We start from the raw sequence: 141,703 nt of genomic DNA on the forward strand, positions 1-141,703 counted from the left end.
CCCAGCCAGCAGGGGAGGGGCCAAGGTCCCTTAGAACAGCTCCTTTCTTTATTTCTGAGTGGGTCAGAGGGATATGGGGGGGGTGAGGGCCTCCCCTCTGCAGCTGGGCCCTGGCTACTCCAGGGTGGGAAGGACTGGGGAGAGCAGGGTCAGACGAAGCCGGCTGGCCCTGCTGTTTGTGCCAACTCTGGATTAGGCCAGAGCTCTGGCCCACCTGTTGTTTCACTCATCCAGCATGAGCATAGCCACTGAGCACTTACTGCAAGCCCCGGATGCTGTTGAAGGTTCAGCGACGTGAAAGGGTTTTATTCTTGTTACTGTAGGTTTTTTTTTTTTTTTCCTTTACCACAAACACAAAGTCCTGGCTGGCTCCAAATGCAAATTCTCCCTGCCTCCACCTTCTGAGTGGTGGGACTGTGGGCACCCACCTTTATGCTGGGTGAGAGATGGCTTTTGAACTCTAACATCTAACATTATTACTAGAGGGGACCATACGCCAAGTCACTATGTTACAGAAAACTACGGACCAGGCATTACGTGACTGCCCACTGGTGAAGCTGCTACACAGACAGTGATGTTGCAGATCTAGCCCTCAGGCTTCTGGCCTCATGGGAGAAAAATGGTTACATCAAATAAACACAACCCGTTGTGCTGGATGGGGGCTTCCTCTTGCTCAGTGCTCTGTCTGGTTAATCTAATAGCAACCAGGATGTAAGAAATACTCGGTGCTAGCCTCTGTCTCAGAGTGGGCAGGTGGGGTATTCAGAAACCATATTCCTTGCTGGAGGAAGTAGGTGGAGCGCAATGAGAAGAAGGTCCCACCTCACCCTTGCCTGTGTTTGCAAACCCGTGATGCACAGATGCCAAGGCAAGAGGAAGGTGTGTGTGTGTGGGGGGGGGTGAGTGAGGAGGACAGGGGAGTCCTGAAGGAGCCCTGCATATAGGCTTGAAGCAAGAGCACAGTGAAGGGCTGGGCTTCCTGAATGGAGGAGCCCGCTGGGGAGCAAAGGCATAGGCTAGGAAAGAAGGCAATGAGGACAGCACAAGCGTAGACATGCTCAGCTGTAGAGAGGGAAGCTACAGAAAGTGTCAAGATGACCAAAATAGTGTTTGCAAATTCTTAGGTCCCCTCCCCTCCCTCTCTCCTTTCCTTCTTCCTTTTCTTTTTTGTTTGTTTCTTTCTTTTCCTTCCCTTCCTTCCTTCTTTCTTTTCTTTCTTTCCTTCTTCTTCCTTTTTTTTGGAGACAGGGTCTCTCTGTGTAGTCCTGGTTGTCATGGGATTCAATCTGTAGACCAGGCTGGCCTCAAACTCACAGAGGTCCACCTGTAGGGATTAAAGATGTGAACCACCAATCGGTCTCTCTCCCTCCCTCCTCCCTCTCTCTCTCTCTCTCTCTCTCTCTCTCTCAAGACAAGTTCTCAATAGCCCTAGATGACATGGAATTCTCTCTATTAAGCTGGTCTTTGAGCTCACAGAGATCTGGGATGAAAGGTGAGCACCACCATGTCTGGTCTTCCTCCTTTTAAACATTGGGTCTAGTGTGTTGCGCTGGTCAGCCTCAAATTCCTGAACCTAAGTGATTCGCCTGCTTCAGTCTCTGGGACAAAGGTGCTCTGCTTAAATGTTGGGCCTTTACTTTTTCAAACTGTTTTTCTTACCTAGCCCAGGCTTGCCTTGAACTGGCCCCAAACTCATAGTCACCTCCTTGCATTTTGATTGCAAATGTGCCAGGACACATGGATGGCTTTAGAGGAGCCTGGTTCCCACTGGCTCAGGATGGAAGTAGGCTCCAGCAGCCTAGCCTGGAAGAAGGGAGGCAGGTTGGTGAATTGTTGTAGAGAAGAAGTCAAAATTCCAGAATGGCTCCTGGTTAGAGGAAGGAGGTAGAACACACCAGAGAGCTTCCACCCTGCATAACAGTGGCTTTGAGTTCCTGCACTTGAGGCTGAATGCAGGCAGAAGCAGAGGCTGGCATGTGGGTAAGGTCCCTGCTTCCTTACCCAGGGATTTCCTAAATGCCTGCTGGTGGACAGGACTCATCCGAGGAAGTGAAAAGACATTCACACCTTTTCTAAGAAGATCGTCACAAATCACAGTTATGCACCATTAAAACGCTATTCTTAGGACCTACAATTCAATCAATAGAGCACTTAGAGGCATGGATAGCCAAAAAGAAACTCCTTATAGACTCAAAAGTAGTTTGATCCTGGATGAGTAGGAATGGTAAAGGAGAAACAAGAGACAGGCTTTCCTTTTCAATAAACTTTTCAAAACTTACAGTTTTGGAGACTCTCGGAGAGATGGCTGCGTCATCAGGAACGCTTGCTCATTCAGAAGACCTTGCTTGGGATTCCATGTACCCACATGTCAGCTCACAGCGAAGTCCCTAAGTCCAGTTCCAGGGTATACAGCGCCCTACTCTGTTCTTTGCTGGTACCAGGCACGTAAGCAGAGCACACACGTACACGTAGGCAAAACACTCGTACACATAAAATACGCTTGAAATAAAATTAAATTACAGTTTTTCAAACAGTGACCGTATTTAAAATACAACATTCGCCTTTGCTCTGTTTAGGGTCTCCCTGTTTTTGTTTGGCTTTCTTGTATGAGATGGTGGTGATAGATACAATTCATTATGAAATTACTAACTTGGAAAATTCATCTAAAGCACGCTGGCAGAGTGGGAAAATGGAGTGGCCAGGTCCGCGCGGGTGCGGCTCCGTGTATGGCCGGCAGGGGTCAGGCGAGCTCCACGCAGCGCCAGAGCAGGTCCCGCGAGTCATCGTTGCGCTAGGAGCCTCGAAGAGCTTTGAGGCAGAAGGCTGAAAGAGAGCACTTTGGATAGGCGGCAGTTGGACGAGGATCCCAGCTCCCATCCGGAACGCGATGTGCTAGGAGCTCCCCATAACCCCGCAATGGCCTGCTTTACAGGGCCTCTGGCTCCACCCAGCCTCTCCGACGTCGGGGCGTGGCTGGCTCACCCTTGATCCCTACCTAGGTTTGAGTAACTCACCTTCCAGGGATTTGCATGGGGGTCTTAAGCAATCTTGCCTCCAGCACCTAGTTGTTTGCAAAGGTCAGGGAAGGAGGTGATGTGCGAAATGAAGCAATATTACAGACGTAAGGGACTACCATTTCGTTATAGGGTTAAGTTTCATGTCTCTGGGGAGAAACTCCCTCCAGGCCGAAGTTGGGTTGTTGTAAAACTCTGTGGCTGCCTTAGCCCAGTGTCACTCCCCGGGGGACCCAGGTGCCTACATTTACATGTCACTAGATTTGATAAGGAGCATGACCAGATCATACTTAACACACCTGATTACTCCCCCCACCCCACCCCACCCCCGCTCCCCAATCCACTTTTCAGGCTACATAGTTTGTTTTGTCTTTTATTTTTAAAACATTTCTTGTGTACATCATATAAAAAAAACAACAGGAAAACAATCACATTCTTTCTGTTGCTATAGCTGGACATGTGCAGATTGGGTAATTATCTTTAGCTCCAGGTTCCAGAAGCGTCCACACTCCCATCTCCAGTATTTTCTGTTGCATCATAGCATGGCAGGGGACCTCACATGACAGAGCAGAAACACTTTTTGAGACAGGGTTTCTCTGTGTAGCTTTGGAGCCTGAGCTGGAACTAGCTCTGTAGATCAGGCTGACCTCGAACTCACAGAGATCTGCCTCCTGAGTGCTGGGACTAAAGGCGTGTGCCACCAATGCCCAGCTACACTTAAGACTCTTATAAAGCCACTAAAGTCACAAGGGACTTTCTACCCAAGCCATTAACAGATGGCTGGGATTAAAGCTTTTTTTTTTTTTTTTTTTTTTTTTTTTTTTTTTTTTTGAGACAGGGTTTTTTGTGTAGTCTTGGCTGTCTTGGACCTCACCCTGTAGACCAGGTTGGGCTAGAACTCGCTGAGATTCTCCTGCCTCTGCCTCCCCAGTGCTGGGAAGGGAATAAGGCTTTTTAACAAGTGTACTTCTGGGGATGCTCTCAAGTTGGTAGAGTCCTAGTGGGCACAGCTGGGTGACATATTTCATTCTGCTAACTTGTGGAGGTTAGAGGACAATTTGGGAGTCAGTTCCAGGACTCCAACTCAGATTGTCAGGCTTGGCAGCAAACCATCTTGCAGGCTTGCAGGTCCCCTGCCACATTTTGAACATCTCGTGTGGTCACTCCAGACCTGCCTCAGCTGATCACCATGCTTACTGCATTCATGAACATAGTATGACTCAGAACAGCTAAGTTAGGGGCAGCCATGAGCTCTGCATCTTCTCCCTTCGATGGGATTGGATTGGGGTTGGAAAGGTTCTAGCTCCACCTGTTTCAAGCCTCATCCCTTAGCTGTAGGTCTGGACCAAGCACAGCTGGGCTGGGATCCAGGAAAACTAGTTTTACTTTTGGGGACCGAGGAGTGGACAACTCAGATGCTCTACCTAGTGGCCCCAGGATGGGATGTTCAGGACATTCTGCTTTTGCTACTGGTCCATCTGCATCCTAGATCCAATTCTGACCTTGAAAAAGTCAAGTTGTCGGCATATTAAAAAACAAAACCACACTCAGAGATTGGTCTGGGCATGGTTGTGGCACATTCCTTTAATCCCAGATGGGAGACAGAGGCAGAAGAATCTCTTGAGTTCAAGGCCAGCCAGGGTTATATATATTGAAACAAAACAAAACTTAGAAATGTGCCAGGTGTGTTCATGCCTGTGATTTTGGCACGAAGGAGGCAGAGGAAGGCTAGACTCTGTCTCAAAAACAATCAACTTTCTATCCTTGAGAGACTCCAGAAACTCAGTAAGGTCCTTCTCCTGCTGTCCCATGCTCCAGCCCTCCACTCTCTTTAAGAGAAAACCCAGGGAGGTGCATGGGACTCATGCCTGTAATCCCAGCACCTAAGATAGGAGCAGGTCAAGATCTTAGTTCAAGGACAATCTGGTCTACAAGGAGCCCCCGTTAAAACCACGGATAAGTTGGTAGGGGAGGGAGAAGACAGCAGACTCAGTTCTCCAGCACACTCCAGGTTCAACCTCAGCACCATGAAAGAGAAGAAATCGCTGGGAGATTTGGGCCTGAGACTTCCCATTTGAGCCTGTCAGGGCAGGACTCTGCAAGGACACTCAGGGTGCAGACACAAAGCCACAGCAAGGGGCTTGCCTCTCCCCCAGAACACTGCTTTGGGTGCTGAAGGTACCATTTGCAGCATGTTTAATACAAAATGGCAGCAGCTGTGCAGTTGTAACAAAATTAGCCACAGGGTGTCTAGAGAAATGTACACAGGCAGAGACTGGAGTTGAGCCAGGCAACCCAGGCTGGCCACAGGGCCTGTGCCTGCTGCCAGGTCAGCTGCAGAAGGTCACATGAGCATACCCAGTGCTAGCCTGTGACAGAGTGATGCAGTCAGATTCAGGTACGCCAGGGAGGTCAGCAAGAGCCAATCTTCCTTGCTGCCTGGCTAGGCCAGGACTCTTGTCCTCCCATGGGTCTGCCACACAGACGTTCTGGAGCTGTTTAGACCTTAGGAAAACACCTAGCAAGGGCAGGTTTTTGCTTTTTCCTCAAGAAAAGAGACCATTAAGAAAATTGAAAGCAGCTTCCAGTACACTTGAGTGGAAAGGGGCTCCCTGCCAGAGGCTTGCCCAAGAAAAAAGGCGTTGGGTACCTGCGTCTTCCCAGGTACCATCTCAGAGGGTGAGATCATCAAATTCAGAAGCAGAGAGTAAGGGCAGTCACAGAAGCCCCCCACAAGCCCCAGAAAAAAACAAAGTCCTTTTTGCAGTTCATTTTAAGCTTTCCTGACTGACATGGCCGGAGGATCCGACCTCTGCTCCAACCTCCTGCAGGCAGAGAGCTGGTGTGAGAAGGGCAGCTGAGCATCTTGGGACAGGTGAGCGGGCTGCCATGCCTCTGCTTCCAAAGAAAGGCCCTGGGGCTAGGACCAAGGGGCAGTAGGTCATGGGGCTAGCGGAAGTCTGCATTGAACGCTCTGCCGATTATCAGCCGCCTCACTTCACTGGTCCCGGCTCCAATCTCATACAGTTTGGCATCTCGAAGGAAGCGGCCCATGGGGAAGTCATTGATGTAGCCATTTCCACCTACGAAGCAGATGTGAGAAGAGAAAGGACAGGATTGAAGGCTGCAAGGACAACCAACAGAGAGCCAAGGAGTCATTCCCTAGCATCTTCAGGGATTGGTTCCGGTCCATATAACTTACGTGCATTCTCCCAATACCGGGTCTATTCTTTCTCCCTCTCTCCCTCTGTGCTAAGGATTGAGTATGGACTTCGCACACACTAGGCAAATGCTCTACTACTGAGTTATAACCCCAGTTCATATTTTAAATATCTCTAGGATATATGTACACACACACACACACATACACACACACAGAGACACACACATTGGCATAAGTGCCATTTAAGTAGTTGTTATATTGGAATGTTTATGGAATCATGACAAGAGAAAAAGTCTATGTTCAGCTCAGGTGCAATTTCCCTTTTTTACATTTATTTATTTATTTTGTGTGTATGCATATGCTTGTCTATCTTGACATGGATGTAGAGGTCAGAGGACAATGTGTATCAGTTTTCTCCATTAACCATGTGGGTCCTGGGGACCAAACTCAGCTTGCCAGGCAGCAAGAGCCATTACCCACAGAGTCATCTTGCTGGTTCTTTTTTTCAGTGCTTGCAAAATCCCAAGCCACTGATACAATTTTCTTTTCTGAACATTTCCTTCCTTCCTTCCCTTCTCCTTTTTGAGACAAGGTCTGTCATATCCTAGGCTGACCCCCAACTCACAAAATAGCCAAAGATGACCTTGAACTTCTGGTCCTCTTACCTCTAACTTCCTGAGTTCTGGGATTATAGGTGTGTGCCATCTGTGATCTGGTTAATACGGTGCTGGGGTGTTGTTTTGTGTATGCTTGGCAAGGATATTACACTGAGCTATGGCCCAGGTTGACCAAGAAGTTACTGTGTAGCCCAGGTTGGTCTTAGTCTCTTTGTAATCCTTCTGCTTCAGTTTCTCAAGTGCTGGGATTAGAGGTGTGCACCCCATGCCCAGGCACTTCTGAATATCGCTGATTATTGGCTGGACCAGAAGAACCCCAGGATATATAGGCTCTGGGCAAGGACTGATCAAAGAGAAGCAGAGGCAATGACAGAACCTTGTTGGGGTCGGGAAGGCACGGGAGAGCTGGTCTAGAAGATCTCCCAGAGTGCTGAGGACCCAGACAAGGAAAGGATGAAACCTGGCTGGAGTGTAGAGAGCCCACCTAGCATGCCCCAAGTTCTGGACTCAGTCCCCAGCACCACACAAACCAGGCGTGGTGGCGCATGTCTATAATCCCAGTGCTCTGGAGGTAGAGGCAGGAGGATTGTAAATCCCAGGTCATCCTCAGCTGCATGACATGCCCACGTACCCAGCACCCAACTTTAAAAAACAAAACACAGAATGAGTGGCAGATGTAGGCAAGTGAGATGGGATTCAGACCTAAGCCAACTAGGAATGATGCTGCCCCACCTGAGGAGTCTCTGTCCCCATTTCCTGGTGGCCTTAGACCAGTCAGTGAAGATAAGGAATGCTTGTAGCCTCCAACCTTTTATTTTTCCCTTTATTTTTCTTTTTCTTATTTGTTTATTTTTTTGGGGACAGGGTCTCTCTGCGCAGCCGTGGCTGTTCTGGAACTTGCCCTGTAGACCTTGAACTCACAGAGATTTGTCTGCTTCTGTTGCCTGAGTGCTGGGAGTAAAGCTGTGCGACGCCACCCCCCCCCCCCAGTGTTTTTTTCTTTTTTTTTTTTTTTTCCTCTTAAAAAATTGGTTTTATGCATAGGGTGTTTTGCCAGCATGTCTGTCTGTATACCACATGTGTACCTGGTCCTTTGGAAGAGAAGCCAGAGCTATGTCTCTGGGCCACACCCCCTTTAAAACAAAAAAAGATCCATTTATTTACTGACTGCCATTACAAAAAATTCCCTGGGGGAAGACAGAGCCTAGGGGTATCTGTGTGGCTGTGGCCAGCTGAAGCAGAGAGAGCAGAAAGGGATCCAGGAGTGCAGAGTGAGGGCCACTCACCAAAACACTGAATGCCGTCCAGGGCTACCTGTGTGGCACACTCGGCTGCATACAGAATCACACCGGCACAGTCCTGTGGGATGAGGCGTTGCTCAGCAGGGACCAGACAAACATACAGGCACCCATCCCGATAGTTACCCACTAACCCACCTCTTCTTCCCCCACAGTTGGCCCTCACCTTGGCAATGATGTGGCCTTCATCACAGGCCTTGGCAACATTGTAGACATACTGCCGACAAGCCATGAGGCGGGTGTACATGTCAGCCATCTTTCCCTGCATCAGCTGGGCACAAAGGGAGGCCATGGGTCAACATGCTGGTATACTCTAATTACTAAAAGCAGGTCAATGGCAAGGACAAGCTGAGGAACCAAGGGCACAGAGAGGAGATGAGACTTGCCTAGGACAATGGAGATAGATGGAAACAGCTCTAGGAGATGAGGCTAGAGAGTTGCCTCCTGTGTGGCTAGCTTCCAGCAGCCTCTCCAGCAGAAGGGTGGGATTAGAAATGCAGCTCCCTTTCCCCTAAACTCAAATGTCCTGTGTGTTTTACCCTCCAGCCTTGCAGTGTCTAGTTCAGTCATCTCAAATAGGAACAGGCAGGACAATGTGACTGACGAACCTCCCAAGCCGGGTGGAATGTGAAAGTCGCTGCATCCTAACAATTCAAGCCCCTTTCGCCAGAGGACAGTAACCCACAACGAATGCATGACTACCTCATCTCCTTTAGTCCAGGGAGAGGACATTTTAGCACGTGTTCCCCTTACCTGGAATTGGCCGATTTTCTGGCCAAAGGCTTCCCTTACATGCAAATAGGGAATGGCGTGGTCCAGGACAGCCTGCATGATCCTGCCAGAGAGAAGAAAGACACTATGGGGGTGTGATGTCAAGTGGGGTGAAAGAGTGTCGGAGGATTAGGCCTGAGAGTTGAGGTGGAGGATAAGGAACTGAAGTCCCCGAGAAAAGATAAAGGGACCTGAGGAACTCCCTGCACAGTGACAGCACCACCTGTCCAGCCCCCAGGCACCTTCCTCAGAGATCAAGTGGGTGTGGTGGGGCAGCAGGCAAGAGTTGGGGCTTCTTGTTTCACAGCTCCACTGACTAAGCAGTTGCTTTCAGGCCTCACCTGCCATCTGTCACATAATGACATTTTCCTCTGCGTGAAGAGATTAAATATAGGAGGAGATTCTCAAGACAGAGGACAGCCCACAAAGTAGCTTCCTTTGTGCCTCCCCTCCCTGTCGGGGGAGGCTGCTAACCTAACAAGGCTGGCGAGCTCACGTTGCCCGGAACCTCACACTCGTGCAGAGGTCTATGGGCTTCCTCTTAAGCCTCACACTGGTGACGCTTTGTGCTTGCCCAGGAGGCCAACAGCCCCCTCACACTTACCCAAGGGGTCCACCCGCCAGCACCAGGCGCTCTAGGTCCAGCCCGCTCATCAATACGTAGACACCCTTACTCTCTTGGCTCAGGATATTAGCAGCTGCCAGGATAAATGCCAGTTAGAGAGGACTGATCATAGTCTCTTCACTTTTATAAAAGGTACTGTGTCACACAAGGCACAAACGTACATTACTTGACCTTCATCACGGGTTTCAAGTGAGAGAAAAGATGAAATTTGTCGCTTGCAGTCGGAAGTGGAGCTTTCAGGACCCCACACCATCCACAACACCATAGAGCCCCAAGTTGTTAGATCTGTCCTTTCTCACCCTGGACTCCCTGGGATGGGAAAGAAGGTTTACAAGGCCCCCCGCCCCCCTTCACTTCTTTCTACACCTGATGTCTACTTATACAGAAATCAGAGAACTCATCACCCCGAGGTGCCCACGGTTCGGGGTCACCTCTCAGCAACGTCCATGAAAGTGGCTTTGTCTATGAGTTAGGGTGATAGTGACAGCAGCCGATGAGCAACTACCCCCCTAATAAGGACTTGGGAGATATGGGCAGACATTTACTGTAGAAACTTGACAACCTAACCCGCCTTTAAGGCTGGTGAAAGAATTTTTTTTTTTTCCTTTCTAAAAGGTTGAGTCCTTCCCGGAGACTCTTTCTGACCACAGCAAACTATTTCTGGACAGTTTATGGCTGATGCACAGAGCAGTCCTAATTCAGGTCCAGATCCCGGCCCTCAGCCCTCTCGCAGTGATACATAGTGTCACGTTCACGGTTACAGTGCAGGGGAGAAAATATTCTTGCAAAATCAAATTACCTCTCCTTCATCGAGTCTGGCTTCTGTCAATTTATTCAGAAGGGCTTTTAGCATCATTACCGAGTGTAATTCATAGTGTTGTGGTTTGGACACGAAACGGCCCCCTGTGGGCTGCTGTGCTAAGGGCTTGGTTCAACGCAGCAGTGCTCTGAGGTGGAGTTTGGGACGTGACTGGATTGTGAAGACCGACCTAATCAATGGATTAACCCGATGATGGATTCATAATTTGATGGCATTAATGAGAGACAATGGAAACAGAGACAGAGCCTCCAGGAAAAACTGGCCACTGGGGTGTGTGTCTTTGATCTCTGCTTCTTATTCTACTTAAGTAGGTCTCCCCAGGCCATTCTTCCTCATGCTCTGGCTCACCATAGACATAGAAGCAATGGAGCCAGCGAACCATAGGCTTGACACCTGAAACCCTGAGCCAAAATAATTTTTCCTCCTTCAACACTGGCTTCTGTTGTGTTATTTATAATGGTATCAGAAAGTCAGACATATGTCAGCTGTACAGGCAATGCAAAGGAAGCCTGAGGGGCAACAGTGGACCATGGTAGGCCTTACCTTTCACCATCCTTCATTTAGGCAGGCAAGCAAACAGCAGCAGGGCCTATAGCCAGGACAGACAGCTGTCCAGTAGCTCGAGGCCCACAGTCTAGGTGCATAACACGGGACACACAATGGTAGTGGAGCTCTGTACAGTGAGATGGGCATTCCCAGCTTGCAGAGGAACCAGGACAGGGACTGCCTTAATCTCTGGACACTTACCGGGAACTTTGCAGTCTTCAAAGATTAGCTCGCAGGTATTGGAGCCTCTCATTCCCAGCTTGTCAAGCTTCTTGGAAGTACTAAAACCAGGCATACCCTTCGCAGGAAACCAAAGGAGGCCCTGGTTAGACTTGCCCCCAGGGCGGCTAATAAAGAGAAAACCACTTAACCTTTTCTGATACCTACTCAGCACACTCGCACCGACTCCCAAGTTCTCCCAAGTTCTCGCTCTGGATGCAATACGCCAGCGTTCAGGCCCCACCACTTTGTACCCAACCCCTCTGCTGCCAGCCTGCTTCTCCGCAGCTCTCAGGGGAGCAGTTCTTCCTCAATGAAATGCTCAGTCCCCATCTCTCCTCACTCTCCCAGGGACATAACTCTCAGAGCATTGGCTAGTTCCTCTGCCCCTTTTCTGTAGCCACCTGTCCCTGGAGGAACCCGACTCCAATCACCTACATGCTTTGACCAGGATACTCAGATGCACGGGTGTCACCAAGTGCCCAGGGGACGGAGCAACGGCTCATGCTGCCCCCTGCTACCTCCAGGCCTTTTCAGTTCCCATCTTAGCCATTTCCCCCACCCCTTCATGGAGTATGCTGCCAAGCTTTGAACCTTTGTAGCATTCCTCTGCGGCTGGGTCCGCAAGCCTCAGTGGCACCTGCTTTTTCTTCACCGTCATTAGGTCATTACGCAGACGGCGTGAAGCCAACATCTGCTCCCTTAACTGATAGATCTCCAACTTTTTCTAGGCTGGGGCACATGTCTATAATCCAAGCACTTGGGAGATCTCTGAGTTCAAGGGAAGCCTGGTCTATACGATAAGTTCTAGGCCAGTCAGGGCTACACAATGAGACCCCATCTTAAAAACAACAACAACAAAACAACACTCCCAACCCCCGGTTTTCTTTTCTTTATACTGCTTTCTCTATACAGTTTCCTGTTTTATTTTATTTATTTATTTATTGTTGAGACAGTCTTGCTATATAGCCCTGAGCCTCACAAGGACCAGGCTAGCCTCACACTTGCCTCTGCCTGTCAAGTGCTGCTCAGATTACAAATACGTGTCACCTTGTCTGGCTTCTGGTTTGTTTAAAACAAAAACAAAACCAAAACCAAAATGGGACTAACTCTTCATGTATCTTGTCCTTGTCATACTATTGGAGGTACAGTATCCAAATCATCATTTCAATTCCCACTCATGCCTCAGTCTCCCCCATGGCTCCTGTTCAGCTCAGTAAGAATATCTCATGGCTCCTTTTTCGATTTCTCCTTCCTTGACTCTGTGGACAGCTCTACTGTCTTCAGACTTGACTCAGTCTCTCTGGGCCTCTCTCTCTCTCTCTCTCTGGCTTTTTATTATCTAGACCAATTAAGAACTCCTTTTACACTCTTTTTTTTTTCTTTAAGTGCTGAAAATTGAACCCAGGGTCTGTACATGCTAGACAGCTAGCTGCTCTACTACTGAGCAGCTCTAACAGCACCAGAGTTGGTTTTTTTTTTGGGGTTGTCTTCTTGAGTCTTGGCTTGTCCGCCACCTCCTAGGAGCAGAGCACACAACAGTGATCTTAACCTTGACCAGCCAGAAGGAGTTACATCTGTAACTGTTGTCAGAGTTGGAAGTCTCCCTGATACAAAGGTCTACCACCCTCACCTTCTCCACAATGAAGGCTGTGATGCCCCGAGAAGCTGGCACAGCAGTCAAATCTGTCTTGGCATAGACAACAAGGACATCAGCATCTGGGCCATTGGTGATCCAGAACTTGTTGCCATTCAGAATGTAGTGATCTCCTAAGGGAGAGTCAGGGTGTAGGCTGCTTGCTGAAGTCTCCTGTCTGGGATCAGTCCACAACTGCCCCCTGCTGACAACCGGTACTGGGAACCCAGCAGGGACCACCCGCAACTGCTACCCTCTGCCTTCTCCAGCTGCCTGGGGGCAAGCGGCCTTACCTTTCTTTTCTGCTTTTAGTCTCATGGAGACTACATCAGAGCCAGCATTGGGTTCGCTCATGGCCAGTGCTCCGATGAATTCACCACTGATCAGCTACAGGGAAAACAAGAGCCGCCCAGTTAGGACCTTGGAAACACCCTGCAGGCAACTCCCCTGGCTGCCTCTTCCTGCCCACATTCTGCCCCCAGAGCAAAGTGCAGTGTCTGTCAGGCCTCTCTTTCTCCCAGTCTTTGTATGTTAAAAAAAAAACAAAAAAAAAACTATATTTTTGCTTATTTGTTCTCTGTGTTTATGTGTGCACTGCTTGTATCAAACTCAGGTTATCAAGCTTGATGACAGGTTCCTATTTGCTTTTTGAGACAGGGTCTTGCCAAATCACCCAAGCTGGGATTTGTGATCCTCTTGCTTCTGCTTCCCAAGCAGCTAAAATTCAACACAAATCACCCCATCCCTGGGTGAAAGCCCCCTCCATTTATTTATTTATTTTTGAGATAGGGTTTCTCTGTGTTGCTCCTGATGTCCTGGTGCTCACTCTGTAGACCAGGCTGGCCTCGGACTCACAGATATCCACCTGTCTCTGCCTCCTGAGTGCTGGGAGTATAGATGTGTGCCACCACCACCTGGCCAAATTTTTTTGACTTAAGTATTTCAAAACAATCTCAGTCACTTTCCTAATTATATTGAGTTCATGGCAGCAAGCCAAGAATGAAAATCTGCTTGATCCCCAACAAGGGGAGTGCATGTCAGAGAGTGGTTGTGTTGAGTCCATGTGGGTTTCTTCATCCCCATTTCCTCACCTTGGGAAGATATTTCTCTTTCTGTGCCTCATTCCCATTACGAACAATCTGGTTGACGCAGAGGTTGGAGTGGGCACCGTAGCTGAGTCCCACTGCTCCAGAAGCCCGGGATATCTCTTCCATTACCAACACATGTTCTAGGTAGCCCAAGCCAGAGCCGCCATACTGAACTGGGAGTGGGAGTGTGGGAAGCAGAAAGGCATCCAGGTTACATTGGGACACTGACAGGAATCTTTCATTAACTGGCAGAAAAATAAACCACCCTGGTAGCCATTCCAAGTTCCCTAGCAAGGCTGCCAGGCTGTTTGCCGGGGACTCTGCTTGGAAGGACATACAACTGGCTCTGCTTGCTGCTGGTGGGGAACTGAAGTTCAGAAACCATCTTCGCTGACTCTGGCTTTATCCCAGATGTCTTCAGTGAGGACAAGCAAAAACCTGAGTACCCACTCTTCCAGAAGTTACAAAAAGCAGAAGCAGATGGATGAAAGGGGTGGGTGGAAATGGGACTATGTTCAGAGCACCAAAACCAGTTACAGACTATCTATGTGCAGAAGCCTCCAGAAGGGGAGATTGGAAAAAAGACTTCTTAGTGTTTCTAACCTACCTAGTTGTGTGTTCATGCCACATGTGTACAGGTGCCCCGAGAGACCAGAGGAGGGTTTTAGAGCCCTAGAGTAATGGTTCTCAACCTGTGGGCTGCGACTTCCTTGAGAACCCTATCTCTGAAAATATTCACATTACCATTCATAACAGCAGCAAAATTATAGTTATGAAGTAGCAATGCAAATAATCTTGTGGTGTGTGGGGGTCACCACAACATGAGGAACTTTATTAAAGGGCCACAGCATGAGGAAGGTTAAGAACCACTGCCCTAGAGCTAGAGTTAAGTTGGTGGTGCTCTATATAATGTGGGTCCCAAGGACTGAACTGATGTCCTCTGGAGGACTAGGAAATGTTCTTAACCATTGAGTCATCTCTCTGGCCCCAAATGTGAGATTTTATAGCATAGCTTTGGGAACAAAGCGGGACTAGTACATATACATGTAGCACACACACACAGATGCATAAACCTGTTTGTATGTTTAGGTTGTACGGGTGCCCCCAGAGACAAGAAGAGGGTTTTGGAGCACTAGAGTAATGGTTCTCAACCTGTGAGAAGCTTATCTCCAAAAATTAAGAAAGAGAGAGAGATTTTTCTTGAAAGCTCTTCCAAAAAGTCCAAGTGTCTGGGCCCCCTGGTCCCTTATCAAAGCTGCTGTGTAAAGTCCTGTAAAAACAAGCTTGTTTGAGCTGCCCTCAGGCCAGTGAAGGAGGCATAGCCAACCGTTTCTCCAGGAAGGAAAGTAGGGAACAGAATTCCTGTCTGGCTGTCAAGACTCATCCTTCAGCTGGTGTAGGCCTATGTCCCAGCCACCTGGGAGCCAGAAGAAACACATTCAAGTCTTATCTGGCTACGGAGGGTGTTCAGGGCCAGCTAGGGCAACTTGGCCAGACCCAGCCTCAAGATAAAACAATAGGAAATGGGGTGGGGTGTTAGAAAGCTTGTCCAGCATGTGCAAGGTCTTAGGTTCAATCCCCAGTACAAACAATAGTCCTGGCTTTCTTTTCAAAGTTCCCATTTGAAAGGATTTTATCTGGCTTCTGATATTTTAAAGGCGGTCTGGAGGACAAACCTAGGGCTCCGTGCAGTGTTGACTCTTGCCAGTAAGCTATACTCCTGCCCCAGATTTTTTTTTTTTGTTCCTTTTTTCCACTTTTCTTCTCAAACGTCTGCTCTTCCTGCCTTACTTCCAAGTGCTGGGATTACAGGCACCACCCTAGCACGTTGGGGACAGGCATTTTAGCAACTGAGCCCCATCCTTAGCTTCCCCTCAGGGTCTCATACACCTCAGGGTGGCCTTGAACCTCCAACCTTTCTACCTCTATCTCTCAAGTACTGGGTTACAAGTGTTTATCACATAGCCTGAATTCAGCCCATTGATTTTAAATTGCTTCTTTGTCCCATCAAATTTATTTTGATTCAGAAACATATTATGCTGTGCTGGTTCATAAACCATCAAAGCACAAAGAGAATCTTGTTTGGAGGTTCCCAATAGGACCTCCCCCAAAACTCCCTTACATTGACATGGTTTAAATGAATCATTACCCAGTTTCCTTATATCACCATTCATGTAACTCTCCAGGGTCAACTCAAACCTCAGGATCTACATTACTCCAGGAGGATATAAGGTGAAATATACAGACACTCATCAAACCAACACCTATATGCTTGGTTTCCAGACCCATCCCTGATATCAAATCCATACATCCTTTCCTAAATAATATGGCTATATAATTTATGCACACCTGCCCAACCCTCGAAATCCCCTCTTATTACTCATTATGTAAATAGTGCATGCTTTATACAAATAGTTATTAACTTCCCCCTTTATTTGACTTTATGCACACACATAGGTGCTTGCCTGCATGTATGTATGTGTATCATGTACATGCTTGGTGCCCTTGTTTGACAGAAGACCCCCTGTAACTGGAGTCAATGGAGAGCCATGAGCCACCATGTGGGTGATGGAAGGTGGGTCCTTTGCAAGAGCAACAAGTGCCCTTCACCACAGCCATCTCTCTAGCCACATCCCTTTTTTGAGCCAGGATCTTAGCTCTGTAGTCCAGGTTGTCTTTGGACTTCAGTCTTTCTGCCTTAGCCTTCCAAGTATGGGAACAGAAATAGTTGCTCTACTGGGCAGTGGTGGTGCACACTTTTAATCCCAGCACCCAGGAGGCAAATTCTGGTGGATCTCGGAGTTTGAAGCCAGCCAGGTTCACAGAGGGAGTTCCAGGACAGCCATAGCTATATAGAGAAACCCCATCTTGAAAGGAAAGAAGATGGGAAGGAAAGAAAGAAGGGAAGGAAGGAAGGAAAGAAGGAAAAGAAGGAAGGAAGGAAGAGGCTAGAGAGCTGGTTCAGAGGTTAAGAGCACCGGCTGCTCTTCCAGAGGACCTGTGAGTTCTGTTCCCAGCAAACACATGGTGGCTCACAGTCATCTATGGTGGGATCTGATGCCCTCTTCTGGCATAAAGGTGTATATGCAGCTAGAGCAGTCATATATATGAAATAAATAAATCTAAAAAAGAAAAATATATCTATATAAAAAAAGAATCGTTCTTTAATGTTTAGAAAAGATGAAAGTCCAGAAGGCAGTCGTGCTGATGCCTCAGGAATGGCTGGATGAGGAGGCCAATAGCTCATGCATTCATTGTCATGGCAACCCAGAACCAGAATGTATTGGCTCCCTGCCTGTCCCCCCCCCCCCCACAACAAGCTGTAGCACACACAGGGAATATTAGGAAGGCCAAGAGCCCACTAAAACCCAAAATCACCTTATCTGAGGACCCAGACATCTCATAGTCCCATTTCATTTGAGGACAAGCTGTTATCAGAGGACTCAGGGATATACTTTTCCTAAAAATTCCCACTTATAAGCCAGGTGGTGGGAGCACACACCTTTAGTCCCAGCACTTGGGAGGCAGAGGCAGGTGGGTCTCTATGAGTTCTAGGCGAGCCTGGTCTATCAATCGAGATCCAGGACAGGCTCCAAAGCTACAGAGAAACCCTGTCTTGAAAACCAAAAAGATTCCTACTTACAGACCACTAGTGAGACAGAGCTCAGGAATCACTGAGGGAACACTGATCTACTAGGGTATGCAGATCCCATAGGATGCCAGGCTCTCACTAAATCTTCGAGTCAAGAGTCTGAGAGATTCTGCCTTCTTGCCATCACTAATGATTATGTCTTCTCTGGGCTCAGCCAATGGGTGCTGCCTCAGGTTCAAGGATGAGACGTTCTTTGGGAATGATTGTTTCTTCTCTTCTTATCTGGTTGTTAATTTGTGTGTGCATATGAGTGTACGTATGTGTTTGTATGTGTGATGTATGTGCACATGTGTGTGAGTTCACACTCCTGTATACATGCATGGAGGCCAGAGGAAGATATCGGCACCCTCTTGTGACTCTCCACCTTGTCCTGTTTTATTTTATTTACTTGTTTATTTTTTTGTTTTTCAAGACAGGGCTTCTCTGTGTAGCCCTGCTTCTGCTTCCCAAGCAGCTGATACTCTCTCTACATATGTCACAAGTTACCACATCCTTGAAGTGAAGAGCCACCTCCTTTTTTTTTCCAAGACAGAATTTCTCTGTGTAGTCCTGGCTGTTCTGGAACTCAGAATTGTGCCTGGTTCAGCTTCCTGAATGCTGGGATTAAAGATGTGTTCCACCATGCCTGGCTTACCTTGTTCCTTTTGAGATAGGGTCTCTCACTGAACCTGGAAGTGTTTTTTGGCTAGACTAGTAGCCAGTGAGCCCAACAAGTCCAAGCAAGCCTCCAGTCTCAGCCCCCCCCCCCCAAGTCAGTTCTGGGATTATAGGCATTGGGTGGGACAGGCCTTGATTTTAAACAGTGCTGAGTTCTGAGCTATGATCCTCATGGTCACATAGCTCTTCTTAGCTTGAACCTTCTCTATAGCCCCTGTTTTTGTTTTTCTGAAACAGAAAAACTGTAGGCCAGGCTGGCCTACAACTAACTGTATGGCTCAGGCCGGCCTTGAACTCAGAGAAGTCCTCTGGTTTCAGGCCCCTTGTAGGGCCCTGCATGGACCCCGAGGCATCTTGAGCAAGCCTGAAGCTGTTGGCTGGAACTCCTTGATCCAAAGCTGTTGTTGGTACTCTTCCCGTTTTGATAACACACACCTCGTGATATCACACCCCTCGTGGGGAGGAGCTAAGCCTAAAAATCCTGTTATTTTCCACTGTGCTGTCAGTCAGTATTTAAGCCTGTTCCATCCCCTCAATAAACAGCATTCGGCATTCTGACATAGCAGTTGAACGAATGACCTGCTGTCTTGTCTCTTTATTTCAATCTCTAGGCCTTCACCCAATTCGTGGGAACAGATCATAACTCGGGCACTACAAGCGGAGGTCCCACCGAGATCAGGGAAAGAAAAGATCACCTAAGAGATCGCCCTCAGAGGCCAGCCAGCAAAGTAAGTGAATGAGGGTATATTGAAGGGTGGGTGCCAGTAACTCTTAAGGAAATTCTCAGTGGGCAATCAGTGGCCCTATTGAAAAGGCAGGGCACTGGAATTAAAACAAGACAGCTAAAGAATTCATTGCCATAAAGTAAAAGAAAAAATGGCAGAGATGATTAGAACTTTTGAGGAAGTACAAGATTTAGAATCTGAAAGCAGAATTTGAACAATTAAAACAGAATTTTTGAAGCTTATGAACACAAATGCCATCTTGTATGTATGTATGTTCTGTATTATGGTGTGACCACACAAACATGTGTATGAAGTGTGATTATGAATGTGTGAATCCTAACAAAAAGTACTATTTGAATTGCTTGGAATCTTAATTGAAAGGGTTGACAATTTGTGCCTACCACACCTGGTCTCCAGAGCGGGTCAGCAGGAAATGGCCAAAGCCAGCATGGCTTAAGAGCCAAAGGAATCTGTATGGGTGATTCAATAGCCTTTAGCACAGAAATGTGAACTGCCGTGACTCCAGAATGTAGTACTCAGTTTCTTAAATGGTCAGATGATGAAGAACATACAGTTCTTTTTCAACCTTTTGTGTTAAGTCATATCCCTGTTAATCTTTGGGGAAGAGATGTGCTTCAGGCCATGGGAGTGGTCCTTACTACTGAGCCTGTTAAAAATATGCTAGCTGACCAAGGTTATGTACAAGGAAGAGGACTGGGTAAATTCCTCCAAGGTGACCCTCAGTCTGTTGAATCCAAAAACTTAATTATCAAAAGAGCCTGAGATCGCTCTGGGTTGGGAAATTTTCCTTAGGGGCTATTGATGTGCAGCCTGTTCCCATTCCTATTATCTGGAAAATTGATAACCCAGTATGGGTGGAGCAATAGCCCTTATCTATTGAGAAATTACAGGCTGCACATAAACTTGTACAGGAATAATTAGAGGCAGGACATACTGTTCCTTTCACTTACTTCTCCATGGAATATGCCAATTTTTGTTGTAAAGAAAAAAATCTGGAAAATGGAGACTCCTACAAGATCTCCAAGCTGTTAATGATTGTATGCAAATTATGGGAGCCACACAACCTGGCTTACCTTCCCCTGTAGGCATTCCTCAAGGCTATCATATATTAGTTATAGACCTAAAGATTGCTTTTTTACCATTCCATTGCATCCTCAGGATAGTGAGCGATTTGCATTTAGCATTCCTTCTGTTAATTTTAAAGAGTCCTATAAGAGATATCAATGGGTGATGTTGCCTCAAGGAATGGCCAATAGTCCCACTATTTGTCAAATTTATGTATCTTTGGCCATTGCTCCCATTAGGAAGAAATTTCAATCCCTGTATATTACACATTATAGGGATGATATTCTTTTAGCAGGCCCAGATCCTTCAACTAGCTGGCTTAAGAATAGTCCCAGAAAAGGTACAACAAGAATTTCCCTATCAATACCTGGGTCATCAATTGTCATATTCTGGTATCTGTCCTCAGGAGATTACTTTAGGGCTGGATAGACTGACCACACTTAATGATTATCAAAAATTATTGGGAGATATAAATTGGGTTTGATCTAGTTCGGCCCTAACCACTGGGCAGCTTAGACCCTTACTTGATATTTTACAAGGAGATTCTGATCCCACTTCTCCGTGCACCTTAACACCTGCTGCATGAGAATGCATACAACTTGTGCAAAAATGCCTCCAATCTGTACATTTAAATTATATTGACTAGTCTCAAAACTTGATGTTATTAGTTTTTGCTTCAGCATATTTCTATATGGTCCTATATTATAGGTACATGAACATACATCCCCAGGAAAGACAGTTAGATCTTATCCCCAGGCAATGTTTTCCATTATTCAAAAGGCATACAAAATGAGTCTTCAAGTTTTTGGCAAGATCCCTAATGTAATTGTCACTCCCTATATTCAAAAACAGATACAATGGCTTCAACAGTTCAATGATGATTGAGCAAATTTCTTGTGTTCCACACCCTGCCACTTTGATAGTCATTTTCCTTCTGATAAATTAGCTCATTTTTTAAAAAATCACCCTGTGTGTTTTCCCAAGATTATTCCCAAAAATCCTTTGAAGGGGCAATGTATTTACAGGCGGCACCTCCAATGGTTGTGCAGTTGTTTACACTTAAAGTGAAGTCTGCACAATTTGCAGAACTAGGTGCAGTACAATTAGCCCTTCAACATTGTTCTGATGAGCCGTTTAACTTATACACAGACAGTAAATATGTGTATCCTATATTGGCCCCCTTAGAAATTGCTGCCTACATAGCTCTGGTCTCTCGTGTATAGGAACATTTACTAGCCATACAGTGCCTACAATGGAGGCACTCTCATCCAATTTTTGTAGGACATCTCCAAGCACATTCTGGTTTACCTGGCCCTTTGAGTGAAGGAAATGCCATTGCCCATTTTAATACTAAAACAGATAGTGACGTGATGATGATGATGATAGAGTCTGGTTATGAAGCAGCCTGCAAAGCTCATACAATCTTTCACCTTAATGCAGGCTCATTTAAATTCCATCTTAAAATTACTAGAGACCAAGCTATTAATATAGTTAAGAATTGTCCCTATGTGCAGAGTTCTTACCTGTTCCACACCTTGGAGTTAACCCCCGGGGTGTCAGGCAGAAGGATGTTTCCCATGTTCTTCCTTTGGTCGACTACAGTTTGTTCATGTATCTGTGGATGCCCATTCTCATCTCATATTTGCCTCTGCTCATACTGGAGAAAGGCTTAAGGATGTTAAGAGCCATTGTTTACAAGCCTTTCCTTATATGAGAATGCCCAGAAAATTAAAAACTAATAGTGGCCCTGCTTATACTAGTCAGGGTTTCAATTCTTTTTGCAAAAAAAATTTTTTTAATCTCACATAAGACAGACTTTCCTTACAATTCTCAGGGTCAGGCCATGGTGGAACGTGCACATCGCACAATTAAAGCCTATCTTCATAAAACAAAAAAAGGGGGAATTTACAGGGTCTCCTCATAATCACCTTTCACTTGTCCTTTATATTTTAAAATTTTTAACTATTGATGGTGCTGCTTGATCTGCAGCTGACAGGCATTGGCGCCCTTGGTCATCTGACTATGGCTCAGTTATGTGGAAGAATGTCAATACTGGACAATGGTGTGGCCCTGACCCAGTTCTAGTATGGGCTCGAGGGTAGGTTTGTGTCTTTCCACATGACACAGATACCTGTTTGGGTGCCTGAGCATCTGATTCACCATATGGGGAGGGACTGTGATTGTAGCAGCCAGAAAGAAGGTCTCATGGGCCTTCATCAAGAATCTACCCATTCTGATGCCTGTGGGTCTGAGTAGCTCTATGTGGCCCTTTTTCCTGACTAATTATAGTTTGGATCAAGCAGCTATAAATTTACACTTTGATCCAAAGGATTAGAATTTCACCTGCATCTCAGGCACTTGTATTCTGGGTCCCTTCTTTTTTTGTTGTAACTTTTTTTGTTGTAACTTTTTTTGTTGTAATTTTGGAGGAAGTTTCAATTGTTCTCAGTAGGTCTGGTTAGCTGCTGGACATATGAAGTAACAGCTGTCGTGGGCCATGTACCCCAGCCAGGTAGTACCTATGCCAGAGACCTCTACAGATGACCAACTTGTGCAGCAGAAAGGAAAGGAGATTTTGGGATCGTGGCTGCCAGTGCCACCTCTGCCACTGAAGCAACAGTTTCTAGGATAGCCCTCTCCCAGTCTGTAAATACTGCAAGCACGGTGGATCAACTATCAGGTGATTTCGCTGAAGCCTTAGCCACCCAAAACACACTTGATTATCTAGTACAAATTGGCATTTTAAAACTAAATTTACAAACTGTGAAAGGCTATGGCTTCTCTCTCTTTCACACATATCTGTGTTAATGCATCATTTTTCTCCAGGGATCCTGGAGTGACCAATTTTTAAATTATACACATGCTTTAGCCATGAAGATCATTAACATCAATGAAAACTGAGTACCACCTGCCAGTGTAGAAGACCTTTTACAAGGACTTCAACTTGCGGGCAGATTGCTGGGGTTCGTAGCCCTTGCACTTGGCACTACTTCGACATAGCATTAGACAGGCCCAGGCCAACTTTCACACAAGACAGATTCTACTGTCTTTGGCTCAAGAGAAAAGCCCCTGCCCACATGTGGCTGACAGACAAACTATTCACCAGAGACAGGTAAGGCAGAAGGGGGCAAATATCCAACTTAAACCAGGAGGGTTATGGGCCTGGGTGACTTTTCCAATGATGGGTAAGGAATTATGCTGACATCCTCTGCCACCTAAGACAGGTGTTAGTTTATATTAAAAGAAAGGGGGACCTGTAGGGCCCTGCATGAACTCCCAAGGCATCTTGAGCAAGCCTGAAGCTGTTGGCTGGAACTCCTTGCCCCAAAGCTGTTATTGGTACTCTTCCCGTTTTGATAACCCACATCTTGTGATAACACACACCTCGTGGGGAGGAACTAAGCCTAAAAATCCTGTTCCATTCCCTCAATAAACAGCATTCGGCATTTGGCATTCCGACATTGCCATTGAACAAATGACCCGCTGTCTTGTCTCTTTATTTCAATGTCTAGGCCTTCGCCCTATTCGTGGAACAGATTGTAGTGCGGGTGATGCAGCCCCTAAATGTTGGGATTACAAGAATGTGCCATCATGCCCACTTCCCTTTCTTCCTGTTTTGGCAACAGAGAAAGCTCTCTTTAGGGAAAGAAGCCATACTCACCAGGGGCTGTGATGCCCAGTACTCCCAGGCTCCCCAGCTGCTTCCAGAACTCCTGTGAACAGAATAGAGTGGGGAGAATCTCAAGAGGACCAAGCCATTCAGAGAAAGCAGCTACACTCTCAGGGAGGCCCCTCTTCCCTTACCCTAGTAAGCTCAACTCACTGCTGCTTCAGAAGCTTCCACCCCCACCCTCAACCTTGCAACTCACTCTCAGGTCCTTGAACTCGTTGCTCTGGTCAATCTCCTGGGCCTTGGGAGTCAGGTTCTCATGGAGGAACTTAGATATAGTCTGACGAAGCTAGAAGAAGCGAGGGAGACAGGCTTCTGAAACTAAGACACGATTGTCACTGAGAGCAATGTCCCTCCTTCTGGTTGAAAGCATATTCAGGTGGCTCGGCCACAGGTACTCTTACCAGGTAGCATCAGGTTGAGGCTTAGGGGTGCCACCGAAATATGCTTCCTTAGGGCGACAGAGAGGAGGGAGCCTCAACTGAGAAAAATGGCTCTGTGAAGAACTTGGGAGGCAGAGTCAGGCGGATCTCTGTGAGTTTGAGGCCAGCCTGGTCTCTAGAGTGAGTTCCAGGACAGGCTCCAAACCAGTACAAAGAAACCCTGTCTCAAAACAAACAAACAAATCCAGCCTCTTAAAATCCAAAGTCTCTGACACCACTGCCCTGTCTGAAACTGGATATTTCTAAAGAGACAAATATGAAGTGTTTGAATTTGTTAAGGCTATGGGACTATTTACATTACCATTTACATTTTACATTGTAAAGTGTTTTATATTGTGATCTTTATTTAATGTGTAATGTTGGGGATAAACAAGAGAAGTTGTGGCTTAACATTGATGTGTTTGTATCAAATTGGCAGGGGTCAGTTGTGCTGGCTAGTTTTGTGTCAATTTGACACAAGCTAGGGTCAGAGGGGAGGAAGCCTCAATTGGAAAAATGCCTCCATAAGATTGGCTGTAGACAAGCCTATAGGGCAGTTCTTTTTCTAAAGTAAGTTATTTATTCTTATTTTCTGTGCATTGGTGTTTTGCCTGCATGTATGTCTGTGTGAGGTGTCAGATCCCTGGACCAGGTATTACAGACATTTGTGAGCTGCCATATGGGTACTGGGAACTGAATCTGGGTCTTCTTTCTGGAAGAGCAATCGGTGCTCTTGACCACTGAGCCATTTCTCCAGCCCTGACATTTTCTAAATTAGTAATTGATGGGGGAGGGCACAGCCCATTATGGGTGGGGCCATGGCTGGTCTTGGATTCCATAAAAAAGCAGCCTGAGCAAGCCATGAGGAGCAAGTCAGTAAGTGGTACCCTCCATGGCCTCTGCATCAGCTCCTGCCTCTCAGTCCCTGCCCTGTTTGAGTTCCCGTCCTGATGTTCTTCAGTGATACACTGAGGTGTAGAAGTTTAAGCCAAATAAAAACCTTTCCACTCCAAGTTGCTTTTGGTCATGGTGTTTTATCACAACAATGATAATCCTACCCCAGACTTGCTGCCTTTGCAGATGACCTAGGTTCGATTCCCAGCACGCACATGGAGGACACCCTCTTCTAATCTCTGCTAGCACCAGTTAGGCACATGGTGCACACGCATACTTTCTGGCAAAACACATGTACACATAAAATAAGTAAATCTAAAAATAAGTTAAAAAGGCAAACGAGCTAACCAGCAAGCATCCAACTCCTTTATTAACATAGGATGGTAGGTACAGAGACGAAAATGACACTCCATATGAACATTAACATGCCAGATGCTTAAAAACATGACTGGGGAAGTTACACCCTAAAAGTATGTTTTCCCTAAAGATATGAATGGAATCATTATTTTCTAGGTCATAGGTAACAAGACAACACTAAGACGGGCTGGCTGTGGAATAACAAACAAGCTGGGACCGTAGAATCCCAGATTATGACAGTGTTCTGTCCTGGGGTTTCCAGACTCTTCCTCCACCTAGGGTGACATTTATAGTAACATGTGCCCTTGTACACATCCGACTCAGATACACGATGTGGGAGGCAATCACTCCTTAGTACTTTTATTAGGCAACCTATAGCAATTGCTTAATATATACACTGCCAGGAGTGGAGTCATCCCAGGAAACGATCCATTGGCTTTATTTAGAGAAAACAATCTTAAAACCAGCAATAAGAGTGGATAGGTAATCTGTGTGAACACATCTTTCAAGGTCTTGTTCAGCTTTGTGCTTTAGGCCTCGATGAAGGGAAGAAAGGAAACTAAGGGTGCATCATTTCAGAATTCTTTAAGTTGTCCACTCAAGAAACAATCCTTTGTTGTCCACGGGCTAACCAAAATCTCAACCATAAACTGAGAAACGCAAAACCTGGTGTGGTGGCCCACACCTTTAATCCCATCACTCTGGAGGCAGAAGCAGGAGGATTAATAGAGGCCAAGCTTGATCTACAAGGCAAGGCAAAGCTATGCTGATGGAGACCCCAGCAAAGGGGATAGATAACATTTAGAGAACCGGTTGGAGTCTGAGCTGACACATGATTGCCACTAGAAGCAGGGCCAACCAATTCCCCCTAACCCCCAACCCCTTCAGCCTCCCGGGAACTTTGGGTCTTACTTTCCTATCTCCTTCTAACAGCCCTGCCTTGCTGTCTGTCTCAAATCTCCTCTTTAGAGATAAGGATGAGTCAGAGGCTTGGGCATTTGCTAAGAGCAGGGAGCAAGCAGTCCTTCACTCTGGCTTCCGAGTGACGGTCCCAAGGCCCGGCAGGCACAAGTCACTTGTGGGGTGGGACATGAGGCCTTGGGGCGGCCCTCCCTACCTGCTTCTGCTCCTCGTTTAGCCCGTTGATAGCATCGTCCACAGGCAACAACGAGTGAGCTCGCTGCGGGACAGCGAGGAGCGATGGTCGCAGCCTCCAACTGGACACCCGTCGCCCCAGCAGCCGGATCACAGTCGCCATCTCTGCCTTGCACAAGGAGCTTGGGCTGCATTAGCTCCACCAATCCTAGTCTCATAACTCTGCTCAACTGGAAGGGGGTGGGGCTCCAGCAGCCAATCATACTCGGAGGACAGCCGAGGGCTTTGCTGCTCTTGCAGCCACGGGAGCCAATCAGCCGTGAGGCGGTAGCCTTCCTTGGCTCCAGGGATTGCCGCCTCCGGTACTTTCTTTCCTAAGCGTCTTTTCTGGATCCATAATATAGTATCTCGTGCTGAGAGTGTAACTTTTAACTGCAGAAGATTATCTTAGTGGGAAAGTAAATACTCCAATACAGGGCGGTCCGAGCGCCTAGTTTGGAGGAATAAACTGTCCCCAACAGATCCAGGTTAGCGAAGATGTGTAAAAAATCTCTTGTTCTTATTGTGTAACAGGTTTTGGTTCTTGCTGTCCTCCAGATTATGTAAGGACGTTTTCTCGACAGCGCAGGAAGGGAAGAGCGGTGTTTGAGGTCCCCTGAAAAAGCCACATGTGTGAAGATTCTACAGACTGATTAAGAACGTTCTGATTGTGGAGATTGGGTTAGTGCAGATTCTCAGCCAAAATTAAGGAGGTGGCTGCAGAGATGATTCTGTGGTTTACAGCATGTGCCGCTCTGCCAGAGGACCTGAGTTCAATATCTAGGACCCACCTCTACACAAGCACCTGTATACACTTACACACATATACATAAACTATTACAAATATGTCTTTAAAAATTATCTTGGAAAGCCGGGCGTCGGTGGCACATGCCTTTAGTCCCAGCACTCTGGAGGCAGAGGCAGACAGATCTCTGTGAATTTGAGGCCAGCCTAGTCTACAGAGCTAGTTCCAGGACAGGCTCCAAAGCAATACAGAGAAACCCTGCCTCTGTAGCTAGACATGGTGAGGCACATCTGTCATCCCAGTACTTGGGAAGCAGAAAGATAAAATGTTTGAATGTATGAGGCCAGCCTAGGCTATATAGTGGGATCTCTGAAACAACACAGACTTGGAAAAAAGAAAGCTACAACTGTGTTGTATTGTGGAAGCTAAGGCAGGGAATAGGTGATTTCAAGAAGGGATTGAAGGCTGATGGGATGGCTGGGGACACAGCTTGCTGTAGATACTTGCTTAGTATGCATGATCCCCAGCACCATGTAAATCGGTTGTGGTGGCAGGTGCCTATATATAATCCAAGTAGCTGGGAGGCAGAGGCAGGAGGGCCAGAAGTTCAAGATCATTGCTGTAGGGCCCTGCACGGACCCCCTGAGGCATCTTGAGCAAGCCTGAAGCTGTTGGCTGGAACTCCCTGACCCAAAGCTGTTGTTGGTACTCTTCCCGTTTTGATAACACACATCTCAGGATAACACATACCTGGTGGGGAGGGGCTAAGCCTAAAAATCCTGTTATTTTCCACTGTGCTGTCAGTCAGTATTTAAGCCTGTTCCATCCCCTCAATAAACAGCATTCGGCATATGGCGTTAGGACATTGCCACTGAAAGAATGACCCGCTGTCTTGTTTCTTTATTTCAACGTCTAGGCCTTCGCCCGATTCGTGGAACAGATCGTAGCGCGGGCACTACACATTGCCACATAGTGAGTTTGGAGTCAGCCTGAGCTACATGAAATCTCTGCTGAGGAGGGTTCCAAGACTGCCAAGCTTTATTGACAGCTTAACTGACCACCAAGGGTCATGACCCGATTTAGCCACAAGCTAGAAACCATGAAGGACAAAGTGTACCAGCTCTCTCACACTTGGAAGATCACCTATCTGCCTGTAGCAGCCTGTGTTTCTTCAGCTGCCAAATGAGGCCTGCCCTGTCTGCAGGCCCTTGGACCAACCTGAACAAACCTGTGATGGTTTGGAGCACTGCCCTCCCCCCCTTCCCCAAATAACAGTGTTCTCACAATTGGCTTAATGAGAAGGAAAGAAAGAAAAATCAGTTCAGGAGTAGGGGGAGGGAGATAGGGATGGAGAGAGGGCTCGGGAGGGAGCGGAGCAACTTATTTTATGAAGTCAGTATAAAAATGATACCAAACTGGGCAGTGGTGGTGCACTCCTTTAATGCCAGCACTTGAGAGGCAAAGGCAGGTGAGTTCGACGCCAGCCTGTTCTACAGAGCTAATTCCAGGACAAGCTCCAAAGCTACACAGAGAAACCCCGTCATGAAAAAAAAAATCACAAGAAAAAAATAATACAGGTCAGTATTTCTCATGAACAGACATAAATTAGAAAAACCACATATAAGAATATTGCATCTAATGTTATGCAAAACAGGTAATAGTCAATCCTGATGAGGGGAAAATTCTGAATCGTTCAAAATTTAATTTCAGGGATCAAAGGGCAGAGGGAGGAGATAAAACAAGTTAATTAGTTAGCAGCTGCAGGTAAAACTAACCAAGTCATGCTGAAACCTTAAAAGTTATCACAGCTGATTGGTGGAGCCTCTGCAGCTGGCTAACTGCAAATCTTATGAACGCAGAAGATCCGCCTCTGCCTTCGAGGCCAGAGAGAAGGGTGGGGAGAAGGCTCAGTGGCCGAGACTGTTTGCTGCTCTTCCTAGAGGACCTGAGTTCTATTCCTTGCACTCAAAGGGCAGCTCACAATGGCCCGTGACTCCAGTTCCAGCGAATCCTAGGCCTCCAGCATTCTAGAATGCTGCTCTCATGTGTGTAGGTTATTTTGCTTTTTTAAAGACAAGGCTTAGAAGAACATACTTTTAGCTTGGATGCCATAGACATTTTTCAACTGTTACCCACCTTTGCTGTTGCTGGTGGCCCAGGCTGGAGAGGCCTCAGAGACAGAGGTGACACAGAGACCTCAACCTACTGTTTCTAGGCTCGTGTTTGAACTCCTAGTAGAAATGAAGATATTCAAAAGAGACACAAAGGTTCTGAAGAACTTGGATCTACCTAGGAATCTCCTGCTTGGAGAGAGAAGGAAAAAGCTGATGCCTGGTGCCAGGGTGTAAGGAACTTGTCTTCCAGAAAGGTTCCACATAGTTCTGAAAACTTGTCTGACTACCTTGAAGAGAAAACTGGAGCTGATACTGACGGTGGGCAGGACCACACCTTGGCCAGAACTAATGGTAGGAATAGCTCTTGTGCTCTATTTAAACCTAAGCCTCTTTCTGGGTGTGTGTTACTTCACTCAGGTAGGTTTATTCTAGTTCCAGCCACTTGCCTGCAAATTACAAGATGCCATTGTTTTTTACTGCCTGACGAGTAATAGTGGAATGCAAACTTGTACAGCCACTTTGGAAATGAGTATGGCGGTTTCTCAGAAAATTGGAAATCAACTTACCTCAAGACACAGCAACTCCAGTACATATATACACAATGGATGCACAATCATACCACAAAGATATTTGCTCAAATAAATCCATAGAAGCATTGCTATAATAGCCAGAACCTGTAAACAACCTAGATGCCCATCAACCGAAGAATAACTAGTAGTATTTTCTAGGCACAAGATATCCAAATGAAGAAGCTCCCAAGCATATTTCTATATATCTATGCCTAGCATTTGGCTTTACTAAACTTGTCATTAATCTTTAAACATATTTTGAGTGTTGATTACATTGAGTAAATGTGCAAGTTTGAGACCAGAATTCAATCAACCTGATCGTTTTAGAAGCTCCTATAGACCTCAGAGCTTCATCTATAAATGACAGTTTTTAAGTGTTACCTTTAAACTTAAATTTGTTCTCTGACAATTTCTTACATTTATTATCATTCCATTCTCATCTTCCACCTTCTCTTAACTACCTCAGTCAGTGGATATTAGATGTAAAGCAAAGGATAATCAGGCCACAATCCACAGCCCCAAAGAAGCTAGGTAAAAAGGGGGACCCCAAGAAGGACACACGTGAAGGGCCCCAGGAAGGGAGAATAGTTAAGCACTCCTGGGTAAACTGGGAGGAGCAGGTCAAAGTCATGAGAACTTGAGGGATGAAGAGGAATAGGTTGAGGGAGGGGTGGAGGAGAACAATGAAAGAGATATCTTGATAGAGGAAGACATTATGGGGTTAGGGAGAAAACTGGTGCTAGAAAGATTCTCAAGAAACTACAAGGATGATCCCAGCTAAGACTCCTAGCAATAATGAAGGTGTCTGAATGGACTTTTCCCTTTAATCAGATTAGTGACAACTCTAATTGTCATCATAGAACATACATTCAGTAACTGATGGAAGCAGATACAGTGGCCCACAGCCAAGCACTGGGTTGAGCTCCTGGAGTTCACTTGAAGAGAAGGAGGGATTATATAAACAAGGGGGGGGGTCAAGATCATAATGGGAAAAACCACAGAGACATGTAAGCAGAGATAGTGGGAGTTCATGGACTATGGGCTGACAGCTGGGAAAACTTCATGGGCCTGACCTAGGCCCTCTGAATGTGGTTGACAGTTATGTGACCTGATTTGTTGGGGAGGCTCCAGGCAGTGGCACCAGGACCAATCCCAGGGCTGTGAACGGGCTTTCTGGAGTCCATTCTCTATGTGGGATACCTTGCTCAGCCTTGTTACAGTAAGGAGGAGCATGGTCCTTCCTCTACTTGGTATGCCATACACTGTTGACTCCCCAAGTAAGACCTCGCACCTTATGAGGACTGGATGGGAGGTAGGGGACCAGGGGAAGGGAAGGGAGGGGTAACTGGGGTTGGTATGTAAAATAAAAAATATATAAAAAAAATAAACCTAACCCTCATACCAGGACCCCCCAAAAGTACCTTAGCAAGGGGTGTTCTGGTTTCACTTTTGTTTCTGTAATAAAATACCTTAGCAAAAAGAAACTTGGTGGTGTGTTTGTGGGTGTGGTGGGGGCAGCAGCGATGACTCAATGGTTAAGAGTGCTTGCTGCTCTTGTAGAGTTTGGTTTCCAGCACTTAACGTCTGGTAATCACATCAGCTTGTAACTTCAGCTCCAGGGTATCTGATGCCATATTCTGGCCCCTGTTGGTACACACACACACACACACACACACACACACACACACACAGAGGTATCTTTTTTTTTTTTTTTTTTTACACATTTTAGGAGAGAGGGTTTAATTTAGCTCACAGTGGTTACATTCAATCAGAGCACGGAAAGCAAGGCAGGAGCTCAGCTAGTCAGACTACATAAAGAGCAGTGAGAAATGCATACACGTATCTATTCCTGCTCATTCCAGAGTCTAAAACTCTTTAGCCCTATAGAGTCCAGGGCCCCAAAGCAAGGGATGGGCCTGCCCACAGTTAACTGAGTCCTGCCACATTGATTAACACATAATCACATCAGTTCCCCACAGACATATGCACAGCCCAACCTGACGGAGACAATCTCTCATGGAGACTGCCTGCCAGGGTAATTGCAGGCCTTACAGTTAATACTTACCATCATAGGGGTGGGATGGGGAGAGGGTGTGTCACCGGGGCTCTGTGCTCCCTTTCCATCGTGACCACACTGAATCAATCTCCTTTTTGTGCTCTTTGCTATTACTTTCTTCTTTAGTTGACCTGTTGAGGACAGGTAGGATAGTAGTCTGACAGTTGTTACCCTAACGACTCTGGTACTGTTGGCACCGTCAGAGAAAGAACTAGACAAGTAAGGATTGAGAGGGAGTTTTATTATTTGATTTGATTTGATTTTTTGGCTTTACCTTTCTTTCTTTCTTTCTTTCTTTCTTTCTTTCTTCTTTCTTTGTTTTTGGTTATTTGAGACAGATTTTCTTTGTGTAGCCCTGGTTATCCTGGAACTTGCTCTGTAGACCAGGCTGGCCTTGAATTCAGAGATCTGCCTGCCTCTGCCTCTCAAGTGCTAGGGGCTGAGGTGAAGTTTTCTTACCCAGAAGAAGCATGCCTTTAACAGGGAACATGAGCTTCTGGAGAGACAGCGCACTTTATAGAAACTTCTTGTCTGGCTTATATAAAAGCCAGAGGATACCTAGGGTTATTATTACTATTTTTAGGTTGTTTAATTGATGTGTAGTGTGTTTTACCTTCGTGTATGTATGTACATCACATGTCTGATGCCCTTTGAGGGCTTTGGATCCTTGGAACTGGAATTATAGACAGCTGTGGGCCACCATATGGATGCTAGGAAACTGAACCTAGGCTTAGGTAAATTAACTACTGAGTCATCTCTTTAAACCTATGTGTTAGTTCTTTTAGTGAAATGATTTGACAGGGATTATTTCATATCAGTGTGCAGGTTAGATCAGACATATATGAGGAACCTGTTTTTCTTTCTTCATTCTTTTTTAAGAAGTCTCAAGTACCCCAGGCTGGTCTTCAACTCACTATATACATCTTACTATGTTGTGCTGGCTGGTCTGGAATCCACTATAAAGACCCACTATATAGAACCCACAGAGGTTTGTCTGTCTCTGTCTCCTGAGTGCTAAGGCTAAAGGTGTACAATACCACACATGGCTTTATTGAAATTCTTTGCCTGGCAATGTGTTGGCGTGGGAGGATCACACGTGTTTAAGTTCAACTTCAACTTGGATTACAAGTCACTGAGCAGTCACTCCAAGCACCGATTAGCTGGCTAATCCCTAGCTGCATTTCCCAAGGGGTGACTATAGTTACAACAAACCAGGTAATGTATAGCTTGACAACGTGCATATAAATCTAAATACCATTAGCCCGAAACAAAGAAAGGCCTGGCATGGAGGAGATTAGAGGAGATGGCCACTAATGCCCCACAACCAAAGGGAAGACTTAGGCTTTCCCCACCCTCTTCTCATGCAGAAAGAGGCTTTACAAGTGTAGGTTTGTTTTATAGGGGCAATTTTATTTTTTAAAGAATTTTAAAAGCTACAAAATCATAAATAAATAAGCATTTAAAAAATTTTAAAACTGAGCAATCAGTGGTAGACCTCTTGTCTAGTACAGACAAGTTTGAGCTTGATCCTTTGCACAGAAAGGAAAAAATCCTGAGCAGGTGTGTGCACAGAAGATAGAAGCTAGGGATGATGGGAGTCCAGGAATCCAGGCTCCTCAACAACATGACATCTCAAAACACCACCACCACTGGAAATTACAACCAAATCAAATGCCAGAAAGGGCAGTTATGGCGGAGACTCCAACTTAATAGCAAGTTTTTTCAATTTAGTTTGTTTGTGGAGGTGGGGTGGGCTGTTTTGTTTTAAGATAGTACCTTACACTGTAGCACAATAGCTCTGACCTGTAGCAATTCTCCTGTCTTAGTCTCCTTGCTGGGATTATAGGCATTTATCACCACACACATCCAACTTTTATTTTATTTTCTTTTACTTGTTTTTGTTGTTGTTCTTAGCGATGATGGTGAAGGTGGTGATTTTTTTTTTTTTTTTTTTTTTAACCTTCTGGGAGTGGGTGGAATCAAGTTGACTTTTTACCTTTGTTTTTACCCTTGTTTTGCCAGACATCTGAAGACAGGATGTCTGCAAGCCAGAAGTCCCTTATCAGCTAGATTAGCTGACACTGACTCAATCTAAGATGGCTGCCAGAGTGACCTGGATACTCTTAACCTCCAACCTCATGACAATGTCATTTGTAGGCCACATGGCACATACTCTATTATCTAACATTCAGATTTACAGCCTGCTCTCTCAGTTTACTGTGTTCCAAAAGAAATGAGGAAACAAAATTGGCAGAGGAAAACTGGTTTACAGTTTAGCCAAACCAAAGCGAGGAAGAACCTTGTTTGTCTCCACGGTGCCTCTAGCAGCCTCTAGCAACCCGAGAGAGAGGTCAGAGGCATGCACTGTTGGGTGTGACGGTGTGGAGGGTTTTTGGAGGTTTTCTCCGCTTTTGGTGAACTTACATAGATAGTTACAGCGCGGAATGACCCACGGTCACTAAAGTCATTCCAGCCAGGGCCTTCCGTGCTTGCTGGCTCGTAGGAGAAGACGGAGAGACAGCAGACACAGCTTCATTAATGGAGAGGTGCAGAAGAACCCCGAGTGGGAAGGGCTCCAAGGGAAGATGTGTTGCCCGGCACAGTGGCCTGCCCGTTCGTTCATAGGTCTCACGGAGGGAATGCAGACTAAGGCCTTCTTTGAGAGTGCTCACCTTTTTGGTTGTCATGGGATGAGTCTGGAATGGGCCCAAATACTTTATGGATGGTCCCTCATCCCAGCCAGAGAAGGGGTCATGTGTGCCACTGGCGACACGTGTAAATGACTAGCTCATGATCTGTCACCCCCCACTACCCCCCCCCCCCACACACTAGTGTCTGAGGGGAGCTGCCTCAGTGAGACAGTCTAAGGAGTCTTTTTCCTGGGTTGAAGGTGTTGACAGAGCCTCAGGTTGCCTCCATTTCAGCCGGAAGAGTTTTATGCTGTTAGAAGCCATGCCGTTACAGAGGCTTCGGAATATACATTTAAAAAATTGAATTAGGGGCTAGGTAGATGGCACTTGCTGCTCTTCCAGAGGGCCCCGGTTCGGTTCCTAGGACCCACATGGCAGCTCACACCTGTCTGTAACCCAGGTTCCAGGGGTTCTGACATCTTCACACCAATACACAAAAAATAAATTTAAGTAAATTAAAACAAATTAAATTAAAGCTGGTGTGTGGTGGAACATGCCTTTAATTCCAGCATGTGGTAGGCAGAAACAGGCAGACCTCTGTGAGTTCGAGGCCAGCCTGGCCTACAGAGCCAGTTCCAGAACAACCAGGGCTACACAGACAAACCCTGTCTTGAAAAATCAATAAATAATTAAATAAATTAATTTACTTGATGTGTATGAATGTTTTCCTGCCTGTATGTCTCTGTGTCACATGCCTGAGCTTAAGGGGCTTAGAAGAAGGCCTCCGATCCCCTGGGACTGTAGTTACAGATGGTGGTAAGCTGCCACATGGATGGTGAAATCAAAACCAAGTCTTCCGGAAGAGCAGCCAGTGCCCCTAACTGCTGAGCCATCTCTCCAGACCCTTCTTTTTATACATTTAAAGGCAGATTTATTTTTATTTATCTCTCTGTGTGTGTGCCTGCATAATGTGTGCATGCGTGCTGTGTGCATGTAGGGCAGGTTAGAAGTGGCTGTCAAGTCTTCTTCACCAGAGCCATCTCTCCAGCATCTACAGACTTTTGATTTCTAATTAAGTCCAGGCCGAGGAAAATAAGACAGCCATTCTGTCTTATTACATTACAAAATATTGGTGTACAGGAAAGGATTTGTCATTAGACAAGGCCTACAGAATGAGTTCCAGGACAGACAAGGCTACACAGAGAAACCCTGTCTCAAAACATCAAAAGTAGGGCTGGAGAGATGGCTCAGAGGTTCTGAGTTCAATTCCCAGCACCCACATGGTGGCTCACAAACATCTATCATGAGATCTGGTGCCCTCTTCTGGTGTTCAGGCAGATATGCAGGCAGAACACTGTATATGTAGTAAAAGTAAATAAATTTTAAAAAAATATTAAACAACAAACAAACAAAAACCCCGTCCAAACCAAACAAACAAAATCTTTTTTGAAAAAGCATGCTGCAGTAAGAATGTGACAGGATTTAGGGTATGCTGCAAGATACAACAAGCAGCCTGGATTGGAAAGGTAAAATAATGCCTGGTAGTCATACCACTTAACAGCACTGCGCGCCCGACTAAACAGTTGCTGTGAATGGTAGGATCCTACTGTGCTGTTTAGAAGACTGCTAGCATTTTTTTTCACTATTCCGTGAGCCATAGACTCCCAGGCTCTGTTCTGTCCATGTGCCCATGTGTGGTCCTTTGTGCACCTCTTTTTCAGAGTTCTTGACGTTACATACCATTTATTGCCCTGTTTCCATGTAAGTGATGGAAGAAGTTATACATTATTTCTGTGTACACTTGTTTGTATGTGAGCATTCACTGTCCAATCTGCACCTGCCACCAAACTTACTCTTACAAACCATTCTGTTCTGTGATAAATAATTCAAGAAATAATTATTTCTTCCTATGGGGCCATCTTCTAGATCACTCACTATCCTGCTAGCACATAAGAAAGTGCTATCCCACCTTGGTCAGCCTAACTTGGGCTAATTGTAAACTTTCAGATATCCAAGATTGTGGGGAGACTTAAAAGCAATGGCTGGGCATTAGGCCCTGCAGCGTTCCCAGGGCCCACACGTCACGTCATCCTGACGGCACTAAAGTTTTCAGTTGGTAAAAATGAACTTGCACCTGAGAGAACCAGATCTTCGGAAGCTGAGGGTGCAGAATCTAGGTGTCTTCATCCTGGAATCTCTTTTCCAATGACCAATGTAAGACAAGGCAGGGGCGGCTAGAAAGATGGCTGAGCAGTTAAGAACATGTATGGCTCTTGCGGAGGATCCAAATTTGGTTCCCAACCCTGTATTAAGTGTCTTACAACCTCCTATAATTCCAGCTCCAGGGGATCCAATGCCTCTGACCACTGGGAACACCTACACTCATTCACACACACACACACACACACACACACACACACACACACACACACATTAAAGTAAAATCTTTAAAAATAAAGGCAATGCAAAGAAATGTTGAATTAATTTGCTCTGCAGCCAGCATGTTTTTCACAGGGTCTTGGAAACATAACCATGGCCCGTGAGATCACCTAGAAGAAACTATGAATAATTCTGTCTCTGTTGCACAGCTGATGAAATACTGTATTTGGGCTGCAGGCATATCATTAACCCTGACTGTCCACTAGCCAGGGCCAATGCAGTTGCATGGTCAGATCCTAACTGAGGTTACCAAGAGGAGGTGTAGGAGGACTAGATGTTACTGAGGTCAAGTGGATGGGAAGAATCAAAAGATACCAACAGCTCTGTTAGACTTGATGAATGAAACAGGTGACTTAAGGCACAAATAAAATCACATCTTTTTCATGGGAGATTGACAAAGACCACTATAAAGTTATGCAAATTTACCCAGAGGGACTTATATACTAGGTCTCACTACACTATATTGGAATGTCAGCCCCACACATCAAGGAAAAGCTTCAGAAAGTGGCATTGGGTCCCCTAAACCCTTAAATACAACTTCTAGATGTAGCCGTAAATTCTTAAACTGAGATCAAGCAGAGGGAGAAAGACACACGAAAAGTGAGATCAAAGGCTAAATAAGAGGCCGACCAAGGCTCCAGCTGCCTTCTCAGAACCATGATTCCCCTAAGTCAGACAGGAAATTCCTCTCTGAAGACAACAGGGAGGGAGGCTCACTGTAACTGCCAGCAGTAAGGCAGTCTGAGGACAGCAGCCACCAAAGACACCCTGAACCACATACAGAAAAAAGGGGACACTGTAAATAGGACTGCCCCCAGACAACAGCTAAGATCATAGGCAAGAGTGTCCTGACTGTCGTTATGTCCATCTACTAGAGGGAACTAATAGTTCCATTAACATTACCACAGAACTGGCTACTACTGCATTACACTGCTGTGGTTGTCATGGCTACCAGGGCAAAGTCCAAGATAGTGTCTTGTTATGACCTGTGAGCAGTAAATGAAGCCATTTCCCCCTGTGGTTCTCAATCACGCTATATTCTCACTCAAATGCTCTTAGATGCCATGCAATTTATCTTGGATCTAAAAGATGCTTTCTTTTTGTATCCACTCAGCCCAAACTCACTCTGTTTGCTTTTGAGTGGGCTGACCCTCAAACTAAAGTTATGCAATAATACATTTGAACAGTCTTCATCTTTTTGGCAATAACTTAGCACAGGAACTTGGAGCTGGGTCTTAAGGAGGGAGCCTGTCATGAGTTTGCTATGCCAGGAATATAAATAAGCAATGCCAGAGTTTATTGAAAAGCAACATATTCAGAAGGTAAGCTCTGCTTCCTGTTTGTGGGTGAGATGTGATGAGCCAGCTTCTTGCTGTTACTCTGCCTTTCCTAGCTATTTCCATGTCTTCTCACTATGATGAACTCTACCCCTCTGGTGTTGTAGGAATTTGGCAGAGTCACTGTATCTGGGGTAGACATTAGAATGAATGAGTAGTTGTTTCCTGAAAGTACTTTGGCCAGCCGGGCTGTGGTGGCACAAGCCTTTAATCCCAGCACTTAGGAGGCAGAGGCAGGCGGATCTCTGCCGTTTGAGGCCAGCCTGGTCTACAGAGCAAGTTCCAGGACAGACTCCAAAGCTACACAGAGAAACCCTGTCTTGAAAGCTCCCTCCCTCCCAAAAGTACTTAGACCTTGAAGAATCATTGTGGTGACAGTGATTGCTTCCTGTGATTTGTAGAATTCTTTTTCTGAAGGGGCAGCCTTTGCACGACCCTGGCACACCCGAGGCTCTTGGATTGTTGTATATTGCAAATGATACACCATAGAGGACTAAAGACATGAGGACACGTGATGCTCTCCTTTAGAGAGACATATAGATTAGATTAGGGACCTTTACACGAGGAAATACTTTACCCCCAAACCAACTTTGTGTATTCAGAGTTGGTCTCCAGTTGGTGGTGCCCTTTGGGAAGATTATGGAACCTTTAGGAGATGCAGCCTTGATGGAGAAAGTACATCCCTGGGGGTGGGCTTTGAGGTTTATAGCCTAACCCACTTCCTGTTCTCTCTCCCTCCCTCTCTCTCTCTCTGCTTCCTGTGTGTGTGTAGATGAAATATGGTCATCCAGCTTCCTGCTTCTGCTAGTATGCTTTCCCTGTCTGTTGCCATGATGGACCCTTTCTCTCCGAAACTGTAAGCCAAAACAAACATTTCTCCTCCCCACAACCCTGCCATAAGTTAAAAAAAAAAAAAAATAGAACACATTGCAATGGTTTTAATGTCAGGAATTTTCCAGACAATTCCACTTACATTAGTAATCCGGCTAAGGCTGATGCAGGTTCTTTTATTCTATTCTTAATTGTTAATATTAACTATAATTTTACACAATATGTCTCTATATAGATTTATATCTATAAATAGAGCTAACTATAGATTTGCCTATCTATATATCTATCCACCTGTCTACTTACCTAGCCGGGTTGAGCAGAATTGAGTGCAGCTGTAAGGTGAAAGGGTACACTTGGGTTGGAACATGAATGGTGTGTTCAGTTGCAGACAGGCAAGCAGTTGGGCAGGCAAGTAGGCTGTGTCACCAGTGGGACCCTAGCCAGGCTGAAGTCCTAATGACAGTGGGGAGTTCTCTGCCTGCCGGTCCTTGACCACACACTAGGCATCAGAGGCACAGTTGGTGGTGGGGCTGTGACATCTTGGAGCTAGGTGTCTACAACTTTATGGGGCTCAGGTGAGGCATTTACACCCTTTTCTCAATCTGAGATGTTGGATAAATCCTGGCCTTAATTTCCCTGATATGATTTCAAAAGGTCCATGTGTCCTTACAGTCTTAATTCACCCTGATAAGTTTGCAGGGTGGCATCCGTTCTACTAGGAGGAATAAGCCATTTGCCAGCCTGTGCTGCGTCGGGGGTGGTACTGGACAGGTGGTTGTGTTTACATGTCCACCCAGGCATGCAGTCATCCTCTGCCTTCAAAATGAAGTCAAAGGCTGCTTATAAAATGGAGTTGCTCAGGACAAGGCACAGCCTGAAAAGCCACTGTTTCATACAATATGGAGTGGTTTAGAGTGACCCAGTCTCCACAGAGCCTTACTCGGTGTGGGTTATTTTTTGATCCCCTGGAGCTGGGGTTACAGACAGTTGTGAGCTGCCACATGGGTTCTGGGAATTGAACCCGGGTCCTAGCAGCCAGTGCTCTTAATCACTGAGCCATCTCTCCAGCCCCCAACCTTCATTTTCTGTATAGGCTTGCAGCTCTTGAGAGCACTTTCAGCACAGTTAGCATTTGCTGTGAAGGTGGTCTACATGCAGAGTATTCTTTTCATATATAGATATTTTATGTAAAGGCAGCAGAGAGCTGGTCTAAGGCCTGGATATATATGACCTTGAGTAGTGCCCCATCCCTTTCCAGAGACTTCAAGGAGTCTCCAACAAGAACACTGACTTTGTTCACAGTGAGGATCCGAACCTCCTGTAACCCTGTATCCTGTAGTTCTTTCTAATGCTGCCACACTTTAATACAACCCCTCATGCTTCTAAATGCACCAAGAGGCTGTATGTGCCTGATGCAGAGACAGCCGGTGTGGCTCTCTCTGAGAGATCCCCTTACTGCCATTCCTTTTCCTGTAGTGCACCTCTCTTTCTCTTAACCCCATTTCTTAAAATACCTGTATTAAAATATCTTCAAAACCTCAACTCTGCTTCATGCTGACTCAACCTGAATTCCTTTCTGTGTCAAAGCCAAGGGTCTGGTTTATCTGATCAAATCAATGATTCTCAACTTTCCTGATGCTGGGACCCTCTGATACAGTTCCTCATGTTGTGGTGACCCCTGCCATAGAATTAGTTTCATTGCTACTTCATAACTCTCATCTTGCCACTGTTATGAATCGTAATGTAAATATTTGTGTTTTCCAATGGTCTTAGGCGGTCGGTCCCGGTCGGTCCCCCTGAAAGGGTCATTTGGTCCACAGGGGTGGCCACAAACAGGTTGTTAGTCACTGGATTAGAGTTACCTGAGCTACCTGGAGTGACAGTCATAGAGTTGTGTCATCCCTTCCACATTTAACTCCTCATTTTATGTGTCCTGAACCATTCTCATACTTGGTTCAAAATGAGCCACCTCTCATTCCTTTGGAGGTGAGAGCATCTTGTAGAGACGGTATCTTGCCACAGAAGACACTAACTCCTCCAGCCTAGCAGAAACGTGCTATATGGGGTGGCACACTTTGACATTCTAAACGTTATATTAGGACTGGAAAGAAGGCTTAGCAGCTGAGACTGTGGGCTGCCCTTGCAGAATATCTGAGTTTCATTTCCACCTCCGGGAACTGCCTGTAACTTCAACTCCACAGGCTCTGTTGCCCTCTTCTGGCCTCTCAGGGCAACTGCACTTACCTGGCAGATACACAGATACATACACAGAAACAAAGATAAATCCTTAACTAAAACCCAAAATAAAAATAATACTAATTCTGTAACCATTTTTGAAATTTTAGGCAACTACATAAAACATTGAAGTTTCTGGGAATTCATTCACAATTAGCAGGCATTTAAAACATTAATGATAACGCTCAGGATGCAGAGGTAGGCAGATTTCTGTGAGTTCAAGGATAAGAGAGAGGAGAGAGGTGGTGTGTGTGTGTGTGTATCTGGTGTGTGGTGTGTGTGTCTGTGTGTGTGTGTGTATGTATCTGGTGTGTGGTGTGTGTGTGGTGTCTGTGTGTGTGTATGTATCTGGTGGGTGGTGTGTGTGGTGTGTGTGTGGTGTGTGTATGTATCTGGTGTGTAGTGTGTGTGTGGTGTGTGTGTCTGTGTGTGTGTATGTATCTGGTGTGTGGTGTGTGTGGTGTGTGTGTGGTGTGTGTGTATGTATCTGGTGTGTGGTGTGTGTGTGGTGTGTGTGTATGTATCTGGTGTGTGGTGTGTGTGTGGTGTGTGTGTGTATATGTATCTGGTGTGTGGTGTGTGTGTCTGTGTGTGTGTGTGTGTGGTGTGTGTGTGTATATGTATCTGGTGTGTGGTGTGTGTGTGTATCTGGTGTGTGGTGTGTGTGTGGTGTGTGTGGGGTGTGTGTGTGGTGTGTGTGTGTATATGTATCTGGTGTGTGGTGTGTGTGTCTGTGTGTGTGTGTGTGTGGTGTGTGTGTGTATATGTATCTGGTGTGTGGTGTGTGTGTGTATCTGGTGTGTGGTGTGTGTGTGGTGTGTGTGTGTCTGGTGTGTGGTGTGTGTGTGGTGGGTGTGTGTATGTATCTGGTGTGTGGTGTGTGTGGTGTGTGTATATCTGGTGTGTGGTGTGTGTGTGTGTATCTGGTGTGTGGTGTGTGTGTGGTGTGTGTGTGTGGTGTGTGTGTATCTGGTGTGTGGTGTGTGTGTCTGCGTGTGTGTGTCTGGTGTGTGTGTGGTGTGTGTGTCTGTGTGTGTGTGTCTGGTGTGTGTGTGGTGTGTGTGTGGTGTGTGTGTGTATTTGGCGTGTGGTGTGTGTGTGGTGTGTGTGTATCTGGTGTGTGGTGTGTGTGTGGTGTGTGTGTGTCTGGTGTGTGGTGTGTGTGTGTCTGGTGTGTGTGTGGTGTGTGTGTGGTGTCTGTGTGTGTGGTGTGTGTGGTGTGTGTGTGTGGTGTGTGTGGTGTGTGTGTGTGTATGTATCTGGTGTGTGGTGTGTGTGTCTGGTGTGTGTGTGGTGTGTGTGTGTGTCTGGTGTGTGTCTGGTGTGTGTGTGGTGTGTGTGTGGTGTGTGTTTGGTGTGTGTGTGTGTGTATATGTGTCTGGTGTGTGTGTGGTGTGTGTGTCTGGTGTGTGTGTGTGGTGTGTGTGTGTAGTGTGTGTGGTGTGTGTGTGTGTGTGTGCGCGCGCGCGTGCACAAGAAAGAACATGAGAGTGTTAATGTAGCTGGGCCTGTCAACTACCTGGCCAGATCACCCCACAGGAAATCCGACTCCTAAAAGCACGTGGGAGGAGTAACTACACCTTAGTGAGATAGCGTGGCCATTTACAGAGCCTCTGCTTTCAGGCCTTTTTCTTTCAGAAACTGACCAAAAGCTGACACACTCTTTCCCTGCCCGTCTTCTGCCATGAAACTGCTTGTTGAAGCCACCTTTCTTGGATCTGAACTCGAAATCCCTGGCTTTCTCCATTTCCTCCCTTCTTGCTGCAACTGCTGAGATTTATAGTTTGCCTATCCTATTGTTGTTCTTTCAAACTGTGACAAATTGTCCTTGAAGTTCCTTCTGGCTCATCTTAACTCACTTTACTAACAAGAACCCAAGAGGGACTGGAATTTCCCAGGTAACATGTGGTGGACCACAAAGGGACCACAAAGAAGTTCTTGTGAGAGCTCAGACGGTAACCATGTTCCAGGACCTCAGGCAGGCGCCCTCGGGTAGGCTCCATGTTGGCTCAGCAGAAATAGCATTGGCAAAAAGAGTTAACGTTGAGTCAAAGCCACAGTGGCCTTATGTGCCTCCTCCAGGCCAGCTACTTCCCATGCCCCTTAGGGTCCTAACTGTGCCCTCCATGTTGATTAAGGCTATGATAGGCCAGACCTTCTTGACCATTTTGTTCCCTTCCTTTCTCCAGATTTGAGCACAGGCATGTCAGTGTGAACTATTTAAACAACTGTGTTTCTGCTGAGCCAACAAGGAGCCTCATTTTGTTCATGATGCTTTCACAAATGGCCATGATGCAAGGGTGTACCTGGAAAGCTTTCTCTGTCCCAGTCCCTCTGTGTGCTCCCAAAGCAGAGAGTACATGTGGGTGTGTGTGAGTGCATGTATGTGAGAGAGTGCATGTGTGTGTTGTGAATGTGCATGTGGGTGTGTGTGAGTGCATGTATGTGAGAGAGTGCATGTGTGTGTTATGAATGTGCATGTGTATTCTCTCCAGACTCTCCATCTTGGCTCCTCCTTACTACTTCCTCTTTCCTCCTTGTCTCCTAGTCCCTCCTATCTTCCTTTCCTATTGGCCAACAGTGCTTTATTCATTAACCAGCATGAGAAACATTTACAGAATGACATCTCCCATCATCTCCTCTTTTCTGTCTAAATAAAAAGAAGGGTTTTAATCTTAGCATAGCAAAATAGATCACATAACAGTTATCAAATAGAAATCACAGTTAACAATATTTAGTCCATTAACATTTAGCAAAAATTTAAGAAAATATTCCATCATCTACTTTATCTTGTGAGTCTAAAGTACTATATGTACCTTATCATTGACTCCTAACTAAGGAAAACTATAACCATAACTATCTGTCTTTAACACCTTCAAAGACCACAGAAGGATAGTATATAAACTCTAGAAATGACAGAGACATCTTGTCTTTTCAGTCACCCGAAGTTCTTCTGTAATCTTCCATCTTCAGCCCATAGGCCATAGTGTGTCTGGCAGACTCTTCAGCAAAGTAGGAAACTTTAAACTGTCTTCTTTTATTGGCAGCTTATCAGTCATTTTTCTCTGTGTCCTGCAGACTGTTTGGCAGGCTCTTCCATGAAGCAGGAACTCTGTAGCAATGTCCATCTTGAATCACCAGTCACTTTTCTGTGGGTCCTGCATGCCCAGTTTATACAGCATAAAGTCAAACAGTCCAGACAAGAGCAGTATCTTGTCCAAATGGCTAGTCTTGCCATATTGGAAGCAAACTCTATAACGAGTTTCTTCAATGTTCATCTTCCTTTCTGACACAGGTGGTATTGCCAGGAACAATTATGTCTCACTGTCAAGAAAAAACCCTAAATCATATTAAATGCCACATTCTGTAGGTCTTTGAAAGTTTTGAAGAATGCCTATCCATCTCAAATACATGTCTGTATATCTAGAAATCTTAACTAACTTAGCTATAAGATTTGACTATCATAGGTACTATCTATAATCTGTATTGAATGTTACATTACATTTCTAACTGAGCTATATAAACACAATACCTAAACAAGAGAAATATAGATATCACAAAATTGACCTTAAATTGTATCAATAAATGAAAATCCATTCCAAAACAAAGTAATCATATCTATACCATAATCCCCTTTTTACCTTTAAAAAGAATTGGCTGTGACCATTAACCATTTATAACCAAGTACATTTAAATGAAAACAAACATTTATAAACAATATTTGGGAAAGCCACAGTGGCCTTGTGTGCCTCCTCCAGGCCAGCTACTTCCCATGCCCCTTAGGGTCCTAACTGTGCCCTCCATGTTGATTAAGGCTATGATAGGCCAGACCTTCTTGACCATTTTGTTCCCTTCCTTTCTCCAGATTTGAGCACAGGCATGTCAGTGTGAACTATTTAAACAACTGTGTTTCTGCTGAGCCAACAAGGAGCCTCATTTTGTTCATGATGCTTTCACAAATGGCCATGATGCAAGGGTGTACCTGGAAAGCTTTCTCTGTCCCAGTCCCTCTGTGTGCTCCCAAAGCAGAGAGTACATGTGGGTGTGTGTGAGTGCATGTATGTGAGAGAGTGCATGTGTGTGTTGTGAATGTGCATGTGAGTGTGTGTGAGTGCATGTGTGTGAGAGAGTGCATGTGCATGTTGTGAATGTGCATGTGAGTGTGTGTGAGTGCATGTGTGTGAGAGAGTGCATGTGAGTGTGTGTGAGTGCATGTGTGTGAGAGAGTGCATGTGAGTGTGTGTGAGTGCATGTGTGTGTGAGTACATGTGTGTGAAAGAGTGCATGTGAGTGTGTGAGTGCATGTGTGTGATCCTTGCCAATCATGACAACTTTGTGTACTGAGCCTTGCTGGTCAGGAAGCTTAATCTTTGATAACCAAGGTATCTTTAGAAGTTGGGAGAACAAATGACCCCAATTCCCAGTAAGCTTTTGGGTCTTGTTTTTACCAACCAAAGTAACTCTGGAATTAAAAAATACATGCCACTACTGATCCTGGGCCTGTTGGTTTGATTTTCATATGCATTACACACTTTTTTCAAACCATTAATTTATTTAAATTTAACCAAGCAAAACATATCAAAGTAAACCACAAGGTAATTTAAACCATGTTGGCAAGGGCAACCAGCCCAATAAACCCCCTTTTATGGAGGCTCATGAGGGAAGGCAAGACACAGAGAACTGTGATCTCAAATGTCAGCGGGCTTATCCAACAGATCCCTCTTCCTTGTGGTTGCTGAGGAGAGGAAACATAAGGGAAATCTCCAGATGATGCTCTGGGGAGGAGGATAAACGAGACACAGAAGGCATTCCAATCCCTCTTTTACTTTTACTATAGAGAGGCAACAAGGTCCCTGGGGTGGTTTGAATGAGAATGGCTCTTACAGGCTCATGAGTTTGAATGCTTGGCTGGTAGAAGTGTTTGGAAAGGACTAGAAGGTGTGGCCTTATTGGAGTGCATATGTCACTGAAAATGGGCTTCGAGGTTTCAAAAGTTCATGTCTTTACTCTTCTCTGCCCAAAACTTGTGGATGAAGTGAGCTTAGCTACTACTCCAGCCCCGTGCCTGTCCGAGGTCATGTTGCCCACCACGATAATCATGGACTCACCCTCTGAAACTGTAAACTCCCAGTTAAGGCTTTTTTTTTTTTTTTTTTTTTTTTTTTTTTTTAATAAGCTACCTTGGTCATGATTGTCGGGCGCGCTCTTTGTGTGGCTGCAATTGGAGACAGCTGAACAGCCCCAGTCTGTACCTGAGTGGGGGAGTGTGGATGAGGGAAAGGCTAGCTATAGACAAGAAAAGACAGAGAGAACAAAGGTCAGGAGGGCAGATAGGTCAATACTTTAATTTTTCACCACTCATATACCTTAACCAAAAAGTGAACATGGCATCATGTATATGGAACAAACAGACTTTTCTTCCTCACTTATTCTAAGGGTTCAGTAACCACACCTTAGCTCCAGCTTCTTGTTCCCTAGCCTTGAGGTCAGGAGTAGCCACACCTCAGATTCATGTCTGTTGTTATTTAGACTAAGACAGCCCCAAACATCCTTCTGTAGCCACACCTTTGACCTTTAGGTCTTGTGACTTGCTGACAGCTTTGAGCTCTGTCCTTGTGCCAAGATGGAGTGCAGCCATCTTTATGATGTCTCTTCACAGCAATGGAACAGTGACTTAGACAGTCTCCTAGACTGTCAGTTTGATCCAGAGCTTCAAATAGACAAACATCTGATGTTTTTCTGCACTCAAACCTGGCCTGAATTTAAACTGGAGGATGAAAAGAGTAGCCTCAGAGGGAAATATCAGCCACAGCGCTATCTTTTTGTGTGGGAGGGCACTCATGTGTTAAGGTTTCCAGCTTGACTGCTTCTGTACATAGGCTTTCCAACAGTTGCTCTGGTTGCCACGCACTCAGGACATTATACAGCTTAAATTTATTGAAGGGCTGAAGTGACCAAGTTAACGCCATTTTGTACTGATCATGCCCCGACTCCACTTTGTGTCTGCACAGACATCTTTCACCCCCTATCCCCTGAACATCCCATCTTGGCAGCACATTCAGAACTTTCCATGACCTTGACCATGGCCCAGATACATCACAAAATATCAGCTGAATGTATAGCCTGAGCAAATGCCACCAGTTCCCCTGACCTGTACCTGAAGTGACGCCATCGTGGCTTTCACCTTTAATAACACTGTACTCCTGAGCTTTGGGGCCCAGAGTTCTTTGATGATAGATCCTGCTCTTATTAACCAGCTAATAAAGAGCTCTGGTTTGGCCTTTTATGTGTAGTGGTCTGTAACTTTGTCACCTGAACTGTAAGAAGGTAACCCTTCAAAAGCAAGTGTTCTCTCTATGACAGCCTTTCCTGGGTGCTGGAGAAAAAGGAAAATCATCACTCTGAGGCTGAAGGCTTTCTGATTTTTGCCAACCCCCATTCCCAACGCACAACCCAACAGACAACAAAACTAACTGGAACTGATCTGCCCATGTTACAAACAGATGGATGCTTTGGGTCCGGCCTGCCATCACGTTTGTCAGGCTGCACCTCTTTCAGCAGGGTAACCATTAACAATCTTCTTCAGATCTAAAGGGAAGCAAATGCCTTTCATGTTTGAAACTACGACAAGGTGTGGTACGCATTTTTTGGCAAGTTGTCCTGTGCTGTTTAAGCTCACTGAAAAGTTGACTCTCATGGCAGGATTTGACACCCCTACTTCAGATCTGAGCATGCTTGTCAAGTGTCCTCCAAAGCCACTGACTCTGTAGCAGGGAGAACAATAGAACAGCCCAAGAGTAAAAGCGTAGCACCAGAGACCAGCTAACGGGTAAGCCATTTCAACTGGTTGCTGTTGTTTATCCCCCATAGGAAAGTGCCTGCCGTGGGAATGGCTATGATGGGAATGCATCCATGAAAGGATGGGGAAGGCCTTCTGCCCAGAGGCTCCCAAATGGTAATTCCATCGTGACGGTCTTAACAGGGTTTCTTTGGCTGATTTCTGCTGATCTCAATGTTTTGCTGTCTCCCTGCTACTTGTTACTCATTGCTTGATTTGTGTTTTCTCTTTAGTTAATAAATTTGCTGGTTCAAAATGAAAATCATGCTTCTGGTAAGGAGCTCACTCTCCAGACAGACAGAATACAAGAGTTTGCTCCTTTTTACTGTCTGTGGGGTTTGCCTGAGAATTTACACTAGACAAAAGCCTTACAGCATAACAATGTATATACAGGTGATTTTTTTTTTTTTAAAGATTTATTTATTTATTATGTATACAGTGTCTGTCTGCGTGTATGTCTGCGTGTATGTCTGCAGGCCAGAAGAGGGCACCAGATCTCATTGCAGATGGTGGTGAGCCACCATGTGGTTGCTGGGAATCGAACTCAAGCCCTTTGAAAGAGCAGCCTGTGCTCTTAACCTCTGAGCCATCTCTTCAGCCCCTATACTGGTAATCTTAACTTGTATTACAGTGTGTAGTTTGTATTTAATTCTCTTTTAATAAGATGGTAAATTTGTTACTATGTGCTAAAAGGGTAGAACCAGTAGGTGGAAGAAAAACATGTTAGAATAAAGATATTTGTTGTAAATCAGGCTTTCTGAATGATAAGACTATCCTAAAGTTAGATAGCTAGATTCTTCCAGAACAAGAAAAATAAGACAAGGCTAGAAAGCCTACACAAATCACAGCTGTCTGAGTATATAAGGAATATAAAAGCTGAGACCTGGCACTGATATGAGTGACATTAAAATTTCTAAGGTCAAAGTTCAGTACACTAATAACAAACTTTTGTTTAAGTCAGTGAAGTTCTTTTATTATTTTCTTAACATTTACAAAAAAATAACTAGTAAAAACTATATCTAATTAACGTAACTCCGAGGGTAACTGAGTCTTAACAAAACCAAGATTTGAATGTGTTTGGTTTTTACAAAAGCTTTATCTAAATGTTACACAAAGGTTAAAGGTACCAGACTGCTGCATCGACCTTCTGTGTGCTCAGCAACCATACTTGGAGGCCTTAGCCAGTGCGGGCAAGGTGAGTAAAACAGCCTGCAAAGTTATTTAGGCCCCGGGGAATTGTGGGCATCTCCACAGAAGTCCTGACACTCTGGTGACTCACCTGCTCTCTTGACCAGAGGCTATAGAGATCCAAAGGTCAAATCCTAACCAGTGTACAAAGTGGAGAGCAATACCGCAGGGCATGCTTCCTGTGCTTCTGAGGGAAGCCTGAGTCAGCAAGACACATTCTAACCTGTAAGAGAAAGGTTAGAGAAGCCAGGGGCTCCATCCCAGTCCCAAGAAACCCTGAGATCTGGCATTGACAGTTCAAAGAAAGTGATGTGAGTGGACAGTGGGTGATTTTTAATTTTGGCTGTTAGTCTGAAACAACCAACAGGAAAGCATAGCTGGAGATTAAAGTGACTGGTTTGTTTGTTTTGCTTTGCTTTGAGACAAGGTCTCACTTTGTAACTCTGGCTGGCCTGGATGTAGATCAGGCTGGCCTTGAACTCACATAGATCCCCCTGCTTTTGCCTCCTGCATGCTTGGATTAAAGCCATTCCATCAGGCTTCCCCCCCTCCCGCCCCCCAAGCACGGTTTCTTGCTGTGTAACAGTCCTGGCTTGCTTTGTAGAGAAGGCTGGCCTCAAACTCAGAGATCTCCTGCCTCTTCCTCCCAGTTAAAGGCAAATGCCAACCAGCCATGCTTTTAATCCCAGCACTTGGGAAGCAGAGGCAGAAGGATCTCTGAGTTGGAGGCTACAGAGCAAGTTTCAGGACAGCCAGGACTACACAGAGAGACCCTGTCTGGAAAACCCAACCAAACAAAAAACAAACAAACAAAACCCCACAAAGCAACAACAATAACAAAAAGGCATCTGCCACCTTGCCTGTCTTTTTTGTTTCAACAATCCAAGTAGGCACACTCTCCAAAGCACCAGATTTAAAGCAATTATAGAAAACCACTTCTCACTAATGATTTCCTTTTTGAAAACAAGAAAAATGCCACCCAGATACAGGACACTGCCACCTTGGATCACTTTGAACACTTCAGCACCCAATGAGACTGTAAGCATGGTGGCAGCTGGGATCGGATGGGAATTCTGGCACTTGGGAGCCAACGAATGCTGTGTGTTGTACAGCTAGGGATGGAAAGGTATTTTGGGTACTCAGGAGCCAAGGAATACCATAGGTCACGGTAAGTGTAGCAGCTTACAGCCCTGCTCCAGGGAAAGGCTTCCCCGTGTAACAAACAGATCTGCTCCCACAGGGGAGGGCTTCCACTCCATTCCCCAGAATGTGCCAGCTCCTCAGCGTAGCTAGGGGAAAGTTATTACAGCCCTGCTCTGCTTGCTCCACTCTGCACTGGCTCCATTCTGGAGTAGGAAGGTCTCACCCAAACCTCATTCAAGAGATTTATTGGGAGGGAAGGATCCAGGAGAGTGGCTGTCCTCACAGAGGACAGCCCAATAGCCCAAGCTGAACAAGCTTGGTTTATATAGGGCTTCTTAGGGGGCAGTTTTTCCATGGTGGGATTGGTCAGATTTCAATCCCTGAGCTCAGATTCGCTAGATTTCCTGCTCAGGGTTTTCTGCTCAGGTTCAGGGTCAGATTTGGCTCTGGTTTCAGGGCCAAATGTGTTTCCTTCACTGGCTCTTTTTAGCCTTTTGGTTCTAATTTTAGGTCCAGGGTAATTTCTTTCACTGGCTCTGATTCTAGGGACAAAGTGTGTTTCTTTGGCATCAGTTTCAGAATCAGGGTGCATTTCTTTGGTCCTGATTGCAGGGACAAAGTGTGTTTCTTTGGCTGTCCCTTTTTCCTTACAGAGACAGGCAGCTGAGTCAGTATCATTGTTGTTTGTTCAAACCTGAAAACAGGCTGAATCAAATGGCTCTCCTTCTTTCTCTCTTCTTCAAACACTCCTGCAACACCACACTGTTATTCCAACCCTTCCAACATTTGTCATAGAGCCTGAAAGAGAATCCTTGCTTCCTCATTTCGAATCCAGCCTTGAAGGTCAGGGAAGAAAAACACTCAAGAGGAGCCTAATAAGCCAAATATAGATGTGTGAGCCTATATAGAGAGGGATTATAATAGGCTATAATTCAGACATTAGAAGAATTTAGACTTTTATGTGGATGAGTGCATTTATGTATGTGCACCAAGTGGTTGCCTGAGGAGGGGAGAAGAGGGCAGCTGATTCCCTGGAACTGGAGTTATGAATAGTTGTGAATCACTGTGAGGATGCTGGGAACCAAACCTGAGCCCTCAGCAAGAGCAGCAATAGCTGATACCCAGTGGGCCATCTCTCCAGCCCTGGTGCAGACATTTCTACATGTCATTTGTTCTGCCCTCGGGGTTCTCTGCCTACAGATGTTGATGTCAAGCTTTTGTATAAACTCACACCTGCTCAGAGGTGCTAGGGCAGTCAAAGTTCAGATTCCTCAACAGCTGTTATAGGTTACCTCTCCTCAGGGAAAACATGACAATTTCCATGCTTCCATGACAACGGAAACTGGTCGGGAAGGTTTAAGGCAGGGACCCCGGAAGCAACAGCTCCTGAAATGTCCTTGGCCCTGTCGGCAGTTTTGTCCTTGCTACAAGCCAGAAATGCCAGGAAGGCGTTCCGGTTCCTGGTTAGCTCTCCTAAGAGAGCAGCACTGCCTGGCAGCTCACGTGAGGATGTGATCATAACTGAGAGGGGGCACCTGCACTCTTCATGGGTGGTCCAGCTGGGCCGTCCACCTGCCCAAGCCCAACCCCAGTCTCTGCCATAGGTCTAGCGGCTGGATGGTGCCGCGTCTTGGGACCCACTCCAGCTTCTACTTAAGTGCCCCCCCCCCACTCCAATAAAACTCGCCCTACGAGGGCCGCGAATTTCATTCTTTGAATCCACAAGAAGCTGGAGCCAGTGGTTCGGTAAAAGTTTTGTGTGTCTGTGAACGTTTGGCTCCCTAACTTCCGAGTCAAAGCCCCACCGCCCGTGAGAAAGAAAGCCTCCATGAAGCTCTAGGATCTCACTTTCCCTTGTCACCTGGGCAAGGAGCCCATTTTCTCTTCCCAAGTCTCAAAACGTCCCTTGTCTTTCTACCCTCTTTTCTGAGAGCAAGTCTTGTATGAGACAGACTGGGTCTGAACTCTTGTTATCTCCACCTCCCAAGTACTGGGATTATAGGCTCTGTTAGGCAAACCATGAACTACCCCATAAACCAAAAACACATCCGGGTGGTGTGCTCAATGCAAGGACGGAAGAATCCACTCCAGCGGAGAGACCTTAAAAGGGATCAGCAGTAGCTTTCCTACATTCTTCCAGGGGGTCTCGGGAGTTTTCAGTTTCTTTGTGTCTTTTCTTCCGCTGTCAGATCCGTTCAAGAGCAGAATTAAAACAGATTGTGGTTTCTAATTGCTTTACTTTTGAGAATTGAGCACTACATTCCATAGAGTAAGCTAAGTGCATACTGACAAGGTTTTATAAAAAGGGAAGGGCTTGAAAAGGCAGAAACCAAAGGCGAAAGTGGTCAGTTTTCTTGGAGGGTAGAGACAGAGATAGAGAGCAGTAGGAAAGCAACTCTTACCAGGTAGGTGAGCTTCCTGACCAAGCTAAAATAGAGTGCAAAATAACTTCCTTTGTGTGAGGATTAAGGTAGAAGGAGCATCTTTATCATGCCAATTGGTAGTGGCAAGTTTTCCAAATTTCACTGTTATCAGTTTAATCTTGATCTGTAAGAGCAGATAAACGTTTTAGTTTCGTTTTTGGTGACTTTAGTTTCTCTTTTGAATTTTAACCTGGCTTGTTTAGATCAGTTCAAAACAATGGCCTTCTGTAACCCTCTCTCTGTTCTAAAAAACAAAACCCTGGCATTGTACTCCTGTTGTGTATGTAACTGAGGATGATTTAAAAGAAAAGGTTCTTTAATCTCTGTGTGTGTGTGTGTGTGTGTTGAGTCACAAGAGGACATCGGATCACAGAACTGGTGACACAGTGCTGGAAAGTGAACTCTGATCTCTGGAGAAGGCTTTTAACTGCTGAGCCTTTTCTCCAGCCCAGCTGAGGGTGATCCTCCTGCACCAGTGCCTGGGCTTAGAGGCATGCACTACCACACCACCAAGCTCAGTTTAATACAGTGCTAGGAACTGTATACAGGCCTTCATCTTTGTTAGGTGAGAATTTTACCAACTAGTGGTGGTGGTGGTGCATGCCTTGAATCCCAGCACTCAGGAGGCAGAGGTAGACAGATCTCTTCTATGAGTTCAAGGCCTGGGCTAGTTCCAGGACAGCTAGGGCTACACATAGAAATCCTGTCTCAAAAAAAAAAAAAAAAAAAAAAAAAAAAAAATCACTAACTAAACTACAACCCTAGCCTTTCATCATTTAACATTAGAAATAGCTCTTGGGAAAAATGGTTCTGAATAATCAAACTGGAAAACCTCAAGGTGGCTGCAATGGTACATATGCCTGTAGTCCTAGCTCTCAGCAGGTTGAATAAGAGGATCATAAGTTCATAGGCAGCCTGGACTACATATTGAGTTCCAGGCTAAACTGGGCTACACAGACAGATCCTGTTTCTAATAAATGAATAAAGTCATTTTGGCCTAGTGATGTTGCTCAGTAGTAGGATACTTGCCTAGCATTCTGGATCCCTGAATTCAATTTCCAGCATGGGGGAGGGGGACTTTTAATTTATATAAACATGTAGCAATTGAGAATACTTTTACTTTTGATCTGTTAAAGGATCTCACTTTGTAGATCAGACTAGCCTTGACCTTACAGAGATCCACCAGCCTGTCTCCTGTGGGCTGGGATTAGAGGAATGCTAAAAAAAACAAATCTTGAGAAATAAATGACTAAACAAAACCATTGAGCATCATAAACTTGATGGTACTCGCTGAATCCTTCCATGCTCTGCTCTACTCTGAATGAATTTGATTATTTTAGTGACTTTTTCGTCACTGGTTCTATTTGTGTTCTTAAGGAAAAAATGGTGTATGTGTTGCCTGGGATTGAATCCAGTGCCTTGTGCATAGTGGACACATACTTTACCAGTGAGCACCCTCCCTCATCCCTCAAGCCCTGGATGGCTGTGAGAAGCTTTCCAAAGTTTGGTTTTAGAGACAGTTAAATCTGAGTGTAAGAGTCACAGTGATAAAGACAGGAGAAGGGGGCAGTGTTTAGGGGAGGCACGATCAGGGCCCTAGGCTAAGGCAGTGTCACAGGGTACTGGGCTACCGGTGCTGGAGTTGGCAGGGAATGGATCTCTGAGTAAGGGGCTATCACCCCCATCACTTCCGCCTGCAATCTGTGGTTCTGCACAGTCACAGATCTGATTGGAAGGAGGGACAGTAGGAAGGGGCTTAGGAGGTTGCTTAACCAGCCTGCTCTTCCCTCATGCTCTTGTAGCAGAGAGAAGACACCAATGGATACATGGAATCTCTAAAAACAGTTCAGTGGAAAAGCATAGACTATGTGTTTTATACAAAACAGAATTGATGAAACATGTTTTACAAAATTTAAAAACTGACATGCATGAAAATATCAAAATGAGACCCATTATTTTGTATGTTAACTAAAGAGTAAGAATGAGACTGGGTGGTGGTGGCATATACCTTTAATCCCAGGCAGAGGCAGGAGGATCTCTGTGAGTTCAAGACCAGCCTGGTCTACAGAGCAAGTCCCAGAACATCCAGAGCTAGACTTTGTCTCAAAAAAAAAAAAAAAAAAAAAAAAAAAAAAAAAAAGGTTAAAGGTGAGAGTTCCTAGCTTGCAGTAAAATCAGGGTGCTATGTTTTGGTATGAAGAAAGATGCTGGAGTAGAAATTGCATTGGAGATTAGAAAGAGAATCTTTTGTCAAGATTGTTTTGCATTTAATTTTATGAGACAGAGCCTTATGTAGCCCAGGCTGGCCTTAATTTTACTGTGCTTTTGAATAGTTAACTATGTAAAAGATGTGTTACATTTGTTTATGTTGTGGGATATCACTTTAACTACATAAAAGTAGTACATTTGTTAATGATTCATTTGTTTAGTTAAGTAAAGATGAGTTGCTGTTTTTACCTTGCCTGCCTAAGGCACCTGGTTGGTCTAATAAAAAGCTGAATGGCCAATAGCTAGACAGTAGAGGATAGGCAGGGCTGGCAGGCAGAAGGAATAAAGAGGAGGAGGAATCTAGGCTTGAGAGAGAACTAGAGAGGAAAGAATGATAAAACTAGAGAGGAAAGAAAGGGATACCCTCAGGCCAGCCAGCCAACAGCCAGATCAAGTAAGACATACAGAATGAAGGAAAGGTAAAAGGCCCCAAGGTAAGACGTAGATGGAGAGAAACAGGTTGATTTAAGTTAGAAGAGCTAATGGGATAAGCATAAGATAGGGGTGAACATTCTCTGTCATGATTTGGGAACTGGTTGGTGGCCCCTCAAAAATCATGATACATTACTGTTTAGCCATGGATGCCTGAACTCCCAAGACTTACCTGTTAATATTCTCTCAACTTCCCAGCTGGCTTTTAAATGTTGCTCTTCAAGCTCTAGTTTATTTTCCCTTTCAGGCCTTTCCTGGCTAAAGTAAGTTATGACTAGTAAAGGGATAATCTATACCACAGCAGCAGACAAAGTACTGTAGCCTTTGTTATGTAGCTTGTGTATTGCATTTTGTTTCCTCAAATATACTGTAAGCATCTTAGCAGACAGGAATGTCAGAGTGTTTTAGGTTTCTGTAATATCCACTCAAGTAGGAGGGACAGATCTGAGACCAGATTAGACCTGAAGACCTCCATGCATCTTCCATAGTACAGAAGAGGGGGTACAGATGCTGGCTGGCAGTGAATGGAGCCCAGGGGCTAGAGAGGAAGCAAAGCTCCACTAAGTGAGCAGCCACCCTCCCCTCCTAAGAAGGGAATGTTACTTTCTGCCAGGTGTCAATTACAGATTTGAGCAAAAAGTTATTTAAACTGAACGTCCTGGAAATGGGCAAAGAAAAATATTACATTATCACTGGCTAAGAATATTTATTTAGGCTAGGCACATGCCTTTAATCCCAGCACTTGGGAGGCAGAGGCAGTAGGATCCCATGAGTTCAAGGCCAGACTGGTCTACAGAGCAAGTTCCAGGACATCCAGGAATGTACACAGACAAACACTGTCTTGAAACAACAACAACCACCAAATAAAACCCCAAGACAGAGTATTTATTTATTTATTCATTCATTCATTCTTCCCCTATTGAACTATTTATGACATTTTCAACTATATGAGGTTGTTTTTAACAATTTTAGCTCTTTAAGATTGGTGTGTGGTGGGTTGCAGACATGGCTCAGTGGTGAAGAGCGCTGACTGGTCTTCTGGAGGGTCTGGGTTCAATTCCCAACAACATGGCAGCTCACTACTGTTTCTAACTCCAGGATCCACCACACTCACACAGGCTTACATGCAGGTAAAACACCAATGTACACAACATAAAAATGAATAATTATATATATATAATATATATACATATACATATACATACATACATATATATATATGTACACACACACACACACACACACACACAAGATCGGTGTGTGTGTGTTCTGCTGGTGAAAAAAGGCATGGAAGACAGGTAAAAACCAAAAATGCTCTTTTGCAACCCAGAACTCATTGTTCAGTATTCGTTTTTATAGACATGAGAATGGAATATGATAGGTAACACAGCTCAAAGTGATGGTGTGGTTTTATGCTCCCATAGTAGATCCTGCTACTAGTGAGTGTCCTTTGGTCTCCTGCATACATAGCACAGCATATTCCTGTGAGACTGCATAGTCATGTCCACTCCTCATCTGAATTCTGCATACCATTCAGGACTTCACCAGAGTCTTGGAAGGATCACTCATCAAAGGAGTAGATATGTATCACAAAGGAACCCAGAATGCATTGTTCTATAGACATGCCTCCTGGAGCCCCATCTTGTATATGGTGAAGGTGTGTTGCTTTACCTACATGTGATGGACCTTATTTGTGCCTTTATGTTAGAAACCATTTTATACATTTGAAAAAGAAAGAAAGAAAAAAATAAGTATGGGGCATTACTTGGCTTCACTGGGGATAGGGGACTCTGGGAGCCTTAGTGATTTAGAAGTATATATTAGGGAGGTTTGGAGATAGCCAAAGCAAAAGCTGGAATATTTCAGTTAAGAAAGAAACATGGCAGCACTTTTGGTGATCTCAAGTGGGAGGCTACCAGGGGTCCCAGGCCATAAGCCATAGAGACCATAGGACCTGTGGGATGAGGCTCTGGGTTGGCTGTGATAAACTGCACACAGACAACAGAGCCACAAACATGGTGAATAGAACATGACACACAGTGCAGAAGAACCAGTTACCCTGGAAGGCAAGGGGCTTGTTACACGCATGTAACCGTTAGAGGTAAAAATACACCTGGTAAGTCAGAATGCCTTGAACTTACTCCAGTATCCTCAACTCATCTGCCTGACTGAAGTGCTATTTAATCCTTTCTTCTTCCTTTTTCTTCCTTTTTTGAGACAGGATTTCTGAAGCCTTGGCTAGTCTCTAACTCAAGGCAATCCTCCTGCCTCAACTTCCCAAATTCTGATTATTGACATGAGCCACCACACTGGGCTAAAAGGCTATTTCATTTCTCAGTGTTAGTCAGAATATTAAGATTCACATAAGTATTTATTTCAAAAGTAATATTTATAAAGCTCCAAGTGCTATTTGTTGCACCCCATTTATTAAGCCAAAAAACTTCAAGAATTTCAAGTTCATAAATTTAGCTCAACCAGATGGACAAAGAAGGGGACAGCATGGTTCTCAGTGACATCTCCTGTACAAGTACATGTGCTGTTGTATGAAGGCTTTCTTCTCACATTTCTGCATAACAGCCTCTAGATTCTCCAAGGTGGCTGATTTAACACCTTGGCTCTGAGGGTTGGTGCTCTGTTGCGCAGGTGGTGGAGTCAAGCTTCCAGGTCCCTTTCTTGCAGGCCTCCATGAACAACTTGGTGAGGCTCAGGTGAGCTGAGCAGTCTAAAGGTGGGCAGTCTACTTAAGGAGGAACCCCATTCTACATCAACTGTCCTTAGTAAGATTAACTGCCACAGCGCATAAGGGATGGTTAGTCCTTGAGGATACCCTAAGTGACTTCCTCTGGGAGTTTTTACCCCAGGAAGAAGCCATCTGGCCACTTCCCTTGTATTACATCTCTAAAAGCTGTTCCATTTCCTCCAACACTACTGTGAAGTCACTGACTTGATCCTTACATACGGTTTGCTGCTCCAGGAACCGGACCCTTTCTTCTTCTTTCGACTTCAACTTCACCTTCAAGGCCTGAAAGGGAAGGCATTCCAAAGGAAAACCCACAACAAAACTCTGGCCTCATAGGAGGACAGCACTCTGACCAGAATGTTACACCTGTGCTGCAGAGAGGAAGACCAGCCAAGCCAGACACTCAATTTCCTATCTTGGATCTTATCTGGGCTGGTTTGGGGAATTTTTTTCACTTCTGTATTTAAACTGGAGTGCTGAAATCCTGTGTCTCCTGCCCCATGGTTTCTCCAGGCAATCTAAAATCACACAGACCCAGTTTATTTTTAAGTCAGAGTCTTACCATGTAGACTAGACTTAACTAGACTGCCCCATGACAAAAGGTGTGTGTCCCCATGCCAGGCTTCTAATCTCTCTCCCTCTCTCTCTGTGTGTGTGTATCTGTCTGTCTGTGCATGCGCGTGCCTTGGATGCCTGTAGAGAGGAGAAAAGAGCATCAGACGCTCAGAGCTGGAGCTATGGAGTTATGGGATTGCTACAGGAGCAGCAGGCACTCTCAACTGTGAGCTGTTCCTCTCTAGCCCTGGAATGTGGATGTCCTGCTCAGGTCTCTTCACATCTTGACATACGCTTTCTAGCATGGATTTCACATAGTCTCAACTTTGAGCCTGCCGTGTGGACCACTGTTAAGTGTAGAGATGCCCTTCCCCAACCCAGGCTTTATCCCTGGGAACATTTCTGAGTTCTCAGGAACATAAAAAGAAAAAATTGTGGAGGAAAAGCATCTAAAACAGAAACCGATCTAGTAAAACTCCAGGAATTTAGTTAACAATGGCACACCAGTGTTGGTTTCTTACTGGTGACAAATGTGTAAGGGTTTGTGAGCTGTTATCCTTAGGGGAGCTGGATTTTCTGCATTATCTATGCAACTTTTCTATACATCTAAAATTTTTAGAAAATGGGCTTTTCTTTTGTTTTCATTTTGGTTTTTTTTGAGTTGGGGTTTCTCTGTGTAATAGCTCTAGCTGTCCTGGAACTAGCTCTGTAGACCAGGCTGGTCTTTGCCTCACAAGTGCTGAGGTTAAATGTGTTCACCACCCCCACACGGCTTAACAATAGTTTATTAAAAACAATAGGAGCCAAGCATGGGGACAGGTGAAATAGCTCAGTGGGTAAAGGTGCCTGCCACCAAGCCTGAGGACCTGAAGTTTGAGTCCCAGGTCCTGTGGCATGTATGGACCCACATACTTTCAGACATACATACATACACACACACTCACACATAATAAATAAATACTATAAAGGCAGAGGGAACTGGAGATGTCTCTGAAGTTAAGTACCCCCGCTCTTCCAGACAATTCAATTTTTAGTATCCATGTTAGTCAGCTCACATTGCCTATAACTCCAGTTCCATGGGATCCGAAGCCCTCTCATGTCTTCCACTGGTACTGTACATACGTGGCATACATTCACACTGACACATACTCACAAGTAAAAATAAATGTTTAAAAAAACAAAAAAAGAGCCAGACATGGTGACTCACACCCATAATATAGCACTTAAGGGGCTAAGGTAGGAAAATCACACTGAATTCAAGACCAATCTGGGCTACAGAGCAATACTCTATCCAAAGAGAAGAGTCAGGTGGTGGTGGTGCACGCCTTTAATCCCAGCATGGGGGAGGCAGAGGCAGGTGGATCTCTGAGTTCAAGGTCAGCCTGGTCTATAAAGTCCCAGGGTAACCAGGGCTGTTACACAGAGAAACCCCATCTCAAAACAAACAAGGAAGGAAGGAAGGGAGGGAGGGAGGAAGGGAAGGAGAGAGGGAGGGAGAACTAGAAAGATGGCTCGACAGTTAATAGCTGTTCTTGCAGAGGACCCAGGTTCACTTCAGTTCCCAGGACCCAACACGACAGCTTTTAGCTGCCTGTAACTCCAATTCCAGGGGAGCCAACACCCTCTTCTGACCTCCACGGGCGCTGTTTCTCATTCATACACTTAGGCAAAATTAACTTAAAAAAAAAAAAAAAAAAAAAAAAAGGAAAAGGAAAACTAGGGAAGAACTATCCCCCAATCCACAAACTAAAGTAAAAGTGGCAGCTCTGGGTGGGGTGCCTTACCTGTAACTCCGCCATCTGCTTCTTGGCAGTTTCATTGAAAGCCTTCAGCTCATCTTGTAAAGTTTCCAGCAGCAGCTGAAAGTGAAAGGAAAGAATATATAGAGAGAGCTGAGCCTGGGGTGGTGGCACAAGTCTTAATCCCACACTCAGGAAGCAGAGACAGAAGGAGATCTCTGAGTTCAAGGCCAGCCCAGGATCTCCACTGCTCCCCTCTGAGGAACCCAGCCCAGCAATGAGCCAGATTCTGAATAGATGCTGTTCTTAGGAACTGTTCCTCTATACCATAGACTCCTTTATCTACTGAGATAAAATTCCCCATGTCCAATATCCCATCATTTATTCAGGCAATATCTACAGTCCAGACCCAAGAAACTTGGTTTTTACTACAGGTCCCTTCCTGGAGATATCAAATTTATCTACCACAATATGCTCTGTGCTGCACAGACCTTAGGAGCAAACCCTACAGACTCAGAGAAAAGCCAGAGGTGGCTTTCTCGGCTGGCATTATGACAATCGATCTTAGGTTTGGGAGTCTTTATGCCCAGATAAACTACTTTTCTTTAGGGAATTCAAACAGGCTAGACCTTGGCATTATGAGTTGTCAGCAATGGGATAGGGAAGACATTTGAAGAAGTGTAGACGGTCTCTATACAAGTTCTCCCTATCAAAGGTTTTTGTGTGTACAAACATGTGCATGTGTGGTATGTCTGAAGTGTTGGAGTCAATCTTAATGTCATGTATACTAGGTAAGCACTCCACCATTGAGCCACACCCCAGATTCCGTGTGTGAGTGTGTGTGTGTGTGTTGTATATATGTGTTCCTTTGGCATATACACACACATGCAGCTACAAATGCTTGAGGCCAGAGATTGACATCAGATATCTTCATTATTGATTGCGTGAGCATGCTATAGCATATATGTAGTGATCGTGGACTGACTCTGTGGAGTAGGTTCTCTTCATCTACTTTTCCCTCCAGGAATCAAACTCAGGGTGATATTTGTACTGCAAGGACCTTAATCCACTGACCAGCCATCTTAAGGCATCTGCCCAGCCTCCCCCACATCTTAAACAGTTTTTAAAACACGTTTAATATGTTTATGAATACATGCATGCATGTACTGTGATATGTGTGTGGAAGCCGGTTGGCAACTTAGGGGAATTGGTTTCTTCTTCCCATCATGTGGGATCTGGGGATCTAATTTGGGTTGTGAGGCTTGTAGCAAGCACCTTTACCTATTGAGCCACCTCAACAGCTCTCCATTTGTCAAAAAACATTTATTTACATGTGGGAGTAATTCATACCACCATGTTGTGGTCAGGGGACAAACTGAAGGAGCCAGTTCAGGGACTGAACTCAGGTCATCAGGCTTGGCAAGCAAACACCTTTCCCTGCTAGCCCATTTCGTAGGTCCATCTTTATTTTTTTTGAGACCAGTTGGTAGGCTGGCAGGACAATGGCAGCCAGAGAGCCACCTGTCCCACCCCTCTACCACCCAGCTTTTACATGGGTGCTGAGGATCTGAACTTGGGGCCTCCTGCTTATATGGCAGGCACTTTACCATTGAGCCCTTTCCTCAGCCCACTCTGTGTTTTAGTATGTTTTTAGTTCAGAGTCACTTATATCTACCTACCTGTGAGGATATAACTACCTTTCAAGTAAATATGCTGCAAGTACACACTCCATTTCTCTCATCTAGTATCATGAACAACCAAAGCCAAGCATCTTTACATTTTCAGAGCACAAAACACAGATCTTAGCTCCTGCTGGGTGATGGATCAGTCTGACCCATTTTAAGATTGAAAGCAGTCAGCTAGGCGGTAGTGGAACACACCTTTAATCCCAGCACTCGGGAGGCAGAGGCAGGCAGATCTCTGTGAGTTCGAGACCAGCCTGGTCTACAAGAGGTAGTTCCAGGACAGGCTCCAAAGCTACACAGAGAAACCCTTGAACCCCACCCCCACTCCCCAAAAAAAGATTCAAAATCATCTTGTTATAAGATCAAAATAAGTTCATTCCTGCTTTTGGTAAAATTTGGATTTGACCAGGCCTTGACCCATTTTCTGTACTCTGACCTGTCCACACCCTATACCCTGATCTTCACCCTGATAAGATGTTCTGCCAAATAATTTTGAAATGTTCAGCCAAGTCCTGTGCAACCAAAATTCCTCTGGAAATTCTCCAACCCTTGAGAGTCCCCTAATCTTGCAGTTTTGGTGGCTGTATAAACTTCACTGTCTCCTATGATCAATGCTATTTTCTCCAACCCTCCTTTAGGGGGATAGCCCTGTCTAACAGAAAATAAAGCTTAATTTGACCAAAGACTTTGGTAATGTATTTACTCTTATTTGGTGAGATCAACATTAGGCCCTGGCTGAGGGCCTACCAATCCACACTCTTGCCCTCACCATGGAGTCCGTGTGATCTGTAGTAGGTTCCCGCTGTGATGTCAGGGTCTCAATGCCTAAAATGGATAGATACAACAAAGTCAGCCTCACATGGGAAGTACACCGTAACCAGAGGGAAAATAGCCTCCATGGACAGTACAGGCATTATTTTTGAGGGAAGCCCCTCAAATGCCCATTCTGGAAGCTTTCCCCTGACCATGTCTTTCATGGCAGCTCTCAGAGCTGTATTTTCTCCAAGGCTGTCTCTCTAGGTTTGCAAATGGCCAGAGTCTATTCTGTTCTGCTTCTCCCTGGAGAAACTTTGTTGGGAGGAAATGCATGTTAGTTTTCATTTTATTTACAATATAAAAAACTACTTTAAAAATTCTTTCAGGCCTTAAAAGGCATTATCTTTGGTAACTGCAGTTGTTTGAATAGGAATGGCCCCCACAGGCTCATATTTTGAATGCTTAGTCACCAGAGAGTGTCACTATTTGAGAAAGATGAGGAGGCAAGAACTTGTTGGAAGAAGCGTGTTACCCATGCCAGGTCTAGTCTCTTTTCTCTGCCTCTCTGCCTATGGATCATGATCTAGCTCTCAGCTACTAGTCCAGGACCTGCCTGAATATTATCATCCTTCCAAGATGGGACTTAGCCTCTCAAACTCTAAGGAAGTCCCCAATTAAATACTTTCTTTAGCCACAGTGTCTTGTCACAGCAATATAGCAGTGACTAAGACAGTAAATGTATGCATATAGTAAAGATAGTGGGCTAGGTGCGTATTCCCTACCTTTTAACTCCAGCACCTAGGAGACTGAGGCAGGAAGAGTCAATGTTCAAGGTCAGCTTGGGTTATCTAGTAAGGCCTTGTCTCAAAGACTTTGCTCCCCCATAAATCTATTCTAGTACCAGGGAATTCAATATTTTCTTCTGGGTGTTGGTGATGCACACCTTTAGTCCCAGCACTTGGGAGGCAGAAGCAGGTAGATCTCTGTGAGTTCAAGGCCAGCCTGGACAAAAAGCAAGTTTCAGGATATCCAGGGCTATTACACAGAGAAACCCTGTTCTGAAAAAACAAAAAAACTAACCAAACAAAAAGAATCCCCCCCCAATGTCCTATACCCCCAAACAGACCGTACAACTGGGTCAGAGGGTGTAATAAATGCTGGCACATGGCAGGCCCTGGGTTCCATCTCTAGCACAGAGTCAGTATTCCTTAATTCAAAGAGGCCCAAGTTCCTTTCCTGGGCAGTCTCTGGCTCTTCAGTGTAGCCTGAGGTCATCTCAGTCTTTGGACAAACTCTCTTCTTGGGGGTGGGTACTGGGGATAGAACCCAAGGTCCTCCACATCCCCTTTCACTGAGCTCTACCCTACGCAGGGGCCACATTATTCCAGGCACTGTGAAGAAGCCAAGTCAGGAACCATGAGACAGAATTTTCCCTCTAGTCACCTGAGCAGGCTACCTTGTAAGCTCTATCTGCCCTGGAAAGAAACACAATGTTTCTGGTCTCTTTGCAAGCTCATACCTGCTGGTACCCAATGAGTGAAGCAGTACTCAGCTCAGGGAGAGACGTGACTCTCTACAGCCACCTGAAATCCTATTAGTCAGGCAGAAATGGACGTTTCCTAAGGACATGAAGGCAAAGACTCCTTGCTGCCAACATAGCCCCAGGAGGGGCACCTGTGCTGCTTCAGACGGCAGTTGTGTGCTGTCACTTACCAGGGCTGAGGCTTTTGCTCTCCAAAATTGCTAAGCAGTTATCCTGAAACTTCTCCAGCAGCTCTACTTTCTGTGTCAGGTCCTTCAGTTCTCCCTAGGGAGAGGCGTCCTGTAAGTGGCAGGTCTTTCTTGCTTGGACTCTGGGTGAGCTCACCACAGCAGGAGGAGCCTCTTTTCTGTCTGCAGTGGTCTGCTTGCTCCCACCCAGCAGGAGTGCACCCAGGGACGGCTGATGAGCTTCATACCTGAGTCTCTGCCAACTTCTGGTGTAACTGCTTGTTGACGGCCTCCAGGAGCTGGTTTTTATCCTTTAGTTCCTCCTCTGGTTTTTGCTTATTCAGTGGTTTGTAGCTAAGATAAATTGTAATAACAGGATGGGGTGGAGGGTTTTGGAGTACATGCAGATGAGTTATTCAAATGGGTTCCAATCCTGGCTTCCTGACACTGGCCTGTAACCTGAGGCTGTTTCTCCTCATTTCTAGAATTAAGACAATACCTTCATTTCATACCACTGCTACAAGACAGAGAATCCATGGACAGTGCTTAACATCTGCTGGCATGTGGCAAACGTAATCAACAGCTGTCATCCTTGATATTAAACCTTCAGTTTGAAGATCCTGAGTTTTCAAAAACGTGTGTGTGTATGTGTGTTGTGTACATGTGCATGCATATGTAGTAGACAGAGCAGGACTCTAGGAATCTTTCCCTATTACTCTCCACTTCATTTCTTTGAGATAGGATCTCTTAAGTCTGAAGCTCACCTAGACCACCAGCAAGCAAATTCCCAGGATCTACCTGCTTCACTCTCCTAATTCTGAAGCTAAGGGCAGGTATAGCCATGCCCAGCTTTTTACAATGGTGTATGGGGATTCTGAGGCCTTCATACTTACACAGCAAGTACTGTCACCCACTGAGCTACCTCTCCAGCCACAAACCTTTGTGTGTGTGGGAGCGTGTATGATTTTTAAATAGTTTCCCCTTATGCCTTAGGGTTTCTATTGCTGGGATGAAACATCATGACCAAAGCAATTTGGGAAGAAAAGGGTTTGTGGGGCTTATGCTTGCAGATCACTGTTCATCACAGAACAGGAAACCAAATAGGACAGGAACCTGGAGGCAGGAGCTGATGATGCAGGCCATGGAGGGGTGCTGCTTACGTGGCTTGCTCTGCCTGCTTTCTTAGAGAACCCAGGACCTCCAGCCCAGGGACAGCTCTATCCACCATGGGTGTGCCCTCCTCCATTGATCACTAATTAAGAAGAGGCCTTACAGGCTTGTCTGAAGCCCTGTTGTCTGGAGACATTTTCTTCAGTTGAGGCTCCCACTTCCCACTTGATATAAAACTAGTCAGCACACCCTACACCTGGTTGGCCTGGAATGTAGCTCAGGATGGCCTTGAACTTGTGGCAATCCACCTTAGTTTTCCATGTACTTCTATTACAGGCATAATCTAACACATCTAGCAAGAAGCTGTTTTGGGGTGAGGGGTGTTGCAGGATATTTGATTATACTGTAAACCCCAAGATCCAGTAATTTACTGGAAAAATCTGTTTCAAGTTGTGTGGCTCAGCCCTAACACACACCTTTAATCGAGGAGCTTTCTGCTAGAACACTGTAACAGGATTAAATAAAGTAAACCATAGGTCATGAGGCGAAGCAAGCACCCAGTTGACAGAAACTGAACATAGGATTATTAAGAAAACAAAACAAAACAAAAACAGAGTAAGAGGGAGTCAGGAGGACAGAGAGAGATGCACAGGAAGGGAAGTTTGAATTTTGTTTGAGGTGGCATAGAAGAGGGATCATTTCGGGGACGATGGAGGAGCAGGGTCAGCTGGGTGCTTTCTCTGCCTCTCTGAACTAGCAGGCTTCCACCCCAGCAACTGGCAAAATCGAACTATTGAGATTTTGATAGAAACCACCCCCAAAAACAGAGGGGAGCTGTCAAAATGGTTCAGTGGTTAAGAGCATGAACTGTTCTTCCAGAAGATCCAAGCTCATATCAGGCAGCTCACTACTGCCTATGATTCCAGCTCCATCTGGATCAGATACTCTGCAGGCACCTGCATTTGCATGCACATGCTCTCATGCATGCCGAGCACACGCACGCACACGCGCGCGCACACACACACACACACACACACAGAGTTTAATAAGTAAAGTTAAAAAATAAAATTTTAAGCCTTGGGGTTTCCTGTCAAGATGATGGTACCACTGATCCTTGCCCTAATGCTGGTTCTTACACCTTGTTGTAGCTTACCCCCCAAATTCCATTCAGGTATATGGCATGGTACCCAAGACTTAAACACAGCAAGCAAACCTAATGTGACTGTTATCTGCATCCACACCTGAGCCTCCGCCCTCAGTCTACCCCATGCTCATGTTATCTGTATCCACACCTGAGCCTCCACCCTCAGTCTACCCTGTGCTCATGTTATCTGCATCCACACCTGAGCCTCCGCCCTCAGTCTACCCCTTGCTCATGTTATTTGTATACAGACTTGAGCCTCCGCCCTCAGTCTATCCCTGCTGTTATCTGTATCCACACCCGATTGAGCCTCTGCCCTCAGTCTACCCCATGCTCATGTTATCTGTATGCACACCTGAGCCTCCACCCTCAGTCTACCCCATGCTCATGTTATCTGTATCCACACCTGAGCCTCTACCCTCCGTCTACCCCATGCTCATGTTATCTGTATCCACACCTGAGCCTCCACCCTCAGTCTACCCCATGCTCATGTTATCTGTATGCACACCTGAGCCTCCACCCTCAGTCTACCCCTTGCTCATGTTATTTGTATGGACTTGAGCCTCCGCCCTCAGTCTATCCCTGCTGTTATCTGCATCCACACCTGAGCCTCCGCCCTCAGTCTACCCCATGCTCATGTTATCTGTATCCACACCTGAGCCTCCACCCTCAGTCTACCCCTTGCTCATGTTATCTGTATACAGACCTGAGCCTCCACCCTCAGTCTACCCCATGCTCACCTCTTCCTGATGTTCTTCCTGCTGGCAGGCTCTGCAACTCTCACTTGCCTACAGAAGCAGAATCAAAGCTGATCAGAGAACCACAGTGCTGGGTGCTATGAATGAGGTACAACAGAGGGCTTGGCTTCACTACTGTTTGGAAACAGGGTTTGGACGCCCAATCCTCCTGCCTCAGCCTCTCCAGTTCTGGGATTACAGGTGTATGCTACCACACCTGGTTTACGAGATTTGAGTTTCTGAGAAAAGAACCAAAGTAAACAGTAAACAGCACAGGCTGAGGGCCAGAGGGTCCATGCTTGTTGTGGGATATTTGTACACTATGTGAAGATGCATTGCTGTGATTGGTGTAATAAAAAGCTGAGTGGCCAATAGCTAGGCAGGGGGTAGGACTTCCAAGCAGAGAGAAGTAGGAGTCGTTGCTTGCAATTTCACGAGCAGACTTGGAGCAAGTTGGATGTATAGTACTAAGAAGAGGTAACTGAGACACATGGTAGAATTTAAAAAGTATGGGCTAATTAATTTATAAGAGCTAGTTAGGGAAAAGCCTAAGCTAAGGCCAAGCTTTCATAATAAATAACAAGTCTCTGGGTCATTATTAGTTACCGGCTGGCGGTCCAGAGATAGTTCGATAAGAAAGCTTGCTACTCATGCATGCTGGTTTCAACTGGTGTGGGAAGATGGCTTTTTATTAAGGAAAGGGGCCTTAAGCACACCAACAACCTGACTGCAAGCACTCTGGCACTGAGCTCCCCATACCTCTAGCAAGATGCCAACCAGATGCCAACATCTGCTCTTACCCATTCTCTCTCCTTGGTTTGGTGACTTTTAGAACATCAGGATCTGAACCTCCTGGATGAAGATGTTTAAACACATCAGCTTCTTTGCACTTAACAGGTAGCTTAGAAGTAGCTCGAGTTTGTGCATCTGGAAGGGAAAACAAGAGTGAATCACAGCATCTTGCCCTAGCAGCTGCCACCCTGTGCTATACAGAGCTCCCTTATGAGCTATCACAAGCCCTTGTTTTCATTCTGTACACATTCAGTAAAGGAATTGAGGTTGATTCCAAAGACAAGGACTCTATGCTAATTGGCTTTAGAAACTAAGATTCTTTTTTACTTTTTGGAGATATGATTCTTTATATCCTAGTAGCCTTGATCTAGATATGTGGAGACTGCTTGTGACTTTCAGTGATACTCCTGACTCTGTCTCCAAAGGCTAGGATTGCAGGTGTGCGCTAACACACATAGCTTCAAAATCCATTATAAGTCATAGCTTAGTGTACCTGATGATATATCCAACTGACAGGCTACAGGTATTTGAATACGGAGGTCAATACAAGCAAAGAGCCAGAGGAAATGCCGAGTTAGTAAGGAGAACCCTGCTGGAGCTGACCCGTCTCAAGGTTCCCATACCCAGTGTCCTAAGACAACATCTAGCTATCTTCTCTTAAGTGTTGTCTAGTTTCACCAAAATGTCTCCCTAACCACTCAGAGACATCGTTACATCCTGCTGCCTAGTAAAGGATGTAAGCGGACGAGATAGAACACATCAGCTATATACTCTGGTGTATATATACACACTGCTGGTGTGAACAATTCTCTCTCCTCTTCCCTGTGCCAGGCTCTTGCCCTTCAACAGCGCTTTTCCTTTGTTGGCCCTTTATTAAACCCAAGAGGTTCCTGTTTGGCATTCCTGCTCATCTCCCTGTTGGGCCAGGCTGGGTAACTCATCCATCCCCACCATACATGTCACTTAGCATACATGTTATACTAGCGTTTACATGACATAGCACCTGCCGTGCCCTACCCCCAAGCCTTTCTACTTCTTTCCAGCTCAGGGTTTTCTAGATTATATTAACCCCACTTTGTTCACTGTAAAATGGCTATACTAATTAAATAATTAAGTTGAAGAAACGACATATAAAGTGCTGGGTCACATTGCAGGGTACTTTGTATTTGATAAAAATTTTATTCAAATAACTTGCTCCACAATAAAGTAAATATATAATACCTCAGGTTAACGAATTTGTTTGTAAGTACAACTTACAGGGCACCAGAACTCTAGTTTTAATATTCATAACACTATGCAAATATTAAATGGGTTCTTTGGAGGTATCTTTTAGAAAAAAAGTTATTTTGTGCTACTATCTTGTCTTATCTCAAGTAGTATTAAATGCAATAATATATCTAATCCATGTAAAAGAGTTCACAGTAAATTGGAAAAAAAAACAACTAATTCAATAACTGCTATCAGCTCCAACAATCTCTTTCTGCTGAGCAGGGGACTGCACTGTAGGAAAAAGTCAGTAGAACTTAACCAAGAGTGTCTTCTAGAGAAGACACTCAGGAGAATTGGATGGCTGACGTAAAGAACACTTGAATCAAACTTGTTGATTCAAACCCCTCCTGGAAAGGTCTTGCCATACAGCCCCAGCCTGCAACTCACTATATAGACCAGGTTGGCCTGGAATATGCATTCATCCTGTCGCCTCGAACTCTGGACTGCTGGGATGATAGAGTACAGCACACCCAGCTTCATTGTTCCTTTGAGTGGAGGCTGCCTAAAAATCTTAAAACTGTTTTAGTTATTGTGATCATTAAATCGGGACAGGTCTTACAAGTGGAGATGAAAACTTGGGGTTTGTCTAGGAAGGCTGTCACTGGCAGCTATTCAGGGACACTGTGAGGGAGGGGACAAGACTGGAGAGGTCTGCACATCCTGCCTTCCACTCCTTAAGCAGTGCCTCTGCTGATGAGGATGTTTTGAGGAAAATGGCAAAGAGACTAACCCTTTAAACCTGGTAGGAAAGCCTATCTTACCTTAGAGGCCAATCTTGCCTGTCACTGCTCTTCAACCAGCTATATGGATTTGGAAAGTGATGGTAAAGGCTGTCCTGAAATGGCAAACAGCTGTGGGGTGCCAGGGCCATCTTCTATGCTATAATATTTTTTTGTTTTGTTTTGTTTTTGTTTTTTGAGACAGGATTTCTTTGTATTGCTTTGGAGCCTGTACTCTGTAGACCAGGCTGGACCCAGGCTCACAGAAATCTGCCTGCCTATGCCATCCGAGTGCTGGGGTTAAAGCCATGACCACCAACACCTGGCCGGCCGGCCGGCTGCTATATTCTTTACATTAAGCAGTACAGCCACTACAGAGCCCACCAGATGGCTTTCAACCACAAGAAAACTACCAGGACAGAAATGCAACTACAAATTGTTTTGGTCATGCCTCCCTTCTCTCAAGGTTCTCAGTAACTCAGGCTAGGACAGGGTCTTCTCTCACTCTACTTAACATATAGTGACTGTGTTCAGGAGAGCCACTGTGCACCTGTTAATGTGAACAAGGCATCCTGGGGCTTTCTCCCCACTATCCCCACTACTCCTCAGAGGATTCTCTTATCTGACAACAAACTCACACCTGCAAGACAACCAACCCTAATTTGGAAATAGAAAGGTTAATTGCATAAAAAGTGATTTCTAGGGCTGAAGAGATGGCTCAGCAGTTTAGAGGGAGAAGTACTCTTCCAGAGCAATGAGGTTTGATTCCATGACCCCTATCAGGTGGCCCACAACTGCCTTTAACTCCAGCTGTATAGGATCAAGTCCCCTGACCTTACTTGGGCACCTATTATTACATGCAGAAGCATCCTGTTCTCCCCCCCCCCATTTAAATAAGTCTTTAAAACAGAGTTCTAGAGAGGCAGGTGTGGTGGCAGTGAGCACGCCGGGGCTGAAGCAGGAACTGTGGCAAAGTTAATGTTACCCAGAGCTACATAGTGAAAACCTAGTTTAAAAAGAAAAGTGAGTCCATGCACCGGGCCTGATGACACATGCCTTTAATTCCAGCACGCAGGAGGTAGACTTAAGATCTCGAGTTCGAGGCCAGCCTGGCCTATATAACGAGTCCCCCAAGCCCCCCACTACATCACACAAAAAAGCTATTCTTAAACAACCACCAACAATTTGGATCTAACTGGAAAAAACAGAAGGGGGTGGGGTCTGGGGTAGGAACTGGGACTCTTTCTCAATTCGTCATCAGCATACACAGCCTGGTTTGGGGTGAGGAGCAGGTACGTAGGCGTCAGAGCTAACCGAACGCCGCCCCAGCATACAGATTTCGATCCTTTACTCCTAGTATGGTCCACGGAGCCCCGGCCGGTGGCGGTGTGGACACCCACCTGTGGTCAGGCCGCCGCTCGGCATCGAGTGGGGCTGTGTGTCGCACGCCGTCTTAGCACTGGCCATCGTAGCCAAGTGGCTCGGCTGGGCCCTGGAAGGTGCAAGTTGGATTATTAGCAGCGCCGGGGTAATGCCACGCCAGCCGGCCCGTCTGCCCGCACGCAGCCCAGCCCCGGGCCCGCAGAGCCGAACCCAAGCTCCAGCCGCTCCTGCCCGCAGTCTTCTTCGTTCCCTTTCAAAAGACGCTCCGCAGCAACCGCCCAGCCTTCGGCAGAGCTTGCCGCCACGCTTTCAAAAGGAAACTTCCGGGGGCTGGGCGAGAGGGGGCGTGGCTCCGGGTCTGTAGGCGGCCCTGTTGTACGGAAGACTTTCTCCGGCAATACGGCCGCGGGAGCCGCCATGCTGTACGGAAGGTTCGAGCCGCTTGCCCGAACCCGCGGGTCTCGGCCGGTCAGGGATGCACTTGGCAGGCTTGAATTGTGCTAGTGAGCCACTGTGTCACATTCCTGGGTGGAGGCGGAAACGTGAACTTTCTTAGCGTCCAAGTCACAATCCTCTTTGTTTTTGATTGTTAAGGATCCTACCAGGAGTACAGGTGACCTGAATAAAAACTACCAGATACGGGGTGAAGTATGGCAGAACCTACCTGAAGGACACCAGTGGGCTGAAATACTTAACAAACCGGCATCCGGATTTAATTAGAAATTAAAGTTACTCATACAAAACAAAGAATTCTCAGTCGTTTCGTTAAAAACATACATATTGAAGGAGCATCAGCTATGTGGATGGGTTAGGGAAAGCAAATATCAGGACTGACTTTAGCTCTGCCATCTTGGAGTTCACAATCTAGGAAAGACACTAAGCACATAACTGCAAATACACATTTACCATCCATGGTAAGACAATGAAGGAAAACCACAAAATGCTATAAGAGAGAAAAGCCAGTAAGAGTTTAAAATTGGGGAAAACAGTTTAAATTGAGAAGCTTGAGGCCCTGGTGGTTCACAACCATCACTAGGGAGGGCTGCCTCTGGGAACTGCTCTGTCTTGGAGATCAGCCTGGGCTACATGTGAACTCCAGGCCAGTCAGAGCTACAGAACAGTAAAATTTTGTTTAAATAAATAAGATTCAGTGTAGGTGGATATTTATGCCTGCCAGCTGCTCAAGAAATATTGATTATAAATTCATTATAAATGCTTGGTTGTTAGCTTAGGCTTATTTTAAACTCGCTCTTCCAACCAATTACCCTATTTCAATGAATCTATGCGCTGTCCCTAGACATTTCTAACTCACTTGCATATTTCCCATCCTGCTTGCTTTGCATCTCGTGGTGTCTCTCGAGACCTTACCTTTCTTCCCGGCATCCTCCTAGTCTGGCTATCTAGCCCCATCTTTTCCTGCCCAGCTCTAAACCAGTCAGCTCTTTATTAACCAATGAGTGTAATACATATTTACAGTGTACAAAGGCTGTTCCACAGCAATTTCAGTGTGTGTGGTTTGGTCAACATCAGAGTTAGTTAATCTCATGATCACTGAGAAGTGCAAAGTTCTAAGGCAGAAATGAGTTTTTCTCTTCATGGAACTGAAAGATAGGAGAAATGTTCAGATCACACAGGGGGTAAGAATTAAAGGGGGCCCCTTATGGTATCACAAGCCAGTAGGGTTTTCTGAAAAGGTGGAGCCAAGAGATCAGATTTTGTTGTTGTTGTTTATTTATTTATTTATTTATTTATTTATTGGTTTTCGAGATAGGGCTTCTCTGTGTAACAGCCCTACCTGCCCTGGAACTTGCTCTGTAGACCAGGCTGGCCTCCAGTTTACAGAAATCCACTTGCCTCTGCCTCCTTGGTGCTGGGATTAAAGGTGTGCACCACCACCACCTAGCCAAGTGTTGTTTTTAACTGAGTCTCTATCATTCTATTTTATCAATAAAGACTCAGAAGCCAGATGCTGGGGTGAAAACCTGCTAGCTCAGAGAGCAGAGAAAGCACCCGAGGGTTAGGGTTAGGGTTAGGGTATCCATCTTCCTAGAGAAAGAGCTTTCTCCCATGTTGTCTCAAACAAAACTCCAACTGGATGTCCTTCCCTTCTACTTCTGGTGGATGTCTCTGTCCTCCTGACTTCTTCTTACTCTCTATGGATTTTCCCCCCCTGTAGGTTGGTTGCTTGTTCCACCTCATGACCTATGGTTGATTTTATTTAGTTCTGTTTACAATGCTCAAGCAGAAAGCTTTTGGATTAAAGGTATGTGCTACACCACAGCTAATGTAAACATATTTTTTTGTTGGGACAGCTAGGTGCCCAATAACAACACAGAGACATTATTACTTGTGAAAACTCAGCTGAAAGCTTAGGCTTGTTTCTAACTAGCTCTTACAACTTAAACTGGCCCATATCTTTTAGTCAATGTTCTTTTATATGGCTCATTTACCTTTAATCTGTACTCCCCATCTGGCTGTTGACTCTGCCTTTTCTCTCCCCAGAGCTCTCTGCCCAGAAGTCCTGTCTAGTCTCCTGCCTAGCTATTGGCCATTTAGCTTTCTACTAAACCATTCACAGTAACACATCTTCACAGGGTGTAAAGGAATGTTCCACAACAGCTAGAAGCAAGTTTTTCCAGTAAATACCACAATCTTGGGATTCACAGTGTGATCAAATATCTTGCAACAATCAGGAGTTTGGGGCCAGAAGTGGTTGGCAAAGAGTTCCAGGCCAGTCCTGGTTATGTACTGAGACCCTGTCTCAAAGGTAAAGGAAAGAAAAGGAGAAAACTGTATGTGGAGTTTTTTTGTTGGAACCAAGGGTCTTTTTTGTCCTGCCAGCCAGCTCCTAAATTACCACACAGAGGGGCTTGAGAGATGGCTCAGGGGTTAAGAACACTGATTGCTCTTCCAAAGGACTTGGGTTCAATTCCCAGCACCGACATGGCTGCCTGTAATTCCAGGGAACCTGACACCCATGGCAAAACACCAAATAACCACACAGAGACATTAATTATAAATGTTCAGCCAATAGCTTAGGCTCATTACTAGCTAGCCCTTACATCTTAAACTAACCTGTTATCTATGTTCTACCAAGTGGCATGGTATCTTATCTCAGTATGGCATATTCTTCTCTTGCTTCCTCTGTGTCTGGCTCTTGACTCTTGACTCTGCCCTTCTTCTTCCCAGCATTCTCTCTGCTCTGAGAATCTTGCCTAGCCACAGGTTGGCTGTTTATTAGCCAATGAGGATAATACATATTTACAGTGTACAAAAAGATTGTTCCAGAGCAGAAAATGGTCTCCTTTGAAAGCCAAGAAATTGGAGACGCCAGTTGGAAGGATGGGAGAAGGGAATTGAGGGTTTTGTTTTGAACATGGAAAACTTGAAATGCATTAAGATATTTCCATGGAGTGGTCATGTAGGAGGCTAGGTTGGAGACACACTCAACCTTTCATACCCCCAGGTCCTACATGCATGACTTTTAACCAACTTTTGAAAGTATGTGGAGGGGAACTGCATGTGTACTGAAAGCATATACAGACCCCTCTCTCTCTCATGCTGTGGAACAATTTTCTACACTGTGAATATGTATTCCTCTCATTGGTTAATAAGAAGCTAACAGGCCAGTAGCTGGGCAGGAAGTTAGGTGGGAGAGCCAAACAGAGAGTGATGGGAAAAAGGGGGGCAGAGTCAGGGAGATGCCAGCCAGCCACCCAGGAAGCAAGACATGCTAGAGGACAGGCAAAGCCACAAGCCACATGGCAGTACACTTACAGTTGAAAAGAAGTGGGTTCTTTTGCTGGGCATTGGTGGCACACACCTTTAATCCCAGCACTCAGGAGGCAGAGTCAAGCGGATCTCTGTGAGTTCAAGGCCAGCCTGGTCTACAGAGTGAGTGACAGGACAGGGTCCAAAGCAATACAGAGAGACTCTGTCTCAAAACAAACAAACAAATAAACACCACCAAAAGAAAGAAAGAATGAATGAATGAAAGAAAAGAAGAAAAGGCTTCATTTAAGTTGTAAGAGCTAGTTAGTAATAAGCCTGAGCTATTGACCGAGCATTTATAATTCCTATTCAGCCTCTGGGAGCAGGCACTCCGGACAGGAAGTTTACTCCCTCCCTCTCTCCTCCCTCTCCTCTCTCCTCTTTTGACAAGCCCTCATTATACAGCCTTGGCTGGCCTGAATCACTAATAGACCTGACTAATAATGTACTTGCAGAAATCCACCTGTCTCTACCTTCACTTTTGGAGTACTGTGTTGCCAGATTGTTGTGGGATATTTTGATCAAATTGTGACACTCCAGTATAGGTAGACTTTCTCTGTATCCCAGCGGTCACTCTCAAATAACCACACAGAGGGTTACTATTAATTATAAATGCTTGGCTAAAGGCTCAGATTTTAAATTAACCCATTTCTATTAATGTGTATTCTGCTATGTGGCATTACCTCTCTTTCATCTTGCACCTCCTGTTTCCTCTATGTGTCTTGCTGGTGACTCCCCTGACTCCATCCTTCTTTTTCCCAGTGTTCTTAGTCTGGTTTTCCTGCCTAACCTTATCCTGTCCAGTTACTGCCCAGTCAGCTTCTTTATTAAACCAATCACAGTGACATATATTCACACAGTGTAAGGGAATAGTTGACATTCTAGACTGTCAATAATGTTTACTTTGAATCGGGGAGCAGAGCCAGTGACTAGCTGACTGAATTAGCCACAGAAGCCAGAAATTTGGATAAAGAAGATGCACAGCAAGGAAAGGGCAATTAGATTTTGAGCTTTTTGTTTTGTTTTGTTTTGTTCTAGGACAAGGCAAGAGATGCATCTCTTGCAGCATCTCTGGCCAAAAAAGCAAGGTCAGCTAGTTGCTACTCACCCTCTCTGAGTTAGCAGATTTTCACCTCAGCCTTTGAGTCCTGAGTCTTATTCATAAATAGAATGATAGAGACTTGACTTTGGGTCTGTGGAGCCACAGACAATAATTAAAATATCAGTATATTCATGTTCAGCTGCTAAGCTGACAGAAAAACATCATGAGATATTAGTTTACACTGTGTGAAGATATATAGCTGTAATTAATTTAATAAAGAGCTGAAGAGCCAATAGCTAGGCAGGAGAGAATAGGCAGGACTTCTGGGGAAAGAGAGGAACTCAGGAAGAATTTAGACACGTAAGAGATGCCAGGAAGACACTAAGAGAGTCAGACATACAGACTGAAGGAGAGGTAAAGAACCATGTAGATTAATATAGAATGTAGATTAATAGAAAGAGGTTCATTTAAGTTGTAAGAGCTAGTCAGGGAGAGAAGCCTAAGCTAAAGGCCAAGATTTTATAATTAATAATAAGTCTCCATGTCATTATTAGGGAGATAGAAATCTAACAAGAAGGTCTGGTTACAGTAGTGGGGCTAAAGGCATACACCAGACTTTTTTTTTTTTTTCTTGGTAGAGCTCCTACATTTTTTTCTTTTCTTCCTCTTTTAGAGACAGAGTTTCTCTATGTAACAGCTCTAGCTGCTCTGGAACTAGCTTTGTAGACCAGGCTGACCTCAAACTCACAGAAATCCACCTGCCTCTGCCTCCTGAGTGCTGGAGTTAAAGGTGTGCACCACCACTGCCACATTCAATCTTTTCATATATGTGTGTCTATGTCAGGGGCCATAAGAGAGTGTCAGATCCCTTGGAACTGGACTTATAGAGACAGTTGTGTGCTACCAGGTAGGTTCTGGGAACCAAACCCTGGTCCTTTGCAAGGGCAGAAAGAGCTCTTAACTGCTAGGCCATCTCTCCAGCCTACTGTTAATATCCTTTAAACAAAATAATATAGCAATGAAACTACAATGTAACTCATTTATAGAGTGCTTGTCAAGGATACAGGAATACACAAACCCTGGGCTTGACCCCCCCCTCCCCCCTGTAATGGGAGTTTCTTTGGACCAACTTCCTTTTCTTCTTGATGGTGAATTCCCATCTCTCATTCTTCCCAGTGTTCCTATCTCTGCCTGTAAGTCCTGCCTATCCTTTCCTGCCTAGCTATTGGCCATTCAGCTCTTAACCAATCAGAAGATGCCTTAGTCAGGCAAGGTAAAACAGCAACACATCTTCACACAGTGTGATCTAATAACCCCACCCCACTCCACCCCAGGAACTGCATAAAGCTAGCTATGATACCCACACCTGTAACCCCATCTCTCAGAAGATAGAGACAGAGATAATCAGGAAGGAATTCAAGGTCATTCTTAGCTACAAATCAGTTTGAGGCTAGCCTGTTTCAAAAAAGTTTTTTAAATTTATCAGTGGTGTATATGTTATTTACATTGTAATAGGTATTATAAGCAACCTCAAGATAATTTAAAGCAATATGTGTCAATTATATTGAAATACTTCACCATTTTACACAAGGGATTTGTGTATCGGGTTTTGGGATCCTGTGGGGTTCTGGAACCAACCTTCTGCAGATACTGATTGTGCCCTTGGGAGTTGTTGGTATACAGATGTATTCAAGTTGTGATACTTGGTGACATGATCAAAAGAGTAGAGAGAGAGCCTTGGAGCCAAGGGCAGGAATTCTGGCACTTAGAAGTTGCAGTGATACAAAGTAAAACAAGTTGCCCCAGAAAACCTGATAAGGAGGACCAAGAGAGGTGAGAAGAAATGGAAAGCAGGGCAGTGCCCCAGAAGGCAAGGAAGAAGTGGTATACTGTAACAGGAGAGAATGGTAAACTATGGGAAATAATGGAAAGAGATGGGCACTCGAGGTCAAACCAGACTGGGCAAGACCCTATCAAAAGAGGGCCGAGAAATAGATCGGTGTACTGCTGCATGTGTGCTGCATGTGTGAACCCCTAAATTAAATTCTGGTTACTTCAATAAAATGAATACGATGGAAAAAGCAAGCTAGATGAGACCTAAAAAGCATTCTTTTAATTTAGTAAAAGCAAGTTATTGATGAGTCTAGCAAGAAGAACTATGGTAGAAACATTGAGGGGAAAGCAGAGGAAGTCAGGGAACAGAAAATAGAATTTGAGGAGGAGCTAGAGGTGGGCTGTGAAGGTCAAAGGAGGACTTTCTCAGAAATGTAGGTACAGTGGGGGTAGGGTGGTCATAGGAGCATGCCAGGTAAGAGAGGAGCAGGATGCTTTGAGGAGGGTAAAGAGCAAGGGGAAGGAAGGTGGATCTACAGTAACATCTTTGAACTGTGTCCTTCATGTGTGCCCACACTGTTGTGAAATAATCTGTTGGGGAATAATCTTTTTGTACATTGTGAATATGTGTCACTTTGATTGGTTTAATAAAAAACTGAATGATCAATGGCTAGGCAGGATTTTGGGGGGCATGAAGAATGCCGGGAAGAAGGGCAGAGTCTTGAAGAGACACACCAGGGATGCAGATTAACAGCAGGGCTGAACCACAGTGTACAATACCCAGGACTACCACCAGCCCACAAGTGGTCCTGCTCACAAGAGGTTGGACCCTCCCCCAGCTATCATTTAGTAAGAAAATGCCCTACAGCCTTGCCTACAGCCTGATCTTATGCAGGCATGTTCTCAGTTGAGGTTCCCTCCTCTCAGAAGATTCTAGCTTGTGTCAAGTTGACAAAACACCAGCCAGCACAAACAGACAGGATGAGTCCTTGTCCTGGAAATAATTTTAAAGGTCAGTGAGATGGCTCAGTGAGTACAGACACCTGCCTGCAAACCTGATAACTTGAGTTCAATGCACTGGATCCACACTGTGGAGAATTACTGCCATGACCTCTTCCCCCACACAAGCACTGTGGTACATGAATACTCAGCAAACCATAAATAAACAAATGTTAAGCATTATTTTTAAAAGTACTCTCTATCTTGTTTTTAGTCGATGAGTAGTTTTTTGTTTGTTTAAGACAAGGTCGTGCACTACTATGCAGCCCTCACTGGTCTGGAACTTACTATGTAGACCAACCAGGATGACCTTAAACTTATAGAAATCCACTTGCCTCTGCCTCCTGAGAGCTACACTTAAAGGTATGTGCCATCATTCCTGGCCCTTATCTTTTGTTTTTTTGTTATTGTTTGTTTGGTTTGGTTTTAGCCTAAAATTTTAGATAATTGTAAGGGACATAATTTCAATGTAGTCTATATTTTGTGTGATTTTTTATATTCATTTATTTTATTTTTGGTGTTCTGTTTGTATAATTTCTGTTATCATGCTCTCATGGTGGGGGCTAGAATCCAGAACTTTGATTATGCCAGGCAAGTGTTCGACTTTTAGACTGCATCCTCAGTCCCTATTGTCATACACACACACACACACTGCAATTTCTAAACTGTCAATTTCAACCACTGATTTTCCCCCCCAATCTCAAAGATTTTAGTTTTTCACAACCATTAGTACAAGGTGGATATTTTTATACATCCCAAATCTCTACTTATGACATATGGGAGAGAGCTGTAATAACCTTGTCTTTGTCTAATTATCACTTATGTGTCAATTTGGGCTTCATTTCCATTGATTTTTTCCCCCTCAGCATGGGTCATTTTTGTTTTTCTGATGTTTTTCTAGAGACTCCAGATTTTGTGAATTTTGTGTTTTGTGGGACTGGTTATTTTTGGACTTATATAAATATTCTTGAGCTTTTCTGGGATGCATTTGGTTGTTTAATGAGAGTTTACTCTTTCCTAGTTGGTCTCAATATTTGATAGCATAGAACTAAGTGTGTAGCTTGGTGATGAGTACGTGCTTAGAATGTGTGAGGTTGAGGGCTGGAGAGATAGCTCTGCTGTTAATAGAATATTTAACTCTTCTAGAAGACCCAAGCTCCTGGCATCATATGGGGAGGCTTACAACTGCCTGTAGCCACAGCTCCAAGATTGCCTCTAGACCAGAGACAATCACACAGATGTGCACATATCTACACGCACACACACACACACACACACACACACACACACACACTTACTTAAAAGATAATAAAATAAATAATAAAACAACAGGAAAAAAAAAAAAAAGGATGTGTGTAAAATCTTGTATTCAGCTCCAAGCACCAAAGCAGAAAGGGCCAGGTGAGGAGGGAAAACCTTTAACCCCAGTACTGGGAAGGCAGGGGCAGGTGGATCTTTTATGAGTTTGAGGCCAGCCTGTTCTACATGGCAACTTCTAGGCCAGCCAGAGCTACATAGTGAGACCCGAGGGCGAAGAGAGAGACGAAAGAGTTGGGTGGAACTGAGCCAGGCCTAAGGACCCTTCTCCACAGCTGAGGGAATCCTCCATCTGGCTGGTGCATACCGCTCAGGTCTTATGTAAGTAGTATCATCTTCACTATCTTTGGTGGACCTTTCCTTGGGTTTAAGGAGTTTCCTCCCTCTTAGATGAGGGCCTGTGGCTGGCTGAACACCCCAGAAGCGGGTGTGTGTGTGTGTGTGTGTGTGTGTGTGTGTGTGTGTGTGTGTATGTGTGTGAGAGAGACATTTCCCAGAGACCCCAGAATTCTCTTTGTACTCTCCCATACTGTGTTCTGAGCACTATCCACTTCAGTTCCCCAGACTCAAGGCTCCACAGTCCTTGTTTGTCCTGGCTCTCCCTCCTTGTGGTACACAATGGGAATCTCTGCAGTAACCTGGGCCTGGTCTTACTGTTTCTTATCTGTCAGAGACCACTGGTTTTTGCTATCTGATGTCTAGGATTGTGAATTCCACCATTTTCTGGCTTTTGCTATTGGGTTGGCTGTTTCAGACAGGGTGGTAAATTTGGTCACGGATCTCCTCCATTTTTGCTGAAAAGGGAAGTTTTGTTAAATTTTAATTATTTGTTCGTTTTTTTTTTTTTTTTTTTTTAAAGACAGGGTTTTACTATGTAACGTAAATGGCCAATTTTGATAGAGGCCATGAAAGCCCAGATAAAAGGAAGTCACGTAATTTTTGGAGACTCATTCACAAGTGGCAAAGCAAGGTAGAGAACCTCTGAGGTCTTCTGCCCTTAGCAGCTTCCACCACCATTTAAGAGTGCTTGCTCCCTGCCCACAGGTAGCCTCTGAGCCCCTCCCCAGGGGGCCGTACCTCAAAGACTATTGACTGAAAGAATTCTGCAACAATGTAACCCTGGCTAGTTTGAACTGCTCTGTAGTCCAGGTTGAATTTGAATGCGTGGAGAGCTGTTTGCTAATCTGCCTGCCTCTGCCTCCCTAATTCTGGGATTAAGGGTATGAACCACCACACCTGGCTCTGTTTTATTTTAAAATATCATTTTATGTGTATGAATGCTTGCCTGCATGTATGTTTGTGCACCATGTGAATGCCTGGTACCTACAGAGGTCAGAAGTAGGCATTGGATTCCCTGGAACTGTTATTACAGATGGCTATGAGCTGCCATGCTGGAAACTAACTTTTTAATTATGTGTATTTGTGTGTGTCTATGTGTAGGTGTGTACCCCAGGCCAGAGGCATTGGATTCCCCTGGAGCTGGAATTACAGGCTGTGTGAACTGCCCGGACATGTCAGGAACTAAACTCGGTTCTACTTCAAGAACAATTTATGCTCTTAACCACCGAGCCATCTCTCTAGCCCTCCACCCTCTCTCCCCCCACAGGTTTTCACCCGGTTGTTATGTAGTCCTGGCTGGCCTTGAACTCTTGATTCTGGTGTCTTGGGTGTGTGCTGCAGCCCCTAATCCCAGGAACCGGGATTCGTTTTCCTTATGAAGAATGAATTTCTTCGGTTCTCTGAAGTAGGGAGAGCAGATAGAGTGGAGAGCACCAGATGTGGGAGAATAGCAGTCATTTCAAATGATAAAAACTAGGAGTGAGAATAGAACTTCTAGTTAAGCAGAGCCGAGGACACAGGTGATGAATTCAACTCTGCGTTAAAAAAATCCCACCAGTCTGCTCCTCTGTGTGATTGTGTTTGTTTGTTGCAAATTCTTTGTGGGGAGGGTTTTTGGAGACTTGAGACGGTCTGGCCTCAAACCAGTCATAAGAGACTGAAGGATATGCATGGAACCAGCATGATTAGGGGCCACTTATCTCAGTGTAGTTATCTTGCAAGAAGCTGGCCTACATGGTCAGTTCTCCGTAGCCATGAGTCCTGTATCTACAGATTCAACCACACAGACCCAGAATATTTGGGGGTAGGGCAACCACACATTAAAAAAAGAAATGGAAAGACAAGCTCAACACACACGTTTTCTCTTGTCATTATTACAACAACACAGTATAAGGACTGACATAGCATTTACATCATATTAGGCATTATAAGTACTCTAGAGACAATTTAAAGTATACAGGAGAATATGCATCATTATATGCAGATACTACACCATTCTACACAAGGGTCTTGAGCATCCTCAGATTTTGATATCCTGGGGGTGGCAGGGGTGCTGGAACCAGTTTGCCATGGATACTGAGGGACAATTGTCTTCTGTCTTTTTCACATTCTTATGTTCTCGTTTGTGTTTCTGCTCCACTTGTCCTGGGCTACTTGGGGTGGGAGGTAGATCTCAATAACACAGGAATGCAATAAAATAAAACAAAGACACCATCTGACTTGCCTCTAGCTTCACCACAGATTTGGCCCTGAACAATTTTCTTCTCTCATATGTAAAATGGCCTAGACTGGTGGTCTTCATGCCATGACTTATGGATCTGCCAGGAACTGGGGAGCCCTGGAGAGCTGCACTAGAAAGGGAGCTGAGCTGGCTGCCCCCCACTGCTCACATCCATTGGGGACAGTGTTTAGTGCTGAGTCACCACACACACCCCATTTGGCCACTCCTTTCCAGGAGACCTTCCTAGTCATCTCACCCTGAGTACCCATGCCCAGCAATAGCACTGACCCATTAATGCCTGTCTGTGTATGGAAGCTGCTTCCCAGGCGGAAGGTTTCTCTCACTATCACACCTGTATTGCCTGTAATATCATTCCCAAAGCAGGAGTGCAGTCAATTTGACCGTGCTGCCTAGATGCTGCCTAGTCAGCAGCTGTGTCATACGGGACAAAGCCTCAGGACAGAACCTTTGCTTTTGGTAGGGAAAGCCAGGCTTTGGTCTTTGAATCTCCCTAGCACTCTAGAGAGAGCTGGTCTTTAGAAATTGGGGACCTGACCTAGAGAGCTTCCCCCTACATGAGCAAGGCTGTGTTCCTGTCTTAACTAGATTCTGCCCAAATTCTTCTGTCCCTCAGTACCTCTCCTGCAAAGCCTCTTTGTAGTCCTTAGTCATGGAAAAGGCAAGTGCTTGAAGCCTAAGATGCAGATGGGTGGCTGTGGTCTGCTAGGCCCCTTTATGAGTTGGCATCTCAGAGGATTTCAGAGGGGGAATCGCAAAGGCAAGGAGGGACTCTGGGGTCTGCTCGGACTGCAACTCTTTCTGGAGGTGGAAGGGGAAGGAGGGTTTACAGAGAGATACTCAAGAAGGGAGAATGGCTAAGTGCCAGGAGCAAAGGATCAAGAGAGCTAGGATCCAATGGCCCTGAAGCAGCGAGTCCCTGAAGCCGGCAGTTAGGAGGAGACTGGGAGCTGCAGTGGCAGAATGGGCCAGTGATACGACTTTGGGTGAATCGATCCACCCTACTTAGTGTCTTCACCAACTGCAGGGCACTCTTTAGTGGAGTTGCAAGAGTCTAAGGAGACTGAAGGTGAGGCAACAGTAAAGGGTGACGACTGTTCATCAGTAGGGGAGCATTCTGAAGCTGGCTTCCGGTGAGGGAATCTGGGATTTACAGACGCTCCAAAGCCAACCTTCACATGTCCTCCTACTTCTCCCTCAGCAGCCATCTCTGCCCTGCTTCTGGAGAATGTCTAGTCACACTAGTGTGTACGAGGAGAATAGGGCAGTGCAGGACAGAGGCCCAGGTTCAATTCTGGCCCAGGAAAGCTCCCCCCAGAAATGAAGTGTCCTGATTGAGAGCTGATGAGAAAGGGACGAGATTCAGCAGGCTGTGGAGGTTCTTAAGGGCGAGGTACCCTGACAGGATCCCAAAGATGGGGTACCTTAGCATCACTGAACTTCTTGCCACATGGGAGAGAAATGATCAGCCTCCCTTGAAACCTGGAGACTGCACATCTGGCCTTCCCCCTTTCCAGAGGAGGAGGGGTCCTAGTTGGCACTGTGGGGGAAGTGAGCCCTCAGCTCATCACAGGGAGAGCCTGGTATTACCTTGCAAGGCCCTCTCCCTGAATCCTCCAGATGTAGGGGTTAAGTAGCAGGGAGATCAAGGCTGGAACATCTGGCGGGGTTTAGAATCCATAGTTGGAGGGTGAGATGTCATGTCAATACGGAGAAATACCTTCAGGCTTTAGGCTAGCATGGCCTCTGTCTTATTTTCACCGACAGGGTTCTGGACCCTGGTCTGGTCTTCCTTTGGCTCTCTCAGCTGCTGTAGCCTGAGGTGTAGGTGCTGGGCCTACGGAGCCAAACATCGGGGAGATCTGGCTGACTGTTGGGAAGCATCACAGGGCTGATATCACCTGGCCCCCCACGGCCCTTCCAGGATAAGCTGGTATGATGAGAGTTGGGCAGGTTTGGGTCATAGATGGTCTCCTTCAGTGCCAGCCACAGAGTGTCACGCTTCCCATTCAGCTGGCCTCGTTCAAGTATGGAGTGCCCATTGCCATTCATAGCTTTTGGTGAGGTGCCCACAGAATCTGGCACACGGACACTGGGTTCAGAGGCACAGGTGTCATCAGAGACGCTGAGTCCCTCTAGGGTGCTGGCTGAAGAGCAGAGGCCATCTGGGAGCTCTTCAACTTTGGGCTTGGGGCAGTGGGCAGGGGCTTCTGGCAGGGACTGCAAGGGCTCAGCTTTCTGTCCCTGGGAGTCCTGTCCGATCCAGGTTTGGGGGTTGGGTCCGGCCTGCTTATAGGGAGAGGAAGTCTGCAGGGCTGGGCACTGGCTGAAGACTGTCTGGTGATCCAGAAGCAGATCTCTCGGGGAGACCGGGGCGGGTGCGTGGGCGTGGGCGTGGCAGCAGCTGCCATCATGCAGCTGCAGATCTTCAGAGAGTATGGAAGGCCGGTGGGACAGCTTGCTGGTGGCTGTGCTGGTATCAAAGCTGGGGCTCCGGCGGCGTGCCAGGGGCTGCAACTCATAGTGCTCGGAGAACCCGGATGGCCCTGTTCGTCCTTTCCCTTCATTAGGGTCCTCAGTCCCGGCATCCCACGGCAGGTGGGCACAGGGCCACAGGATCTGCCCACAGTTTTTCTCTGGCCCGAAGAAACAGCACAGGGACTGGAAGAAGAAGCTGGCAAATCCACAGCCAACAAACTTGACCATCATGACGATGATGCCCAACTTTCGATAAAGCAGTATGGTGGAAGGCAGCATGAGCACACCAGAGGCAAACAGCGCTCCAGTCCCCATTGCGGTGGCGCGGCTAGTCTGCCGCAAGGAGAAGGCCACACGGCTCAGGCGGTCAGGGTGTGGGCACAAGTGATAGGAGATGCAGTAGTTGACGGTTAAGTCTACAGACAGGCCCACAGAGGCAGAGAGAAAGAGGGACTCGGCAGTGTTGAGTTGCCACTCGAGTAGAACCAGCAAGCCCACAGTGAGCAGCACGGTGCCAGCCACAGCTGCCACAGAGAACAGGCTGAGGGGAACGTTCCAGGTGCCCAGCAGCAGTGTGGCAAAGGCCAGTGCCAGAGCCAGACCGAGCACCACAGCAGGCTCTGTGCTTAGGCTATGCTGCAAGCTGTACAGCTCCAAGGTGCTGGTGAACCAACCCTGGTTGAGGCCGGGAGGTGCCTGGCCCAGCTCTGTTGACAACCAGCGGCTGACCTCAGTGTAAAAGTGGTGGACCGGGCCATACTCTGTACTGTATGGTAAGTTGGTCTGGAACTTCAGAACTAGAGCTGCCAGGTTGCCATGAGCATCGAAGCGGAGTCCCAGGTCGCGGGTGCCATCAGGACTTTGCTCCAAAGCCATCATCTTGAGGCAGTGCAAGTAAAGCTGGGGGGCCCAGGGGAATTCTGATTGGCCACAGCATAGATTGGGACCCAGGCGGCCACAGCTGGGGCTTTCCATCCACTGCTGGAGGGTTTCCACTAAGCACAGTGTAGGCCAACCCTCTGGCTGGTCTCCAAAGAAGCTCTGATTCCGGGCTCCGTGGCAGAGAGCCTGGAGCCACTCCTGGGCCTCGGGGCTGCTAGGCACGAAGTCAGGATCGCTTACTACTGAGCTGTTGCTGCGAGGGTCCAGGGGATCACTAGTGTCCACTGGCAGGACTCCCCACACCATTACCACTGGCAAGTTGCCGCCCTCGTTTGGAGGCAGGTCCTCGAATAGGAACTGCTGGCGGTATTCAGCATCAAAACGCTCAAAGGGATGGCTAGACCGGAAGAACTGGCCGCCAAGGGGTAGTAGAATGGGCAGTTGCAGGCGAGGGCTTACGCCGCCTATGTAGGCGCCCCCTGCGGCCAAAGCCGCGAACCAGCAAATCCAGATGTACCGAAACTTAATGACGCCGCAGGGCAGCAGGCGCTGGAAGAGCAGGCGCGAAAGGATGGAAAAAATCCTGCGAAGAATGCGTATCCGTCTGTGCAAAGCCAGCAACAGTCGCAAGGGGCCGCCCCTCTGGCCCTGTGCTTGGGCCACACAGCCTCGTGCCAGGTAGCGCTCCTGGAGCACTACTGTGGCAGGAAGCCAGACTAGTGTGAGCCCCATGTGCACTAGCACAGCGGTGCCCATGAAGAGAGCAAAGCAACGCACTGTGGGCAGGCGGCTCAGGTAGCTGCCATAGAAGGCCGCGCTGGTGGTGAGGCCTGAGACCAGAAGCAGGTAGCCAAAGTGGTGCATGGTGCGGCCCACACGATGCGCTAGACCCCCAGAGGGCATCTGGCCCCTGCTGAGGCGCCACAAGTCGAAGAAGATGAGAGTGTAATTGACACAGACGCCACTAAGCAGAAGGAGGGATGCTAGATTGACGAAGGGGAAGTAGGTCATGCGGAATACAACATGGTAAAGAAAGAAGGCCACCATCAGGGAGCCCAGCACCCCCAGCAGTGACATGAATGTGACGAAGAGTGAACGCAGGTAGAGGGACATGCCAAAGAAGATGACAACCAGGGCTAGCAAGGGGTACATGGTATCTTCGGCCAGGTAGTACTTCAGCAGTCTAGGCTTGAGGCCCAAGTCCATGCCACTGATAGATGTGTAGTTATCAGAGACCTTAATTGGGTCAAGGAGGCCATCCAGATAGATATCTAGCAGTGAGGAAGTCTTTATAACGGGCAGGAAGAGCAGGCCGAACTTGAGGGAGGGCACCTGGTAATCTGCCGTCTGGGGACTCAGAAAGTCTCTGTCTAGCAGAAAGTGCAGGAGTTGATAGATAGCACTGCTCCGGGTACACTTGGTGGGAACTTGGGCACAATATGGGGGCTTCTCCTGCCCAGATCCCACACAAGCTGGCACCAGGACACCGCGATGGTAGTAGGTGGCACAGAACCGAAGCAGGGCCAGTGTGCGGTCTGCGTCAGCCTGGGTAGTGTCCTGGCAGGAGGAGCGGTTGGACAGCACAGCCAGATAGTTGCCCAGGGACCAGCTGGGGCAGCACTCATTGGCGGCTGATCGCTGGCACAGAGCCCCAAAGCTGATGTGGGAGCGGATCTGTAGGGCACACAGGAGTGGGAGGAGGGAGCTCAGAAGGAAGTTCAGGGGCCCAGGTCTCCCCAGCCCTGTTCTTCTCACTTCTTGTCACACTGAGGTGCAGAGAGAAAACATCCTCACAGCTCAACAGAAATGCGTTATCCCAGAGCCACCTTTGCCCCTGGCCTAGCTCCTGCTTCATGGGGCAGGAACCTAAGAGACATTTCCCCAGGCCCCTCCCAGAGGCTCTGCCAGAAGGGCTCCTATGGACCTCACACTCTAACTCTACAACTTCCTGAGTCAGGAATTGGAGTGGAGGTGACAAGCCACATAAGGAACAAGGGCAAGGTACCCGGGAGCTGGAAGCAAGCAGTAGGAGACATTCTAGGGTCACTGAAAACTCCTGGCTCCTCTTTCGCTGGGGTGCTTAAATCCTCCTTCTTTGCCCAGTGTGTACCCCCCCCATTCCTCCTCAGCCTTGCTGTTCACATCACAACAGCTGATGTAGTACAAATAGCTCCCAGCCAGGAGTCACACGACCTGCTCCGCTACTAACCTAACATGCACAGCCTTGGGACTTCATTCACAGTGACGACAATGCTGAACATTTATCAAGTCATTACCAGTGCCAACATTATGTTAGATTCTTCCAAATTCTATCTCATTCCACTGTCACTATCCCTATAAAGAACGCACTATCATTGTCCCTAGTTCACATATAAGGGCTGAGGATGTAGCTCAGTAACAGAGGACATGCCTAGTACATACAAGTATCTAGGTTTGATTCCCCCAGGACTACACAAACAGACCAAACATAAACAAAAAACCAGCATATATGAGGCACCAAGAGATTAAGAAGCATGTACCAAGGGAGCCCTAGAGCTGGCCTTGAATTTGGGCATCTGAGTGCAGAACGTATATTCTTAACCAGTGTTTTCTGATGCTCTGGACATCATGCTGTGGCACAGGGGACTTGAGCTACAGAACTACAGAGTGGTTTCCACACTGTTTTTGTTTGTTTGTTTGTTTGTTTGTTTTGCAGCAAACACATCATAGACGTGTTTGTATGTAGTTCTCTAATAGCATAATCCAACTGGCATTGCTTGGGTTGACAAGGGCTGCATCCTTGAAACCTGAAGTCTCAGCTTCAAAGGGCCAGAATCGCCTCCACACATTTTTGATCTCTTTTCAAAGCCCTTTGAAACTCTCCAGGATCTGCTTTAGCTCTCTTTGTGACAGGGGGTTGGAGCTTCTAAAATCAGCCAGCTTTGTTTTGCCTATCCCAACCCAGAGCCTCCAGTAGAGTTGGAATACTTTTCTAAGCAGGGAGAGCCTTCCCCAGGCCACCCTGGCAGTCCTGGCTAAGCTGTTTTGCACTGGAACTGGGTCCTTTGTGCCAGTGCCCCCCTCTCCCAAGCCCCTGGCATCTCCCCAGCCAGCTCACCTGCTCCTGTTCTATGCGGCACATGGAATGGATGGCTTGCAGGTTCCACAGGCTTCCCCCAGAGGTGGACACAAACACCAACTTTGCATGGCTTTTCTCTGCAACACAAACCCCACACAGCTTAGCCCTTTGACCCCTGAACCTGGGCTCGCTTTAAAGAGAAGATGCCCGTCCTGGACCACCTGAAGCCTTGATTCCCAAAAGCCTGAAGCCTACGCCTCATCTTGCCCCATATCAATCAGCTTGACTGCAACTGGCTAGAACACTTGAAATTATTCATCACTCCATCTTCCTTGGCTTGAATATGTCTTGTGGCCATTTTCTCTTTCTGTCTGCTCACACTTGCTCGGGACCTGCTGATCTGACTCGATGGGGTCCCTACTGATGTCAAGACTGGGCATGCTGTGGTTTACCGGGAAGACCACAAGGCCATGCTATATCTTACCGGGAGGACCACAAAAGAAGTTCTCTTCTTCTTTGTCTTCAACGGGCTCCACCATCCTCTTGGTTCGGACCACACTCTCCTCAGCCCTGCCCCAGGCTGCAGGGCTCAGTGTGCTGAGGAGGCTTGAGCTGAGGTAGAGAGAGTAGTTTTCCCAGGGTACTGTTCGGGATGGTGGACTCACGGGAAATGAAAGACCACTCCCCTCGGGAGCACCTGCAACCTCTCACGTGTCTCATGTCTTTGGAGAGGTCCCAGTGTCCCCGCCTGGAATGTGTTCTCTCTTTGATACCCTCAGTGGGATGATGGGAACCTGTTACCTGTTCATCTCAGGGTCTGGAGAAAGAGAAAACAGATTCTTGGGGCCAGTGAGGGCTTGCATCGCTTTCCAGACCTCTAGCTTTCTGGAGATCTCTGTGTCTCGAGGCTCAAAACCCTGCAGGGAGGAGAGCAGAGAGGAGCAAGTGTTCAGGAGGGCGTGGGGCCACGGGAGGAGTGCCGTCCCTCTGGGACCTTCCCAGTTCTGCCCCTTTGGTTCCCCCTACCTGGATTGTAGACATATGGTCTCTGTACCTGCTTATAGTTCTATGGCAATCAAGAGGCCACTAACACTACCTTACCCCCAAGATGGATCAGCTGTCTGCCTCAGACTGAGCTGTAATGTTCAGTCCAGGGGTCTCTCTCCCTCCCCTGGTTTCTCACCAGTAAAGGCTCAGAAAAGTCAAGAGGAGGGCTTCCCAACAACCCAGCTAGGGTGCAGAGGAAGATGAAGGCCAGACACAGCAGCAGCACGGCCATGGGCCACTCAGCAATCAGCTGGGAGTAGCTGGAAAAGAGGGAGGAAGCCCACATGAGTTGATGTTGGGTATGGTGGGAAGGCTGGGAAAATAGAGCAGAAAGTGGGTACCAGCCTGGCCACTCCTGGGAGTTCAGGGGAGGCCTGGGCCTACCTCTTTGGCATCCGGAAAGTACGTTCCTGCCTGTGGGAGAGAAGAAGAGACATTTACCACTGTCTTCTGGTGTGTGTATCTCTGGGCACACATGTGTCTGCCTGCCAGTTTGGAGGTGGGGGAAAGAGTGAACACACATTGGATAGGGAGGATGTGAGTGGAAGATTCATGACAGGGCATAGAGGAAGTGTTATCAATGTTAGAGTTGCCCACCCCCAAGTTTCAGCTTTTTTTCCTCCCTGCTTTACCCAAGCTTCCTCCTTCATCAGAGGCAGGGCACATCCAGGTCGCCTCCAGGAATCTGGAGGCTTCAGTGTCTGCTGTACCTTTCAGTGGCAGCCAGCAGGGTTTCCCAGCCCCTCCTCACCTGACACTGACCACATGGCGCTGCACAGAAGGCGGCTTCCAGACCCCATCGTGCTGTGAGGGGTCTATGGAAGTGCTGAGGTTGGAGACATGGGCGCACAGAGATGCTTGATCTCCCAATCCTAGTAACGAACTGCCTTCTTGATATTCTTGAGGCGCTCGAGGAAAGGCAAAATGGCCCGCTGTTAACGGACTGGTCGGGTCTGCAGCCTGGAGGGTGGAAACTGCTGGCGCTGGTACTGGAGCTCCTGTCGGATCTTCAAGGGGACAGGTGTGGAGAGAGCAGCTTCTCTCGGGGCTTGCCTCAGGAGCCATGGCTTTGGTCTAGCACCTGGGAGAGGGCAGGCAGGGAAGATGAAGTGCTGCTGTGTTATCTGTGTCCCAGAGTTGTTCAGCAAGCAAGACAAGGAGACAGGAACTCGGGGTTGGTTTTTCATTATTATTTTTATTAATTCTGAGGACAAATGAGGAGGTGGGAGCTGAAAACATGCATGCTGGGGTCCATGCTCTCATCTAAACATCCATGCATTCAGAAAAAAAAAAAAAAAAATCACAGGCAACCTGCTATATGTCAGACACTGCTTGATATCAAACCTGTTTCCGCAAACATGCTCTTATTTACTGCCTACAAAAACAAGAATTTCCTTGTTTTACAGGGTTGAAAAACGGATTCAGTGACAAGTAAAGATTAGGGCCTTGAACCTTGCTGAAGTTCTTCTGAACTTGTAGACTGTGCACTTCCTGTGTAGTTGTCTATTTGCCCCCCCCCCCCATCTCTCTCCGGGGTCTTAATATGTAGCCCTGGCTGTCCTGGAACTCAGATACAGACCAGGTTGTCCTTGAACTCACAGAGATCTGCCTGCCTCCACCCAGTGCTGGGATCAAAGGCGTGCACCAGCTTGTTTATTACCCTGACAGACATCCTCTGAGTACCTGCTTCCCTCATTACTCTTCCTAAACCAGTCACTTGTCCCCTCTCTGTTCCGCTGCCCTGCTGGTTATTTCTTCGTGTATTTGTTGCAACTATCTATCAGATGGGCAGGGGAGGCTGGGGATGCAGAAGCCGATGCATAGAAAGGGTCATCTCCATATCTGCAGGACCTCGAACAGCGCACTGGCACAGAAGGTGGCCAGGGGATGTTCATTAAGTGAACACAGTGCTAGATTGGCCGTGAAGAGTGGCATTATGATGGATAAGGCCCTGTTCTTGTCCCTGGGAATTCATAGTAGTTGGGAGATGCAGACAGCCCTACATGCTGGTTTGTATGAGAAAGAAATTTTAATGGAGGTGAAAGAGGTTGGAAAGTTCAGCAAACAGGAGTGCTGCTCTTTCAACAGCCCTGGCCCCATGCCCAGCACAGTTCAGAGAGGGAGCTGGAACCTCCAAGGAATATGGCAGGAAGGAAACAGTCATGAGCCCAAATTAGTCATCAGGACAACAGAGTGCCTAGGTCTGATTCCAGTCTTCAGCTTCAAGGGAAGTAGAGTCTCACTCCTGTGGCAAGATTGCTAATCTTAGGGAAGAAAAAGGATGGCTACAGAGCCGATTGCCTGGAGATCATGGGGTTTCCTGTGGGGTCTGGGGCTGAATGGTTTGGCAAGGTCTCCTTTCCTTAGTTTGCATTGTAGTGTTATGTAAAGTAAGGGCTTTGTGTCTGGCTTAGAGCAAAATGTTTCAGCCTTTGCTATGTTGGATCTAATCAGTAGAGGCTGAGAATTTGTTTTGGGACTGTTTAAACCTTAAGAAACAGTGTCTCTCTGGAGAGTTTGCACTTGGTGCTATATTGAGAGCTTGCAGCTGCACAGACCTTGGTCCTAAGACAGTCCTGGCTGACTCGGAGTTCCTACGTTTGATTATATCAAAAGGGACTGAGATTTGTGTGAGTTGTCTGCTCTCACGGGCAGCATGAGCAAGATGACTTTGATAGCTGGAACTTTTCCCGGCCCCTATTAACCTTGTATATATTTGAATAAAGCAACTGGAGTGAGCTAGCTGGGTGTCAGTCTTTTCCAAGAAGGCTGTAGCCCTCTGCTCCTTCAGAAAATGAAGGGTTAGCATCTTGGTGAGCTTCTCTCCCTACTGTGACACCTATGACCGACATCAAACGTAGCTAAGTTCTGCCCAGAAACTATGAAGATAAACTGGAAATAGCTGAACTCTACCTATTTTCCTCCATTGGAAGGATCACTGTTTAAGAGAGAACAAGTCTCACAATGGAATAGTTGAAGCAGGGTCTAGGTTCCACCATCTTTTGGCTCTGGGCCCTCAGAAAAGGCAACGATTGGAGCAATCGGTGCCGAATGTTTTGATGTAGCACACATGAGGTTCCCAGAACAGAGCTCAGGATGTTGAGGGCATATTTGCCTTCCTGCCCTTTCCCACATTCAGGACCATATGGAGTGAATGCTCTAAGAAGTCTATTTGCATGGGCAACTTGTTCCTTTTAGGTATGCAGGTAATAGCCTTATTTTTATACATACATACATGCATATATATATATATATATATATATATATATTGTCTTATATCTGTAGTCCCAACCTTAAATTCCTTCTTTTGTTTGTTCTCTAAAAGCTGCATTTGAAATCTGATGTCATGATTGAAACCACTGGTACTTATTTGCACCAACTCAACATTTAGAAGTGCATGAATTTGACCAAAGACATTCTAACGCAAGCCCTCAGATGACTCTGCAAAGCCAATGACATAAGCAGCCAGGGTGCTGGCAGATACCAACGCTTGGAGGCCAATCCCCTTGAGCCAAAGAGAAATTGGATCAATGCCCTGGGTCATGTGTATGTGTGAGATCATTTATTAATTTATTTGCTTATTGAGACAGGATCTCACTGTGTAACTCAGGCTGGCCTTGAATTCATAACTCCCCTGCCGTAGCTCCCTGGGTACTATTATTACAGATGCTTGCCACCATGCCTACTACTGACATTTACTAGAGTTTTCAATTCTATATCTTCTCCTATTTTACTTATTCGCCTATTTGTGTATTCCAAGTGCTCAATACAGTGCTTGGTTTGCACTGGGTCCTAAAGGCTTGAGTATGGCCAGCATCAGCAATGATGTCTCTCTTGAGAACAAAGCCTGCTTCCTGTGTCTTACCCTCTTGAAGAAGGCTTTCTACCTACCAGACTGAAGAATTAATAAGAGGAGAGAAAACGCTTTTCGCCAAGATGGCGCCGAAAGCGAAGAAGGAAGCTCCTGCCCCTCCCAAAGCCGAAGCCAAAGCGAAGGCCTTGAAAGCCAAGAAGGCAGTGCTGAAAGGCGTCCACAGCCATAAAAAGAAGAAGATCCGCACGTCACCCACCTTCCGGCGGCCCAAGACCCTGCGGCTCCGGAGGCAGCCCAAATACCCTCGGAAGAGCGCGCCCCCGGAGAAACAAGCTTGACCACTATGCCATCATCAAATTCCCTCTGACCACTGAGTCAGCCATGAAGAAGATAGAAGACAACAACACACTTGTGTTCATTGTGGACGTCAAGGCTAACAAGCACCAGATCAAACAGGCTGTGAAGAAACTCTATGACATTGATGTGGCCAAAGTCAACACCCTCATAAGGCCTGATGGAGAGAAGAAGGCGTATGTTCGGTTGGCTCCTGATTATGATGCTCTGGATGTTGCCAACAAAATTGGGATCATTTAAACTGAGTCCAGCTGGCTAATTCCAAATACACACTTTTTCACCATTAAAAAAAAAAAAAAAAAAAAAAAAAAAAAAAAAAAAGAGGAGAGAAAACATTTGCTCCCACTTATGGGGCCTTCTCTTCCCTTAGTCTGGAGACAGTGTGTCAGTCTCTGCCTTTTGCTTCTGAAGAAGGTCTTTTATTTCACCACTGTCTGCTCACCTCCCTGCCTATCACATGATTATTTGCCTCCCCTGCCTGGCTGCCTGCTTGTGTACACATTGGTTATCCTGTTCATAATCTTACCCTTCAGCACTATGCCAACCATTATGTCACCATGGAGAGCCTAAACCCCTGGCTGCTGTAGTGCATGGCCTGTATCTCAATCTCCCCAATTTATTTATTTAATTTGTAGCCCCAAGCTTTATCTGAGTTGGGTCCCAACATGACCGGCATCAGCTCTGCTCCTGCTCTTCAGGGCCTGCCTCCTGGAGGTTAAGATAGTGGGGTAGCCGGGGTGGAGTGAGGGGTCTGTTCCAGCATGAGCGTAGGACTTGTCCTAGGAACCAGGCCTCCATTTGAAGTGTCAGTCTCTTTTGTAATAGAAGAAGTCAGCTACAGGGAATGCTGCTGGAAAAGGGAGCACTCTATTTCCCAAACTCCTAGTTAAAGAGAGGCTAGTGTCCCCATTCCACTGGGGTCTCTGTGGTTCTTTCAAACCTTCAGTCCCTCTTCAGAGGTCAAGGATCCTAATCTTACCCCTCTTCACTATGCAAGACATTATACCAATGTAGGAGAACCTGGAATCCTCTAGCCTGACTGCTGTAGAGCGGAGTCCTTCCTTGTCTCGGTCTTCCCAGTAAAAAGAGCCAGGTCTTAAGTTATGATGAGTAACTTCCTAGGCTGCCTGCCTGCACCCCAGAGCCTATAAACCAAATCAGGGGAGATGGAAAGCGGTGAGTCTGGCGTCACATACAAGGTCACCATTTTATCAGGACCCCAGGCACAGAGCCCCAATTTGGTCTCTCCAGAACAGGCAAATGTATATGAATTAATCTGGCCTTGAACCCACAGAGTAGTCATCTGGATGTCACTGTGGTCCCACTGGTGGCCAACACAGATAAGGGGAACAGTTCACACCACTAAGAAAAATATATGGTAACTTAAAAAACACAAACAATGAGCCAGGCATTGGTGGCATATGCCTTTAATCTCAGCACTTGGGAGGAAGAGACAGGCGAAACTCTGTGAGTTTGAGGCCAGTCTGGTCTACAGAGCTAGTTCTAAGACAGGCTCCAAAACAATACAGAGAAACCCTGTCTTGAAAAATCAAAAAAACAAAACCAAAAACCAACAAAATCCCACAAATAATGAACTATTTCAAACATCTCTGCAGTCAATGAATTTATAAAATACTGTAGAATTGGAAGTTGTGCCTCTAGTTCAGATACTTGAAGGCTAACCTAGGCAAATGATCCCCACCCCTTCCAGGCTTCTCTCTCTCTCTCTCTCTCTCTCTCTCTCTCTCTCTCTCTCTCTCTCTCTCTGTCTCACTGAGCTTTTGATATATAGCTCAGGCTAACCTCAGAGCCATAACAATCCCCTCCTCAGCCTCCCAGACTAAGATTACATACAGCTTATGCTAGTCTTCAACTAAATATGTAATTAATTGAGGATGGCCTTGAACTCTACACTTCTGCTTCTGCCTCCAAAGTGAGGGCTAGGGCTAATTTAAAGACAGTCTTTCCATATAGTCTAGATGACGACGCAGAGGCAGAGCCTAGAGGGAGGAACCTGGGAGGCCAAGAAAAGGGAGAAACCAGGGCCCATGTAGTCCAGAGTAGCCTTAAACTTGAGATCTTCCTGTCCCAGCCACACAAGTGCTGGCATTGCTGGTGTGTGTTATCTTTTGTGGCTCCAGGCTGAAGGCCAAAATGTTCTGGGGGTGAGGGCGTGAGTGAGGATGTAGTAGATGGGGTGGGAGTGAGGATGCAGTAGAAAGCATTCTTTGAACACATAAGGCTCTGGATTTAATCTCTTGCATTGGGGGAAGGACTATAGTGCATTTGTGGAGGGGATATGAGTGTGTAATGTGGTGTGTGTTTAACATGTACGGTGTATGTACTCTTGTACATGGCATATCTATCCCCAAGGTGGTACTTAATTCAACAGGAGGAACAGGCTTGTGTTTATCCTATTGAGTTGGACGAAGTCCTTATGCCCGTGTAGCAGCCATGGTCTCTGGGGAAACTGCAGAGAGAGAGAGGTAGGGTTTCCAGAGAATTGCTGGAAGAGAACAAGTGGTTCGCATGCCCAGGAGAAATGAGCAAACCAGACAGAGCTGATCCTTGGCAAGATGTGCCAGACAGCCAGTGATGCAGTAGCCCCTTGTACAGATGCTCCTGTCCCTGGGCCCTGCCCTGATTTATTGCTGGTCCCCCTCTCCCCCCCTTTTTTCTGCAGTGGTGGAGGATGGAACCTAAGGCCCTGCCAATGATAGAAAAACGCTTTATCACTGAGCTGTCCTGTCTGCCCCCATCCCTACCTTCTTCTTGTTAGGCCATGATTCCAAGCAGAGTCCCTGGTCTGGAGAATACACCCATCCTGTGCCTTACCCTCTTGAATTCGGTTTTATATCTCCCTGACTGACAAATTAATAAAAGGGAAGAAAACATTTGCTTCCACCTGTGGGGCTTTCTCTTCCTTCTGAGGAACAGAATGCACATTTTAAATCAGATAATCTGGAGATAATGTGTTTGTATCTGCCTTTTGCCTCTTAAAAATGTCTTTTCTTTTGATCCAGGCAGGAGAGAGAGGTAGTGTCGTGTCTGAGGAGAGATGCTGGGGGCGGCAGAGTGAGGCAGGACACAGAAATGGCGCCATGTTGCTACCTGGCCAGACTGTTCCACCACACATATGGTGAAGGCAGAAAAACGAAGGACATGGGGATCTGGGAAGGGGTGCTCAGCAGGAAGTTGTGCTTCCTCTTCTACCAGCCCGAGGCTCCTTCAGGGGTCAAATAGACCACTGCCTGTGCCTCAGACCCTGCATACACAAGTGGCTCCGATCTAATTTTTATCACACATGGGGACTAAAACCAGTTTGTACACAAGCAGGAGGCCATGCACGGGAGAGAAACAACGATGTGACAGGCAGGCAGCAACCAATGGCGATCGGCAAACAAGCAACTAATGATGATGGACAGAGACAGTCTGATGTAGATCCCAAATGTCTGCCTTCCCTCCCCGGGACACCTGCTTTGGCGAGCCTCTTTTTCAGTGTCCACGCACACCCCTTTGCACACTGACCTAGCTGCGGATGTGAGGCCTTTTGCAAAGATGCAGAGGCAGGGCCTAGGGGGAGTTGGGGAGCTCCAGAGGCCAAGGAAAGGGACATGGGGGACGGCCTGGGAGAAAGGAAGGAACAGTGGGTGGGGCTGGTTCCCCAGAAGAAGGCAATGAGAGCTGGCATTATCGAGTGTCGTTGAGAGAATAAACTGACCAGGCAAGATGAAGGTGTATAGGCATACCGCCCCAGAGAGGGCTCTCGGAAGGGCTGGGGAATGAATGAGGTGATACGTGGCGGCAGCTACTAAGGATACCTGATGCAAGCCTGCTGAGAAGATCTTCCAGCGGGATCTACCGAGGGGTTCTTCCTACTTGTCCCGGCAGCTGCCTTCTGGGGCTAATGTATTCCCCTCAGGCCTCTGCTCGCCCGTTCAGGAACTGGCAAGAAGACGTCGCTGCAGCAGCTGGGGCTGCTACCATCGTCCATGCCCGTGGGCGGCGCCGCTGTCCGGGCTCTGGTGCTGAAGCAGAGGCAGCGGAGGACCCCTGCGCATGCGTCAGCTCCAGAAACTAGTCGCTGGGCGGTGCTGAAGGGGAATCCACCAATGGACGCAGGACAGGAAGGAGGGCGGGGAGACAGGGACACAAGCTGCCGCAACATCGGGGGCTGGGGGGTTTGCTGCCACTAATGCTGGAGGCTGCAGCACAGGCCTCTCTACCCTGGCCAGGTCTGATCATTGTCCTTAGTAATGTGGCCAAACAGCCTGGACGCGTCGTTCTTATAAGAAACCAGAAAGAACGACCCGTGCAGAAATTCTCGCAACTTGAACCGCAGGTTTCCACACTTCATAGCGCAAGAGGGGCAGAGACGTCGGGTCTCATGAGTACCCCTATTTCTCTCTGCTTCTTTCCGTGTCCTTCTGTCTTCCCCAGGGTGTTAGGTATCTAGACGCTTGGGCTGGGTCTTTCTTCCTGCTTTGGACCTGGCCTTGAGTCTGAGGCCTCTTCCTGCGTTAGAGCCTCTTTATTTTATTTTTTTTTTTAAAGTGCGCAACAAGGGGGAGGGGGAGTGAGAGAGGAGAAGACACACAGAGAAATGTCCAGCCTCTTTCTTGCAGTTGCCACCACTCCCCACCTCATCCTTACACAGACCTGATAGCCACCCACTGCAGAGCACTTGCCAGTCCTCACCTGGGACTAGCTGTGAAGGAAAAGAACATTGGGGTGCTGGTCTTAGGGTAGGCCTGGCTAGAAAACTGTAGCAAAATACAGTGGATATCAGAATTATGTGAAGCCTGAGTACAGCGGAGTGGAAAGATAGATTTGGATAGGCAAAAGCTGAAAGCAAGGGATCGAGGAGAGTAAGACTCAAGACGGTTTGGATGGAAGATGATATCCCTTAAATGTGTTTAAGTGCTGGTCAGAGCAAGGCATGGGTCATAGGGCACAGACTGAGTGGACCCAGAGGTTTAGAAGTGCTCTGAGAGGCTTATAGTTGGCTGACGAGACAAGGGGTGGTCCAAAATTGACCCCGGGTGGTCAGGGTGTGGCTAGGCCTGTGAGATAGCTCATACCATCTCTTATCCGTTGGTGGCAGAGAAGGGGCAGGGTGCAAAGAGAGATGTTTCTCTTCCTAACCTGCTTAAGGAGACAATGGGGCTGGGGCTGCACTGTTCCCCATTTGAAAATGTGAAGGTGTGAAAGAGAGGGAGCACATCTCACCTGGAGTGGGAACCAGGAGACTGCAGCAAAAGGAGGTTGGAAGTTCAGTGTGTTTCTTCAGGAAGTGATGAGAATGTGTGCGGCCCAACAATAGCAAGCTGCCCCCTCAGATCAGCAGCCCTATGCTGTGGCCACCAACAAGTCAAGCTTCTGGGAATGCCAAGATGGACAACCAGTTTTCACAACTTTGATAGGACTGAGTCTTGAGTGCCAGGTTGGATGTGAAGAAAGACAGTCTCCGGGGAGAGCAAACATGGCCTCTAAGAGGCTATTTATTTGAAAGGGAAAATTCTGGTTTAGAGCTGGGGGCCAGGTCAGCTGGGAGTTCTATGCAGACTCCTCGTCTTGTGTCCTCGTTTCTTCTGATTTCTCAGTGATGTGGACCACAGTGCCCTGGGCCATGGCCAGGGGGTGGGCCACAGTGTCCTGGACCTTGGCCAGGGGGTGGGCCACAGTGTCCTGGACCTTGGCCAGGGGGTGGGCCACAGTGTCCTGGACCTTGGCCAGGGGGTGGGCCACAGTGTCCTGGGCCATGGCCAGGGGGTGGGCCACAGTATCCTGGGCCATGGCCAGGGGGTGGGCCACAGTGTCCTGGACCTTGGCCAGGGGGTGGGCCACAGTGTCCTGGACCATGACCAGGGGGTGGTCCTTTGTGAGGATGGCAATGACCCTGTGGAAAGCCCAAAGGGAAATGTCAGAGCTCAAAGCCAATGCTGATAGCTACAGTCAGCTCCTCTTTACCTCCTCTCCCCAAGGGACTCAAGATTGCTAAACATCTGTAAGGGGTTGGGTGCAAAGGACTGCTCCTGGCCCTGCTCCTTTTGCAGTAAAGTCCCTTAAGCACTGGTCACGGAAAAGGGGAGATGTCTAGTTGTTTCTGGTTAATTCTGCAAAGCTGTGATCTCTTTCACTGGTCCTTAAGTTATTTATTTGTAAGAAACAAATAGGCCCCTTCCCTGGCTCAGGGTCCCTAGCAGAATGGCTACCATTCTGCCTTGTTAGAAATGGTGCCTTGCTATATTTAAGAGCAAAGATGAAGCTAGAGGGGCCGGAAGAGAATTCCTTGAAAACCAGGTAGGGAGAATCAGGCTCTGGGAAAAGATGTGGCAGGTCAAAGGTAGAAGGCAGAAATCAAGGATGTATTTGTGTATAGATAGGAAGTGAGTTACATTTACATACAATAGCCATGGTTGCAGAGTGTGGTGGCACGTGGCTTTAACCCTCTGAGGAGGCAGAGGCAGAGGCAGAGGCAGACAGATTTCTGTGGGTTTGAGGTTAGCCTGATCTATACTGTGAGTTTCAGGCCAGCTAATGCTTGTATATGTATATAGACTGAGGCCCTGTTTTTATAGTTTTTCTCTAATTTTTTTTTTTTTTTTTGGCCAAGTGTGATGGTGCACACCTTTAATCCTAGCACTCAAGAGGTGGATCTCTGTGAGTTCAAGGCCAACCTAGTCTACATAGGGAGCTCCAGGCCAATCAAAGCTAATAATAATAGACAAACAAATAAATGAATAAATAAATACAATTTTAAAGCTGTGTCTGGATATGGAGCTCAATGGTAGAGAATTTGTCCAGAAAGTGCGAACCCAGCACTGTGAGAAACAAAACAAAACCACAACAAGATGCTGTGCCTGGGTATATTCCCATAGGTAGGCACATAAACTTGCACCTAGATGCACACAGATGCATGCACAGGCTGCCCAGGTATGAGCCTATAATGCCTCCAGACAGCTGCCAGATCCAATCAGGAAGAAGAGAAATTAAGTTACAGGTCCACTTCTCAGACCTGTCCCAGAGGCCTGGGACAGTACCTTTCAACCTTCCTTGACCGGAGACCAGGAGGGTTGGTCTCTTGTGCTAGGCCCAACCATTTTACCTGTGCTAGAGTGCTGGATCTGAGCCCAGTGTGGTAGAGATGGGGTTATACCCCTATCCTGGGAGCAGGGTGGCTCCCCACTCTGCTTTGACCTCCCAGGGGTTTGAGTAGGCAGAGCATAGGTAGGGAAGATGCTCTCTAGACCTAGGGGCTTTCCCATTATAGCAGTCCCTGCCTCAGGAAGCAGCCACATCTCCTCTCTTCAATGGTGGACCACAGATCAGGGACAGGGAGCTTGGCTGTTGCTGAATGGGAGGGGGAGGTGGTGAGCAGGCATCCTTCCTTTCCTTCCCTAGCAGAAGCCTGTCCTAGGAGCCCTGAAGTGCGGCTGTGGCTTGGGAGCAAGGCAGCCCTCCAGTCAGGGAAGCACAGAACAGGCTGGGAAGCAGCAGGAGAGAGGATGAGCTGCGGGGGCCAGGGGAGGGGAGTGAGGAAAGGGGAGAGACAGATGGGAAAACAGAGGAGAGAATGCCAAGGAGAAGGTTGCAGTTGGCAGGGGGTGGGTGGCTACACAGTATCCCGCCCTTCCAAGGCTGGTGCCCGAGTCTTCCCGACTTCATTTAGCAGAAGTACTGGTTCAAGAATGAGGTGGACCTGAAAGAGATGGGCCAGGGTGGGGGTGGCGTTGGGGCAAAGGGAAGAAGGCTAGAGAATGTTCCTACCTTGGGACCTGTTGGAGAGAAGGGGAAAAGAAACAGCCGCCTCAGTCATTTGGTTGTGAAGGGGACAGCCCGCCTTCTCCCTGACACTAGTTTTGTGCCCTCACCCCACCCCAACAAGGCTGCTCAGACCTGGCCACCAGCCCGACAAACATTCCTTCATTCATCCACTAACAGCGGATTCATATTGAAAGTCAATACAAGGCTCACTGGTGCATCCCTGTGGGCTCAAAAGCTGGCTGAATCCCCTGAGTGGCATCAGGCCAGGTAAGAGGTTAGACTTCTGTCCACACCGCCAGTGGTCTGCCCTCCTGACCTTGGTCAAATTGCAGGGCATCAGGGGGGCATTCTATTGTGGTAAAGCCCAATTCATCCTTGTCTGTCTCCGTGTGGGCCCCAGCCAGTCTCCGCCATTCATTCCTGTACATCCCAGTGACAGACTCTCAGAGCTGTGTTTTGGCTTCTGCTTATATCCTGGCCATAACCTTCTGGTCTCGGCTCTGAGCCTCTGTTATGCTGTCTGCTGCTTGGAAATCTCTCTAGCTTCCCTTTGCCTTTCTATGTGGAGGGGATTCCACATCACTGGGGCACGAAGTTTCCTCCACTGTGGACATAACAGCTCATTCTACAGAAGCCACCTGTGTGGTAACCTTTGGTGGGAGTTCTAGTTCTTTTGCATCTTTCGAGGGGATCCAGTGGCACAGCTGCTGCGCTCTGGGCTCTGGGCTCCAGACCAGCAGTGCCTTTCATGAGCTCACCTTGAGCATAATGCTGACTTCCCTGGGCCTCGTGTGCCCTGGGAGAGGAACCTGTCTGACTTTCTCCTGAGGTTGGAGAGCTAGTGAGATGAAAGGTGTGCACACCTGATTCTTAAACTGTAACATGTTCTTTGGAATACAAAAGTTTGCAGTTTGAAACCCTGCACACACACTTACACACACACACACCTGGCATTGGGTAGATATGACTGACTGACTGCCTCTGCCCTCCCCACTTTCCTTCCTTGTCTCCTTCCTCTTTTACCTCCCAGCCATACTGCTTACCTGGATCCATCTTTATGGGGCAAGAACAGGAAGCGACACACACAACACCTGTGGTCAACAGAGAAAGTTTTAGTTTGCAGTGATCTAACACCCCCCACCATCTAATCTCTTTCCTTCCTACAGCTGCACACACGAAGTCCCTTCACGAGATGAAAGGGGTGTCTGCCGTGTGCCCTGGTCATGACACCCTCCTTATGTAGGTCTCTGTATAAACACATGGCATAGAGAGGCTTGGAGAGGTCAGTGTACTTAGAGCAGGGAGGATAGAGCAGACGGATGAGTATGGGCTTCTGGGGACCTGGGAGACCTTAAGAACTTTGTTCTTGCCTCACAGATGGATGGAGAGCCTTTCAGGCTCCTCATGGCTTATTATTGCCTCCTTCCTTGAGGATTGGGAGAGGGTTGGAGGTTTAAGATCTGAGTCAATTTGTCATTCACTGACAAGCTCTCATCATGTGAAGCTTTGGGGTCTAGCCTCATCTTTTGGAGCCTGGCATGCAAATCACAATTAACAAGCTCAGAATAGATCAGTACCTATGACATAATGCACTTGAAGACTAAAGGTATCAAAGCTCTCTGAACTCATATGGTGACTAAGCATATGAGCACAGATGTACACACACACACACACACACACACACACACACACACACCACTAATACAAAAGACCTAGAGCTGCAAATCAAATGTAGAGCCTTGTACTTGGAATGCAGGCTCTTTACCACTGAGCCTTACCCCAGTACCACCAAACCATTCATTCTTGTTGGCTTTTGTATATTCAGCTGAAATCACTCCCAAATTATGACCATAGTCTTTGCCGCATGTTACTCTTACTTGTTTTGATTTTATTTTTTTTTTTATGTGTACGGATGTTTTGCCTGGACTTACGTCTGGCACCATGTTAATTAATGCAGTGCCCACAGAGGCCAGAGGAGGATGCTAGATACCCAGTAACTAGAGTTACATGTGGCTGGGAGACACCTATATTGTGGGTACTGGGAATCTACCAGGTTCTCTAGAACAACAGCCAGTGGTCTTAACTACTAAGCCATCTCTTTAGCCCAGGTTGCCCCCTACTCTTTACCCTGAACTAATTAATGATGAGCTTGGCAGAGTCTCATGAGGCTGGACTTGGGGGTGTGAGGGGAGGTAAAAAACAAAACAAAACAAAACAACAACAACCAAACCCCTTGGTTCAATCAAGACCTGAATTTGAAGCAAGAGAAAAGACAGTCCTTGGAATGCCTTTGACATTCAGGCTCAGCTACTGAGAAACAGGGAATAGTCCACTCTAGAAGGGACTTATCATGCAAGTGTGTATCTCTCAGGCGAGCCCTCTACCTGGCATGTCTCTTCTAAATTCTGCATAGTGGAGGTATGGGTGGGGAGGGCAGGTAGGCAGACATGCATATAAAAACACTGCTACCTGGCACAGACACATACCAACAGACCAGCAGAGCAGACATCCTCACAAAGGCCCAGAGGCACAGGCACCAACCATTCAATGCACAAGTATATAGCATACCCAGAGACACTGGGACCGCACAGACACCCCATCCAATCTCACAGAGCCCTCTCCCTTTACAACCTCAGCAAGCAGAGCCAGGTCCTTACCTGAGAGTGCAGAGTCAGAAACAGGAAGGCTGAGACTCTGTCTCCCCCAGGGGAGTATTTGTACAAGAGAGGGCTGGGCTGAGTTAGGTCATGCGCTCTGGGAGGGTCTAGAGTAGAAAGTTCAGGGAATGAAGAGGGATGGGCTAATCTCTACTTGGGCAAAGAGCACTAGGGAATAGGATGGGGATGGGGTGGAGCAGGTGGGAGTGGGGAGCATCCTCAGAGCCAGATTCAAAGTCACAGGTGAGTGCTTTCACCTGTGGACAGGGCCATCACCTCCTCCCAACAGGTGGAAGAGGAAAAGTGACATTTTTGCCTTGCATTCCTTGGCCCAGATGAGTTCTTATATTGCTGCCCAGTCCAGCAAGCTGGACAGGAAACAGAAGTTACACACGGAAAAGGGGACAGTGGGAAAGATCTCAAGATGGGGCACAAAGGATGAGCCCAGACTGCCCACTTGCTCTGCCTTTACCAAGCCCCTGTAGGCTGCCGTCCCACACCTCTGTGTACCACACTGACCTTGGCATGCTCCCTCAAGCAGACCAGGGGCCCCTACCGTCTGGGATCCTTTCTTCTAATGCTTTTTATTCCCACTGACCTCTACACGCCTCAGATGCCTCAGATTCAGGGACACTTGACAATTGATGACTCTCCTGGCGTTAGTCAGTGCCTGTTAAATTCAGTGAATGGAATTGTCTTTATTATTATTACTTTTTTAAGTTTATGTGGCTGGATGGGTAGTGGCTCACACCTTTAATCCCAGCACTCAGAAGTCAGAGACACAGGTCTCTTGTGGGTTTGAGGCAAGACTGGTCTACAGAGAGAGTTCCAGGACAGACAGGATTGTTACAGAGAAACCTTATCTCGAAAAACAAAACAAAAAAAAACAAAACAAAAAAAAAAAAAAAAAAAAAACGAACAAAAAGAATAAAGCCCCTAGAAATGATGAGGACAGCAGACCAGTGGGCAGTGGAGGAGGTAATAGAGAGGGGCCGGAAGAAACAAGAGTTGGTGTTATGGCTTCATGAAGTATACACATAACAAAACAACTTGCACAATTCAAATATGCATGGTTTATGGCATGTCAATTTGAGCTCAATTAGAGTTGTAAAATAAAAAAGTACCATAGTCACCCTCAGAAAACAAGATGAAAACATTGAGGGACAGGGTGAGTCTTCCTCATGTCAATAGTATGGAGGAGGGCACCTGCCAACCAGGGCCTTCTATAGCATGAGGGAGCTCAGATCAGCACTAACTGGAGATATATGTATGTGTTGTTATTTTGCATTATATAAATAAGTGAAACATTACATTATGAGTATTTTGCCTGTATGTGTGTCTGTGTACCACCTGAATGCCTGGTCCTCTTGGAGGCCAGAAAAGGGAGTCGGACCCCTGAAGCCGGAGTTATATATGGTTATCAGCTGTGATGTGGGTTCTGAAAATTGAACCCTGATCATTTGGAAGAGCAGTCAGTGCTCTCAATTGCTGAGCCATCTCTCCAGACCTCCCCTCTAGGAGGTATTACCTTCACCCCTCTTTCTTATTTTCTTAAATTTTGTTTAGGTGTATTATTTATTTTGCCTTAAGAGTGTGAATGTTTTGCTCCTAATCGGCTGAACTGTCTCTCCAGACACATCCTCACCTCTTTTAGAGGTGGGGCTTCAGCTTTTGAGACAGGGTCTCAAGTATCCCAGGCTAGCCTCAAACTTACAACAGAGCAGAGGATAACCTGGAACTCTTGGTCCTTCTGCCTCCACCTCCTCAGTACTGGGATGGCAGGTGTATGTCACCACACCTAATCTGTTTTTGGTGTGTGTGTGTGTGTGTGTGTGTGTGTGTGTGTGTGTGTGTGTGTGTGTAGACTTAGTCTCTCATAGCTGAGACCGACCTTGAATTTCTGAGCCTCTGCCTCCATCTCTGGAGTGTTGGAATTAGAGGCATGCACCACCACACCCAGCTCTATCTTTCCTTTTTTGACAGATTGGAAAAGGACCGTGGTTCAGAGGCATTAAGAGATTTGCCAGTGTGCAGCAGTCCTAATCAGGGGCTGCCTGAATCTGGAACCTGGGCTTTTCTTAGGTTGAGCCATCTTCCTTTCAGGAAGGCGCTTCTAAAAATAAAGAAAGAAAGAAAGAAAAAACACTTCAGCCTGCTTTGGAAACGCCTGTGCAGAGGACTTTGGTTTATAAGTAGGCGGAGAGCTTTGTGTACATTCCTTGCCATTCTGAGGAGAGTGAGCCAGGGCAGAGGCAGCAGACAGGCTGAGCCCCAGAGGAGGTTTGCAAAGGTGTGGTGCCTGCGAGGCTCCCACGTTGCAGTCCATGCTGAGCAGATGGTACTCCCGTGCCCACCACCCCCTGTGTTTACCAGCCCTTCTCTTTTGGGAGTCTTCCTATTCTCTCTAAGGGACACTGATACCACATCTACTTCACTGCCAGCCTTGGGCAGGAGGCTGAAAAGAAAGCTCCCTGTCCTCATAGACCTCCCCAGGAAGGAGATGGGAGCAGTGCCCTGGGCTCCAGGTCTGGGGCCTCAGTTCCTGCTACTCTGGAGTCAAGCTCTGAGTCACTAGCCTAGGGTAGTACAGGCCAAAGTGGAGGTGCTGAGGGCTTTCAGCTAGACTTTGTCTTGATGGGATAGACGGAGACCAGAGACCTTGAGGCGACAAGGAGGCTGCCAGGGCAGTGATGTACACATTGGAGAATCCACAGCAGTCTGTTTCTTCTTGCCCTCCACAATCCTAAGAGCCCCAGGCACATGTGTATCCCTTCCACCCTGCAGCGCTGTGCCTCACAGAGTAAATGCTCTCATAATACTTGGTTTAAGGCTTGGTTGTCAGAGGACAACTTCCTGCCAGAAATCCCTGGAGAGGTAACCAGGTGCAAGGTGGAAGAGCATGTCTGTGATGAGAGGCTAGAATGAGGTCAGGATCAGGGGAAAAAAAAAAAAAAAACATGTTAGGGAGTCTCCTGGGGCAGTGTAGTGGGGGACCTTCCAATATTTACTAAGAGAGCTAGCCAAGCCACTCTGCTCCCTGGCCTGCCCAGCAGCCAGTTAGACATGTATCCAGGCGCCAGGCTGTGCTGATAAAGGTGGCCCACCCAGGATATGGGCTGGAGAAAGTGCTGAAGGGCTGTTAGCCTCAGTGATTCAGGATGTGCCAGAGAGCAGGGAGAAGGCCTCACCCATGGAGACATTAATCAGGCCACTACCTTGACCTTCTCAAAGATGCCAATAACACTAGCCCAGGCTCATTCACAGATTTCAGAACTTGAGGAGATCAGATGACATCACAGGTGTGAGACAGCAAGCACAGGCTGTGGGTACAGCGTATTACTGTAGGAGTGTAAGCATCCCTGGCCTGCTTGACTCTCTAACCCAGTCACTCTTCCCCTGGCTTCACACTGGGCAGCTGGCATTGCTGTGATTTAAAAAAGAACGAGGCTGGAGAGAGAAAGACACCATGCAACAGAGTTCAATTGGAGGGTTTTTTTTTTTTTTTTTTAAAACTAGGGAAAACGGATTGTAAAAAGGGGAAAGGGGAGTAGGAAGACCGGCCTCTGGGGAAAGACAGAGAGAGGGGGAGAAAGAAAGACGGGAGGTGGGCAGGGCCCCTTTAAAGGGGAGCATAGTGGATAGACGCAGGTGGTACTCTTGTGGCAGCAGCTGAAGGCACATCCTGTCAGAATCCCAAGGGCAGGTCAGTACAAATGCCTGGATACTGACACACATCATCACCTTTGGCTTTTGCATCCTTCAGAACATTGTATGGTTGCTCCTGAGAGACGCCTTGCTGTTCCCATCTCCTTTGTTAGAACATTCAGTGTGATGAACATATATATATATATGTTCCTAGCAGAGGACCCTGTTCTAAAACAGGGACAGATATGGGCAAACAGAGACAACTAAGCACCCTGTCCCTCTCTCCATCCTTCAGGTTGCTAACTTTTTCTCAGCAGCTAGCCTTGTGACCACAGGATCCTCCCAAGCCTTACCCTTTGACATGTACGTTTTTGCACCTGGTTGCTCTCTCCTGCTCGAAAGCCTCAAGTCCAGTGAAGGTTTCCACTATGCTATCTAGTCTCCACCCCCACAGCACCTGACCAGCTCCTACCCATCTTCAGCCTGCTGCTCATGGACAAGCTTCTGTCCTTGTCACCCTTCAAAACTGTGCCAGACCCCTCTGTCCCCACCAGGTGTGGCCTGGCCCACACCCCAGCCTGAGGCACCACTTCCTGGTGTCTGGATACTGCCTTGGGATGCCCATCCCAGTTGCCTCAGCTGACCCCTTTTAGACCTTCCAGCTTCAGCTCCCTAGACTGTCACGTGGCCTTACCAGCCCTGCCTTGGAAACTACAGTGAGTTCCCTGACTTTTTCATCTCTCAGGCTGCCCTCAATGACCTCCCCAGGCTGGCTGCTACCTTCCTAATTTGACATCCTCTTGTTAGTAAAGGCTAACTCACACGCCTTTAATCACAGCACTGGGGAGGCAGAGGCAGAGGCAGGCAGATCTCTGAGTTTGAGGCCAACCTGGTCTACAGAGCAAGTTCCAGAAAGGCTACATAGACACACACACACACACACACACACACACACACACACACACACACACACACACACAGAGAGAGAGAGAGAGAGAGAGAGAGAGAAGTTCACCACCATTTCTCTGCCTCTTCCCCCCTCTTCTTGCTTATGTGGGCTAGGTGAAACCCTTAGTAGAGGTCCTGCCAATAGGATGTGATGGGCAGGCCCTGACGAAGGCAACATTCAGCCTCTTCCAAGGGTGGCAATAGGTAGAGAATGCAGGGTTCGGAGGAAAAACCGTGAGTCTGAATCCATCATGAAGAACAAAGCCCCAACCCAAGGAGACCCCAGGAGTTCAGTCCTACCTCGGGGTTCACCTCCCACGGTTAGGATTGGGGCTGAGGAACACACAGACTGGGTGTATCCTTAGAATGGGCATTGCAGCCTGGGTGTTGGAAAATGGAGAGTCTCGGGCAGGTCACCTGCTTCCTCCAGAAGCCTCCCTGCTGTGGCATGTGTGCTTTGGGTAAGGTGGGGCCCAGAACTTGGAGCCTGGGCAGGACTGGTCCCTCCAGTTCCACTTCTGGTACTCTGAGGTCTCCACTCCAGACTAGGAGTCAGGACAGCATTCCACGAGACAGGAATGTCCACAGTGTGTGTGTGGGGGGAGGGGGGTTAATGCTGAAAAGGAATGTGCTTCCATCTGGAGGGTAGCCTATCTAGTAGCTGGGCCTTATGAAGCCTGCCCTTGCCTGTTGTCTTCTTCGACATTTCCCTACCAGTGACCCCAAAAGACTCAGCCCCAACGAAGAAGAGCCTTTCCTGAATTCAGGGATGGGAGCCTCAAACAGCCAGCTGGGATCTGCAGGCAGATTGAAGACAGGATCTGCTTCCAGAAGCTCCTGCGCTGGTGTGGCCAGAAGGCACAGTCTGGGGTCTGGAAAGGGAGGCAGACTTCCCAGTGGGGGTGGGGGTGGGGGGTGGAGAAGCCTGGCTTTGATCTGTTGGGCAGGAGACAGGAAAAGAGGTTCAGAGAGGATGCTAAAGGGGCCCCTCAGGGCATCCCTAGTACTCTACAAATGCCTTAGATAATAGCCCTGTGCTCAGGTCCCTAGGACAGGGCAAGGCAACCTTGAGTACTCCTTAAAGACCATGGTGATCACTACCATGAAGTTACCTGAGGCAAGAAGAAAACTGTTTGAACCTTCCTCTGAGCTACACATTGGTCCAAATATGAATGTTGCTAGGTATGTGGATGCTATCATCGTATGACTCACTGAGGGATAGCCATATTGTTTTCTAGAAGTGGAGAGATAAGGGGCACTGTCGGTAAGGAGGGAGGAGACCAGAACCCGCCATCTCGTCTGTGTCTTCCTAGACCAAGGCGGAGGAGTAGGGCAAGGGCCCACATACTGTACTTGGCGAGCCAGATGTCCACGGGGCAGCCACTTGGAAGTGGGGAGGAGGGCCTGAGAGTCATTGCCTCCATGGTGGACTTCTTAGGCCTTTTCTCCTGGGCAGATCTCTCTGTTTCTCCCAGAGAGAAGCTCGGACTTACAGCCATCTTGTTCTTTTAGTTGGCTGTATTTTTCCAGATGTCACCAATAAGGTTTATATAATGTAGGCCCTGAAGGTGTGGCTGCCACCTGAGTTGGCAGGTGGCCTGGGAAGGTAGGGAGCCACCACAGAAGAGCCATTGCTCTTACCAAGTAAGGTCACCCCACCCAAGCCTAGTGGGAGGAAGGGAGAGTACAGAGAGAAGTCTCAGTCAAATTAGCTTTTGTGGGGCAGCTGTGAAAAGAGGCAAGGAGGCCTGCCCGGGACAGCAAAGCCACCGCCCTGGCTTTTTGTACTGTCTGCAGCACTAACAGTTATGGCATCCCAAGAGGCGACATCTCTCTGGTTCTATTTCTTTCTCAGTAAAATAACCCTTCTACCATAGGATAGTCGGTCTCTTCTGATGAAGCTGGGAGGTGGGGTAGAGCTAGACCTAGGATATGATAGTGAGAAACAGGGGTGGCCCCTCCCCCACCCATAGCCAAGCTTCTGGCATGCTTCTGCCCCCTAGTGGTGACTCAGGGTAAAAAAATCCACGTTTGGGAAGACCAGGCTGGAAACCCTCCTATCACCTGCCCTCTTCAGCTTGTGTGCTTGCTGAGTGGACAGAAAGGCAATCACAGCCTGTACACGGGGTATCTGCAGTGACACATGGTGTAGTGCTGGCTATTTCCATACTCACCGTGCAGGCAGTGAGGTTCTTGGGCATGGGCTTGCTGGCCCAGGCCCTGGGGAATCTCAGGGCACCTGTCATACCATTCCCTGCTCTTAGCTGCAGTCCAGTGTGAAAACAGACAGGCAAATGCTGGGATGTGGAGGAAATGGGGGCTGCTCAAGGGCGTGACAAGCTGTGTGAGTGATGCTTGGAAGTTTGTGGTCAGCAACTGTGATCAGGGCACATGGCCCTTCAGCCTAATAGCTGGGAAAATTTTGTTTCTACATTCAGGATATCTTCCTGCGATCCTTCCAGAGGTCTGGGTCATCCTCTCTTTAGGGTAGCCTCATTTCTGCCTGGGCCTCCTGACCCTGGCCAGGAGTGGGAGCTGAGAGAGATAAAAACCTTGCCTTATCTCTGTAGCCTATCCACATCCTGTCTCCCTAAACCTGATCAAGGGGCTAAAATTGCAAAGAGGGTGGACAGCATTAGGTCTCTTTCTAGGACTGGGCTCTGGGGGCTCCCATGCTGAATGAAGCATAGCAGGGGCAGGTATAATGGGAAGCTTGCAACTTCTAGAGACCTGAGGGGTATGGCCGAACTCAGCAGTATTTGTGGGGCAGGGTGCAGAGAACAGAAAAGGTGGGAGAAAGGGAGAGATGTGTGCTGGCATGTGTGTGTGTGTGTGTGTGTGTGTGTGTGTGTGTGTAGACAAAGGGGGGGGGGAGGGAGCCAGAGAGAGAGAGATCTAGGAGCTTGGGTGCGTCACTGTTGCTGGGAAAGTACAGAGTCTGACTCAGTGGGAACATCCGGCAGGAAGGGAGGAGGGTACACGGTGGCATTTGCAAGCAGGATGGGAACTCTGGAGCTGCAGAGATGGGGTGTGGGGCCAGGGGTGAAAGCCTGGATAGCAAAGGGGCTGAGGATAGTGGCAAGAGAATATAGAGAAGGTAGGCCGTGGTGAGAGGAAGGAGCTGTTGGGGACACAGGGAATGCCAGGGTTTGTGATCCTCATTTCAAGGCCTGGAAGACAGGACCTCATAAGGACTGAAGCCGACCTAGGCACCCCTGGGCTGAGAGACTGCCCTAAGCTGTGTGAAGACTACCGGGGAAGGGGCCCGTGTCCTTTCTTGGGGCCAGCGGGTCTGGAAAGATCATCCCTGGACTGTAAGGCAGAGAAGGGCCCCGTGAGAGGATCCCGAAGGAAGAAGGCTCTTGACTGCTCTGAGTGGAAATGTTAAGGACCCCAGAGAAATGCCCATCTCAGCATAGTAAAGGGGCTGGAGACCCAGAGAGTTAGACCTCCAGGAGTGGCTATGCTTGGAGTACAGAGAAAACCATATTCTACCTCAGGGAACAAATGATGGAGAGTGACATTTGAGGCCTTGGGAGGAGGGTTTCTCACTCTCACTGAAAGACTTAAACCTATGCTGACTAGACAGCCAGCAGGAAAGCAGAGGTGTGGCCCTCAGGGGGTGGAGTCTGCATCCCTTGCCATTTTATACTAGGGGGTAGGGGGTATGGAGGCCTTTGCTGTCCACCCATTCTGTTTGCAGGCAAATACAGGCAGGGTCTTGCTGGAGCTAAGGACTACAGTTGAAGGTGGGCCCTAGGCACACAGGTGCCTAGGCTTCCTGTGTGGGGACACTGAGGCAGGTCAGGGAAAGGTATTGGACAAGACTAGCTGGCTGCTGGTGCTCTGGTCCTCTGAGAGTGGAAGGGTGGGGGTGGCGGCCAGGCGTTCCTGGCTGGGAGCCCAGAGCACTCTTTTGTAATCACAACATGATCTCTTGTGCTGAGCTGAGCGGAGAAGCTGAAGCCGGCAGGGAGAGGCCAACAGGCCCAGCTCTGGTGGTTCCAGCTTGCCTACAGCTCTGGCCGGGGGCTGCTTTGGAATTCTCTTAGTGCCTGCTATTTCCATGCATTTGGCTGTGAGTGGCACCTCTTCTTGGGCAGAGGGTTTCTAGAGGATGGGAGGGGGCTGAACTACTAAGCAGCCACATTCTGGAGACAGCTGGTGACAGCTGGGCCTGGGAGGAAGAAGGCCATGATGAGGCAGGTGGTGGACTGGGCAAGTCACTGGGCAAACACAGACTGCAGCCAGACAGAGAAGGACCTCCAGTCTTGATGCAGAGATATAGTTTGCCTAGAGTAGCTCCCAGCAGGAGCTGCTATGACCTGCTGCTCCCCTGCCAGCAGCTCAGAGCTGGAGGGTTGGCTGAGCCTGTGGAAGCAGCTCTCTCCTACAGACTGGGCACAGGCCTAGGGTGTGGGGTCCAGTGCCTGGGAGGCCAGAACCAAGCTGAGGCCTGTGTTATGTGTGTATGTGGTTCTAGATTTGGGAGGCAAAGAGTTCCCCTCCGCACCCTCGACCTCCTGAATCCCCTGGCAGCTTCCCAGTCACGGCGGGTTCTGCTGCCAGAGCCATTTTTAACTCCCATTCCAGGCTGTGCTCACAGTAGAACTCCCTGGAGAGCCAGGGGGAGGAGGGGCAGCCTGCTGCTGGGAGCAAACGCCCTGGGTATGAAGCCCTAACCTGAGCCCCCCTGAGGAAGACAGACCCCTTTGGAATGGGGCTTGGAGCCTTCTATAGGCCATCTTCCTAAGGAACCCCCTTCACCTTCCTTGTGCCTTAACTTAGGGATATGGCCTGTTCCTTGAGTGGGAATATGCAAGTTAGGTCATTGGTAAGCTTGGGTTCCTTGTCTTCTGTAGGGGCCTCACAGAGCCGAGTCCACAATGCGCAGGCATGAGGAAAAAGATGCCGAGTTGGACCGTAGGATAGTTGCCCTGCGCAAGAAGAACCAGGCTTTACTGCGCAGGTACCAGGTGAGTGGGCTGTAGCGGCTGAGAAGGCTCCTGTCCCTGGGTGCCCTCAAAAGCCCGTTTGTATGGTGGGTTCTGTCTGAGGGCTCTAGACCATGTCTCTAGGCTCTGGCTCAGTGTTTGGGTGGACAGTCTCTCTCAGAGCTGTGGTCAGAGTCTTGGGCACTAGTGATGTGGTGCCTCTGCCCCCTGGTGTCTGTCCCATTGGTGTTTCTCTGTGTAGGCCTGTCAGTGTCTGTGTGTCTGTGAGCCTGGGGGGCCATGGCCTTGCTGACTCCAGGCCCTCCCACAGGAGATCGAAGAAGATCGTCGCCAGGCAGAGCAGGGGGGCATGGCTGTGACCACATCAGGGCTCTTCCAACCCGACTGTCTCACAGTCACCATCAGCCAGGTTCCTGGTGTAAGTCTCACCCTGGAGACAGGCAAAATTGAGGCCTGGTCCATGCCTAGAGTGTTACAACTACCCCACTTCCTCCTGTGTGCCTTTCTGGGTGCCCCCTTCCCCCAGCAACAGACCTCCTCAACAACCAAGTATTGCTTTCCTCCCCTGAGGGCTGCAGATGAAAGGCCACCAAACAGAAACCGTTTTACAGTCTTTTCCAGTCCCGTGGCCCTGCACATACATATGCCCTAAGGCACAACCCCAGCCCCTGAGGCTGAAACCTGCAGGGAGCAGAGGGTAGAGAAGCCTGTGCTGAACGCAAAGAAACAGTGTCTTTGAGATAAGGCTGTATTGTCTGTGTGCTCTGGGTTTCTCAGCTCAGAGATGACAAGCCCTTATGGCATCTTGGGCCCCTGGGTTGGCTCTGAATAACTCATGCCACTGGCATGTGGATTCTTGAAAGGCTTCTCCATGGGCATTCCAGAGAGGACTAGGGCTAAAACCCAAACCTAGGAACTCCCTGCCCAGCACCCAGCACCCAGCACCCAGCATCCAGCACCTGGTCCTGCTTAGGACTAGCCATGTGGCCTGAAGACACAGGTGTCTCATTCTGCAGGAGAAGAGGGTGGTCAGCAGAAACTGGGCCAGGGTGCCCCCTTCACGGGGAATGGCTGATGCACTGACAGATTATGACGATGCTGCAGACTCGACGGGCACTTTCTGCATGGGGGACCGGGTGGAACTAGCCGTGACCATGGAAAACAAAGCCAGGGTGAGCAGTTGGAGTTTCCGGACCCCGGGTGGAAAGTCTCCTATCCCTTGGCTCAGCCATGACGCCCATCTACACCTTCTGCAGGCCAAACGGATGGTAAGTGAAAAACCCACCACCCAAGCAAGGAACCCAAGGGCAAAGGGGACATCTGGAGGAGGCCAGGGCCAGAGTTCACCCCTGCAGATGACTTCCAGCCCAGATTCAGCAGGGAAGGTAAGTCTTCAAGAAGGGGTAGGGACACAAATCGGCAATCCCCATTTGGAGAAGGCAGAGGAACTGAGACACACACGTGGCCCTTATCTGGGGGAACCTTACCTAGGCACCACCTTTGAGAATTCAGATGCTTTCTCCTTCTCTGGCTTATATCCACTTTGGATGTGCTTTGCTGTGAGAAATGGTTTCAGCCAGAGATACCATCCAGCAGTGATGAGACCCATGACTCAACCCCAAAAGGTGTCAGAGCCATGTGTAGGCGACTGGCTGTGTGCCAGCTGTGGCCTCTAGGTGGCAGCAGCCCCTTGTAATTGCTCTTGATCTTGCTCGGCCTGTGGGTGCCCTTCCTATCTAGGGCCAGTCTACCTACATCAACAACTGAGAAAGGAGATGATACCTCTTTTTACAGATAAGGAAATGATGCACACAGAGGTTAAATTACTGGTCTCAAACTGACAGCTAATAAGTGTTTGGATGCAAACAGTCCATAGCAAGCACTGTGTGCTGGAGATGAGACAAACCTAATTATACACTGGGATGTGGAGAGCTTGAGAGAGGAAGGTTTAGCAGACTCCCTGGAGCTCCACTTGAACCCTCTCCCTATATCTCCCCCACAAGTCTAAGGGTCTTTCCCTTGCAGGGTGTTCTGGACCTCCGGAGTCCAGGTACAGCCCCAGGCCCACCTTCCCAACAGCCCCCGGGACCGCCCCCAGAGGCCAGCTGGGACTATATGCAGTGGAAACAGGAGCGAGAGAAGATTGACCTGGCCCGCCTTGCCCGGCACAGAAATGCACAGGGTGACTGGAGCCGCCCGTGGGACCTGGACAAGGCCAAGCCCAAGCCCATGTGGGTGGCATGGCCAAGCAGCTTGCTGAGCCATTGTGATTGTGGGACCCGGGTAGGGCTAACTGTGGGTGCTTCTTGGAGGGAGAGACCCTGCCCTGGACCTCTGGTCGGACCTTGGGCCAGGGTTCTGTGTGTCCCCTCTTTCTTGTGTCTATCACCTTTGTGCACTGAGCTCTGAGGGAGCCTCTGTCTACATTGCCACAAGTGACCTAATGCCATCCTCTGTCTAACACAGGACACAGGATCGCAACAAGCCTAGAGACAAGGACTCCACCACGGGCAGAAAGGGTGAGCCAATATCCACCTCATGTCCAGTGCCTTGTTTGTTCGTTCATTTGTTTGGACATTCTCAGCCCAGGCTGGCCCAGGCTGGTCCCTCTGCTCTCTTTTTTGTCTCATCAAAGATGAAAGGGAACATGGGAAAAACATCTTCCTTCCCTTTCTTCCTCTCCTGCACTATTTGATCTCTCTTGTGTCCTCTGAGCCACAGCTGGATTCAGTGGGAGCTAACCTGGATCTTTCCAGATTCTGGTCCTTGTGGGGTAAAAGTCTGAGCCATCCTCTCTGGCCTGCTGTGGGAACAGTCCTGTGGACTTCTGGCGCCTTCTTTCCTCATACGCAGAACCTGGGAGTTGACAAGCCAAGTCACCTAACTGGGGAGTGGAAACATAGTCCAGGTCTACAGGCCAGGCCAGGCTTTTCCGGGGAGGTAGCTCAGGCTTTGGGGGAGGTAGGAGTATTCCTAATTACCACTGGTAGCTTCTCAGGGCTAGAAAACTGCTGTTTCTGTTTCAGATCCTTTGACATATTCCCATCCCCATACCCTTTATTTTCCTCTAGGTCCTAGGACCCCCCAGAAGCTACAACCCCCACCACTATCCGTGGATGGAAAACGTGAGTTGGGAGAGAAAAAAGGGCAGGGTTGCTTCAGCTGGCAAAGGCAGTTGCTACAGCCCTCTGTCCCCTGTGTCTTGCAGGTCAGGGTGGACAATCTGGAAGACCCTCGGTGACATCCACCATAGGCAGCAAAGCCCAGGGGAAGGAGAGGCTGACTGGCAGGGCCCGAAGGTAACAGGTGGCAAGGGACAAAATCAAGGCAGGCACATAGGTGTCCTTCCCCCCCCCCCCGGACTGGCCCAGGTCCCTCTGCTTCATCCCCAGGGCCCCCGTTTCCTGGCTTCTTGCTGCCTGCTCCAGGTTAATGAGATACCGAGAAAGGCCACCAGCATGGGTGGTGGCTGTGAGAGCCTGGTGCCCAGAGACTGTGGTAATTACAACAGCCTGCTTCCTCTGGGATGTGAGGTGTGCCTTTCCCAGGCAGAGCATGCAGGGACATGCCTGGAGTCCCCGTGGATCTCATGGTTCGACAGACTTGGCAATAACAGCAGCTGGGGATCCAGGATGAGTGTGCAGAGGCATGGGCTATGTTTGAGAAGCAAGATCAGGCTGGGGGGGCGGGGCGCATCCTGGAGCCTCACTGCATCTCTGGCCTCACTCTGAAACCACTGGGCCTAACTTCTCTCTGGGGTACACGGGCTTGTGGTTATGAACGGGGTTACTTGAAGTAAGGTGGAGCCTGGCACAGACCTGCCACTGGTTGTGTTTCTACAGGTATGACATGAAAGAAGATGAGAAGCCGCAGAGCCAGGAGGTGCGTACTTAGGCATAGGATAGGACAGTTTGGGGACAGGAGCCCCAAATTTACTAGTCATCTGGGCTATTCTTTTGCTTCAGGGAAGCCAGAGTGCCACGAAGACTCCCAGTGCAGAGCAGGAGAGTGAAACGGAGCCAGGCAGACAGGAGACCATGCCTGCAACCAGGCCAGCCCTGGCCTCCCCAGAGGGGCTAAAAGGGGAGTCAGGAACCTCTACAGCCAGTGTGACCCTAGACTCCCCACAAATTTCTGACTTGGCTCCCCTTGACCTCTCTCTGGGAGGAGCTAGCAGCCCCAAGCCCGAAAAAAGCATGGGGGGTCCCCAAAGTCCAGCGCCATGGCCAGGTGGCTCTGAGCAGCAGACCCAGCCGTGGAATGACCACCAGCCCGGGCCGGAAGGCCACACTTGCGCCGAGTCACAGAGAGAATCAGAGGCCTCGAAGCCCAAAGAGGACAGGGCTGGTAAAGCTGGGGCCCGGCAGAACCTGGCACAGACAAGCAGGCCCCTCAGAGGAATTGGCCAAAGGCCAAGAGGTACAAATAGAAGAGGCAGGGTGGGGGGTCCTGGCCCTGCAGGGAGATGCTGAGTGAAGCTCATGGGAGTTGGGGAGCCAGGCTACGGAGGGGAGAACTCAGTCAAGAGTCTCCTGTGTGGCAGGGGTCTGGCTGTTGGTGACTTGTACCTTATTGGTCCAGCAGTTATGAAGGGACACCACACAAAGGCCACTCATGCACATCTCAATACACAAGTGGGTTTTTGACCAGTAGGCAAGGCCCCTGGGGTATTTGCCAGGCTGGGATCACTTATCTAAGGATGGCTTCCCTGGCCTGGCTTCCCTGGCCTGGCTATCCCTGCTGCTATCTAGGATAGGCCTTTCCCACACAGCAGGAGTTGGTAGTGCCCCAGAATGTGGGTCTCCCTGCTCCTTGTCCTTCCTCATTGCCAGGTCTCCCTCCCCAGACACAGCCTTCAGGCTCCTCAGCTGTGGGCAGTCTCAAAGCTGGTGTGGCCAGCCTAACCCCTTTCTGATACCCATGCCCTCATCCAAGTGATTCACTGTCCTGTTCTTCCAAAATGGTCAAACCTGGGTTTCAACAATTGTCTGAGACCCAGAGAAAGTGGGTTGGGGCTCTCGACTGACAGGAGCAAAGTCGGAGTGGAGGATAGGACCCAAGGCTTCTTGGGGGAAAGGAGGCCTCTTCTCTGAACTGGGCTAGGCTTCTCTTGTCCATGGCCACAGGAGAGTGGGAGAGCTCACTGACAGGTACTGAGCCTGCCTCTTCTAGATCCAGATCAGACATCATGAGCACCCTGAATGGACCCAGCGGCCCAGGGCCATTTCCTGACCTCTCTTCCTTCTGTATCTCCCCTTGCCAGGGCCATGTAAGAACAAGCACACAGAGATGAAGGAATAGCAACCTCAGCTAAGTACGATATCAGGGTGTGTTGCTTTCACTTGCCTCCATCCAGGCCCCGCCCGTGAGGCCCACGTCTGGTGAATTATCCAGACTCTGCACAAGCTGTGGCTTCCTTTCAATACAACAAACATTTCCTGAGCATCTTCTCCCAGTAATCTAGCCAGTGGGCGAGGGTGACTCTGCCAGCAGGAGGGTGGGGGGAGGAAACTCAGGCATCCAACTCAAGACTGAATGGCAAGTGCTGTTCTCATCTGTAGATGCCTAGCAGCCCTGGGTACGATGAGGGTAGGAACCTAAAGAGACCCACCCCATCTTTGCTCCCCTCTCTTGATATGGCCTGTGTCCATTGCTCCCAGGCCCTTATCTGGATGGCACCACGCGGCCCCCCTCTTCCTCTCTACAAGGGCAGGGCATCTAACATAATTCTCTAGGGAAAGCCCACATCATCTTCATCTTTACACAAGAGGCCCGGAATTTGGGTTCCTGTCTTGGCCTTCCTTCCTGGCTCTTGGTTCCATATATTCCCTCTACTCAGGTGAATTTTCAATCAGGTCAGGTAGGTTAGAGGCTTCCCACACGTTCATGTTGCTCTGCAGTGCAAATTGAACTCAGTGGGTCTGAGGAAAAGTCTGGAAGTTTGCTTTTCTAATAAGTCTCAGATGAGGGATGCATGCCTGCCCTTTTTTTTTTTTTTTTTTTTTTTTTTGGCCTGAAGAACCCTTTGAGGAGTTGGGTGGTTCTGGAGCCAGTGTGTGAAGTGTTCTGGTTAGAGTTGAACCTAGACTCTAAGGCAAGTTGCTGGCTGTGCAGGGAAACTAGGGGAGCGCTGCCTTTGCCTATGGAAGAGGCTTCCTGGCTTCAGAGGCTCCTGCGGAGGAGTCATTGGGCAGTGGGTAGTGGAGTCAACTCTAAAGTGTATCCAAAGGAAGCTGGCCAGGGAGAGATGTGACAGGATGAAGAGATGGGGGTGGTCAGTGTGATGGGTCAGCAGAAGTTTGGAAAGGCATAAAAACATTCCTGTACATGTGAGACATGCCTGCGCTAGAGTCCTGGGTTAGAGTGAAGGATCCAAATTCAGGTTTTTATCCTGCCTTCCAGGAGTCTCCAGTCTCAATGTCTTTGGAGTGTGACATGGGCCCTGGGGCTCAAGAGTCCTGAAAGATAGGACTGGAATAGAACAGGTCCAGGCAGAGCTCTTGAGTTCAGATACTGCAAAGAAATGACGGATCAAGAATGTGAATTCTTGGCTAGTGGTGTAAGTTGTTAGAGTTCATTCTCAGCATACATGAGACCCTAGGTTCAATCTCTAGGATCCCCAAGACACCGAGAGAGACAGAGAGAGAGACAGAGAGACAGAGAGAGGAGGGAAGGAGAGAGAAAAGAGAAGAATCACAATTGCCTCCCACTGAATGCAACACAGAGCAAGACGGGTTTGACCAGGGGTTGAGGATGTGAAAATCAGGCAGGGTTCTGGCTCAGTCCTTACAAAGGGACCTGAGCAGGAGAAAGAACTGGCAAGGAGGACTGAGAGCATGGGCTTTTCTTCATTGGCAACAGCCATTAAGTAGACCATCGGGGGATGCAGTCCTACAGGCTAGAGAGAACGGAAGCCGGCACAGGAAGCCTGCAGCGCCAGCAATAGCACCAAGCTTTTCCTGGGAAAGGGGAGCTCTTCTCTCAGATAAGATAAGGGTGACACCTCCCAGCTCTCTGTCCAGGTGTGGCCATCCTGCTCTATTTCAGAGCCAGCTATGGAGCAGGAGAAACACATGTCAGCCATTCCTCTAGTGTCTACCAAAAGCTGGTTGGGACTCTTCCTGCAGCTCTGTTTAAAGATCTGCCTCTTAGGAAGCCCTCTTTTAAAGCAGCAGTCTTCACTGAACACAGCTCTGGGGAACCAGATGCAGGACTGGAAGGAACCAAAGCAGGAGAGCCCGGCAGGGAGAGGACACGAACCTTACACAGAAACCTTGAAACAAAGAGGGCGGAAGGAAAACGGAGACCATACTATGAGAAAGGTTCAAGTTTTGATTCCAGGCACCATGGTAGAGTAGAACACACCTTGGGCTCTGAGAGACTAAATGCTAACCCTGGACCTCCCATCCATCCACCCATCCACCTTGGTCAACATTAACCGCTAAAAGCCTCAGTTTCCTTATCTTCAAAATGAAGCTTGAAGGGGACTGCTGAGAAAGCTAGAGTGTGCCAAGTATACCTGCACTCAGCAGACTCTGGGGAGAACAGCCGGTGCAGAGAAGATGCTGAATAAATGAAGTAGATGTTTGATATGATGTCGATGTCTGCCTGTTTTCTTTTACTGGGGACCAGTTCTTTCTCAGGGAAAGGATGGTAGTTTTGTTTCCTTATTTTCCTCTAAAAGCCCACCCCTTATGGGACTTCCTCCAAGTTTCCCAGGACAGAGTTCTGCCACCCAATGACTGGTTTTCTTATAGCCAACCTCAGCTATTTAAAAACAAGATACAAGTTTGTAAGATCTGACCACTAGTTAACTCCAGCCCTGGTCCTGCCCTCAGGGACAAGAATTACAGGAAAAGAAAGATGGCACTGTCCTTACAAAAACCAAGAAATGGCAAATTTTTCCATATGAGAGTGGGGGCTAAACCTGGATGGGGATTGTCAAGGGAATAGGAAACAAAGGTACCGCCGCGCCGCCACACATTGTGTCATTTATCAGTGTCCACTGGCATCTTCTTCCAAGTCAGGTTTATCTGGGCTACGGAGGAAGTACGGATCGGGTGACCATGGCCTCCCCACAGAGGTAAAATTCAGGGCTGAGAACCCTGAAGAGGAGAGCCAGGCAGCAGAAAGCGGAGACTGTGGCTGCTTTCTCTCAAGTCTACTGAGCCTACGTCACGGCTCTCATTAAGCATCCCATCCACTTGACGCCAGGGAGGTGAAATAACGCAGATCTGGCACCAGAAAGAACAAGCGTGGCACCCACTGCTCCTTTTAAGGACTGGCTGGAGAGGCAGCAGGCCCCCGGGCAGGAGGTGAGGCAAACACATCAGCACCTCAAGTCTACCTCCATCTTAACAAGCTCTCCAGGGCCAACTGTCAAAAATAATGGACAGTGTAGGCTTTTTCCTTTCTCTTACAAACTCTGGAAACAGAGTTTCCTCTCCCTCGAGCAGGGAAGCTGACTCCAATGAAGCAAAAGGGCCAAAAGTCACATTGATAACCAGCCAGCAAAACAGAAAGATACCCAAGCTAGAATCAGAGAGAAAGGCTGGGCCAGAGGCTCTCCAACTTCAGTGTGTGTTGGAATCACCTGGGAAGCTGGTGTTTTGATTTTGAGTTTTGTTTTTGTTTTTGTTTTTTCATTTTTTGGTTTTTCTCTGTAGCCCTGGCCTTCTTGGAACTCCGTAGATCTGCCTGCCTCTGCCTCTGGAGTGCTGAGATCAAAGGCATGCTCCTTGGCTGCCATTATTGCTTGGCTAGAAAACTGGTTTTAAAAAAAGGCCTGCCTCCATTTCCTGAGACAGCTTTTCAGTTGGTCTGGGATGTGGCCCAGTGTCACAGTTTTACCAATTTCTCAGGTGATACAGATGCTCTTGGTCTGGGAGTGGTTTCTGGCCTTCCCTTCGAATTTCTTTCCATGCTTCATTTTTTTCTACCACAGGAATGGATATTCCCTTGAAAACAGATTGCTTCATTTGTATGTACCATCCTTTTATTCCCAAGGTCTTAAAGCCCTTCGCATCTAATACCTCCATTTGCTCTCAAGATATCCTATTTGGTTGGCAAAAGAGGCCAAGGCCTGTCTCCATGCTACTGATGAGCTGTCAGGTTTCTTAACTTCCTGTTCAGGGGTCACTTCTGAGCACAAACTGCCTTTGTACCCAGGTCCTGGTCATGCCATGAGTTGAATACACCTCAGACATGGGCTTCTGTAACTTTTTTAAATACATAATTTATTTTGTATGTGTATGGTTGTTTTGCCTGTGTGCCTGTCTGTATATCAGGTTCATGACTGGCGTTTGTGGAGCCCATAAGGGGGTGAGGGATCCCCTGGAAATGGAGTTGCAGACAGTTGTTAGCCACCATGTGGGTGTTGGGAATGGAGCCTGGGTCCTCTGGAAGAGCAGCCAGTGCTAACTGCTGAGCCATCTGGGAAGCCCTGCTTCTGACACTTCCCAGCAGGTACCTAGGATGGTTTCTAGGACTGAGGTGGCGGCGGATGGGGGGATCTATCAATGCTATGAGCACAGAGGGAGTAGAAGAAGGCATATTTAAAGAGAAATCATTTCTGATGAACACAGTTACTTTTTTTGACAAGTTTGTTTTGAGAGTTTTGGAGTTTACTTGGCACACTCTCAATCAATATTAAATTAATGGTAATGGTTTGTGGAAGATATTCCTGAGGATATTAAACAGAATCTTGCTGCTGGTATAAAAACTAATGGCTGAAAATAGGAAAATAGGGCTGTTTAAGCAATAGATCGTGGCAGCCATGACCAAGAAGTGTGTGGTAATTTTTTGGTCCCTTTCTTGTAACTTAACCAATGCTTCCAGAACTGACTAGGACCACAAGAACTAACTCTGCAAGGGTGCTTATGACCTACCAGGTTAATCACATGTGAGAGGGACCACTGGGCTCCAGGTTTGTTGTGACAATGGACACCTTAACAGAGCTGGGGTGTGTGGCAAAGACAGGCTTTGTTTGTTTATTTTTTGATGAGCTATTGGAGGGAATGAACATTATAACATGGGCTCTCTGCAGCAGAAAACCACAGGCTACATCTGTGAGGGAAACAGATGTGACCAAAAACCTGTCAACAGTGCAGCTATTTTTGTAGCTCTACATTAAGGCTAGGGCAGAGAGGACAATGAATGGGTCACAAAGCCTATGCTGCATCCACATGGATGATAACATGGACTTCTGGTTCCTGGATAAAACTGCAGAGTCAAACCCAGGCCCGTCAACACAGAAGTAAGGAACTGTTCAGCCAGGTCAGTGCAGCTACAGTTTGAATGAGACTATGGGCTGTGGTGCAGGTTCCATGAGTGGACCGTGACAGAGACACCATGATGACATGTCATTACATCCATCACGATGACCATCCAGGTGATCAACAGACTCTGAGGACCCAGTGCTCTGTGCCAGGCACCGAGTTGGCACTGGTCATGAGAAATTAGCAAAGCCGCAGCCTTTTCCTCCCCAGAGGGAGGCCAATTAAACAGTACAGCTGTGGCCCTTTTGTTACTGAACTGCAATTCCAGAAATACCTCCATTTTCTGCAGACAGGAAGGGAGGACAATTATTACCCTTCTAAATAGCTGCAGAGGCCCTAAAGCCACCAACCTTTCGGTGCTCCTTAGAGCAGCCTGTAAGAACAAGTAGATGTTCTGCCTCCAGCATTTCAAAACAGGATATAAATACTCCAACTACAGAACACACCAGCTTAGAATTCCCCAGTGAAAACTGAAAAACAAGGTAGACAGAAAAGCTTCCCAACCCATGGTGCCATACCATGTAGCCGTTAGTGGGGGGAAACAATGCTGTTTAAGGCTTCAAGAGAACCCACTTTTCTGTACTTGAGCATCCACGGAGAAAAAAAGATGCAAGCTATCCCAAGAGCTCCCTGACCCCAGACTTTCAAAACCAGGGAATAAATAAACATGGTAACTTTCAATTTAAGCAGACACCTAGAGATCATCCCAGTGCAGAGCAGTTAAGAGGGAAAACCTCTAATGTCCTTTGCACAGACCTTCCAGGCTTAAAAATGTGGACAGTTTTACTCCTTCCCAACATTTGCAAAGAAAGCTGTTTCCTACGCCTGTTCCCATCCCATAGGGCACTGTTCTAATCAGCCAGCAGGCTCTCCATGTACCTACTGCTGTCTTTGGCCAATGTGGTAAGCTGTGTGCAGCTGTAGAAGCCACACGTCCCCATCTGCAGAAAGGAGGGGGTGAGTCAAAAGCCACTGAACTCTCCTGCTCTGCCTTACCAAGCCCTCTCACAGAATGCCATTGTGTAGGCTGAAGAGGGGAATAAAGGAAGGGCGGGACTATTCCCTAGCCTCCCTGCAGACTACAAGGTGAAGTAAAAGCACAGTGGCCACCCCCTAACAGCTCTGAGAAGTGCAGGCCACAGGGGGCTCCACCAACACTGGCTTCTTGTTCTGGATCTGTACTGGGCACCATTGTCTGGTAATGAGCTGAGCTCAATTTCGTACCATGTATTTTTGCAGCATAACTAGTCCCTTATATTTATGCTTTTCACCCACATGTCTTTTTTTGTTTGTTTATTTTAATGGGGTAAAAACCCCTCACCTTTGAAACAACCTACACTGCTTAGCGACTTGGCTGCAGGGGAGACAGCTCTGATAAGGCAGTGCAGAGGCATGGCTTTGTCTTTTCCAGTGTTAGCACTTCCTGAGTTAGCAAAAGGCCAACAGTTTAAGATGAGATGCTAGCAGGCGACTGTATCTTCACCTTAACAGCTAAATGTTTGTCATTAAAACGTAATATTCACACTTACTAGCCCTTTAGCTAGGTAGAACTTTTCTTGCCCTATAGCTTTTTTAGGTTGACAAAAGCTGGCTCATCTAGACTAAGATGGATCTTGCCACCCTTCTCTAATCTGTTCAGTTGCAGGCACGGAGAACAGCAAGGCAATTGCTTTTTCCTTCTAAGCCTATTCATCACCACCCATCCACTGCGTCTGAGACCACCTATCCTCCTTCTTCATGAAGTCAGTAAGCGAAATGATCAACCTACACAGGCTTAGGCAGAGTTCTTAGAATGTATTTTTGTTCACCTGAAAAATAAAACTTTTAAAAAATATACAGGACTTTTAAAGTACAGGTATATCTTGAATGGCTGAATTACAAATAATGTCTCTGGTGGTGTTCACAGCTAGGGCTGGAGAAAGTGTCCCAATTCCAGTGAAGGCTTTGGAGAGTCAGGAGGTCAGCTGGACCACAAGTGGTCTTGCCAGACTCTGATTCATCCCAAAGTGGATTTAAACAGTCCATAAAGCAGGGTCACGAGGGGAGGAGGAATGGACTCCCAGATATTCTCCCATGAGTCCCGAGGATTCTTGGAATAAGAGATCAATTTACAAATTATTAAAATATAGGACTAAAAATTCACACCATAAATATAAATTACAGGCTATTATTGAAGTTATAAAGTGGCATTTTATGACCCCCCCAAGTCTTTCATCAAAAATTTAAAAAGTCCCCATGGGCCTTCTAATGACCCAAGTCCTCATCAGCTGTGAAGCAATCTCCAAGCCCAGACACCTTGGGGTGTCGCCAGCCTGCTGGGAGGCTGCCAGCTTAGGAGCTACTTTCTTGCCCAGGTCAGGACATGGCTTAAATCAAGACTATTGTCCTGTAAACTTAAATCAGAGCTAACTATAAGGTAGGCCAGAAAACTGGACAGACAGTGCAGAACCAAGGTGGACAGGGTTCCTGTTTATTTCTTTTTAAAGTAGCTCATTTCCCAAAAAGGAAACACTAAGGGGTTTGTTCTCTGTCACTACCCACACTCAATTGCCTAAAAGCAAGTGGCAGAGGAAATGGAATCCAAATTGAAGAAGTATAATTCTTGCTGCCCTGGAGCTCTCTCTCTCTCTCTCTCTCTCTCTCTCTCTCTCTCTCTCTCTCTCTCTCTCTCTCTCTCTCTGTGTGTGTGTGTGTGTGTGTGTATATATATGCCTTGACATCTGTCACCACCTCTAGAAAACTTGCTGTATTTAAGTGGGAGCTTATCAAGCTGCCAATTCAATCTTCCCATGATTGGTCTCTTCATGGGCTATCTATGTACATGCCTAAGCTTGACTCCTACCTTCTGCTCTTTCTGATCCTATAAAATAACTCAAAACCAGAGCACATCAAAGCTCTCTCTGGTTTTGAAACTGACTTTGTCCTAACCACAAGCTGCTGTGTTGTTTCAGGCTCAGAAAATAAGAAATGCAAAAATGAGTAAGACAAGATCTAGAAGGGCAAGAAATTAAATAAAATCTGGAACCAGATAAGATAATCGAGGAGACGGAAAAAGAATGAGAGAAAACACTTGCCAATCACTGTACTTAAAAAGGCTTGCTCTTTCTAAAGGAATTCTGTGAGGGAAAGGGACTGATCTAAACACAGTACTTACTCCTCTCATCGCCCCTGGCATATGTCCAGACACTCTGCAACAGGAAGCTACTTTGGTGGGAGCCCTAGGATGGGAACCCGAGGGGGGCACATTCCCCACCCACCCCCAAACTGTTTCTACTGCTAAGGTTTTTCCACTGTCATGTTAGTAGTCTAAGAATGCCCATACTCTTGTGTAAGAACGTCAGGAACTTATCTTTCAGAAAACAGGTGAAAGAGTAGGTGATGGAAAAGAAAAAAAAAAAAGCTGAGTTTGTGCCCTTCTGGCTAAGTGCAGTTTGGAGGCCAGCAAATAGCCCTTGCTGGACCCCACCATTCAGTAGCTATCCAGGGTGTGGGGAAATACATAGAGTTCTATGTGATTATAGCTTCTAGTGCATATGTCAACAACTATATACAGGGATCTATAAATTAAACGCATGTCTGGCCACTGCAACTAGGCTGACGTACCTGAGCTCAGCTACTTTTGGTGCTCTCTTCTTTCAGAGAGCTTCAGCTTATTAAAAAAGAGCCTCTACACAACTCCCTCCCCTCCCGAGTCTTGGGGATGGGGCGCCCGAGTCACCCCCTGCTTTAGGATACACCAGAGCTGGCGGCGCAGAAGGGCTGGGTGCTAGGCTCTCCCCACCCCCCCCCACCCCCAGCTCCCCTTATGGCTCAGGGCCCTGGCGCAGCACGGTGCTGGGAAGATCAAACCCCGAGTCCCCGGCGAATCGTGGTCCCTTGGCTGAAGATCCGGTTGTGCGTTACCCGCTCCCGGGGCGAGCTGGCGATCGCTGAGGTGTGTGGGGGCGTTCGTTCGCGTAGGGGTCACTCCGGAGGGCTCCGGAGCCGGTCCTGCTGCAAAGTCCTGCTAATGGGCTTGGGGGACGAAGATTCCCGACCTCCCCCAACGCGGAGAGGTTCAATGACTCCGGGGTGCTGCAGCCGCTTCCTCTTCGTCCTCGTCCGGCCCCATCGGCCTCTCGAGCGGCCCGGTCAGGGGGCTGTCTGCAGTGGGTTCCGGGGGCGCCGGCCTCGCCGCCTGCAGCGGGGGAGCGTCGCGTGGCGCCTCGCGGCGGGACGACCTGGTGGTGTTGGGCCCCGCCGCCGCCCCCGAAGTCCCAGACGGGCCGGTGGCGTTGGAGCCGCTGGGGGGCGGGCCGGCGGCTCCCCCCGAGGTCCCGGCGCCCACCGGCTGCCAGATGAGGCTGTAGTAGACGGCCAGTACGATGGCGGCCAGCGACACGGAGAGCACGTAGGCGAACACCGTGGCGAGCCGGACCCACTTCTTGTTGGTCTTGGCCGCCATCTTCGCCTTCTTGTCCCCGGTGTAGGTGGCCGGCTTGCCCCGCTCGGCCGGGGCCGAGTCGCGCTCCTTCATGGGGGGGCCCCGGCCTTTGCCCCGGTGCTCCACGGCCCCGGCTGGAGGGGGCCTGACGGCCTGCGAGGACTGGGCAGGGGGCGTCCCGGCGCCCTAGCTTCCCGGCGGCCCCGCGCTCCGCCGCCGCCGCTCCTCACGCCGCCCGCCCGCAGCCCGCCACCGCGTCGCTGCTGCCGCCGCCGCCGCCGCCGCCGCCGGGGCCCGTCACCGCCGCCAGCGCCGCCGCCGCCGCCGGCCCGCCAGCTGCTTCCCGGCCGCCGCCACAGCCACAGCCGCCCGACTCCGAGTCCCCATCCGCTGCCGCCGCCTGCCGGGCCGCCGGCCGCCTGGTCTCCAGTGGCCGCGCGGACCGCGCGCTCCGGCTCCAGCCCGGCTCCCCCGCGGGGCGCGCCGGTGCAGGGGGCGGGGCCGCGCGCTGCCCGGGGCTGCCTCTTAAAAGGGCGATGCACAGGCCCGGAAGTACGGCTCGGGGAGGCGGCTGCGGCTGGGCGTCGCGGGCCCCGCGAGGACGCCCAGTTAAGAGAGAGTTAAGGGAGGCTGGGCCTTAAAGGGGCGACGGGTGCTTCTTTAAATGGGGAGCGGCGTTCTGCGGGAGGGAGTGCGGAACGGGGAGGCGGAGGGGAGGGCGAGCTGGGCGGGGAGCTGTCAATTCAGACCTTTCCCCACGTCGCCCCAGGCTAGGAGGTGGTAGATGGCAGGTGGTAGGGTCAACCAGGTCCGGGTCCCTTAGGCCTCTGACACTTAGAGCTGGCACTAAGCTCTTGATCTCCAACTAGCTCGCGCGGAGGGGGTGTAGTGGTGTCCCAGACCCCTTTACCCCGAAGAGCGGGTTCTGGTCTGGAAACCTGGCGCACACACTGAAACCATTGTCTGTCGCGATCCTTTTCTCCTGTTAGGCTGGACTCCGGCACTACACGAATCTTGCCTGTTTGGGTCCTCTTAGGACCCCTGAGTCAGGCTGCCAAGAGCCTTAGGGACAGAGACAAAGTTTGTTCCCTAGATTCGCCTGCTACCTTAATTTCAAATCTCACAGCAGATCTCAGGTCCTACTCAGGTTTTTGATTCCCGGGGTGAGCCTTGAATCATACCTAAGGGGCTACACTGAGCTGATGGAAGGTATCTCCCAGTGTTTTCGTGTTTTTTTTTTTTTTTTTTTTTTTTTTTTTTAGCCCCAGGATCTAGAGAATTGTCTTTTCCCACTTGAGGTTTGTCCTGTCTAGATTTTGTGTTTGCCCTTCAAGTCCCTTGGCACCTACAACCCTTTGCATGCAGGGAATCTCTGTAATGACTTTCCCTGTGCTTTCCCCTTCTCCTTTGCTTCTTTCTTCCTATTTCCTCTCTGTGGGATTCACTATGATATTTGGTGCCCTCCTGCCCAAATCTTTCCAAATACCCAAGACAGTCTTTGTGAACAGCCTGGGCATCTGGATGGATGATAAAACTGCCAGTGTGAGTGTGTGTGGGAGGGAGACTGTGGTCCTGATGAGGTTGGGGTGGGGTGCCCTCTCTGTGGCCTCTGCCAGGAAGGGCCTGTCTGGCTGGCTTCTGACAGATGGGGCAGGATTCCCTCTGACCTTTCCACTTCTCCCTTTCCAGGAGCCTTTGACTTGGATGTTCTTACCCAAGTCTTTCCCCAATCCTCAGATCCCCTAGGCACAGAAGCAGCTACTAGTGGGTTGCTGGGACCACAAGCTTCTAATCCAGTCCTGGTGGAGACTCAGGTAAATGGCCCAGCTCAAGCTATTTCAAGGAACAGCTTGCCCTTTTACTTTCTGAGAAATTGCAAGGACACTGGGAGTTTGGAGTGTTTATTGGCTTCTGTAGATTGAGTGTGTGTGTGTGTGTGTGTGAGAGAGAGAGAGAGAGAGAGAGAGAGAGAGAGAGAGAGAGAGAGAGAGAGATTTTTTCCCTGCTCCCAGGGCAGCCAGAGCTTGAAGGTAGGCAATAGAGTTAACATCCATGAATTGCCATCAAATTTTCTCTGTTGTTCTCTGACCTTCCTGGCAGGGTTGATCATACAACCATCCCAAGGTGAATTATGTTTTAAGATCCCACATAACACCCTATGGAGCCCCTTTGATCCCCTTCCTGGAGTGCACTCCATATTACTTCTCCATATTTCTGTTGCAAATTACACTTCCTTTTTCTTGCTTGCTTCCCTGCTGAGTAGGAAAACAACATGTCACTCTTTTTTTATTCTAAACAATGATGTACTTGAAGCCCTCATTCAATTCCTCCCCTATTCTTCCCCAAATGAAACGGTGCCAGATTCTTTAACCTGTCGTCAATAAGCACTATTTATTATCTGGATTTACATAGTGTCTTTTACCCCTGGAACTCAAAATGCTTTCAGATATAATTGAGCCTGATCTCCCTGGTGCCTGAGCCATTAAGAAACCATTAGTGTATTCCTGTTGCCGGCAACTAAATGGCCCCCTAGTGGCCTGAAAGTGAATATGCTTTTCTAAGTGCCTCTCCCCCACCAAGGTTAGGCAGGAACTCAAGAATCAAGGCAAGTTTGGGGACAGAATGGATCCAAAAGGCCATCTTTGGTGAATATCCTCAACCAACCTGGAGCCTCTTGGACAACATCCTGCGGAGAACTCTAAAGCATCAGCTAAACGACTGTCTCTGCTGGCGCTCTGCATTGTCTGCTCGCGGGAAGAGGTCCCCCCACCCCCAGCCTCCAGAAAAGTTTGAAGCAATAGCAGGAACTGTGGCCTTGGATGTGACAGACACTATGTTGAGAGTCATTAAGTACTCACAATTTATCAAGTCATTACCATCTACTCCATTTTGTAGAAGAAATTGCTTCAAAAGGGTTAAGGCACTTACTCAAGGTCACATAACTAGAATTCAGTTAAAACCCAAGTCTTCCTGACTCCAGGGCTTGGTACTTGATTCCTACGACTCTCTGCTTGGCAGCACAACCCAACCTTGGCTCTGTAGTGGATTTTGTGAGGTACCAGCTATGTTGTCCATGGGATGGACATCTTCATCCCTCCAGCTGCTGGGGGAATTGGCTATGGATGGTTCCCTGATGCTTCTGTCCCTGGGAATTGTCCCTAGGCAGGCATCCATCTCCCCATCTCTGTCTCCCCATCTACAAGTCCAGTAAGTAGAGTGAAATCAACATGTACTGGCAGGAGCCAGAGACAGGTGTATAGGTTAGCGGGGTGTGGGAAGGGCTGAACATGGTACTGAATCAGGGAGGCTATGCTATGGATGAGAGCTCCGCCCTATAAGGCAGGACTTTCTACCCTGGCAAAGACCTTGGGAGGTTGTAGAAACACCAGAATAAACTGGAATGCCAGAATTACCATGGAAGGAGGTAAAAAAAAAATAAATAAATAAAAAATAAAAAACCAAAAAACCAAAACAAAATAAAGAGCTGGGTGGTAGTAGCTTACACCTTTAATCCCAGCATTCGGGAGGCAGAGGCAGTCGAATGTCTTCGAGTTCCAGGCCAGCCTGTTCTATTAGAGCTAGTTCCAGGACAGGCTCCAAAGCTACACAGAGAAACCCTGTCTCAAAAAACAAAACAAAAACAAACAAACAAACAAAAAACTGAGAGTGCGGTTGTGCTACAGTGTGTAATCTGTGTATGGCTAGGAGCCAAGAAGACTCAGACAATACTTAGGTATCAGAGCAACTAGGAAATGTCTGGTGGGAAGGATACCAGTATCATGGAGCTTCTTCTCAGTATGAGCTGCCCTCTGTAGGCCAGAAAGAGGTCCTTTCAGAACTGGCTCTGTGAAATAATAGAAGCCAATTGTTGGAATCCCTAATATGAAGAGCTTCCAGTGTGTGTGTGTGTGGGGGGGGGGGTCAACCAGTCTTATGGAACAGATTGATACTATAGTATCTCTCAGGCAAGCTAGCTGCCAGCTCACAACTCTACATTGTGGCTGGGCTGTGCCTGGGGTTCTCAGGCATTTTAGTTTCAGGTTTTCAGAGCTAGCCTTGGTGGCACAATCATGTAGTCCCAGATAATCGACTACTTGAGAGGTTGAGGTAGGGAAACACTTCAGGCCAGAAGTTGCAGACCAATCTTGGCAACATAAGACAGACAGATACACACACACACACACACACACACACACACACACACACACACACACACACAATTGAGATCAACTACAGGTGTATGCTACTATGCCTGGCTTAGTTTCACTTTTTTTTTTTTTTGAGTCAGGACCTCACTGTATAGCCACAGCTTTCCAGGAACTAGCTCTATAGACCAGGCTGGCCTCAAACTCACAGAGATCTGCCTGTCTCTGCCTCCCCCCGTGTTGTGACTAAAGACATGTGCCACTATGCCTGGCCAGTTTCACATTTTTACAACTCTCTTGAGCATTGCTTTATGGAAGACAGCTGGAGTCTTACTTTTGCTGGCACTGTGTTCCTTCGGTCAAAATATATAAAGAAAATCTGGCATCATGTAGATATGTGGTTGGAAAATAGAAGAGTATTTTAGTAGTCTTTCAGATCACTGTGGCTATTTTTTGTACTACACCAAATCTCAACGAGTACTAAATGGAAGTTGCATTGCAGACTATAAAATATTATTACTAGCTGGGTGGTGGTGGCGCATGCCTTTAATCCTAGCACTTGGGAGGCAGAGGCAGGCAGGTTGATCTCTGTGAGTTCCAGGCCAGCCTGGTCTACAGTTCCAGGACAGTCAAGGCTACACAGAGAAACTCTTTCTCAAAAAACCAAACCAAACAAACAAAAAATAAAAAACCTGCACCCCATTGTTACTATATCAATAGAATTTTGGTACTTGTCCACCTTGATCTTAGAATGGCACTTTTACCTATGTATAATTTTGTAACATCCTGCTTTCATTATTATGAAAATACTGATTTACTGATGTATGCATATTTCCAAAACTGATACATTTAACTATGCAATATATTAATCATATCTGGTAATACCAGAAACAGTTTAAATAAATCCTTGGAATTCAGTCAAGGTCATAATATGGTGCATACATGTTATCCAGATTCTATTTTTACTTGAAAGGTCAGATTTTTATCATTAGTAATAGATGTCAGTTCTCCTTAGAGTGACAGGGACACTTGGTTCACAGTTGAGAAAATAGCTGCCACATAGTCAAATCTGCATGACAATAGCTTTGTGTCAGTTATTCTTCAAGTGAGAATAATGTTCCACAGTGAAGGTGGCTAGTTCAGTTCACTCAAGTGATTTCCCTGAAAGGACAGCGATGTTCCTGTGTGCGGTAGAGCACTTTACCTTCCCTCACTCAGAATATTAGAAAGAAATGTGTATACATGCCATGATTTAGTTTAGTTTAATGATGGTTATTGCTTTATGAAGGATATTCTCAAGTGAAATTAGCTTTTTCCTTCCCTCCCTCCCTCCCTCTCTCTCTCTCTCTCTCTCTCTCTCTCTCTCTCTCTCTCTCTCTCTCTCTCTCTTTATTTTCTTGTTTTTTGAGACAGAGTTTCTCTGTAGCTTTGGAGCCTGACCTGGAACTTGCTCTTAAACCAGGCTGGCCTCGCACTCACAGAGATCCACTTGCCTCTGCTTCCTGAGTGTTGCATTATTATCAAGGCCTTCTAGTACAGAGATCTAATGTGAAAATCTGTACAGGCTCACGAGCTGCAGCAAATGAGGATGAAGAGCAAGAATGTCTAGGGAATGGGGAGGTGTTATGTCTACGGCAACAGGCACAAAGTGAGAAAATTTGTGTGTCACATGTTAATGTCCACTTAAGAGAACCCAGCACAAAGGAGATATTCAACAGCCATATATGACATAATGGTCACATGAATGGCTGTAGTGGTCTAGATGGAGGCTATGCCCAGGCATATAAGTAATGGTAGGGGTTGTCCACCAGAATGGACTCCCATACAGCAAGACTGACTTCTGTTACCTCCCAAACCCAAGGGCCAGCCTGCCATATGATAACAAATCAATTGTATTGTTTCGTTCTAGAAAAGTTGGTGTCTCACTTGACTCAAGCTGGCATACATCCTGGATATGGAGTTGGCTTTCCATCTGAAAGACTGCTCACTGTCTGGGATGCTTAGAAAATGTTGACTTGCTGACAGGGGTCTCACAGAACAGTGGACTTTATAGAAAAACTAGCATATGATCATAGGGTGGTCTGGCCTGTTGCACAATTCACCGCCCTGATGCTACAGGTTGAACAGAGCTGAGACAAGAACGGACTAGCCTGAGTTAAAGTGCTAAGAAGATGAGCCTGGATCCCGGGGATGTGTACACCCTAATTAATATCCATTATATGTAGCATGGCTGAACACGTGGAGTACAAAGTCTTAGGAAACAGAGGTGGAAATATGAATACTCTCATTTATCTATCATTCCCTGTGTTCCTATAGTTCTAGGCAGGAACTCCAGCGTTTGGAGAATTTGTCTTCAGAGTGGGGAATAGTTCCCCAAGGGGACAGAACAAAACCCCATAACAGTGCTGCTTTCTATCTAGAATCCTTGTGCAAGGAGACCAGGAAGCAAGACCAGGAGTCACTTGCTGGCAGGGGTAACTGATCCCCATCTTTTGGAATGCCATTATGTAGTGGAGAAGGAAACTATATTCTGCATACAGGGGGTCCACCGGGGTGTCTCCTGGTGCTCCCTTGCCTGGTTTTGATGGAAAACAGGCATTGTAGAAGCATAGTTGGAAAGAAAACTCACCTAGACCAGCGGCAATGCACACTGAAGGTAAAGAGACTCAATGGGAAATCAAGGACAGGGATGGATAGTGAGTACCCGTGTGACACCAAGATCTGATTGTGGTAGTGGGACTTATAGCTCACCCCATTTACATGTTGTAAGTTTCCCAGAGAAAAATTCCAGCACTGTGAGGGAGTTAGTCCTGGTCAAATGAACTTACTCTGTGAAGGGAGCAGATCTGAGCCACGCAAAGAGACACTGCAGCCAGACCTCAAGCTTGTCTTTAGGACTATGTTGCCAGGAGCATTGGCTGCTGAGAGATCATGACTGAGTTTCTCCTCAAATACTTCCTTCAGCTGCCAAACAGAACTGCCTTGCCAGGCTTTGAAACCCCTCTCAAAGGTATAGACCTTCCTTTGTTCAGTAGGGGCTAGCTCAGTGGGGTCATTGCAACCCCAGAGCTCCTTGTCTTAGTTACTGTTCTATAAAGGGACACAATACCGAGGCAACTCTTACAAAGAAAAGCGTTTAATCAGGGGCTTGATTGCTTACAGTTCCATTATATCACGGTGGGGGTGTGGCAGCCCACAAGGTGCTAGAGCAATAACTAAGAGCTTTACACCCTGAGAGAGACAGAGGCAGAAAGACAGAGAGACAGAGACAGACAGAGATAGACAGAGACAGAGACACTGAGCCTGGAATGGGCTTTGGAAACCTTAAAGCCCACCCTGGCAACACACCTACTCCAACAAGGCCACAGCCCTCTACTTACAAATATATAAGTATTGCCAACTGAAGACCAAGCAGGAGAATATATGACCCCATAGAGGCCAATCTCATTCAAATCACCACACTCCCTATGGAGGCATTCTGGGTTGTGAACACATCATTGATCATTTCCTTTTCTGTTCCATCTTTACTTGTTTCCCCACTTTAGAAGTGTTTTCTCTGGAAGCCTGCACCATACGCTCTCAGCCCCAAAGTTCTTCTCCACTTTTGGCCTTTGGAACCCAAAGAATAAGACTCACCCATATGAAGGTGGAGCTTCTAGGCACTTGAGTTTTCTCTCCTGGGATTCCCATACTGGTCCAACAAAATATTGCATACACCCTATATCCTGGCTGATCTCTACCAAATTCCCTCCATTTTATGCATTTCCTGCAATAAAGCAACTTAGACACAGAAGTATTTCATGTGTGACCTGGTTGTGCAGAGAAAGAAAATGGGATGGTCTTCCTTGGTTCTAGGACAGTGCTTGCCTTGCACCCAAGAGTGAAGATCTACAGACGTCCCAGCTCCCTAACTGCCTTGTCCTCTCCTTTCATTTTTGATCCTGATTCCAAGGGCCTGGGTACAGTCAGGAGTAAGCAGTGTTGGTGATTCTGATAGAATTTCAAGATGGAGAATCACTAGGCTCAGATTCAGCTTCCATCCGGCAACTCAAGAGTGTTTAGTTTTATTGGCAGCTCTGTCTTTTGACTCAGATGGAGCTGGCTGTCAGCAAAATCCCTGTTTTATTCGAACATGCTTCTGCTAAGCCGACACTTCCCTACCCTGCCCCTGTACAACCGATGTCTTGGAGTCAAGCCTGGATCTCCCCATGAAACCCTTTTATCTTACATTGTGGGTTTGGGCTGTTCTCCTTCAGGGTAGATGTGTTTGGTTCTGATTCTCTTAGTATATTCCCATAATCACAAGCTTCCTGCTAGTCACAGAACCAAGAGGCTGTGGTTTTGCACACACACACACACACACACACACACACACACACACACACACACAGAGGTGGGAGGGCAAATTAGGAGTAAAGACAGAAGCAATAAATCATACCTAGGGCATTTCATATGTGTGATGCACTATGTCCACTCAGAGACAGATGTCAGCTGATTTATTCTCATTGTGTGTATGAAAACTGGCCCTTTTCACAGATGTAAAAACAGAGGCAGAAAAGCTACGTGATCATGTCTAAATAAACACTGAGTCAAGTGTCATGTTTTCTCTGCCATATGCAGCTCTTATCCCTGAGGTGACCATCTCTAGGAGACACAGGTGGCGAGGCTGGCCCTCCTGAATGGAAAGAGATTTTTTAGAACTAGAGGAATCTGTACATGATCAAGCTTATTACATCACCAAGCTCAGTCATTTTGTTAAGAGCTCACAGCGAATATTTGCTACACTTGAGATTACCACCTAGACTTCTTGAGCATGGACCAGGTAAGTTTAATCCAAAATGGCACTTCAAAAGGAAACATACAGTCAGGAGTAATGGTCTACCTCTTCGATCCTGGCACTGGGAAGCCAGAGGCAGGTGGATCTCCGTGAGTTAAAGACCAGCCTGATCTATATAGTGAGTTCTAGGGCTGTGGTAAGGTTACACAGAGACATCCTGTCTCAAAATCAACTAAAACAAAACAGAACAAAACATTCAAGACTGTTCTTTACCACTTTGAAGTTCCAGATGGTTCTCCTGTACTCCAGAGGGTTGGGGAGGAAGGATGAGCAACAACTTACTCCTAGAACTTTAGAGAACTTTTATTTATTCACCTATTTATTTTTGAGGCAAAATCTTGTTATGTAGCCAAGGCTGCCTTCAAACTTATGATCCTTCTGCTTCAGCCTCTTGAGTGTTAGGTTATAGATGTGTACCACTATGCTCTTCTTTTAAACAGCCTCAATTCTGTAGCCCAAGCTGGCCACAAACTTGAGGCAAACTTCCTGCCTTAGCCTTCTAAATTCTAGGATTACTGGCATGAGCCATACCAGCTTCAGAGGGCACTTGAATCTTCTTGATTGTCTGAAGACCTTGGCACCTGCTCCATCTTTGTCCCTGCCTCTGCTCAGACTCCGCCTTCAGCACTGCAGTGGCAGCTGGGGGGGGGGGTCTCAGCTGAGGCACAGCTGGACACAGCAATAGCCCTTGGTCCTCATTCTTGTGTCTGTCTCATCAGTTGTGGAGGCTGAGCTAGATGCTCAAGGAAGGCTGCCTGTTGTTAATGATTTGAGCCCCAGTGCTCATAACTGTGTGAGTTCAGACAGCTTGTATATAGCAGATTTCAAGAGTACAGGTTGGAGCATCTCTAATCTAATTCAGCTTGCTCTGGGAAGGTGGGTCTGGCACCTGATTCATGCAAACAGCAGTGTGTGTGTGTGTGTGTGTGTGTGTGTGTGTGTGTGTGTGTGAGTTAGTGAAGACATGTATGGAAATAACAGCATGTATAAAATTGTCCCTTGGTGTCCATGGGGTGTTAGCTCCTGGATCCCTTGTATATAGCAGAATCCAAAGATACCCCTTACATAAGGTGGTATAGTTTTTGCATATTGCCTACCACGCCTTCCACATCCTTAAGCCATATCTAGATCACTTATGCCTGATGCGATGTAAATGCCATGTAAATAGTTGTTATCCTGAATTATTTAGAAACTAGTGACAACGAAAACATGCTTGCATTTTCAGTGCAGATGCCACTTTTTACCATCTGTGGCTGGTTGACTCCACAGATGCGGAGCCCATGGATCCAGGGGCTAACTGCACGAGAGGAATAAGAAGGCTGGGCGCAGTGGTACATGTCTGCGCTTCCAGCACTGAGGAAGCTGAGGCACGAGGGGTGTCCGGTCAGGCTGTGAGCACAGGAAGTTGGGAGGCAGCTGTTGAGCACGAGCTCTTTCCCCCACAGTGCTCATGTGTCAGATTCACTTGGAGTTGCAGATGGCATATCTAGCAGCAGCCTTCTGGAGTGGTTGCTTTCTCCTGGACCCAGCCCTTTCACCAGCAGGCTGGGGATATCCCTATAAAGTGGGACTGTTCCCACCTTACAGGTGAGAAAGATGAGGTACAGAAGATGTATCACAAGATAAACCTACTTGGTGATTGGCTGGCTTCATAGAGTAGTGTGTGGGAAACAGATGCCAGAGGGTTCACCATCTCTATCTCAGGAGCAAGATAGCCATTGGCCCACAGCACACGGAGTGCCTCCCAGTTCCTGAATCTTGCTGCATCAGGCAGGAAAATGACCTACTTGGCAGGTAACTCAGCGCCTGGAGACAGGAGTACAGCTCAGAAGTTCACTCCTGAACTCCTTTGGTGAGCAGACTGGAAATCCAGTCAACCTGTAAGTCCCTAGCGGAAGTTGGGAACCTACTAGCCCCTCCCCCCTTCTCCCCACCCCACTCCCCACCCCCGCCCTTTGCTGTTGAGTGTAAGCTCCTTCCCTGTCTGCAGCCCACAGCTCCCACATGTCAAACTCAGTATCACAAATGACACAGATCTACCAGAGACTTCCTGGAGTGGTTGATTCTCTGACTCCACCTCTTTCCCTAGGGTAGGCTCTCCAGCACACCCAGCAGGGGGCATCCTCGTCCTTCTGCAGTCCACCCAGGGGGCCAGATTGGCCTCCTGCCAGCAGCAGTGCCTTCCAATCAGCAATGCCCAAGAGTCAGTCCTCCAAGGCCAATTCCCCAAATGTATTCTGGCTTCCTTCTGCAACAGCTACTCTATTGTTTACATTTTTTGCCAACTTAATAGTTTTAAAAGCTTTAATGCTTTTTTTTTTTTTCCACCCTAGGCTGGCCTAGAACTCCAGACAGACCTTTAGCAATCCTCTAGCCTCACTCTTCCAAAGAGTTGTGACTACAGGCATATGCCACCACCATGCTGGGGCAACTTACATGTATTTTTAAAAGAGGAAACCCCTTGTTCAGTAAAGGGCTTTCAAGTGGCTTGCCATTCTTAGGGCAGGCATCAGGATTGGGTAGAAGACTACAGGCCTTCATTGAGGTGACAGTTGGGAATCCCAGGACCTGTCCACGGGGTGCCATCAATGGGTAAGGATATAAAACCTTTGTTCTGTGGGCTTAGGACCTGAGACTGAAGGAGCAGAGTCTGGAAATCTTTGAAGGAGGAACAGAAACACCCCTCCTCCTGCCTAGGCTCTCTTCTAGGCCTGTGGCTGAGGGCAAGACAGAAAGGAGGAACTTGGATGTGGGGGGCCAGATTTGTTGCAGGTGACAGGTGTAGAGCTTTGGGAAGGGACAGGGATTTCCCTTGCAAAATTCATTCAAACAGAGAGGGAACCTGACCCTAGGGAGACAGGCAGATATGCAGGGGTGTCCAGGAGGCCCCCAGGAAGA

General features: G+C 47.4%; 5 protein-coding genes across 5 annotated transcripts; 2 read left to right on the plus strand and 3 right to left on the minus strand.

The window, feature by feature from the left end:
- Positions 1–5,195: 5,195 nt before the first annotated feature.
- On the minus strand, positions 5,196–26,568 carry Ivd (isovaleryl-CoA dehydrogenase). Its single transcript, XM_051183698.1, has 12 exons — positions 26,378–26,568; positions 23,787–23,876; positions 23,579–23,630; positions 13,801–13,970; positions 13,003–13,096; positions 12,707–12,843; positions 11,056–11,152; positions 9,468–9,561; positions 8,846–8,927; positions 8,259–8,363; positions 8,081–8,153; positions 5,196–6,097 (listed from the first exon to the last, which is right to left on the minus strand). Exons 1-12 carry the CDS (start codon positions 26,516–26,518, stop codon positions 5,964–5,966), a joined length of 1,269 nt encoding a protein of 422 aa, XP_051039655.1. The 5' UTR covers positions 26,519–26,568; the 3' UTR covers positions 5,196–5,963.
- A 31,481-nt stretch (positions 26,569–58,049) lies between these two features.
- Positions 58,050–72,397, minus strand: Knstrn (kinetochore localized astrin (SPAG5) binding protein). Its single transcript, XM_051183699.1, has 9 exons — positions 72,189–72,397; positions 71,996–72,087; positions 68,616–68,742; positions 67,819–67,866; positions 65,076–65,181; positions 64,831–64,924; positions 63,131–63,186; positions 60,722–60,796; positions 58,050–58,664 (listed from the first exon to the last, which is right to left on the minus strand). The coding sequence occupies exons 1-9, from the start codon at positions 72,395–72,397 to the stop codon at positions 58,533–58,535; spliced, it is 939 nt and encodes a 312-aa protein (XP_051039656.1). The 3' UTR covers positions 58,050–58,532.
- A 12,866-nt stretch (positions 72,398–85,263) lies between these two features.
- Disp2 (dispatched RND transporter family member 2) lies at positions 85,264–99,208 on the minus strand. The gene is made up of 8 exons (XM_051183700.1): positions 98,973–99,208; positions 91,735–92,064; positions 91,368–91,397; positions 91,120–91,243; positions 90,738–90,853; positions 90,421–90,548; positions 89,976–90,073; positions 85,264–88,552 (listed from the first exon to the last, which is right to left on the minus strand). Exons 2-8 carry the CDS (start codon positions 92,046–92,048, stop codon positions 85,322–85,324), a joined length of 4,041 nt encoding a protein of 1,346 aa, XP_051039657.1. The 5' UTR covers positions 92,049–92,064; positions 98,973–99,208; the 3' UTR covers positions 85,264–85,321.
- LOC127221644 (60S ribosomal protein L23a-like) lies at positions 94,900–95,447 on the plus strand. Its single transcript, XM_051183701.1, is given in 2 exon segments — positions 94,900–95,114; positions 95,116–95,447. Coding segments are annotated over 2 exon segments (471 nt in total). The 5' UTR covers positions 94,900–94,919; the 3' UTR covers positions 95,392–95,447.
- Positions 99,209–114,016: 14,808 nt separating the features above from the next.
- On the plus strand, positions 114,017–121,123 carry Ccdc9b (coiled-coil domain containing 9B). The gene is made up of 11 exons (XM_051183702.1): positions 114,017–114,246; positions 115,031–115,144; positions 115,434–115,541; positions 116,140–116,295; positions 116,380–116,508; positions 117,149–117,354; positions 117,590–117,642; positions 118,195–118,248; positions 118,332–118,422; positions 118,966–119,005; positions 119,089–121,123. The coding sequence occupies exons 1-11, from the start codon at positions 114,235–114,237 to the stop codon at positions 119,593–119,595; spliced, it is 1,470 nt and encodes a 489-aa protein (XP_051039659.1). The 5' UTR covers positions 114,017–114,234; the 3' UTR covers positions 119,596–121,123.
- Positions 121,124–141,703: the final 20,580 nt, after the last annotated feature.

Source organism: Phodopus roborovskii, unplaced genomic scaffold (genome assembly GCF_943737965.1).
Source record: "Phodopus roborovskii unplaced genomic scaffold, PHOROB, whole genome shotgun sequence".
In the NCBI taxonomy this organism is placed as follows: domain Eukaryota; kingdom Metazoa; phylum Chordata; class Mammalia; order Rodentia; family Cricetidae; genus Phodopus; species Phodopus roborovskii.

Coding starts and splice junctions, on each gene's coding strand:
- Knstrn (XM_051183699.1), bottom strand. CDS start 72,397: ATGGCGGCTCCCGCGGCCGTATTGCCGGAGAAAGTCTTCCGTACAACA. Junction 65,182..67,818: donor AGGAAGAACATCAGGAAGAG/GTGAGCATGGGG, acceptor AATTTATCTTAG/CTACAAACCACTGAATAAGC. Junction 64,925..65,075: donor AGAAGTTGGCAGAGACTCAG/GTATGAAGCTCA, acceptor GCCTCTCCCTAG/GGAGAACTGAAGGACCTGAC.
- Ivd (XM_051183698.1), bottom strand. CDS start 26,518: ATGGCGACTGTGATCCGGCTGCTGGGGCGACGGGTGTCCAGTTGGAGG. Junction 23,631..23,786: donor ACGAGTTCAAGGACCTGAGA/GTGAGTTGCAAG, acceptor TTCTGTTCACAG/GAGTTCTGGAAGCAGCTGGG. Junction 8,154..8,258: donor AAGGCCACATCATTGCCAAG/GTGAGGGCCAAC, acceptor CTCATCCCACAG/GACTGTGCCGGTGTGATTCT.
- Ccdc9b (XM_051183702.1), top strand. Junction 116,296..116,379: donor CCATGGAAAACAAAGCCAGG/GTGAGCAGTTGG, acceptor CACCTTCTGCAG/GCCAAACGGATGGTAAGTGA. Junction 119,006..119,088: donor AGAAGCCGCAGAGCCAGGAG/GTGCGTACTTAG, acceptor CTTTTGCTTCAG/GGAAGCCAGAGTGCCACGAA.
- Disp2 (XM_051183700.1), bottom strand. CDS start 92,048: ATGGCTCCTGAGGCAAGCCCCGAGAGAAGCTGCTCTCTCCACACCTGT. Junction 91,398..91,734: donor CGCCATGTGGTCAGTGTCAG/GTGAGGAGGGGC, acceptor TCTCTCCCACAG/GCAGGAACGTACTTTCCGGA. Junction 90,074..90,420: donor CTTCTTTTGTGGTCCTCCCG/GTAAGATATAGC, acceptor TTTGTGTTGCAG/AGAAAAGCCATGCAAAGTTG.